Source organism: Musca domestica, unplaced genomic scaffold (genome assembly GCF_030504385.1).
Source record: "Musca domestica strain aabys unplaced genomic scaffold, Musca_domestica.polishedcontigs.V.1.1 18, whole genome shotgun sequence".
Classification (NCBI taxonomy): domain Eukaryota; kingdom Metazoa; phylum Arthropoda; class Insecta; order Diptera; family Muscidae; genus Musca; species Musca domestica.
This window is the reverse complement of record NW_026712238.1, coordinates 14,083,346-14,210,486: the sequence shown is the minus strand read 5'-3', so window position 1 is coordinate 14,210,486 and position 127,141 is coordinate 14,083,346. Positions and strand designations below refer to the sequence as shown.

General features: G+C 35.6%; 7 protein-coding genes across 10 annotated transcripts in view; 5 read left to right on the top strand and 2 right to left on the bottom strand.

Moving 5' to 3' along the window:
• Nucleotides 1-17,845: 17,845 nt before the first annotated feature.
• LOC131800394 (peptide transporter family 1-like) lies at nucleotides 17,846-62,807 on the top strand. 2 transcript variants are annotated; one of them, XM_059120959.1, is made up of 6 exons: nucleotides 17,846-18,003; nucleotides 53,621-53,699; nucleotides 57,463-57,691; nucleotides 57,753-59,082; nucleotides 59,149-59,385; nucleotides 62,061-62,807. In XM_059120959.1, exons 1-6 carry the CDS (start codon nucleotides 17,968-17,970, stop codon nucleotides 62,340-62,342), a joined length of 2,193 nt encoding a protein of 730 aa, XP_058976942.1. In that variant the 5' UTR covers nucleotides 17,846-17,967; the 3' UTR covers nucleotides 62,343-62,807. The 2 variants fall into 2 exon arrangements, with proteins under 2 accessions (XP_058976942.1, XP_058976943.1); XM_059120960.1 differs by lacking the exon at nucleotides 17,846-18,003 and adding an exon at nucleotides 31,790-32,113.
• A 2,709-nt stretch (nucleotides 62,808-65,516) lies between these two features.
• LOC101900726 (microsomal glutathione S-transferase 1) lies at nucleotides 65,517-71,066 on the top strand. Of its 2 annotated transcripts, none has more exons than XM_011293869.3 (4): nucleotides 65,517-65,675; nucleotides 67,842-68,141; nucleotides 70,667-70,746; nucleotides 70,807-71,066. In XM_011293869.3, exons 2-4 carry the CDS (start codon nucleotides 67,965-67,967, stop codon nucleotides 71,057-71,059), a joined length of 510 nt encoding a protein of 169 aa, XP_011292171.1. In that variant the 5' UTR covers nucleotides 65,517-65,675; nucleotides 67,842-67,964; the 3' UTR covers nucleotides 71,060-71,066. The 2 variants fall into 2 exon arrangements, with proteins under 2 accessions (XP_011292171.1, XP_011292172.1); XM_011293870.3 differs by having other exon boundaries at nucleotides 65,522-65,675; nucleotides 67,900-68,141.
• A 377-nt stretch (nucleotides 71,067-71,443) lies between these two features.
• On the bottom strand, nucleotides 71,444-75,652 carry LOC101900904 (uncharacterized). The gene is made up of 2 exons (XM_005182676.4): nucleotides 75,326-75,652; nucleotides 71,444-75,257 (listed from the first exon to the last, which is right to left on the bottom strand). The coding sequence occupies exons 1-2, from the start codon at nucleotides 75,401-75,403 to the stop codon at nucleotides 71,844-71,846; spliced, it is 3,492 nt and encodes a 1,163-aa protein (XP_005182733.1). The 5' UTR covers nucleotides 75,404-75,652; the 3' UTR covers nucleotides 71,444-71,843.
• Nucleotides 75,653-79,077: 3,425 nt separating this feature from the next.
• LOC131801870 (translation machinery-associated protein 16 homolog) lies at nucleotides 79,078-80,014 on the top strand. Its single transcript, XM_059120963.1, has 3 exons — nucleotides 79,078-79,218; nucleotides 79,281-79,653; nucleotides 79,712-80,014. Exons 1-3 carry the CDS (start codon nucleotides 79,216-79,218, stop codon nucleotides 79,918-79,920), a joined length of 585 nt encoding a protein of 194 aa, XP_058976946.1. The 5' UTR covers nucleotides 79,078-79,215; the 3' UTR covers nucleotides 79,921-80,014.
• On the bottom strand, nucleotides 79,921-80,659 carry LOC101901084 (dynein axonemal light chain 1). Its single transcript, XM_005182677.3, has 2 exons — nucleotides 80,343-80,659; nucleotides 79,921-80,288 (listed from the first exon to the last, which is right to left on the bottom strand). The coding sequence occupies exons 1-2, from the start codon at nucleotides 80,604-80,606 to the stop codon at nucleotides 79,998-80,000; spliced, it is 555 nt and encodes a 184-aa protein (XP_005182734.1). The 5' UTR covers nucleotides 80,607-80,659; the 3' UTR covers nucleotides 79,921-79,997.
• Nucleotides 80,660-82,428: 1,769 nt separating this feature from the next.
• Nucleotides 82,429-87,793, top strand: LOC101900261 (lipoamide acyltransferase component of branched-chain alpha-keto acid dehydrogenase complex, mitochondrial). The gene is made up of 5 exons (XM_005182672.4): nucleotides 82,429-82,753; nucleotides 85,891-86,009; nucleotides 86,075-86,666; nucleotides 86,729-87,199; nucleotides 87,262-87,793. The coding sequence occupies exons 1-5, from the start codon at nucleotides 82,664-82,666 to the stop codon at nucleotides 87,421-87,423; spliced, it is 1,434 nt and encodes a 477-aa protein (XP_005182729.1). The 5' UTR covers nucleotides 82,429-82,663; the 3' UTR covers nucleotides 87,424-87,793.
• A 5,675-nt stretch (nucleotides 87,794-93,468) lies between these two features.
• LOC101892891 (MAP kinase-activating death domain protein) overlaps nucleotides 93,469-127,141 on the top strand; it is a 170,582-nt gene continuing 136,909 nt past the window's right edge. For both annotated transcript variants that reach the window (XM_059120957.1, XM_059120958.1), the window contains exons 1-2: nucleotides 93,469-93,947; nucleotides 120,579-120,603. The gene's annotated coding sequence lies outside the window, so the exon portion shown is untranslated. The remainder of the gene's footprint in view (nucleotides 93,948-120,578; nucleotides 120,604-127,141) is intronic.

Here is a 127,141-nt window from a genome sequence, read left to right as displayed (position 1 = left end):
TAAAACAAGTTAAAAAGCAGTAAGTTCGGCCGGACTGAACTTTGAATACCCTCCACCATTTGGAACGAATTTGAAAATTTAAAAAAAATAAAATCCGTTAAAAATTTTGTTAAATTTTTTTAAATACCGAATATAGCCGTTATATTGGGGTCTATACGACGTGGACCTACATAGGCATTGTTTGTCAAATTCGAAACTTGAAATAAAAGGTGAATAATGACCTTAAATCTTCAAAATACCGAATACAGGGAGGCATTGATATATGGGGCCTATACGAAGACCCGGACCTGCAGAGACAATTTTCTGTCATAGGCTGTAGTTCCCATTACGAACTCTAAATACGTAATTTGAAACTACTCCGGTGAATAATGACGCTAAAATCATCAAAATACTTAACTTAGGGAGGTACCTATGTTGGGCTATACGAAGACGTGGACCTGCACAGACAATTTTCTGTCATAGGCTGTAGTATCCATTATGAACTTCAAATACTAGAAACAATTCCGTTGAATAATGTCGCTAAAATCATGAAAATACCGAATATAGGGAGTTACCGTTATATGGGGGCCATACCAAGACGTGAACTGGCATACACCAATTTTTGTCATTGGCTGTAGTACCCATTACGAACTTCAAATACGAAATTTGGAATATTTCCGGTAAATAATGTCGCTAAAATCATGAAAATACCGAATATTGGGAGTTACCGTTATATGAGGGCTATACGAAGATGTGGACCTGCACAGACAATTTTCTGTTTTAGGCTCTAGTATTCATTACTTGCATATACCAATTTTTGTCATGGGCTGTAGTACCCATTACGAACTTCAAATACCAAATTTGAAACAATTCCGCTGAATAATGTAGCTAAAATCATCAAAATACCGAATATCGGGAGGTACCGTTGTATGAGGGCTATACCAAAACGTGGACCTACATAGCCCATTTTCAATACCAAAAGTCCTGCAGACATAGTATACATTTGAGTAAAATTTATCAACCTACTTTATTTCGTTCGGAAGCTAGAGTGATTTCCACAGACGGACAGTCGGACGGACATCGCTAGATAGTCTTAGAATTTTAAGCTGATCCAGAATAAAAATGGTCAGGCTTATCCCTTTATTGTTGTTTTTATAAAAACAACGTTTGTTTATTAGTGGAGAACGATGGTAATGTTTACCAGGGGGTAAGGCAGGGAATACCTAGGTTTCAGAAAGAGCCACCAATCCTCATCAGTTCCCTTGTTTTTGTCTGGGATATTCTCCCCAGAAGTTATTTTAAAAATAACTTCTATGACAAAAAAAAAAAACATTTTTTACCCAAGTGACGAGATCGTAAGCTCAATAGAAGAGGAACCAAAGAATTATATAAAACTAAAATTCTTTCAACGTTTGTTTATTAGTGGAGAACGATGGTAATGTTTACCAGGGGGTAAGGCAGGGAATACCTAGGTTTCGGAAAGTGCGGTTGTAAGATTTAGAAGACTTTCCGAAAGAATTTTAGTTTTATTTAATTCTTTGGTTCCTCTTCTATTGAGCTTACGATCTCGTCACTTGGGTAAAAAATGTTTTTTGTCATAGAAGTTATTTTTAAAATAACTTCTGGGGAGAATATCCCAGACAAAAACAAGGGAACTGATGAGGATTGGTGGCTCTTTCCGAAACCTAGGTATTCCCTGCCTTACCCCCTGGTAAACATTACCATCGTTCTCCACTAATAAACAAACGTTGTTTTTATAAAAACAACAATAAAGGGATAAGCCTGACCATTTTGCAACAACAAAATACTACGGTATCCCGAACAAACAAGCCACACTGTTCTGATCCAGAATATATATACTTTGTAGGGTCTATTATAAATATTTCGAGGAGTTACAAACGGAATGACAAAGTTAATATACCGTCAGCATCAATCTAAGAAGTGACCTTTTCGTGTATTTGTGATTTTGCAGGAATTAAAAATATTTTGTTGTTGCAAAATGGTCAGGCTTAATCCCTTTATTGTTGTGGAGAACGATGGTAATGTTTACGAGGGGGTATGGCAGGAAATACCTAGGTTTCTGAAAGAGCCACCAATCCTCAACAGTTTTCTTGTTTTTTTTTGTCTGGAATATTCGACCCAGAAGTTATTTTAAAAATAACTTCTATGACAAAAACTTTTTTACCCAAGTGACGAGATCATAAGCTCAATAGAAGAGGAACCAAAGAATTACATAAAACTAAAATTCTTTTGAAAAATCTTCCGAATCTTACAACCGCACTGTCGCTTAGAGAAATAAATCTTCAACATAGTTCTAATGTATCTATCGATCATATAGCGGAATGTGTACAAATGTTAGTGGCGGATAGGAAAGAAAATATACATTGTTGATATTGCTCGGGCTACGTGCATTTGATCAGCATTAAATGTTGGAGCGAATACTTGGCTGATACATACCACATATAAGTATGTTCTTATTTCTTTGTTTGTATGACTCATAAGATTAGTTATGTTCTGTTTATACCCTACACCAAATATTATATATTTGTACATTTGTTTGTAACATGGAGAAGAAAACGAGATAGGCCTATAGTTCCTTCCTAGTTCTCCAAAGAATCACATTCTGAGTCGATTTATACATGTCCGTCTGTCTGTGTCCATGTTTTTTTTTTTTTTTTTTTTTTTTTTTTTGTGAACAAAGTTTATAACGTAATTTGTTTGACCCAAGGACGAATCCTGTTGAAATTGTAGAGAATCGGATCAAATTTGGTCTGATTTGTATTTTATTGTACGCCATCCAACCAAATTGAGCTTGAAAGTAAGTATGCTAAGATCGATCAAAATATGGTCATAGCTCCCATATACAATGTTCAACCGATTTGTTATTTTAATCCCCCACAGCCATAAAATGAACTCCATTAGAATGTTATTCGGGAAAATATATCAACTACAGCTAAGAAAGACCTCTGCCAAAGTTATCTAGATCGGTTCAGATTTGAATATGGCTCTCATATATATCATTATCCGATTTTAGGTTTATTGTGCACCAAATGGTTAATATTAGCCCAAACGGAATAGATTTTTTGTACATACGACCGAATTCAACCTAGAAGCAAATTTGGTGAAAATCAGCTCTAGCTCCCATATATATGTTTTATCCAATGTGGTGCTGAAGTCCCTCACATTCGCAATATGTACCCTTAAACAATTTTATTTGGTACCAGGTATCTCATATAGCTCAGAAATACGTCTGCCAATTATATGATATTATATATTTTAATATAGCTTCCATATATATCTTTATCCGATTTCAGGTTTTTGTGCACCATATGGAGTGGCTTTTGGTCAGCCCAGAAGCAAGTACTTCAAATTTGGTAAAAATTGGTTAAGATATTAGTATATAACAGGGTGAGATAAAAAAAACTGCAAAAAAGTCAAATTCGAATATTGCTCTGCAGTATTTTGGCCCATTCCCGGCGAAGCGCTTGCTTGAGGTGATCGACACTTTGATATTTTTTAGTGCCAACCTTGTTTCCAAAATACTCCAGACACAATAGTCCAACGGATTGGTATCCGGAAATTTTGGTGGCCATTGTGCGCTGGAAAATAAGCGAGGAACCTCATTTTATAACTATACTTGGGTGGCGCGTGATGAGTGCGATGGTGCTGAGTCCTGTTGGAATGTCCAAGGTCTGCGGTCAAAATTTTTGCGTGCCCAAGGTTTTAATACACCCTCCAAAATATTTTCACGATAATATTCGGCATTTATTCTGATGCCACGGTCGATTAATACGAGCGGAGAGCGACCATCGGCTGTTATGGCGGCTCACACCATCACCATAAGGAAATAACACTATCACGCTTCAGTTCCATCACGGAAAATTCTCGCCAAAATGCTTTTGTAGGCTTGTAAATAATATATATGAGCTGTCACTGGAATAATTTTAACAGCTGTCGAACGAGTGGCTTAGAAATAACAGCAGTCTGAAGTTGGTTGCAGTTTTTTAATCTCACCCTGTAGTGTTTTCAGCAATATTGCAGATGACAATACGAGGATTATTTTGTTCGGAAATTTTAACCATCAAGCGAGTCAACAGAAGAGTATTTTGGTTCCTTTTTTTCAAAAAATGATAAAAAAAATCATTTGAATGTGTAAGTAGTCTGTCAAAATATCTTAAAAATGTATTTCTCAAAAGGAAAAATATTATCGAAAATAGAAATGGGGATTAAAAATATGACAAAAACTTAAAAGAATCTTGAAATCGGGGTTTATTCTTATGTAGAGAGTGAATCAAAAAGTGGACCGTTTTTAGCCATTTTTTGAAAGGATGACTTTTGAAGTCATCGAAAGCAAAATACAATTTTTTAAACCTCCATATTCAATGTAGCGAAATATATCTAGAAATATTGGGGTCTCTTTGTATATGGTCTAGAATGTATAAGAGCCTTATAAAAACTTGTCCTAAGCACCGGAAACTCTTTTAAGGTTTTGATCTACAAAGCAGTGACTACCAAATCCTTTTGGAATTTTCCAAACCCCACCTGTAATTTATGTTTAGGTATAGTTAAAAGTTTATTAAATCTAACTTTAAATTCTTTTGTACATTGAATTTTTGTACTATTTCGCAAACGTTCACATGAAATTATCATATCGTGGAAAAGAAAAATGATATTGACAGTATCAAATTTGTATTGTAAAATATTTCATTTTTCATTTCATTGGAACGCCTATATGCATCATATGCTTTATTAGGTTTAATAATTTCTTTAGCTTTAAAGCTATAATTTAATGCTTATACTCAAGTCCAGCTTGAGACATACAGTCAAACAGATTGAGTGAATAACTTAGCACTGGACACGACCAACATCAATTTAACTTAAATTGTGCTTGATCTTCAATCATTCAATTCATTTAAGCTTTTAACAAAAGAAAGCTTTTTAGTGAAAACAAATAAACAAATGGGCCGTATAAGAGTTCCAGCATTCAATTGTAAACAGCGCTATATTTAAATAAAATGATAAAGCCATTTACACTTTTTTCACTGTCATGAAACTTTCTTGAACTTGAACGCCGTTTGTTGCTGCAGGTTATAAACCTCCGCAGACGAGTGTTATCTTTACGCAAGTTTTTATGAGGAATGGAAGAAAACTATTTTCTTTTTTGATATGTAAGCTTGTACCTTATATGCATTTATTATCAACACATTGTAAAGGGAATGGGATTTCATTGTTTCAAGTCGGAGAACATTCTTGTGTAGATAAAAATCACATAGAAATTGTATATTAATAAATGATACATCTACACAGTCTACGAACCTGAAAGAATTTACACTGCACAAGACAAAAACAAGTAAGCAAAGGCTACAGATGAGCGGGGCCGACCGTTGAATACCCTACAACATTATAATAAACGATACAGTTTATATAGGCGAGATACTCGAAAGAATTCCACAAGAAATTGTGATAAATTTGCTCATTTCCAATTTATTGGTAGATGTTGCACGTAAATGGTCTTCCTAGATCTGGAACCAATATTTCCCAAAGACCTATAATCTCTCAGAAGTGGCAAAAGATTAACATTTAGTATTGGTTTTTGATTGAAACGCATCTATATGAGATACAGACATTTGACTATATTCTTCAACGAAATCAGCGTTAACGAAATAGTCAGAAATGCGTCTTTCCTGTATCTGTGATTTCTCCAAAAAGACACTGGAATGGATATTTTCGTATTTTGTCCACAAAAGTTGGCAAACTATTTCAAACATTGAATATTTTTGGATGGCCATTCAAAACTGCTTGGCTTTTGCAATATCCGGTAACCCCCATTCAAATGTGCGAGAGTATCGGGCGATAATTACGACCTGCTTTTGCAGTTTTTTGGTCCATTTCAACCCCTAAATATATGGCGATCATCTCCAAAAAGAGTAGGCTTCTATTCTGACCCTCATCTTATTCCCATGCAAAATTCGTAAGGATCGGGCCATAAATGCCATGCGTATATGATATCCTGATATCCAAACTACTTAGTTTTGTTAGCTGTAGAAATATTACCAAATGTTTAATTCAAAATGAAAATATGCCAAAAATATGACAAAATTGAAAAAATATGAGGAAATTTACAAAATCAATATTTTCATCTTTAGAGAGATATTTTTATGCGATTTTTTTGGACGTTCCTGCCAAGAGGCCATTCTGAATTAATGAGAACTGTCGAAATCAGTTCAGCCGTTCTCGACATATAAGAGATCTTTCAAACATATCTTCTTTGATAGACATATATATCGCACATATTTTTCTATATATTTGATTTGTTGGATCTTAACATCAATGTAAAGATCAGAAGTAACCTTGTCATGGCTTTGTGATTTCGTCGGGATTTAAAATATTCGCGGTTTAATGAAAAATTTTGAATTTTTTCAACACAAAAGATATGGTATATTTTACCCGCTAAATATTATCCGATGACCACCTAAATTGGTAGGCTTCTTCCCCGGCCTAAATTCTAGCTGCATGCGAAATTCCATTTCCATGTCCATTTCATGGTCCATTTCAATCCCTAAACATTTGGCGATCATCTCCAAAAGAAATAGGCTTCTATTCTGACCCTAACCCCACCTTCGGGCAAAATTTCGTTAGGATCGGGCCATAATTGCGACCTGTAGCGTGATTACAAATTAACATGGACAGACGGACAGACATACATAGCTAGATCGACTCAGCTCGGCGAGCTAGGAAGATCCATATATACTTTCCTATATGGGAAACCAATATTTCGAGGTGTTGCATAAATTCTGGCCCAATCAAACTTATAATACCCCCAACACAGTGTTGTAGGGTATAATAATTACAGGAAAAACTCATTAGATTATGATAGTAGGGCTAAAAATGGAGAAATGCGTATCGGCGTTTTGAAAGTATGCATCGCAAAGTATCCCAAATAGAGGGGGCGAATTCCATCCTACTCCACATTTTAGAAAATCCAGGATTAAGATTCCTTGGGACTCTTGTAAAAATGTTGGCAATATTAATTATTACAATGCAAGGATTATTTTGGTAGAAAATGTTATCCCTGAAGCGATTCACAAAAGGGTTATATTTGTGTCTCTTTTTTAAAATATACTTAAAAACTCTCTTTAAACGGATCGTAGCGAGTCAAAATATTCTACAAAATTATTTAAAATTCTATTATGGGTCCTAGAAGACGTCAAAAGTCTGAATATTACCCAAACGCCAGGTATTTATGTTAGGGTCAAAGTTCACATACGTTTGTGTAAAATTGTCCCACATATCATCATTTTAGAAAGATGTCGTCAAAGACCAAAATATTTGTCCTCAAATTTCACTACAAGTCCACAAAGAAAGGAAATCTGAATTTTCACTAAATATCAGGATAATATTTGTATCAATGTTGTCAGAGACCGTGAAATATTTCCTAATTTTTATAAAAACTTAATTTTTTGGGAAAGTGTTGAAGAAAAAAATATTCCAGATCATATTACGTTGTGAATTTCTAAACAAAATAAAGTTGTATTTAAAAAAAATCAGTCCTATAAATAAAGCACTTTCGTTGCAAGTTTCTTATAAGTTATAGCCCTTTTGGGTTGTGGAAGATTTTAAGTGGATTTAAATTAACTCGCCTTGTAGATAAGAACGCCAAAAGAGTTTCGAACTCTTAGACCAAATATTTTTATGGCTTTGGTCATATATTAAGCGACCCCAATATTTTTCGATTCATTTCACAACATTAAACATAAAATTCTGAAAGTTTATAGAGGGCTTTGGATTACTTTAATAATAAATGATTTTGTATAGTCCCTATATAGGGTTTAACTCCGATTTGAAGTATTTTTACGTTTCAGTCCTATTTTCCACTTAATTTCGCCAATTTTTGTTATTTTAAGTAATTCTTGTATGAAAATTTATCAAGTTCATCCTTTTGTTATAGCCTTTATAAACCCGCGTCGCAGTGGCCGAAAAATGGCTCATGAGCTTGATGATGGTGTGAGCCGTTATAACAGCCGATGGTCGCTCTCCGCTCGAATTAATCGACCGTGGCATCAGAATAAATGCCGAATATTATCGCGAAAATCACCATCGTACTCAGCACGCGCCATTCAAGAATGGTTACAAAATGAGGTTCCTCGCTTCATTTCCACCGCACAATGGCCACCAAAATCTCCGGATACCAATACGTTGGACTATTGTGTCTGGAGTATTGGAGTAAAAAATACCCAAGTTTCGATCACCTCAAGCAAGGGCTTCATCGGGAATGGACCAAAATACCACAGAGAAACATTCGGGCAGCGTGTGACGGTTTCATTGGCCGTTTGAAGGCCATTATTCGTGCCAAAGGTGACCAATTAGAACAAATCTAAACTTATTCTAAAATTTGATGTTATTTCCGAAATTCTTTCAATAAAATTAAAAAAAATTAAAAATTATGGCGTTTGATTTTGTTGCAGTTTTTTTTTTATCTCACCCTGCTTATAAGGGAGACATATCCAAATCTGATCCGATCCCGACAAAACTTTGAAAAGTTATTTTCAGGATGTACCCAATGTCTTGTACTGGAAATCTTTGTTATGGAGAGTATTATACGGATTTGGGTGACTTAGATATAAAAATCGGATAAAATATATGTATGGGAGCTATAGCCACCGAAATTTAACACACTTGATTCTAGGCTACATTTGATAGTCTCTTTACTTTAAATCGAATAAAGATATATATGGAAGCTATAAACGAATCTGATACGATTACATAAAATTTGGCAGAGGTATTTCTGAGCTATATCTGATATCTAGTAACAAATATCAGTTTTGTGGAGTTAAAAAAAAAACATGGACAGACAGAGAGATAGACAGACAGAAGATCATCAAAAGGAAATATGGGTCTATCTTGTTTCCTTCTGCTTGTTACAAGCATGTGCTAAAAGACATAATACCCTGTACTACAGTGTGGTGTCGGGTATAAAAAGCTAAGTTGCATATGGTACAGTGATTTCGTTTCCATAACACACCCTACATACTGAAATACAGCCAATATCTTTAAAGACCAAGTGTTGAAGATTTTTGACCAGAGGTATTATGACACATATTAGAAGAATTAGACTCTGGCATAAATTTTGTCAAATATCGGAATTATCGTACAAGGATAATGGTACCTTCCTTTTTTCGGTATTTTGGTGATTTAAGCGACGTTATTCATCGGAAATATTTCAAATTTGGTATTTTAAGTTCGTAATGGATACTACAGCCTATGATAGAAAATTGTCTGTGCAGGTCCACGCCTTCGTATTGGCCCCATATAACGGCACCTCCCAATATTCAGTATTTTGATGATTTTCGCGACATTATTCACAGGATTTTTTTTTTTTTTTGGTTTTTTGATGATTTTAGCGACATTATTCACAGGAATTGTTTCAAATTTGATATTTGAAGTTCGTAGTGAATATTACAGCCTATGACAGAAAATTGTATGTGCAGGCCCACGTCTTCGTATAGCCCCCATATAAGGATACTTCCTGATTTTCAGTATTTTGATGATTTCAGCTACCTTATTCACCGAAATAGTTTCAAATTTCGTATTTGAAGTTCGTAATGGATACTACAGCCTATGACAGAAAATTGTCTGTGCAGGTTCACGTCTTCGTATAGCCTCCATATAACGGTATCTCCCAATATTCGATATTTTAATGATTTTAGCTACATTATTTACTGATTTTTTTTTTCAAGTTTCGCATTTGAATATTGCAATGGTTTATGAAAAGTTGCCTATGTAAGTCCACGTTATAGTATAGACCCTAATATAATGGCCACATTCGGTATTTTAAAGATTTTAACAGAATTTTTAACGGTTTTTTTTTTTTTTTGAAAATTGTCAAATTCGTTCCAAATGGTGGATGGTATTAAAAGTTCGGCCGGGACGAACTTTCAGCATTCTTAATTGTTTTTTTTTTTTTTGTACAGATGTCTCTTTGGTTAGACTTTGTTTTCTAGCCGAATTTTTTGGCAATCAGTCCATTGCCATAACTCCTCTCCAAGGTTATTCAAGAGATTTCGATGATAGCCAATTTGACCATAAGTCAAGTTGTTACATGATGAAGAATATTACAATTTAGGTTTGGCAAAACTTAATTTATACCTAGTTTTTTGTGCTAAATTTTAAACCATCAATGTCAACTTTTTGGTTAATCCAATAATCTTCGGAAACAAACTCAAGAATACAAGCATTAGACAATTAAAAACATTTGACAATTATATCCTTTTTGTTCCAGACAATTTATTTACATTTTTAAAAAAAATCTATTTATTTATATTTATGCTAAAATAAAATCGTATCGTAAAAATTATATCAATTAAAGGTTAATATCGTTTATTACTCATTAAACCTCCCTCGTTGCTTTGCATTGTCTCAGATGACAAATAATCGAACATTTCAATAATTTATGAGAGCACTGGACATTATAGAATGTAATTAGAGAATAATGAAAATCTAAATAAATCTCTCTCATTTGTTTTTGATTGCAAATAGAAATCCATCAAAACAGAGAGAGAGAGAGTGAGATAAAAAATTGCACTGCAATGCACTTTTTGTTGTGGTAAAATATTCAATGCCACCAACAACAATAAAAGCCCCAAACTCACACTCAAACCCAACTGCAGCTCAGAGCGACGCTTCAAGCAACAACAATTGCAATAAACAACACAAATGCCGATTAGTGTGTTTGTGGCTTGGTGTTACACCTCGTTTCGTTTGTTGTTGGACGATTTAAGTCGTTCGTTGACATAACACATAAGAAAACAAAAGTCGAGAAGAGATATTGATGCTCTGCTCTTGTAACAACCGCACATTACACTGATGCCAACCGGGCAGTGGCAGCAGCGCCTGCAGTAGCCACAAACAATAACACTTGTAACCCGTGTAAACGATGCTTTATTTGTGCAACAACAGTTGCCCAGAACAGACGTTGTTTCTTTTGACGATCGGTCGCTGGGTTCGGTCAATCGGTCATTGTAGTGGTCAGTATTCAGTGTCAAGTGTTGTTGCTGCAAAAAAGAAGAATTGGAAAAAAAACTGTGTTTTTGTGAAGTTAGAGAATAATCGCACAAGTGTTTCGTTTTCAAATCCGTTTAATAAAGTAATTGTTTTAAAAAAATGCATTATTTGGTATTTTAGAGCAGAGTTCTATAATTATTTTTTTTTTGTTTTTCCTCCTCCACCCTCATTTGGCAAAGTGATAATATTTCCATAAGAAAATCACGCACCTCACGAAATGACCCTCAAAAAAAGAGTTCCGAATCGCATGTGTTCTTTATTATGGCATACATTACCTATTTGACTAAAATAAATGTGGATGGCAATAGAATTTTAATTATTTTAACTGTTCTGTTCAATAACACATTAACCACACATCGGTGACATACCTAACCTATGAACATTCACATATAAATATATTATTGTGTTTATTTTTGAAAAAAAGTGGGGGTTTGTGCATACTGTGGCTCATGGAGGGAAAAAATAGTACGAAAAGAATGTATTAGAAAACAATTGGTTACAAACATATGTAAGCATAGAAATATCTGGAAGCGGTTAAAAAAACAAAATTCAAGAAAAAATAATATAATATAATATTTTGAGTTGTATTTAAAAAAAATATGATTTTTTGTCAGGAAGTTTTTGCAACGTCCAGGACATACTTAAAAATTCAAAAAAAAAAATCAAATACCGGAAGTTTTTAACACCCACTTTCAAAAAAATCGTTTCTCGATCAGTGTGTTTTTGGCAAATATTTCGTTTTAGGTTTAAGATTTTTAAAATTCTTTAAAAAAAGTATCGATCAATTGTGATGGATTTTTTCCAAACACTTTTTAAAAAAATTCCGACCAAAAATCCTGGATTAAAAAAAAATTCTCAAGCGCTTGCCCCCTAAAATTTTTGGATTTTTTAATTTGTCAAACTTGAATTCTTTGAAAGTATTAGAAACCAGTAAAGAAAGTCTTAAAGTCGAGCGGGGCCGACTATGATACCCAACACCACTTTGCTAATTTAGTAGAGCTCCGCATAACAATTAAAAGTTTTAATGGGAGAATTCAATCATATGATTACAATTGTAATTTAAAGTTCAAAGGACTAAATATGCCGAAGCATTTGTATCTTTTAAATTCCGGATTTGTATTGCTCGTTTGGTGCACAAATAATTTGAAATCGGATAAAAATATATATGAGAGCTATATCCAAATCGGAACCGGTCTCAATAAGATTTGGCAAAGATATTTCTGAGCTGTATTTCATATATTTCCCTGAATATCGTTGTTACGGAGTGCAAATTTCGGTTGTGGGTAACAAATATAACAAATCGGATGAATAATATTTATGGAAGCTATAGCTATATCTGAACCGATCTTCACCAAATTTGACATACTAGCTTCTAGACTCAATTCGGTCGTACCGATCTCGATAAAATTTAGCAAATGTATTTCTGAGCTGTATTTGATAAATTTCCCCAAATATTGTTGTTACAGAGTGCATATTACGGCTGCGGAGGACAAAAATAACAAATCGGATGAATAATATATATGGGAGCTATAGCTATATAGCTGAATCGATTTCGATCAAATTTGGCATAATTATTTTGAGGTTCAATTTGATCGTACGTGCAAAATTCCATACTATTGGGACTGATATTACACGTTTGGTGCACAATAAAAGGCAAATCGGACGAAGATATATATGGGAGCTATATCTATATTTTTACCGATTATCTTCAATTTCAATAGAGTTCATCCTTGGGCCAAACAAATGATTTGTGCAAAATTTCATCTGGATAGGGCAATAAATGCGAACTGTACTTTGTTTACAAAAATACATTGACAGACGGACTCAGAATGTGTTTCTATGCAGATCATCAAAATGAACTATGGGTCTATCTCGTTTCCTTTTGTGTGTTACAGACAAATGCACAAAGACATAGTACCCTGACCACCTGGTGGTGTAGGATATAAAAATTCACGAGGTTTGATTGACACATTTTTAAAGTGTGGAATTGTTTGACAAGTATTCATAAAAATCTAAATACCTTTTTCATATAAATCTACCCAGAAAGTATTTTACAAAATCCATTTATGGCCATTTTGTATAGTCATTGAATAATTTTCTTTAAAATGCTGTTTATTAGGGACAGCACAACGTAGTGTTCTTAAAATATAACCGTTTTTTGTGAGAAAGTCATTTTTATACCCTCCACCATAGTATTGAGGTTAATATACCCTCCTCGAAGGTTAATATAACACCTCGAAATATATATTTTATACCACACAAAGTATATATTCTTGATCAACATAAAATTCTATGTCCGTCCGTATGCGGAAATCACTCTAGCTTCCGAACGAAATGAAATATGTTAATAAAAATTTACTCAAATGTGTATTATGTCTGCAGGACTTTTTGTATTGAAAATAGGCCACGTAGGTCCACATCTTCGTATATTCCCCATATAACGGTTCCTCCCGATATTCGGTATTTTGATGATTTTAGCGACAATATTCATCAGAATTCCTTCAAATTTTGTATATGATGTTCGTAATGGGTGCTGCAGCCTATGACAGGAGATTGTCTGTGCAGGTCCACGTCTTCGTATAGCGCCATATAACGGTTCCTCCCAATGTTCGGTATGACTTTGATGATTTTAGCGAAATTATTCACTGGAATTGTTTCAAGTTTGGTATTTGAAGTTCGTATTGAATACTACAGCCTAAGACAGAAAATTGTCTGTGCAGGCCCACGTCTTCGTATAGCCACCATGTCGGTACCTCACGACATTCGGTATTTTGATGACTTTAGCTACATTATTCACTAATTTTTTTCAAAGTTTCGCATTTGAATATTGTAATGGCTTATGGCAAAAGTTACCTATGCAGGTCTTTGCCGTCGTATAGACCCTAATATAACAGCTACATTCGGAATTTTTAAGATTTGAACAGCATTTTTAACGGATTTTATTGTTTTTGAGAATTGCCAAATTCGTTCCAAATGGTGGAGGGTATTTAAAGTTCGGCCCGACCGAACTTACAGCTTTTTTACTTGTTTTAAATCAAATGTTCGTCCAGCAGGGCCAATTAAAAAAGAAGTATTGTAATTCTTGCTAACAATTTTTGTGGCTCAAAATATTCACGATTATTGATCAGCAAGCTTGTGACAAACATTTTGAAAAAAATTTTGCAATTTTTCCAGAAAATTCCTGAAAAGACGTTTTTTAACATCGATTTTTTAACCATGATTTTTGGTCAGGTTTTTTGACAAGAATTTTTCCATAATTTTTCTTGAAAAATCCACGATTATTCGTCTGGAAGGACTTCAAAAAAATAAACGAGTTTTCATAAAAAAATATTCTTAAAAATATCAGAATTTTTTGGTCAGAATTCTCTTCAATTAGATCACGTTCGGAGATGGGCAACATTAGTTCACTCCATCGGGTACTTCTCTCAAAAAAATCAAAATTTTCCAAGAAATTAATTTACCTCATAAAAGAGGATAGTCTCAGCCGATTCTGCTTAAACTTGGCAAATACCAATATTTTTGTCAGCGCTAGGTCAGATACGAAAATGGGCAATATCGGTCCACTCCATCAAATACCTCCCGCCACAGAGTCAAGGTTCGAAATAATTATAACACCTATTGTCTTCAAACTGCACATATCTCAATATTTCATTAATACAAGATCAGGTGTGAAGATAGGATATGTCGGTCCACGCCTTCTGGTACCTTCCCCACAAAGGGTCAACATTTTAAATATCCATGAAGTTCATAAAACGCGAAATTAACATTTGATTCCATTCAGATTTGGTACATCTCAATATTTTGCATCAACACAAGATCTGTTATAACGATGGTAGAGATCGGATCATTTCTTCTGGTATATCTGGTAACTCCCACATATTTCTACATATTCCAAAAATTCCATATAAAGTATAGGAGGTAGTCGATATAGTCCAAATCTGCCACGTTGTAATATTTATATGAGTCGGATACCAATCGGTCAATATTGACCTACTGCTTCGGAACCTCCCCCATAAAAGGTCAACAGTTTGAATACTCATAACAATAACTAGGCCGGGAGCGTACATCTGTCGGAAAACACGACTTATACTATTTCACTTGTTATATTTAACAAAGACCTAAAATGGTAAAGACTGGACAAAATGCATTCTGAGCAAATGGTTTCTGTCTATACTGTCTAGATAACAGCTCAAGACAGGACTATGTTAATATAAAAAACACAATTATAGGAAAGAATGACAAATAAATGTTTGGATAATCCAAAATATTGGTTTCAAAATTCTATTCCATATACCTTCCCAAATAATTGCATACTGCCTTAGCGGTTTAAATTGCTTAACATTGGTAACTATGTTGTTACGATATCATAACAACAGAGGTATTTTTCACAGGGTTACCATATTTTACTCTGTCTTGTCCTATCTTTACACTTCTATGTCTTTGTATTTAATATCGGAAATCTAAAAAAGTTCTTCGTCTACAAATGCAACAAACACAAATATTTATTTATGAAAAAATTGCATTGCAAAAAGTATTTCCTTTGAAAAATTACAATGCAATTTCGACAGCTGTAGCCATTTTTAAGGAAATAAAAATTAATTAATTAGAAATTTAATTAAAAAACAAGTAAGCAAAGGCTACAGTCGAGCGGGGCCGACCGTTGAATACCCTACAACACTATAATAAACGATACAGTTTATATAGGCGAGATACTCGAAAGAATTCCACAAGATATTGTGACAAATAATAAAAGAAAACCATCAGGTTTCGTCCTCTAATTTTCGAATAATAGCAACTTAAACTAATTTGCTCATTTCCAATTTATTGGTAGATGTTGCACTTAAATGGTCTTCCTAGATCTGGAACCAATATTTCACAAAGACCTATAATTTCTCAGAAGTGGCAAAAAATTAACATTTATTATTGGTTTTTGACTTAAACGCATCTATGTGAGATACAGACATTCGACTATATTCTTCAACGAAATCAGCCTTAACGAAATAGTCAGAAGTGCGCCTTTCCTGTATTTGTGAATTCTCCAAAATGACACTGGAATGGATATTTTCGTATTTTGTCTATAAAAGTTGGCAAACTATTTCACACATTGAATATTTTTGGATGGCCATCCAAAACTATTTGGCTTTTGCAATGTCCGGTAACCTCCATTCAAATTTTGCAGTTTTTTGGTCCATTTCAACCCCTAAATATATGGGGATTATCTCCAAAAAGAGTAGGCTTCTATTCTGACCCTCATCTTATCCCCATGCAAAATTTCATAAGGATAGGGCCATAAATGCGATCTGTGTATGATATCCTGATATCCTAACAACTTAGTTTTGTTAGCTGTAGAAATATTACCAAATGTTTAATTCAAAATGAAAATATGCCAAAAAATATGACAAAATTGAAAAAATATGAGAAAATTTTACAAAATCAATATTTTCATCTTTAGGGAGATGTTTTTATGCGATTTTTTAGGCGTTTTTTCTTTGCTGCGAAGAGGCCATTCTGAATTAATGAGAACTGTCGAAATCAGTTCAGCCGTTCTCGACATATAAGAGATCTTTCAAGCATATCTTCTTTGATAGACATATATATCGCACATATTTTGCTATATATCCGATTTGTTGGATGTTAACATCAATGTAAAGATCAGAGGTAACCTTGTCATGGCTTTTGATTTCGCCGGGATTTAAAATATTCGCGGTTTAATGAAAAATTTTGATTTTTTTCAACACAAAAGATATGGTCTATTTTACCCGCTAAATATTATCCGATGACCACCCAAATTGGTAGGCTTCTTCCCCGCCCTAAACTCTAGCTACATGCGAAATTCCGCGTCGATTGGTCTATAATTGCGACCTGTAGAGCAACTGCAAAATCAGGAATTTTTTCAGTTTTTGGTCCATTTCAACCCCTAAATATTATGCGATCATCTCCAAAAGAAATAGGGTTCTATTCTGACCTTAACCCCACCTACATTCTAAATTTCGTGAAGATCGGGCCATAATTGCGACCTGTAGAGTGATTACAAATTAACATGGACAGACGGACAGACGGACAGACGGACGGACGGACATACATAGCTAGATCGACTCAGCTCGGCGAGCTAGGAAGATCCATATATACTTTCCTATATGGGAAACCAATATTTCGAGGTGTTACATAAATTCTGGCCCAATCAAACTTATAATACCCCCAACACATAGTGTTGTAGGGTATAATTATTTATGTTGTTCTACAATGGGCCACTGTATGTAACAATACAGGTACATATTTAGTCATAGGCTTTTGACAGCCTTTAAACCAAAATGTCTGCTTCTGCTTCTGATCCGTCGCTGCTTCTGCTGCCGATTTGGAGTATTCTGTACTGTTGCGCTCTACTTAATTAACATTTCAACTCACGTCTTCGGAGCAGTCGACAATTGTTATTTGCATTTATTTTTTTGGTTTTGCTTTTTTTTTGTTGATGCCGTACCACTCACTTAGCCTGGCTTTCAAAGTGCATTTATTGACGTTAACTCACAAAAAACGATTCTCTAGACAAACAAAAATTCTCATTTTTTGATAAATAATTGTTAAGCCTGTCATCGACATTTGTTTGATTTTTCGTTCAGTCTTTTGTTTAATTAGAGAACGGAAATATTTACATACGTGAGTCGGTGTGTGGAGGAGTTTATAATTTTTCTGAATAAAAAGACATTCAGAATTTTGTATTTTAATAAAAATAAAACATATTCCTTAGTTTTCTATTAGCCATTGTGTTAACAGTTTTTGTTGATAAATATACTTTAACAATACGTCTGATAACATTTCAATAAAAGTGATTTAAATATTGTTTGTTAAACGTGTAGAAAAAATCTGTCACCAAAAAAAAAATATTCAAAAATAGATTTTTTGTGTTAAAAGAAATAAAAAACCATCAAAATGGTCAGCAGCTCCTTTAAGATATCGGAAAAGGAGGTAAGTCAATTTGATATTCTAAAAAAACACAATTTCACTTCTCAAACATATATCTTTATTTAAAATTATTTTTCCAATTTTTTTAACTTAAAATTATTATTATTATTGTTTTACTTATTTTTATTAATTCCAAGGGGTTATTTCAAAAAAAATGAAACCCTTAATAAAAATTTACATAAAGTAATTTTGATCTCGCGTCAGAGATAATCCGCTTTAACATGGCTTCACAAATAATCAGGAGCATTTGTAAAAACGTGTGGTGAATATTTTAATGTTCATTTTAAAGAAGCCTTGCATTTTTAATTCACAAAATAAATGTAACAGATTCTTTGACATTGTTTACATCAAAAATACATTCTTTTTAAAGGGTATTAAACCTGGTTCTTATAACCTGCCAACGTAAAAGTGGCAATGTATTAAAAAAGTAATAATAATAATATCATTGCATCATTTTGTTTCTTTCTGGTTGCGTGTTTGATGTTCTGAAAGGCTCGATGTAAGGTTTGGTTTGTAGCCTTTAGTTGGGATATCTCGCCTTCTGAAGACATAGTATCACTGCTTATTTTTGTACAGAAACATTACCATGATGGGGACATCGTATAGCTACATATATCATATAAAACGGCCAAAACATGCCGCATCGAAAATTTTTAGATCCCAATATTTTTAAATTCCAAAATTTTTGTCAGTGCTAAAATGGACTCCAAATTTTGTACTTTCAAAGTTTTGAGTAATTATAACACTTATAAAATGTGAATTAATAATCCGATTGTCTTTAAATTTCACACATCCCAATATTTTTTGAACAAAGGATTTGGTGTGAAGATGGAATATATCGCTCCACTCCTTCTAGTCCTCTCCTACAACGGGTTTAAATTTTAAATAGTCATAAAGCTCGAAAAACGAAAAATGAACATTCGATTATTTTCAAATTCGGCATCTCAATGTTTCTGCCAACACAAGATCTGGTGTGAAAATGGTATATATCGGACCTCACCTTATGGTACATACACAAAAGGTCAGAATTTTAAATAATTATATCTCCCATAAAAAACATCCGATTTTTCCAAAATGCATACATTCCAATACATTCTGGAACCTCCCCAACAAAAGGTCAAAATTTTGATTAACCAAAAACGGTCATAAAATGCGAATTGAGCATCCAATTCCCTTCAAATTTCACACATCCAAATATTTCAACTAAAACAATATCTGGTGTTAAGATGGAATAGGACAACTAATGCTGATACCTCCCCCACAACTTGTAAAAATTTTGAATAACATTAGCCCTCATAAAATTTAAATGAAACGATTCCCTTCAAACTTGAAAAGTCCCAATATATTTATCAACACAAAATCTAGTGTGGAGTTTGAACAATTCGGACTACTTCTTCTGACTTAGGTCAGATATGAACTGGACAATATTGGCCAAGCCTTTCGGAGCCTCCCCACCCTTAAGGATCAAAAGCTTGAATAATTGCAACGCAAATCAATATATATGTAAATAAGTAGACATTGGCTGAGTGCCTACACATGTCGACAAAACCTCAACCATCATTCCAATACATTGTTATTCTAGTCGAACACATTATCTACATTTTTGGTGCCGTTTGGTACAGTTTGAAGTTCCATAAACACTGCCTCATATCACCCCTACACAATATGCTTCATTTAAATGAATGTAACTCAAAAATCAGCTATAATTTTCCACTAAGAATTTTTAAGTCCACACAAAATTCTATATCATTTTTTTTTTCATTTTCAAATTTTAGGGAGACTTTCCTTTTTTTTTTCTCTACTCATTCCTAACTTTTTCCCACTGTAATTGAAAACAACCGAAAGAAATTTTAAATCAAATCGGTCTAGCCGATCTCTATTGATGGGTAACTACACATTTTCATACCATTTTGAAGTGTTTGAAGTTCGTAATGGATGATACAGCCTATGATAGGAGATTGTCTGTGAAGGTTCACGTCTTCGTATAGCCCCCATATAATTGTACCTCCCGGTATTTGGTATTTTGATGAATTTATCGACATTATTTACCGGAATCGTTTCAAATTTGCTATTTGAATTTCGAAATGGATACTACAGTCTAAGACAGAAAATCGTCTGTGCAGGTCCACGTCTACGTATAGCCCCCATATAACGGTACCTCGTGATATTCGGTGTTTTGATGACTTTAGCTACATTATTCACCGATTTTTTTCTAAGTTTCGCATTTGAATATTGTAATGGCTTGTGACAAAAGTTAACTTGCAGGTCCATGTCGTCGTATAGAGCCTAATATAAGAGCTACATTCGGTATTTTTAAGATTATATCAGAATTTTTAACGGATTTTATTGTTTATGATAATTGGCAAAGTTCGGCCCGGCCGAACTTACAGCTTTTACTTGTTTAACCATATTTTTGGAAAGGATCAAAAAATACCAATTTTGTGGCTAACTTGAGAGTTAAAATGTTCTACCAAGATAATTCTCGCATCTAAACTGTTCGGTTTTCAAGGCAAATATTGACCACTTTCTTCTTTGTTTCTTAAAGAAATATGCAAAATGTTAAGAATCGCGTAGGTTTTGGTGCGTACCTCTCTTGAGCGTTGGTCATTCAAATGAAAGTGACATAATAATGCTCTTACTAAACGATTGAATTTATAGTCAATCACAATGAAAAAACTCCCCACATTTAATTGGAGTGGTATTTTTAACCCACATAAAATTTATATCCCCAATGTTCAAATTATTCCTTTAAATAATGGAAACACATACAGTGACGTTTAATGATTTTGAGTGAAACGCCTGACCAGATTTTCAAATAACGTTTTGAAGATCAACCCGCCAAGATTATTAGAAGACAAATACAAAGTTGTCATTATCAAGTTCAAGGTTACAAATAAATGTGAGAAAGATTAGATCTGATGATGTATGAAACGTGTGATACATAAAATCTCACTGTGAACATTTCCACGGATATGATGATAATGAAGAAAGCGAAGTTAGTGAGGCTATTTTGTTCCGTAATATAATAAAAAAACAAGAAGGCAAAGGTTATAGTCGTGCGGGGCCGACCATGTGATGTCCTACAATAGCTCTAAACAAATTTTATTCGATTATTTGAAATAATGTCATATTGTCCTGCACAATTGTTACCTTTGGTTTTTTACCTGAGGTATTTCCTTATATTTACACTCAAAGTCGTGCTGCTAGGTATACAAAAATATTTCAAGCAAAAATTGTGGTCTATTTCACCCTCTAAATATAATTCAAGGGTTGTTCACAATGTTACACCTCTGCGCTGTCCTAAACCCTAACCTCATGCAAAATTCCGTGTCGATTGTTTTTTAATCAAGATCAAGAAAATTGTAATTTTTGGTCAATTTGAACCCCCCTTAATTATGCAATTAATTCTGACTCTAATTTTCCATAATTTCGGAGAATCGGACGATAATGGCGACTTGAATATAATACTCGCAAAACATTTTGTTGTAAGGTGAAAAATATTAAAATTCAATATTGTAAGTCAAATAATTTTTATTTACATATTTTCACACGACTCTCTTAGGTTTTATCCTTTTCTGGCAAGAGGCCGTTCAGAATTTGTGTGAATTGTCAAAATCCGTCCAGCCGCTCTTGAGTTATAAGCGGTTTCACTAACATCCCCTTTATTGATATATGAGATTGTATATATTTAGCTATATATGCGATATAGTGGATATGAGCATTAATGTAGCGATCAGATGTGACATTTTCGCGCATTTCCGATTTCGCCAGGATTGAAAATATTCGCGGTGTAGTGAAAATTGTCGTATTTTTTACATAAACCTTATGGTATATTTTTCCGGCTAAATATTGTCCGATGACCAAAAAAATGGTAGGCTTCTGACCAGCCCTAAACTCTAGCTCCATGCTTAATTTCGCGTTGACTGGTCTATAATTGCGAACATTTTTCTGTTTTTGGTCCATTTCAACCCCTTAATAGTTTGTGATCAACTTCAAAAGCTATAGGCTTCTATTCTTACCCTAACCCCACCACTTTTCAATTTCGTGGGGATCGGGCCATAATTGCGACCTATGACGTGATTACAAATTAACATGGATAGGCGGACGGACGGACATACACAGTTTAATCGACTCAGGTCGACGAGAAGGAAAGATCCATATATAGTTTCCTGTGACGGAGACCAATATTGCGTTTTGAAGGGTATAAAAATAGGTTGATTTCTATAGCGGAATTTATGGTGCCATGAAAGAATCAGAATCGAAATGAAATTCCTATTGGTTTTCCAATTTTATTTGACAGATATTGGGAAAGCACAACCTATTTGGTACACAGAGTTTCGAAGATTCTCTATTCTTTTACCTTGGGATTGAAAAATCGTTTCAACAAAAATTCGGTCCATGAATATCACATCTCTGTATTATTGTCCCTTGATTCGCTTTCATTTTCAAAAAATGCAAATGTCATTCCATTTCAGACATTCCAATAATGCCAATGACATGTTCGACATCATCATAACATTCCCAAATTAATTGTTGTTAAAATTACAAAACCGGAAAAACGGTCAAAATTAGAAAACATTCACCTCATCGACTTAAAAATAATATCGGACATTCACCACCGACTGGCCGTGCCCAGATAAGCAAGGCGTCTGGAAGAATGTTATTGCGATTGAAAATAATTTTCTTTTTACTAGAATAGAACAATTTAAGGATGGAGATCGAGAAAAGACGCCACACATCAATATTGGAATGTTTTATAAATGACATATTAACACGCCATGTGTCATGTTAATAAATTTGAACGATTTCAGGGTCATACCTACCAACACCACCACCTCCAGCAGCTGTGGGGACAACCACAAATTCATCAATTCACAATTGAAATTGGAATTAAATTGATTTGTTGAATGGGTTAGTGTGCCAATAAAAGGATTTCGTTCGTTACGCGATCAGAGTTGAATGAATTCTTTATTGAAATTGGGTGGCATTGTCACTTCGAGTGAAGAACTTGACCCACATTTAAGGAGATTTGTTCTGGGGTTCATTTGAATAACTGGCGAAGATATTTTGATTGATTTCTTTTGGCTGTGATTTGTGGAGGGTCATTAAACTTTCAACAAAATTTAGAGTCAACGCCCAGATTAATTGGCGGAAGCTAGAATCTTCGATGAGGGTCACTCTTGGTCCGAAGGTGTCATATAAGGCTGGGTTTTTGAAAATTCGTACTAAAACGGCACCAAAAGTATTAAAAGGTGCTAAATATGGTAGCTTTGTATTTTAACCTATGAAATAGAGGTCCCTGATGGAATGTATGATTTGTGTACCAAAGTGTTTTTATAAATGTACAAAAAGTACTAAAATGTACAACATTTGGTACCATTTTGTATTATGTGAACAGTAAGAGATAAAAACTTGAAAATTGGAATGCGAATCTAGGTTGAGAAGTAGCTAGTTTTGGAAGTATGTATACGAAAAGTACTAAAAGTTACAATTTGAATTTGGAGGAACGGCTGGAGCTGGAATCCTGAAATGCTAAATTAACATTACTGGCGGAGTGTAGGATTGGGATATGGAGGTAGTTTTCGAAATTTGTACTTATGTTCACGAAAAGTACCAAATGGTACTAAATTTGATACAATTTCGAATGGGTTGAACCGATGGAGCTGAAATGCTAACTTTGGAAATAAGATTACTATTGCATTGTAGGACTGAGGTGTGTAGGTAGTTTTGGAAAATCGTACCTATGTGTACCAAATAGTACTAAGTTTGGTACATTTTAAATTTTGGGAGAACCAATAGAATTCGAATCCTGAATCATTTGTATTGAACAAATAGAATAAGCTAGAATTCTGAAATTTGGAATGAGAGTTCCGGGTGGAGTGCAGGATAGATGTATTGCAGGGAAATTCGAAGTTTAAGGTTATTAAAAGTTCTAAAATGATACTAAACTCCTAAAATGGTACCATTTGAACGTATAGAGCTAAAAACTTGAAATTTGATATCAGAATCAAGGTTGGTTAATAAGTTTGATATATGAAGGCGATTTCGGAAATATGTACTAAGTGTGCGAACTCTAGTAAAAGGTACTAAATTTGGAAGAGTTAAGTTTAGGGTGAATGGATGAAGCTGGAATTTTGAAATTTCGTATTGAAGTCCCTGTTGGTGGTAGGTTTGTAATAAAGAAGTGGTTTTGGAAATGTGTACTAAAAGTGCGCAAAAAATACTAAATAGTACAATATTTGGTATTGGGTGAAAATATAGTGCTTTAAATCTAAAATTTGGTATTAGGGTCGTATAGCCTGAACATAAGGAGATGGTTTTGGATATGTGTACGAAAAGTACTAAACGTTAATAAATTTGGTCTTGGTATCTGAGGCTGAGATTTGAAGGTGGGTTTGGAAATGCGTCTTATATTTGTAAGAAAAGTACTAAATAGTACTAAATTTGCTATTGGGAGAAGGAATAGATCTGAAATCCTGAAATTTGATTTGAGTGTCAATGTTGATATCTGGAGTTGAGCTGTGGAGGTGGTTTTCGAAATGTGTACTGTTATTGTACGAAAAGTTTCAAATGGTACAAAATTTGGTATTGGAAGGTGGTTTGGAAATGCGTACTATAATTTTACGAAAAGTACTAAATGTTACAATGTTTGGTATTGGGTGAAGAATAGAGCTGGAATCCTGAAATTCGATATGGATATCACTATTAGTGTTTGTGGTTAAAAGAATATTTGTACCATAACTGTACTAAATGCTAATGGGGTAACTTAAGGAGCTGAAACCCTCAAATTATATATTAACGTCTCTGTTGGTATCTGGTGATGGTTTTTGAAATGTGTACTATAATTTTTTGGGAAGTACTAAGTGGAACTAAATTTGCATCGCTTTTGGTGTCTGGGGTTGAGAGATGTAGATTTTTTTGGATATGCGTACCAAAGGTTACTAAATTTGGTATTGGGTGATGGGATAGAGCTGAAATTCTGAAATTGAGCTCGCTGCTGGTTTCGAGGGTTTTCCATATGGATACGATAAAATATTTTTGAACAGAAATATTGGATGTGGGCCCATTGGACAATGGTTTTGGCAATACCCTCCTCGGCAAACTTCAAAATGAACGATTTTTAAAACTAACATCAAAAAGTTTAAAAAAAATTCTTTCCGAAAAAGGAAAAACTTGAAAAATATATAAAACCTCGAATGTCTGATAATTGTATGATGTTGTTGTTGTGTCAGACCGAACTAATCGTGCATTTTGAGTACTAACAAGTAAAAAAGCTGTAAGATCGGCCGGGCCGAACTATGAATACATTCCTCCATTTGGTACAAAATTTGACAATTTTCAATAAAATAAAATCCGTTAAAAATTCTGTTAAAATCTTAAAAATACCGAATTTAGCCGTATATTAAGGTCTTTACGACGACGAGGACCTGCATAGGTAACTTTTGTCATAAGCTATTACAATATTCAAATGCTAAACTTGAAAAAAAAAAATCTGTTCATAATGTAGCTAAAATCATCAAAATACCGAATATGGGAAGGTACCATGGGGGTTATAAAACGTGGACCTGCCCAGGCAATTTTTTGGCACAGGCTGTGGTATCCCATACGAACTTCAAATACCAAATTTGAAAACCATTACGGTAAATAATGTCACTAAAATCATCCAAATATCGAATATCGGGAGGTTCCGTTATATGGGGGCTATACGAAGGCGTGGACGTGCACAGACAATTTTCTGTCATAGGCTGTAGTATTCATTACGGACTTCAAATATCAAATTTGAAACAATTCCGCTGAATAATCTCGCTAAAATCATCAAAATACCGAATATCGGGAGTTACCGTTATATGGGGGCTATACCAAAACGTGAACCGGCACAGGCAATTTTCTATCTTAGGCTGTAGTATTCATTACGTACTTTAAATACCAAATTTGAAATAATTCAAAATACCGAATATCGGGAGGTACCGTTATATGGGGGCTATGCCAAAACGTGGACCTACATGTCCCATTTTCAATACCAAAAGTCCTGCAGACATAACATACATTTGAGTAAAATTTTAACAATCTACGGCAGGCGGATGGACATCGCTAAATCGACATAGAATTTTATGCCGATCAAGAATATGTATACTTTGTGGGGTCTAAAATGTGTATTTCGAGGAGTTACAAACGGAATGACAAAATTAATATACCCGCCATAGTATCGTGGAGGGTATAAAAGGCCTGTTGGAAAGAATTTAAAATTTTAGGGTGGTCTGTATAAATTTACATGAGTTTTGTAATTAATGGGAAACTAACTGTTTTACCAAACCCCAGGCGAATCGCTGATATTTAGCCGTATAATTTCGAAAGTGAAATATAGGCTGTGAAGTACGAAAATAATGGGTAGTAAAAACACCAAAAAGGATATATGGTTAGTAAAAGTATTTAAAGTGAAGGATTAGCTGGAATTCCGATGATTGAAATTTGTGTCTGATAAGACAGGGTTTAGATAAGACCTGATGTGTGGAAATGGTGATAAGAAAGTCTGGGTTTTTGAAAATTCATACTAAAATTGTACAATTTAGGATTAATTTAAATTAAGGATTTTTTTGTAAATAATATAACACTGATTTGTTCCCTTAACTATTTTTAGGCAGTTTCTGATAGTGGTCTGTAATTTGGATCTTGTAAAAAAATCATAACGAAACGCTGAAAAGAAAGCTGACACTACCAAACATCATGTCATCCGTAATGTCACTATCTTTACTTTTTGAAAGTCGGGTTTCATAACATTGGTTTGATGTACCGTCCAAGTGTCACATGTATGTCTTAATTAATATGGGAACATTAGATTAGTTATGGGTTTTATTGCCGTAATGTCCAATAACAAGCACCTGATTAAAGTGCCACAGTTTTAATGGAACATGACATGGCACACACAAATAAAAACATCATATTTTTTATTAGTCCCTCCTTCTTTTTAATATTTTCTTGGAATTGTGTAAATCACGTGCCCACGTTATGCCATCGTGGAATTCCGTCTAAGCTAATTTTATATCGTCTTACAAACAATGGGTGTCATGTCATAGCAATCGCACTTTTTTTGTGGTCCACAAGTTGAATAAAAATGTTTTGTAACAAAACAACAATTGCAACTTGTCCGCTGTCGCATCGTCGTATTTCGTTTTATGTCACGATTATTCATTCATTCAGTCATTCATTCACTTTGACTATCGTTTAACTGGACTACTGTTTTCTTTTTTTGCTGATTGTGAGATAAGTGTCAGCCGCCCAGTTAGACAGCATCACATTATAATCTAATGCACTTCTGGGTGGTAGTTGATTTTCCGCATATTGATGGGGGTGCCCACAAACTACCTAATCTTTGCACTTGACTTAATTTAAACGGTTTAACTAAATCTGTTGGCGTTTATGAATTGTTTGTACTTTCCCTCCTTCGGGTTATTTTCCTGGTTTAAAGTTTATTGTTTTCATTTGGTATCGCATTGTGACTCACCACTAGTGTAGAATATGTTATGACGACTATAGCTGATAGCTGATTTTTTATACCCTCCACCATAGTATGGAGGGTATATTAAGTTTGTCATTCCGTTTGTAACACCTCGAAATGCACATTTTAGACCCCACAAAGTATATATATTCTTGATCAGCATAAAATTCTATGTCGATTTAGCGATGCCCGTCGTCTGTCCGTCTTTGGAAATCACTCTAGCTTCCGAACGAATTGAAGTAGATTAATAAAATTTTGCTCAAATGTATGTTATGTCTGCAGGACATAGCCCCCATATAACGGTACCTCCCGATATTCGGTATTTTGATTTTTTCGACATTATAACCAATTTTTTTAAGTTTCGCATTTGAATATTGTAATGGCTTATGACAAATGTTACATACGCAGGTTCATGTCGTCGTACAGACCCTAATATAATAGCTACATTAGGTATTTTTAAGATTTAAACAGAATTTTTAACGGATTTTATTGTTTTTGAGAATTGCTAAATCCGTTCCAAATAGTGGAGGGTATTCAAAGTTCGTCCCGGCCGAATTTACAGCTTTTTTACTTGTTTTAATTTATTGATTGTAAATATAATTTAGCTTTTTGAGTCTTTTTCCTTTCTGTTGTGGTGTAAGTTTTTGCACTTTTTCGAATTTCAGTGGCTTTACCCCGATTTAATTTTTCAATACATGCCGGATGGAATATTGCGATATGCTCAGCTCACGAGACATTTTTCGGCCACTGCGACGCGGATTTCAATCAAGTCGCTTCTTTACTTTTCGAACCACTTCTGCTGATGTTGCTGTTTTCTTCTCTCCACTTCCTTGACGTCGGGCTACGCTGCCAGTATCACGGTAACGAGCGATGGTACGAGACACAAAATATTTATTCACATTTAAAAGCTGGAGTGCTCTAACGATAGCCACTTGTGGTTTTCCAGCCAAATATAAACAAATCACATTATCACGCTTAAATTCCACCACGAATAACTTTTTTTCTGGAAAATTCTCACTAAAATGCTTTTCCACGCTTTTCATCTCACCCTGTATATATACCCTACACCACATAGTGATAAGGGTATTATGTATTTGTGCATTTGTTTGTAACATGGAGAAGGAGACGAGACTTTCTGAGTTGATTTATGCATGTCAGTCTGTCTGTCCGTCCGTCTGTCCATGTATTCTTGTGAACAAAATGCAGGTCGCATTTATTATCCGATTGAGATGAAATTTTGCACATATCATTTGTTTGGCCCAAGAACGAACCCTATTGATATTGGAGATAATCGGTAAAAATTTAGATATAGCTCCCATTGCCTTTTATTGTGCACCAAACGTGTAATATCAGTCCGAATAGTATGAAATTTTGCACATACAACCAAATTAAGCCTAAAAATAAGTATGCCATATGATTGAAATCGGTTCAGATATAGCTATAGTTCCCATATATATATTGTTCAACCGATTTGTTATATTTGTCCTCCGCATCCGTAATATGCACTCTGTAACAACAAAATTTGGGCAATAATCAAATGCAGCTCAGAAATAACATTGCTAAATTTTATCGAGATCGGTTCAGATTTGGATATATCTCCCATATATATATTTATCAGATTTCAAGTTAATTTTGCACCAAATGGGCAATACAAGCCCGAATTTAAAAGATACAAATGCTTCGGCATATTTAGTCCTTTGAACTTTAAATTATAATTATAATCATAGCGTGTATGATTGAATTCTCCCATAAAAACTTTTAATTGTTATGTGGAGCTCTACTATTAATTATCTACTACTAATTAGAAAAGTGGTGTAGGGTATCAAAAAGTCGGCCCGTCCGACTTTAGAACTTTCTTTACTGTTTTTTTTTTTTAATTTGGGGTGTTGCATTTCAATCAATAACTTCAAATGCATTTTTCTCGAGATCGATAGCGACATATTTTTGGTCAGCCTTTAATTCTTAGACAATGTCCATTCTTCTTTTGAAATTACAACGGAGGTTTTGGTATTTTTTAAAATTTCATTCGCAATTTCCAATCGAACCCTATGTGACTTGACATTCACTATCTGACCTATGTCTGATATAAATGTGCCAGATTTGGGCTAAATCGACTACTTCAATCACCTATAAGAAATTTAATATTTTTTGAAAAATTAGGAAATGTGTATGAGATACCTGATATAGTGGACATAAATATTCCACTTCATTTAATATTAAAAAAAAAAATAGGGATGAGCATCTAACATTTATTTCCATGTTTAATCCAAATTTAAACCTTTTGTGGGAGAGGTACCAAAAGGAGTGAGTAGATGAATTCTTTATTCACATCAGATCTCAGGTTACCAAATTTTAAAAAATCGCTGTTTCGCAAATTATAAGATAAATAAGTATTGAAAATTGTGACCCTTTGTGGGAGAGGTACCAAAAGGAGTGATCTGATATATTTCATCTTCGCACCAATTCTTATGAAATTTGCAGACTGGTGACAGGAGTGAACCGAAATATTCCCTCTTCACACCAGGTCTTGCTAGAAGGAATATTGGGATGTGCCAAGTTTGAAAATAATCGTATGCTCATTTCGCATTTTATGAGCTTCATGGTTATTCAAAATTGTAACCCATTTGTGCGGGAGGTACCAGAAGAAGTCGACCTATTTATTCCATCTTCACACCAGGTCTTGAGTAAGTAAAAATATTGGGATGTGTGAAATTTGAAGGGAATCTAATGTTTTTTTCGAATTTTGTAATCGTTTTGGTTATACAAAACTTTGACCCATTGTGGAGGAGGTACCAGAAGAAATGGTCCGATCTTTATAAAAGATCTAGTGTTGATGGAAATATTGAGATGTACCATGTCTAAATGGGATCGGATGTTAATTTCGCTCTTTATGAGCTTCATGGATGTTCCAAATGTTGACCCTTTATTATTTTATAAGAGTTATAATTATTCCAAATGTTGATATTTTCCATTTTCACACCTGACCTAGCACTGATGCAAATATTAGGATTTGCAAAGTTGGAGCAAAAATCGGATTATCCTTTCTCTTTCTGTGCAGTTTTTTTTGTTTTTTTTTTTTTTTTTTTTTTTTGCAAATTTCGACCTTTCGTCGAGTAGGTACCAGAAAAGGTCGGTCGATGTTGCCCATCTCCGAACTCGATCTAAATTTGGCAATAATATTACCATGTATCAAGTTTAGACCAAATCGGATACTCCCTTCGATAGATATCATTATCGGCAGACGGATGGACGAACGGACGGACACCTCTAGATCGAATCCAAAGGTCCTAAAACGGATTTGGTCCAAAGAGGCCTAGCGTTTAGTCATAACAAATGATATATACCCTCAGTACCCATATGAATGAGGATATAAGAAGCTTTCATTAACGTTGTCTAGACATAACATGTTTTAAAATTCTGTAATCAATTTATTCACTCCTAACTTACTTTTGAGCTCAGAGAATAATTACTTTCCACCTAAAATAATTATTATTTGCAAAACAAAAATCGAATATTTCCAATCAGAAATTTTCCCAAGCTAATCATTTCAACAAAATGCACATGGTTCGACATGACCCTCGTTCCCTATTTGTTAATTGACACTTTAGATGTTGCGATGTTTATCTCAACAACTTTTTTTATCACTTTGCATCTGTTGAAGACTACCGTTGTTGTTGTTGTTGCTGCTGTGTTTTTTGCAATTCATTTATAGTGAATCATTTATTGCTTTGTTGAGGTGTGTGTGTGTCTGTGTGTTTTGATTGTTTGAACATAGATTGCTGCCGCATCTCAGATAGATATCGGCTGCTCCCCGGCATTGTTTGCCACGTTATTTTACGTTTTTTTTGTATCGGAAAAGCACAGCTCAAATTGAAACGACGCTCGATGTCTCCTCCTCAGAAACAAAAGTTAGACTACCAAAACAATTAAAAATGGTTAAATTAATTTTTACTACAACAAATTCACTGATTGTTGTTAGTGTTTTACAATAGTATGCTCCACACATTCGATTCGATGTGATTTGATTTCTTTGGTAAATTTATTTCCGGTCTATGTGACTCTCACTCACTCTCTCTCTCTCTCTCTGTTCCCTAGATGAGCATAGCCGTAGTTATAGTACTAAAAAAATGGCAGTAGAAACAACAACCACATCACATTTCCATAGTTCAAAGCCATTAAGCCAATGTCGGTCTATAACCAAGTATCAGTCGATATTTAAACGTTTGAAGCGTCGCTTCGTGTGTGTTTGCGTGTTGAGTGTTGTCCCGTGTTCCGTGTTCCGTGCTTAACCAAATCTCAGATGGTCATAATTTCGAATTTGAATAACCAAAATAAATAACAATCAAAAATTTCTACAAAGAAAAGTAGTAAAAAAGAAACGAAAAAAAAAACGTTAATAAACATAGATCGGGGTTTTTGATGTGAAATTTGTTATCCAAGCCATTGTTATTTTTACATTTTGAGCCGGCATTCGCAAACTTCACGTGTCCCACATTAGCTTTTACCTGTGTTTTCTTTCATAATTTGTTTATATGGGAATTAAACAAACAGAACAAAATTAAATTTATTTAAAATCTGAGCCAACATCCATACAGCATGTCCGAGGAGGCTTTAGTGGTAAGTGGCATTAGAAATTCTGTAGCAACATAAAATTTTCCACTCTATAACGAGTTTGCCATCAATAGTGTTTGATTTTGGAATATTTGGCAGAAAAGAAGATCAAAAAATTCTCATGGTTGATTATGTTTGAATTTATAAATTTAAATTTGAATTTATTATGAGTACCTAAAAATTTTTTGCAAGTCATTATGACAAACCTTTTCGAACAATCGCCTGAAGGAGTAAGAAAAGTTAACAGTGGAAAATTTTCAAAAAAAAAATTTAAATTTTTGGTAGTAATGAAACCCCATTACTTGGAAACTATTGTATTTGAGCCAAAAAAAAAACTAAACCGCTTTAAAATAATTAGAAAAAAAATCCGATTTGAAAAGGGTTTTCTAGACATAGAAAGGAGTTGAACTTGGTTTTCTATAGCATTAATTCCTCTAGCATTTGTCCCTCCTCTAGAACTTTTGCCCCTCCCTGCCCGTTGACTAACTAATTCATCGTTAATGGAGAATGCTTCAGAAGTTAGTGTAAATACTTCTTTGACAAGATTCGAAGTCCTGCGTCATATTTTGAACGACTCCGGAGTGGACTATAGAAGATCACTTGATGCCCGTTAACTGAGAGTGTCCTCTTTCAGTCCATATTTCTCATTTACTCAAAGAGTGTTTTTCTGTTTTTGTTTTTTTCTACAAATAAACGCCCAGACGAAACGGCTGAAGCTAAAATCTTGAAATTTTGCCCGAAAGTCCAGTCTTGGTGAGTAGGCGTGTGATAAGACTGTTTTTTTTGGAAATTCTTACTAAAAGGGTACGAAAAGTACTATAATGTATTACAAATTGAATTGAACATTGGAAAAATGGAATGAGCTAGAATTCTGAAATTTAGAATGAGAGTCACCGATGAAGAATAGTTGTAACAAAGAGTTTTTGAAAATTCAAACTTCAGGGTTACGAACAGTTCTAAAATGGTACCATTTGGAATTATGTCAATGAATAGAGGTAATAAGAATCAAGATTGAAAGTACGTTACATATATGAAGATGATTTTGAAAATGTGTACTAAATCGTACTAAATTTGGAACAGGAACAGGGTAAGATGAAAAAACTGCAACCAACTTCAGACTACTGTCATTTCCAAGCCACTCGTCCGACTGCTGTTCAAATTATTCCAGTAACAGCTCATTATATTGTTCACAAGCGTACAAAAGAATTTGGTGAGAATTTTCCAGAAAAAAAGTTATTCGTGATGGAATTCAAGCGTGACAGTGTGATTTCTTTGCATTTGGCTGGAAAACCACAAGTGGCTATCGTTAGAGCACTCCATCATTTAAATGTGAATAAATGTTTTAAGTCTCGTACCATCGCTCGATGCTGTGATTCTGGTAGCGTAGCCCGACGTCAAGGAAATGGACGGAAGAAAATAGCAACATCAGCAGAAATGGGTCGAAAAGTAAAGAAACGACCTGATCGAAACCCGTGTCTGGAGTATTTTGAAAGACAAAGTTGGCACTAAAAAATACCAAATTGTCGATCACCTCAAGCAAGCGCTTCGCCGGAAATGGGCCAAAATACCGCAGAGCAACATTCGGGCAGCGTGTGACGGTTTCATTGGCCGTTTGAAGGCCATAATTCATGCCAAATTCTTGTCCATGTAGTTATAATATTTTTTCTTTGATAGCCTTTTCAATTCGGGAAGTCAAATTTCAATCGATAACAAAAATGTTTATTTTTTCCAAAACCGTCCGTCCTTCTGTCTGCCTGGCGCACGTTAACTCTCGATTTGGTCCAAACTTGGTACATGGTAATATTATTGTCAAACTTAGATCGAGTTCGGAGGTGGCCAATATCTGTTTACTCCTTCTGGTAAACAAAAGGACAATATTTTCCAAAGAAAATATTTTACCTCATAGAAAGAGTAAGGATCATTGCATATTGTGTAGGATAGGTGCAAAAATGAGAAATTTTGGCCTACTCCGTAAAGGATCGATATTTGGAATAACTTGAAATCACATAAACTATGAAATAAGACTTCGATTGTCTTCAAATTTCACACATCCCAATATTCTTATTAACAGAAGATGGTGGTAAGAAGATGTGATGTATCGGTATACTCCGTCTGGTAGCTCCCCCACAACGGATCAAAATTTGAAAAAAGATGAAGTTCGTAAAATGCGGATTCGACATATTTCATATTTTTATCAATTCAAGATATGTTGTGAAGATGGTAGATATCAATTCACTCCTTCTGGTCCCACAATAGGTCAAACTTTTGTATAGCCATGAAGAAGGTTCATCCAATTTTTGAGAAAATTTTGCAAATTCCAATACTTGTATCAATCAAAACTTGTATAACAACTTTAAATTCCTCACCAATTATTGAGTAGATTTTTGACTATAAGCTGTAAAAAAAATCCATTCAAACGAGGATATTTTTAATTGAAATTTTCAAATATTACAGGGTGAGATAAAAATAACTGCAACAAAGTCAAACGCCATAATTTTTCCATTTTTTTTAATTTTTATTGAATGAAAGCAAAAAATGTCGAAAATAGCATAACATTTTAGAATAAGTTTAGATTTGTTTGGCACGAATTATGGCCTTCAAATGGCCAATGAAACCGTTACACGCTGCCCGAATGTTGCTTTGCGGCAGTTTGGCCCATTCTCGGAGAAGCGCTTGCTTGAGGTGATCAACTAAATACTCCAGACACAATAGTCCAACGGATTGTTATCCGGAGATTTTGGTGGCCATTGTGCGCTATAAATGAAGCGGGGAACCTCATTTTGTAACCATTCTTAGGTGGCGTGTGCTGAGTGCGATGGTGCTGAGTCCTGTTAGAATGTGCAAGGTCTGCGGCCAAAATGTTTGCGTGACCATGGCTTTAATACACCCTCCAGAATATTTTCGCGATAATATTCGGCATTTATTCTGATGCCACGGTCGATTAATACGAGCGGGGAGCGACCATCGGCTGTTATGGTGGCCCACACCATCACCATGGCTGGCGCTTGAGTTCTGAAGTTGCATATTTTCACCTGACCTCTTTGGCATGAAAACAAGATTGATCATTTTGTTTGTTTACAAATTGCTGGACAACGAATGTTTTCACATCGGAGAAGACCAAATTCGGCAGTTCACCACTTTCGGCCAAGCGAAGCAACTCTTTAGCTCTTTTGAGTCTATTTTCTTTCTGTTGCAGTGTAAGTTGTTGCACTTTTTGGAATTTCAATGGCTTTACCCCGAGCCCATTTTTCAATATTTGTCGAATAGAATATTGCGATATTTTCAGCTAACGAGCCATTTTTCGACCACTGCGACTCCGGTTTCGATCAAGTCGCTTCTTTACTTTTCGAACCATTTAAATGCTGGAGTGTTCTAACGATAGCCACTTGTGGTTTTCCAGCCAAATATAAAGAAATCACACTATCACGCTTGAATTCTATCACGAATAACTGTTTTTCTGGAAAATTCTCACCAAAATGCTTTTGTGACAGCTCATTATATTATTAACAAGCGTTAACAATATAATGAGCTGTCACTGAAATAATTTTAACAGCGAGTGGCCTAGAAATGACAGCAGTCTGAAGTTGGTAGCAGTTTTTTCATCTTACCTTGTATAAGTACTTTCAAAGGGATTTCAGTTGACAGAAGACCTTATGATTGATTGTTTGTCTGTTTGTAATCTATAGACTTAAAAACTGCTAAACGGATTTTCCTGAAAATGTCCATGTATACTATAGCATCACCTTAAAGTTACATAGGCTATATTCAATTTGAAAATTCCACTTGGAACTGGAGATGTAGCATCCGAATCGGGGGTATCTCCAGAAAATTTAGTTTTTGATTACACATATCTATTGATCGGTTATTGATGCAGTCTCCAAATTTAGAATGTGTAACGGAAATCGGTACAAAAATAAATTTACCAAATTATATTGATTTTTTTTAATATGAGAATTTTGTTATAGATACTAGATCAACCAAAATATTTTCAAAAATATAAATCCAATACTATTTGAAATAATTTATATTGATAGACACCCTTTCGGAAATTCAATAAGATAATCATCTTTCAAAATCTTCATTTCATTTATTTTAGTGTTTGAAAGTAAACGAGTTCACATGCAAATTCAAACTTTGAAATAAAACGCGTGCCTGGTACTAATTTTGATAGTATGCAAGTTTTTGAAGATATATCAACTCAACGTTAATGCGGCTCATTTGAATTTACTCATCCATTACGATAAATATGTTTCAGACATTCATAATTTCAATTTATTTTAATAATACTTAATCATATCCGCATTATAGGAAAATATTGTATTCAGTACTAAACTGAAAGTACTGACAGCCGCAAAATAACATATTAACAATAACAATTATTATTAATGTAAAATTTTATAAAAATAGAGGAATAGGGTTTTTTCATTATTTCTTTATATGGTAAGGTAATCGAGAAAAATCTTTCAACTTTTTTTATTTTTTATATCCTACACCACAAGGTGATCAAGTTATTATGTCTTTGTGCATTTGTTTGTAACAGACAAAAGGAAACGAGATAGACCCATAGTTCCTTTTGATGATCAGCATAGAATCACATTCTGTCTGTCCATGTATTTTTGTAAACACAGTACAGGTCGCATTTATTGCCCGATTCAGATGAAATTTTGCACAAATAATTTGTTTGACCCAAGGACGAACCCTATTGAAATTGGAGATAATCAGTCAAAGTTTAGGCATATATATTTTCGTCCAATTTTCCTTATATTGTTCACCAAACTTGTAATATCAGCCCAAAAAGTATGGAATTTTGCACTTACGACCAGATTGGGCCTGAAAATAAGTATGCCAAATTTGATCGAAATCGGTTCAGATTTAGATATAGCTCCCATATATAGTGTTCATCAGATTTGTTATTTTTATCCTCCGCACCCGTAATATGCATTCTGTAACAACGATATTTGGGGAAATATATAAAATATAACTCAGAAAGACCCTTGCAAAGTTTTATCGAGATCTGTTAATATTTGGATATAGCTCCCATATATATCTTCGTCCGATTTGTCTTTTATTGTGCACCAAACGTCTAATATTAGCCCAAATGGAATGGAATTTGGTACTTACGACCAAATTGAGTCTAGAAACCGGTCAATTTTTTTTCTAATTTTTTGTCATATTTGGTGGAAATCGGTTCGGATTTTGATATAGCTCCCATACATATTGTTCATCCGATTTGTTGAATTAGCCCTGCATAGACGTAATATGGACTCCGTAGTAACGATATTCGAGGAAATATATCAAATACTGCTCAGAAATACCTTTGCTAAAGATCGGTTCAGATTTAGATATAGCTCTCATATAAATCTATCCGATTTCAAGTCAATTGTGCACCAAATGGATAATACAAGTTCGAATTGAAAAGGTGCAAATGCCTCGACAATTTTAGTAGAAATAGATTCAGAGGAGGATATTCCTCCCATATATTAGTTCCCTTGGACTTTTAATGATTACTATAATCATATAATAAAACTTTTATTTGTTATGTGAAGCTCTACTAAATGTGCAAAGTGGTGTAGGGACATTACTGGTTATATTTTATTTTTTTTATTTATTTATTTATTTTTTTTTGTGAAACAAGCAAAAAATTGGGCCAAAGGAGGTGTTTTGGATTTTGTATATAAATTTTCCACAACTAGAAGTAAAAAAGTTTCGATATTAAAATCTGCAATTCCGAATACTTATAATAATCCCGATATAGGTAGACAGTTTATAAATAATAAGATTTTCTCTGTTCCAGAACCAGGATGTGTCTACTAGTTTTGCTATATTTAATTTGTTGTCTTATATATATAAAAAGTTTTACAACTTTATCGTATTATAAAATTAAAAACATCCACATTTATCTGCCATATCATCGATTGGAACCCCAAATAAGTTCGGAGTTACTTATCGAAATTCGCGAATTTGATCTTCATAGTTTTTGATTTCAATTGTTTCTACTTTATTTTATACTATTACCCTGCAGAATTCTGACGTCACACTCATACTTGTACACATCATGCATGCATTACTGTTTTCGTCACACAAGTGAAGTGGTTTTTCAAAATACAACAAACATATCGATTGCAGTATAGATAGACGAAAATAAGAGTCTGTTTTAAGCTTTGTTTTTATTTTTATTTATTTTTTTTTTTGGCACAAGTCAAGGCCGACTGTTGGCACGCTTTGTTGAAAAGAAGGCATTAAACACAATTGCAATCATGTATATCTATGAAATTCTGGCTTAAAAAGAATTGTGGAAGTTGAAAAGAAAAACGTGAACAGAATATCAAGTGGAGAGGTTCTAGTGGTAATAGGTGGTGAGTGATTGTATGACGGGAGCGACTATGTGATATTCAATGCCACCTTAAATGAACTGGGACAAAATATGGAAATATCGTTACTTGGGTGGGAGAAATTGAAGGAAAACTTAAATGCACATCACATCATTAAAAGGCACATCATTTTTTTTTTTTTTTTGACAAATTGTGTCACATCTCAAAAAACTTCGTTTTGAGAAAAGCGATTGAAATTTGACTTCTCGAATTCAAAAGGTGATTACACAAAAAGTATTATAACTACATAAACAATTAGATGCAAAGAGGTCACCAGATATCAGTGCTAATTTTTCTTTGCAAGAAAAAAGCTGTAAGTCCTTGAGTTCGTCAGATTTCAACATTTAAATTTTTATATTTTTAGTCAAATTTTAGGCCTCCATAGCACGGTGACCAAAAGGAACAATTCTAGCTTTTATCCTACACTGTATACCAAATTTAGTACCATTTAGTATTGTTCCTCCTCTATATACTTCATATTTCCCAATCTCTAATTCTAATATAAAAATTTATAATTGGTCTGTTCCTGATCTGCAAAAATGTAAATAGTTTCATAACGATAACCGACATTCCCTTTATGATAATCGAAAAAACGCAAAACTAGTAGATTCTTTCAGGATCTGGAACAAAGCAAATGCTAACTCTATCCTTCACGCCTTGCCCATTGTCCAACCCACAGTGACAATTGTAGCAAAACTCAGAAGATCAGCTCTATTCCTTCATTATGCCCTCTGCCATATGGCTACATAGGTTATATATCATTTGTTACGGCCAAAACGTGTCTTATCGAAATAACCCTAGAACATTTCAGGACATTTGGAGCCAATCTGTTGGTGTCCGTCCATCCGTCTGGCATCCGTACGATAACTCTCGAAGAGAGTATCCGATTTCATTCAAACTTGGCACATCGTAATATTATTATCAAACTTAGATCGAGTTCGGAAATGGGCAATATCGGTCCACTCCTTCCGGTACCTCCCCCAGAAAAGGTACACATTTCACAGAAAACAATTTTTCTTTATAGAGTAAGAAAGAGTCGCCCAGTTTTGAAAAAAGTTTGAAAATTCAAATATTTTTATCAATGCTAGTCAGGTGCAAAAATGGAATATACCGGCCCACTTTATCAAGTGCCTCCCCCACGAAGGATCAACATTTTGAATAATGATAAAATACATTTTAAAATGAGAAATATGAGTCGGATTGTCTTAAAATTCCGAATATCTCAAAATTTTCATCACCATACAATGTGACCCACAAAGGGTCAAAATATTAAATAACCGTGTCTCTTATAAAATGTGAAATAAGAGTGCCATGGCCTTCAAATCTTACACATAACAATTCTTTTACCAACACTAGATCAAGTATCATGAACGGATAGAGAGGACCAACTCCTTTTGGTAGCTCCTCCATAACTTTTCAACATTTTAGGTATCCGATTCTATTCAAACGTGACACATCCTAATATTTCCACTTGCACAAGATCAAGTACGGAGGAGATGGGATACATCCACCTACTCCTTCTACCTACCTCCCCCACAAGGGTCGAAACTTTAAATAATTATAACTCTCAGAAAATGCTAAATAAGCACCCGACTCTCTTCAGATGTCAAACAACTCAGTATTTTTTTAACACAATATATTGTGTGAAGATGGGATACATCGGTGCAGTCCTACTGGTAGCACTGCCACGCCACCCACCCCACAACATGTAAAAATTTTTAATAATTGTATCTTTCATGGAATGCGAAATAAGCATTTCATTTTTTCTAAGCTTCTATTGTTTCTAATAACAAGATCTGGTGTGATGTTGATAGATATCGGCACACCCATTCTGGAACCTCATGTATATATATATATAGAGAGATATTTAGATATACCACCCAATACCAAATTTAGTAACATTTATTACGCATATCCAAAACAATCTACATCTCTCCACTCTAGACACCAGCAGTGATCCAAATTTAGTACCATTTAGTACTTTTCGTAGAATTATAGTACTAAATTGCTAAACCGTTCCATATTCAATCCTAGACACCATCAGTTGTCGCAATATAAAATTTCATGATTTGAGCTCCATACCTTCACCCAATACCAAATTTAGTTCAATTTCGTACTTTTCGAACAACTATAGTACTTATTTCCGCAATCACCTTCATATTTCGGCCTCAGACACAAAGAGTTACCTAAATATCAAATTTAAGGATTTTATCTCTGTTCCTTCAACCAGTACCATTACAATTATGGTACACATTTCCAAAACCATAGACACCAACAGTGAACTATAAATCTAATTTCAGAACTTATGTTCCATTCCTTCATCCAAAATCTCATTTTTAATACAAACTTACCACCCATAGGGACCTTAACATAAAATTTCGGCTCCATACGTTCACCCTAAAACAAGCTGTTCCAAATTTAGTACCATTTAGTACAGTAGCACACTTAGTACACATTTCCAAAACCACCTTCATACCCATTTTGATTCTCATACCAATTTTGAACTTTTTAGCACTATCCGTTCACATAATACCAAATGGTACCAATGTAGAAGTTTAGTACCATTTTAGAACTTTTCGTAACCTTAAAGTTCGAATTGCCAAAAACCCTTTAGTACATCTATGCTGCACCCTGACAGAAACCCTCAATCCAAATTTCCATCTCTATCCGTTTGGTTACAATTTTTTAGTACCTTTTAGTACTTTAAGTACACTTACAGTATCAATTACCAAAAACCGTTTAGGCATAAAAACCTCATCTTTCTCATGAAATTTGCAGAAACAATTTTGGTTCACTCATTCCAGAGAACATCAATTACCAACACAATGCAACATATATATCCAAATTGGAAATATATTTAAATTGGAAATTTAAGTGGGTTTATGTATTTTTTTCATATCCAACTTTTCTAGTATTTCCAAAAATTAATACAAAAATCTGAATATAGTATCTATATTGAAAATAGGGTTATATTTTTGAATAACTTATGTAGAGAAGAATTTGGTAACGCAATTTTAGAAATCGTTTTAAAAATGTAGTTCAAAACTTTATTTACGAAAACGCTCAGCGACTGATACTTCATTACCTTGTTAGACGTAGTAAATGACTTTTCTCCATCCATTACATAGAACATACACATAGAACTTCACAAAACTTGATGAGTTACAAATCGATGGCCAAAATTACTCTTACAAACGTAGGGTATCACATCACCGAATAACAGTTAATTTCACCTTATGCAATATCTCGTGTTTTACAAAATGTGAACAACAATTTTTTATGCAAAAATTATTTAATTTTTTTTTAATTTTACCTGAGGTAAACTGCACACTATTATTAAAATAAAAATCAACACCAACAAATAAACCCACAAACAAATACCAACATAAAACCATCACCTGTAGCATTAACATACCGACAGGCAGACACACGGACAGAAATACCATTGAATGTAGCCATTTTTTTTAACTTTAGCAAAATGCTTAACAACAAACATTCGATAAACCTCTTGTTCAGTTCAGCATGACGGTCTGTCAGTCAGTCATTAAGTGCTTTGAATTTTACAATGAAAGTGTAAATGACCCACTTAACAAAGAGAGAGACATATCAGGCGCAACAGAAATGCCGGCTTACTCGTTTTGCGCATTTCATTATTTGGGAGAGAGGAGGGACGGAACGGATGAATGATGGAAACAGTGTTGGTATCGATCCCGCCAACTTCAAATCATAATTTCCAAATGATAACTAATATTTAATGATGGCCTCCCTTAATGGTATTTTCCGTGATAACACCTACAAATTCCAACCACTCATATTTAAATCATTTACAAACAGAGAAATAATTAGCTAAGGTCAGTTATAATGACAATATAGCCAATGGGAGAAACATCATTTATTTTTTAAAAGTTGTTGTCGGAAAAGATTCATTATTAATTAGCTTTCCTGTCGACGTATGCCACGTGAAGAGTTTGCTCTAAATTGTCTTTAATATGACCATTATTTCATAACCTAAAGGTACATCCTATTTTTGAAGATCAATGATCTACTACATCCGGTATCCATTACTATCATACTTATGTAATTTTGGTTTTTGTAGCAGATATATGGTTGTTATGGAATGTGATGGAGTTGCTTTTGGGTGAGTAAATTCGGCTATTGTGGGAAAGTGTAATTTCAAATATTTCAAGGACACATTATATTTCAAACTTGTAGGAATTGTGAAAAAGTGATTTCTGAAAACCTTAAAAAAACATGGGCCTGATATTTGTTATTCACAGAGTATTCCATACGAGTTTAATTCGAAATAGTTAAATGCTAAACATTCTCCGGCAGCGGAAATTGTAACTCCATTAAATTATGTGTGAAAATAACTCTAACTGCAAACGGATTTGAGTATATGGATAAGATTGCGTCCAAATGAGCTTGAAATCCTTCGCTTTTTGGTATTGAAAATGGTTACATAAATGAGGGCGAATTTTGTATAGCCCCCTGTATATGTTTTAGCATTGTTCGAGTGGATGTCGAGGAATAGTGAAAAATTTACACCCAATTTACTCTCCACTCTTTACACCCTACACCACATACAGGGTGAGATAAAAAAACTGCAACAAAGTCAAACGCCATAATTTTTACATTTTTATACCCTACATTACAAGGTGGTCAGGATATTATGTCATTGTGCATTTGTTTGTAACAGGCAAAAGGAAACGAGATAGACCCATAGTTCATTTTGATGATCTGCATAGAATCACATTCTGAGTCGATTTATGCATGTCCGTCCGTCTGTCCGTCCGTCCGTCTGTCCATGTATTTTTGTGAAGAAAGTACAGTTCACATTTATAACCCGATCCAGATAAAATTTTGCACAAATCATTTGTTTGGCCCAAGGACGAACCCCATTGAAATTGGAGATAATCGGTAAAAATTAAGATATATCTCCCATATATATCTTCGTCCGATTTGCCTTTTATTGTGCACCAAACGTGTAATATCAGGCCGAATAGTATGGAATTTTGCACATACAACCAAATTAGGCCTGAAAATAAGTATGCCAAATTTGATCGAAATCGGTTCAGATATAGCTATAGCTCCCATATATATATTGTTCATCCGATTTGTTATTTTTGTCCTCCGCAGCCGTAATATGCACTCTGTAACAACAATATTTGGGGAAATATAGCAAATACAGTTCAGAAATACATTTGCTTAATTTTATCGAGGTCGGTTCGGATTAGGATATATCTCCCATATATAAATTCGTCCGATTTACCTTTTATTGTGCACCAAACGTCTAATATTTACCCAAATGAGATGAAATTTGACACTTACGACCGAATTGAGTCTAAAAGCTAGTATGTCAAATTTGGTGAAGATCGGTTCAGATGTAGCTATAGCCCCCATATATATTGCCCATCCGATTTGTTATATTTGTTACCCACAGCCATACCAAATTTGCACTCCGTAACAACGATATTCAGGGAAATATATGAAATACAGTTCAGTAATATCTTTGCCAAATTTTATCAATATCGGTTCAGATTTGGATATAGCTCCCATATATATCAAATGGGCAATAAAAGTCCGAATTTAAAAGATACAAATGCTTCAGCATATTTAGTCTTTTGAACTTTAAATTATAATAATAATCATAGCGCGAATTCTCCCATAAAAACTTTTAATTGTTATGTGGAGCTCTACTAAATTAGCAAAGTGGTGTAGGGTATCATAAAGTCGGCCCCGCCCGACTTTAAGACCTTCTTTACTGTTTTTTTAATTTTCTTGAATGAAAGCAAAAAATGTCGGAAATAGCATCAAATTTTAGAAAAAAAAAATAGATTTGTTCGAATTGGTCACCTTTGGCACGAATTATGGCCTTTAAACGGCCAATGAAACCGTCACACGTTGCCCGAATGTTGCTCTGCGGTATTTTGGCCCATTCCCGGCGAAGCGTTTGCTTGAGGTGATCGACACCTTGGTATTTTTTAGTGCCAACCTTGCTTTCCAAAATACTCCAGACACAATAGTCCAACGGATTGGTATCTGGAGATTTTGGTAGCCATTGTGCGCTGAAAATGAAGCGAGGAACCTCATTTTGTAACCATTCTTGGGTGACGCGTGCTTGGGTGCGCTGGTCCTGAGTCCTCCTGTATCCTCCAGAATATTTTCGCGATAATATTCGGCATTTATTATGATGCCACGGTCGAATTATACGAGCGGAGAGTGACCATCGGCTGTTATGGCGGCCCACACCATCACCATGGCCGGCGCTTGAGTTTTGGTGGCCAACTGAAGGCGTACATTTTCAGCTGACCTCTTTGGCAAGTAAACACGATAATTTTGTTCGTTTAAAACTGCTGGACAACGAATGTTTTCTCATCGGAGAAACCCGAATTCGGCAGATCAACACTTTCGGCCAAGCGAAGCAACTCTTTAGCCCTTTTGAGTCTATTTTTTCTTTCTGTTGCGGTGTAAGTTCTTGCACTTTTTGGAATTTCAATGGCTTTACCCCTAGCTCATTTTTCAATATTTGCTGAATGGAATATTGCGATATGTTCAGCTTACGAGCCATTTTTCTGTCACTGCGACGCGGGTTCCGATCAAGTCGCTTCTTTACTTTTCGAACTGTTTCCGCTGATGTTGCTGTTTTCTCCCGTCCACTTCCTTGACGTCGGGCTACGCTACCAGTATCTTGGTAACGAGCGGTGGTACGAGACACAAAAAATTTATTCACATTTAAATGCTGGAGTGCTGTAACGATAGCCACTTGTGGTTTTCCAGCCAAATATAAAGAAGTCACACCATCAGGCTTGAATTCCATCACGAATAATTTTTTTTCTGGAAAATTCTCACCAAAATGCGATTGTACGCTTGTAAACAATATAACTGGAATAATTTTGCTGTCATTGGAATAATTTTAACAGCTGTCGGACGAGTGGCTTAGAAATGACAGCAGTCTGAAGTTTGTTTGAAGTTTTTTCATCTCACCCTGTATTCGTTGAGGTCGCAATTATTGTCCGATCCTTACGAAATTTTGTATGGGGGTAGGGTTAGGATCAGAATTAAAGCCTATACATTTAGGGGTTCACATGAACCAAAAAATTAAAATGTTCCTGATTTTGCAGTAGCTATACAGGTCATAATTGAATACCCATCGACGCCGATGATGTATGAGAAGAGAGTTAAAGACAGGGAAGGAGTCTAGCATGGTGGATTACCATGGTTACAAAATGAGGTTTAGCTTAAAAATGGACCACAGCTTTCGTGTGGAATTGTTTTGAACACCAAACACCACGACGTAATGCGTAAATATTGGACAAATGCCACCGGTCAAAAAGCTGGGCAGGGCTCAATAGCGTAATTTTCAAAAATGAATATTGACATAAGGAGGCTTCCAACATATTATAGTGTTGTAGGGTATCACATATTCGGCTCCACACACCCATAGCCTTTGCTTAAATTTTCTAGAAATGTGAAAACTCCAGATTTACCCAATATGAGCCCCAGTGCATTTTTGAAAAATTTTGGCAGATAGAATTGTGGCCAATAGTTAGGAGATACTGTTACACTTAAACCAGATGTAGTGCATTTTCAATGCCAAACATAACTTGTTTCCAAATCTCAAATCTCCATACCAAATTATGTGACCTGAATGTCGGAATATCGGCAGACATAGCTAATTCTTACTTTAATTTTATGTTGATCAAAAATCGGTATACTTTATGGGGTCTTAGAGAGATTATTTGTCGAAAAACATCTGAAATTCCCCTTTATTTTTAAAGACGTTTACTTTACCGAAAAATAGGAATTCTCACCATTTTATTTTTTTTTTATCTGAGATCTTTCAACTCATTGTGATTTTGTTTATTAACCGGTAGTCCCGATAATATTGATATTTTGGAATGTCGAATGAAAAATAAAATTCCTCGGTCTTTATCGCATATGTGCAAAATGAAAGAGGGTGGGAGTCAACAGACTCCGATTTATTGCCCCAAAGTCAGTTCGATGCTTCCAATGACGCAAAAACGTAGTTTCACAGATGGTCTACTTCCAAATAACTCAATGCATTCGATAACAAGTAAGCAAAGGCTATAATCGTGCGGGACCGATCATGTAATATCCTACAACAATACAATATGTTAGAAGCGTCTTTATATCCAAATCAATTTTGGAAGATTTCGCTTTTGAAATTATGTCATAGAGCACTGACCAGATATTACCACTAGCATTTTGACCAGTGACATTTGTCCAATATTTACGGACTCCGTCGTGCTGTTAGTTGTTGGGGTCCATTTTACAGCTAAATATAATCCAATGGTCATCCAAAATGCTAGATTTCTTCCCTGGCCTTTAATTGTGTGATCAGGAAAATTTTTCTTTTTTTTGTTTCATTGGAACCCCTAAATATTATGCGATCATCTGCAAAAGCAATAGGCTTCTATTCCGGCCCTAGCCCCACCTCCTCTCTAAATTTCTTGATGATCGGGCCATAATTGCGACCTGTAGAGTGGTTACAAATTAACATGGACAGACGGACGGACGGACATACATAGCTAGATCGACTCAGCTCGGCGGGATAGGAAGATCCATACTTTCCTATGTGGGAAACCAATATTTCGAGGTGTTTGGCCAATCAAACTTATAATACCCCCAACACATGGTGTTGTAGGGTATAAATACACACTATCTACATTAAAATCCGAGTAATGGATACAGAACACATTTCATATAATTCACAGCATGACCAACTTGATTTTGACACCTAATTATTTAGGAAATTGTCCCTGACCAAGTTATAACCCACATTTGGGCAATAGTGTATTAATGCCACAACAGGTGACAAAATAAATTATTTAAGAATAAAAAATATTTATTTACCATTTTTAAATATACTACTTAAGCACAAAGCTATGTATATAAATTAAAAAAATATATTCATCCAAAAATGGCCTACGGCACGATCACCCACACACAACACAAAATGCCTTTATCAATTACACGACTAATTAATCATTCATTCAAATATTCAATTAAAGATGACATTGAGGTAAATCATGCTAATCCCATTAACGTTTGTCAATCGATTCCCTTTAATTAAGGAATGCATTGTGTGCCGTTTTTTCTGTTTACAAACATTTTTTGAAGTTCAATACCATGCCCAAAATGCTTTTGCAAAGTACCCAAAACTGAAGTTCATAATCAAGTAACACTTACGTGTGCTCCATAATGCATTCGAAATTACTTCTAATACCATTAGACGTCACAACATGTGTTAGTTGTTCATGACATTCAAGTTAATCAATTGAAGTTGTTGTTTTTTTTTGGCTATGAATTTGTCACCTATTTTTGTATTCAAAACACAAAATTCCAAACATAAACCTTACTGTCGCATATATACATTTTCAGACAAGCTATATGTATGCGATTAATTGATAAATGGTGTTAGCAATATTATTTTTTTAATGAATAGCAGAAACCGAATGCAGGTTTCTGGCTAAAATTGTGGGGGAATTCGTTCGATATTCTATAACTGATAAGACTGTAAATCGCTTTAAGCCAAATTCAAGTTTTTTGACCTTGACTAGTTTTGCATTTTTAATTATTTATGTTTTGCCGTCGTCACAGACAGACACATTTTGATAATTATGCAAACACATGATTTGGCGAATTTGAATATTATAAATATGTAGATGTGCAAATATAAATATTATTGTTTCAGACACATCTATTTTGAACTAGTTATATATAATAATTATTACTTTCTTTAATTTGGTATATATTATCAGGATATGTTGTGTACTTTTTAGAAGGATCAAATTGAATGATATTGAGTGATGGAAAATATCATTTTTTCAGGTATTCGGAAAAGTTAAACTGCTAAAGTTTAAGAAATCAGACAGATTGACAAATTATTTTACCCTCTGAGAATCTAAAATTGGAAATGGTTAAAAAACATGATTTGATATGGAAAATATACAATTGGTATCTTGAATCTCTATAAAGGTCGTAGAACGTGGATTACAAAAAATTGATTCTTTTTAAGGTGGATTTTTTAAAAGATTTTTTTGAGCCTCCTTAAAGGTAATAGAATGTGGACTTTTTAAAAGCTTTTAAAATCATAGAAGTAGATTTTTTTTGAAGCATATCTTGACCTGCCTAATGGAACTAGAATTTTAATAACACCAAGTACCAAAAATTGCCCAACATTAAATAGAACAAATAAAAAAGATGTGTAAAGATGTAAATTCGGCCGGGCCGAACTTTGAATACCCTCCGTCATTTGGAACAAATTTGGCAAATTTTCAAAAAATAAAATCCGTTAAAAGTTCTGTTAAAATCTTAAAAATACCAAATGTAGCCGTTATATTCGGGTCTAAACGACGACGTGGACCTTCATAGGCAACTTTTGTCATAAGCCTTACAATATTCAAATGCGAAACTTGAAAAAAAAATCGGTGAATAATGTTGCTAAAATCATCAACATAGGGAGGTACTATTATATTGGGGCTATACCAAAATGTGGACATGCACAGACAATTTTCTGCCTTGGAAACACTTCAGGTGAATAATGTCGCTAAAATCATCAAAATACGAAATATAGAGTAGTACCGTTATATGGGGGCTATACGAAGACGTGGACATGCACAAACAATTGTTCGTCTTAGGCTGTAGCATCCGTTACGAATTTCAAATACCAAATTTGAAACAATTCCGGTGAATAATGTCGCCAAAATCATGAAAATACCGAATATCGGGAGGTACCGTTATATGGAGCTATACCAAAATCTGGACCTACATGGCCCATTTTCAATATCAAAAGTCCTCAAGACATAATATACATTTGAGTAAAATTCTATCAATCTACTTTAATTCGTTCTGAAGCTAGAGGGATTTCCACAGACGGATAGACGGACGGACATCGCTAAATCGACATAGAATTTTATGCTGATCAAGAATATACATACTTTGTGGAGTCTAAAATGTATATTTCGAGGAGTTACAAACGGAATAACAAACTTAATATACCCTCCATACTATGGTGGAGGGTATAAAACTACTTGAAAAATACTTGTCTTTCCCTCATAAAGGGCCTATACCAAAAACGGGCAGACATGACTCATTTTTAACCCATGTTTCTTGAAGTATTTCAAAGTTATCTATAAATGTTCAAAGCTCTTAATTAAATACTGCGAAATATATCTCAACTTATTGGGGTCCCTTGTGTATGACCAAGGCAATAGGGGTCCAAAGGACCCGAAACTATTTGGGATTTTGGGATCTACAAGCCGAATACTATCCACTTTTAGTTTTCCAGGTGGACAGTGATATTACAAAAACATTTTAAGCAAATTGGAGGAAAGTGAAAAAAGTTTAAAAAATACAACAATGTATTATATTTAAACAAGTAAGCAAAGGCTAAAGTAGTGCGGGGCCGACCATGTGATACCCTACAATACTACAACATGTTAGAAGCCCTCTTATGTCCTAATCCATTTTGGAAGATTTCGCTTTCGAAACTATGTCACTGAGCACTACGCAGATAGTTGTTAGTTGTTGTGCAAAAATGCTAGAATTCTTCCCTGTCCTTATCGCTCTTCCCAGTCATGTCCAATTGTGTATCAGGATTTTTTTTCTGCTTTTAGTTCATTTGAACCACCTCCAAAAGCAAGAGGCCCCCCTGATTGTCCAAATTTAGACTGATCTATATGATTTTCTTGTCTACGATATTTGGCTACCGTCGGATATCGCCTGTAAGTAATGCTGGTATTTTTTACACAAATTAGCGGTCCATTCAGTCCTAAACTCTAACTTCATGTGAGATTTTGTATCCTTTAGTTTCTATTTGTATTATAACGGCTGCAAAATCAGGAACATTTTTTGTTGGTCAATTTCAACCCCTAAATATATTGCGGACATCTTTGAAAACAATAGGCCTGACCATTCTGAGCCTAACCCTGCCCTTTTCGTGAGGATCAGACGATAATTGCAATACGTATACAATATCCCCAACCTGTGTTGTAAGGTGAAAAAATATTACAAAATATACACTTTAATATTATAAGTCAAACTGAAAAAATCGCATGCGATAAAATTATGAAAAAATAAAAATATGACACAAAATACTAAAAAATCTATATTAACATGCATTTTTTTATGCGTTTTTTTAGATTTCATCCTTTTATGCCATTAGGGCATTCTGGATTGACAACATTTGTCAAAATCGGTTCAGCCATTCTTAAGATATAAGCATTTTAGCTAACATCCCCTTCCTTTGTATATATACATTGTATATATTTCGCTATATATAACCGATATATTTACTATCGGCATCTACGTAACGGTCAGAATTGACATGTTCGTCTATTCGTGATTTCGCCGGGACTAAAAATATTCGCGGTTTAATGCAAAATTTGACTTTTATTTAACACAAATGTTATGGCTTATTTCACCCACTAAATATTAACCGATGACCATCAAAATTGGAAGGCTTCTGCCCAGCCCTAAACTCTAGCCCCATGCTAACTTCCGCTTTGATTGGTATATAATTGCGACCTGTAGAGCAACTGCAAAATCAGGATTTTTTCAGTTTTTGGTCCATTTCGACCCCTAAATATTATGCGATCATCTCCAAAAGAAATAGGGTTCTATTCTGACCCTAGCCCCACCTCCATTTAAAATTTCGAGAAGATCGGGCCATAATTGCGACCTGTAGATTGATTACAAATTAACATGGACAGACGGACAGACGGACGGACGGACATACATAGCTAGATCGACTCAGCTCGGCGAGATAGGAAGATCCATATATACTTTCCTATGTGGGAAATCAATATTTCGAGGTGTTACATATTTGTTGGCCCAATCAAACTTATAATACCCCAACACATAGTGTTGTAGGGTATAAAAACCAGTAAAGAAAAGTCAAAGTTGGGCTGGGCCGACGTTATGATACCCTATACAGTTTGAAATAACAAAACTGCAACAAAGTCAAACGCCATAATTTTTACATTTTTTTTTTTTTAATTTTATTGAATGAAATCAAAATATTTTGGAAATAGCATAGAATTTTTGTTTTGCCTATAGATGTATACCCTCAGCCCATATTATGAACTTTTGTGGGGGTAGAACTAGAAAAAATGGGCCACATATCCCTTATTTTTATTGAATCTATGGCTGATATAAATATAGATATACTCGAAGTTTGAGAAAATTGGCTGACCTGCTTCGAATTTAATGGGACATATATTAATTAAAAATGTTGTCCTCTTGTAGCGGAGGTGTTCGCAACAGATATTGTGTTGGTAAAAATGTTTGTGTCAACCAAGTTTGAAAAGACTCGGGAGTTCATTTTGCATTTTATGAGTGTGAATGGTATGCAAAATTTTGACCTGTTGTGGGGAGATAGCAGAAGGAGTGGTTTATATACAATATAGGAAGAGATATTGGGATATTCAAAATTTGAACACAATCGGATTCTTTTTTCACCTTTTAGAAACGTTGCGATTATTCATAGTGTTGATCCATTGTGAGATACGAGAAGGAGTAGCCCGATCTGCCCATTTTCATACTAGTCCTAGGGTTGTTAGAAATATTGGGAAATGCGACATTTGAAGGCTTCGGACACTTCGTGAAGGAGGTACGAGAAGGAGTCTTCCGATATATACCATCTTCATACCAGACTTAGGGTTCTTAGAAATATTGCGATATGCGAAATTTGAAGGCAATCGGATTCTTCTTTCATATTTTAGAAATGTTGCGTCTATTGACCCTTCGTGAGGGAGGTGCAAGAAGGAGTATACCGATATTGTCCCTTATAGCACCTCACCTATCACTGATTTTCCAAGTTTCAAGAAGGCGAATGATTTTTTTTTTTTTTTGAGAATTCTGACCTTTTGTACGAGATGTTCCAGAAAGAGTGGTCTAATTTTGCCCTATACGAACTCGATCCATGTTTGACAATAATATTACAATGTACCGAGTTTGGTCCGAATCGGATACTCCCTTTGAGAGTTATCGTGGGCACCAGCCAGCCAGCCAGATAGACAGACGGACGGACACCCCTTGATTGACTCCAAGTGTCCTGACACGGATTTGGTCCTAGGTTCTAAATTCGTTATTTCTGTGCGGCACACTTTGGCCGTATCAAATGATATATGCCCTCATATAGCTAAGGGTATAAAAACAATATGTCAGTTTTTGGACAGCTGGGAATATTGGTTTCTGTAAGGTGTTATCGCTACCCGGTCTCAGCCAGGTCGCCAAAAAACATTTAAAATTTATAGCAAAGCATTATAATCATCTTCTATCCATACCCGCCATCTGAAGACTCGCACAATAGTAGTCTTACAACGTACTTAGGAACTAAGAAAGGAATATTTTCAGAGGTACTTTTTCAAACAGATTCATTCTAAGAAATCATCTGTTGATACAATATTTCTTAGAATTTCGTCTAAACATTTGATTTTAATGTAATTATTAAGATACGCAATTACTTTTGATTATCATCAAAGCTGTTCGAACAATGTAACAAAGACTATTAAAAGGCCATTCAGATTTTCCGACGAATAAGCTATTATTTTATTAAATTCAATTTTCATAGAAATACTTTTGCTTTTTTTCAAAACCTGCAACCATTCAATCAACCGTTGGTATTTTGCGACAAACTCTCACTCGTTGTATTTCTGTGTCACATTTGGTAAGATTTGATTGATACTTGTTTTGTGGCAGTTGATTGCCGTTGTTGTTGTTGCTGTTGCTATTATTGTTTGGGAGTTATGTTGCCAAGTTATGTTTCGGTCTGTTTTGTTCAACGGCTCCCAGCACCAAACCAAACATAAGAGAATAATTATCTCAGTATTCAATTAAGTCATGCTGGAGATAAAAAACCACAACTGCAAAGATAGTCAACAAATCTACTCGACTGGCTGGCTGGCTGTTTTAACTGAAAAGCCTTACATTGTTTTGAGGAAAAGATATTTCTTTTTTTTTTGTTCAATTGTATTGCATTGTCAGAATGACATTTTTTTTTTTGTAAACTCACTTACTTGCATTTTACTTCTTTTTGATGGAACGTGATGGAATGTGTTCGGAAAACAAACAAATAAAATTAATTTGTTGTCTTTTTTTTTTCTTCTTTTCTTTGCAGCCGGTGAAATATCCCAAGTCGGTGGGTTTTATTATCAGCAATGAGTTCTGTGAACGTTTCAATTATTATGGCATGCGAAGTAAGTATCAAGTGTTGTTGTTGTTGTTTGTTATTAATTTCCGCGTTTGTTTCAGTAATGTAACTTCAAAATGTGGTTAGAATTTTAACAATTTAGCCAAGACTTATAAACAATCGAGAAAAACACTTAATTTCAATAGCAGACCAATAAGATTAAAAATTACTACGACAATCTGCGTTGAAAGTTACCAATTGTTTTCAAACTTCGTATATCTCAATATTTTTACCAATCACACATTTAAAAGAAATATGGGATATGTCTGCCCACTCTTACTGGTACTTCCCTTAAAATAGTACAACATTTTCCTAAAGAAAATAACTCACATATCTCATGTAACCACGTCGAAATATTTTTAACAGACTTAGGACAGGTGCTAAAAGGGACAATAATAACCCACTCATTTAGTTCCTATTGCACAATGAGTCAACATTTTGAATAATCTTTAAGCAAGTCAGAATAAATTGTCCATACAGATACATTCTAACTTGTTCAGATGTACAGGGTGAGATTAAAAAAAAAAACGGCAACAAAGTCAAACGCCATACTTTTTACATTTTTTTAAATTTTATTGAATCAAAGCAAACAATGTCCGAAATAGCATCAAATTTTAGAATAAGTTTAGATTTGTTTGAATTGGTCACCTTTAGCACCAATTATGGCTGGCCTTCAAACGGCCAATGAAACCGTCACACCCTGCCCGAATGTTGCTCTGCGGTATTTTGGCTCATTCCCGGCGAAGCGCTTGCTTGAGGTGATTGACACTTTGGTATTTTTTAGTGCCAACCTTGCTTTCCAAAATACTCCAGACACAGTAGTCCAACGGATTGGTATCCGGAGATTTTGGTGGCCATTGTGCGCTGGATATGAAGCCAGGAACCTCATTTTGTAACCATGCTGAGTGCGATGATGCTGAGTCTTGTTGGAATGTCCAAGGTCTGCGGCCAAAATGATTGCGTGCCCAAGCCTTTAATACACCCTCCAGAATACTGCGAAAATATGCAAATTTTTCACAAATTTCTCAATATTCGAATATCTCAATATTTTTACCAATCATGCATTTGAAAGAAAAGTGGAATATGTCGGTCTACTATTACTGGCATCTCCCTCACATAAATACAAGACTTTCCAAAAAAATATACACACATCTCATATAACCTGGTACGTCAAAATAATTTTATCAGACTTAGGTCTGGTGTGAAAATGGGCAATATTGTCACACTACTATAGCACCTTTCCCACATAGGGTCAACATTTTGAATAATCATGAAGCAAGTCAAAATATATACGAATATATTATATAGGCTGAGAGAGTACATCTGTTCAGATCTAATTCAAAATATTTAAGTTATAACTCCTAAAATTTCATTTATTATTCGATAATTCCATTTGTAATTCAAAACATTTCGATTGAAATTGGATTTATTTGAATTACAATACGAGAAAAAAGTTTTTTTTTTTTGTTTTGAATTTCGAATGGAATAATTCGAAGTATGAATGGAATAATACGAATTTTAAAAAGAAAAATCGAATTACTTTGCAGTTTCTCTGATGGAGATGTTCGTAATCGGTACAACCGCCAGACTATCCCCGAGAGAGTTCATGTAAAATCAGTCGACTACATATCCTTGATCAACCAGACTTTGTCAGAAGCGAGATCCTCACCTCAGACCACGTTTTACCACAAGGCATACTTTTTGAAAATTCTTTCAGGAGTTAAAATTGGGTCTGAACTTAGACCAAATTCGAAGATGGGCTACATCGTATATAGTACCAATAAAACGCCCCCACACCCCACATTCCAAGACGATTTTCTGCACATTTTTAGCGAATATATCTGGAATTTGATATTTAAGTTCTATTATGTGTGCCTAACCATTTAAACAGTTATTATTGGTCCACATTGTGATATATCTCCCATATAACGGTACCACCCAATATCCGGTATGTTTTCTGATGGTTTTCCCCAATTTGTCTAAAATTTTGTATTTGAGGTTTATAATGGGTGTCTAACTGCCTTACAAAAAATAGTAGATATAGGTTCTCATATTTACTTCGTATATATCATGGTGGAGGATTTCAAAACGTATGATTACTTGTTGCAATTTAGTAACAGATCAAGCTGCCCCTCCCAATGATTTTTGGGGTCCCATTGTCTTCACTACTTTCTCTCCCTGCTGTTTTGCCGTTCCTTGGTTGGGAATTGCGGTAATCGGTACCACAGCCTGTCCTACTTTTATTCACCTTGGCAGAAATGACATCTTTCTCAGATTCCCTTTTACCAGAAGTGACCCTTTGGGTAATACTTCAGAAATTATTGCGACCATGAAAATCTTCTGGCGCAGACAACGACACATGCCGCTAGGTGCGGTTTACATTATCTCTTTTTACGTAGAGGGTTATAATGTTCTTCAATATCCCCAACGATCTTAACAGACAATATTATCCTAGCACAGTAGCTAACCGGGCTATCCCTACATATGATTTTAGTGGTCTCACTGACTTCTCTACCTTGCTTTATCTTCTCGGGGACTCTTCTACTACACTGCAGGGGATTTTAGGTTTTTCCACAGAATCATCTTTAGTAAGTTGCAATACTGGAACTACCTTCCAAAGATGATGATTAGGGTCTCGGTTGTTTCCTTCCCAACTATTTTAAGTTTTTAATCTCCAAGACGTGCTAGTTAAGAATGACCTTTAGTTTTGGCTCAGAACAGACCACTTAAGAATATGAGGATACCTTTCACAAACTTCAGCCTCAAATTGAACTCCCTAAACTCGGCTTCCGACACATTGTCAGCGTACTTACCAGCAAATGCGATGCAATAACTTTCGATTCTTTTTGACTCACTTCCTTCGTAATACGTTTGATCATAGCAATTGTAAAGGTTGGGCGCCAAAAACTGAAAAAGACTGTAAAATGAGGGTCGCCACTTACATACTTCTTCAGTCTAGAGATCATTGTGATTATATCATTGCCTTCGAGAACCTCCCTCTAGAATCGCTGACCAACCTCAACTGCTTAGGATCTTCTTACTTACTTTTTTCAAAATTAATAGGTAAAGACCGCTTGATTATGAAATTAGAGACAAAAACAAATAAAAAAGCATCTTAGCCGAGCCGAACTTTTAATACGCTCCACAATTTTGAAGGAACTTGAAATTTTTCAAAAAAAATCATAGAAAAATATGGGGTCTATACGAATACGTGGACCTTCATAAGTAATTTTTTCAAAAACCAAATTTGAAACAATTCCGACGAATAATGCCGCTTAAATCATCAAAATACCGAATATCGGGATGTACCGTTGCATGGGGACTATATGCAAACGTGACCCGACATGACCCACTTGCATACTGGGAAAATTCACATATGTGCACAATTTTAGCAGACAGGCATCGCTAAATCGACTTCGAATTTTACGCTGATCAAGACATGAGTATTTCAAGGAGTTACAAACGGAATGACAAAGTCAATAAACCCTCCATAGTATGGTGATAGTAAAGCATATTTTAAGGTTTAAGCCGTATTTATATGAGTTTGTGCAAAATTCTCCCATATATTCTTATTGATCTTGGGCGCCATACACTGAACGACTGGTTAATGTTGGGCTGTCTTAGGATCTTTCACTGTCTGCGCGATCGATAGCAATACTGCCCTCGATCGAAATATTTTTCTTCGAAGTCAATTCATAACTCAAATATTTTATCGTTCTTTTTAATTATTTTTCTAATCCGACTTAAAAAATATCTCATTCTCTTTCCAGCCATCTTGGTTCTATATCTGACCAGTAAACTGCAATATGACGATGATACGTCGACGGTCTTGTTCCATGTCTTTACGATGTTGGTGTATTTGTGTCCCCTGGTGGGTGCCATCGTTGCTGACAGTTGGCTGGGCAAATTCAAGACCATTCTGAATTTGTCCATTGTTTATGCCATTGGTGGTGTCATTATGGCCTTGGGCGCAGTGCCGGTGCTGAAGCTACCTGTGCAGTAAGTCAACCCCCTTTAAAATCGATATTTTTTTTTAAATAAATTCTTTATTTTTTCTTAGGGCTGTAACCATATTAGGCCTCGTTCTCATTGCCATTGGCACGGGCGGCATCAAACCTTGCGTATCTGCATTTGGTGGTGATCAATTCCGCCTTCCCGAACAAGAAAAACAATTGGCCACATTCTTTTCCCTTTTCTATTTTGCCATTAACGCGGGTTCCATGATTTCAACTTCGGTAACTCCCATCCTCCGTGAAGATGTCCATTGTTTTGGCGACAATGATTGTTTCTCATTGGCCTTTGGTGTTCCTGCTGTTCTGATGTTATTGTCGGTGGTGATTTTTGTGGCCGGCAAGAGGTTGTATGTAATGAAACCCCCAGCAGGAAACATGATTTTGGGTGTCTCACGTTGCATTAGCCAGGCCATAAGTGGCTGGAGAAGAGAACGCAAAACAAAACCCAAGGCACATTGGTTGGACTATGCCGAACCTGCTGTGGGCTCCAAAATGGTTTCCGATGTAAAGACGTTGCTGAAGATTTTGGTTTTGTTTTTGCCTTTCCCCGTTTTCTGGGCATTGTTCGATCAACAGGGTTCAAGATGGACTTTCCAGGCCACCCGCATGGATGGTGAAATATTTGGTTTCTTCATTAAACCCGATCAAATGCAGGTGGTTAATCCTCTGCTGATTTTGGCCTTTATTCCATTGTTCGATTATGTCTTGTATCCCCTGTTGTCCATGGTTGGCATACGTAGACCCTTGCAGAAATTGACACTTGGGGGTTTGTTGGCTGCGGGAGCTTTCTTGCTGTCGGCATTTGTGGAACTGAAATTGGAGGCGGTGGCTCCGGTTGTCCCTGGACCCACAACATCACAGCTGCGGATTTACAATGGCATGCCATGTGATTATAAATTCCTAACCGAATTCCCCATGAGTGATATGAAAAATGAGAGCCATGTACCGGCGTTGGGTTTGTGGATGGAGAGGGAAGTTCCATCGGCCATGCTTACTTCTTATCGTTTTGATGCCTCATCGGCGGATCCTGCATGTCCTGGAATATCGGGTATGATTAAAACGATGCCCGGCAAGGCCGTCAGTTATTTCATTGCTAACGATCGTATGCATGAATTCATGGATAGTCCGGAACAACCCAAATTGGGTAATCCCTTGGTCCGTGTCATGTTAAATATTCCTGCTGGTCAGGGTAACTTTACCATTGTCGATGCAGCCAACACCGTGACAGAGTTGGCCTCGTACAACACATCACAGTTGATAACTGTGGCGAGGGGAAAAGCTGTTCTAGCTCTAAATGATCAAGTGGTTATGAATCTGACTGCCCGTGCTGGAGGTGTATATGTTCTAATGGCCAATGGAAATTTCAAGGAGGGATTTGTAAGTAGACTTCGGGACTTCGGTATGGGAGATTTTTTAAAACTTGTTTTTTTTTTTCTTTTTTAGAATTATCAACAACATGTTGTAACCGAACCCAACTCTGTCCACATGATGTGGCAGTTGCCCCAGATCATTGTCATCACCGCTGCGGAAATTATGTTCTCCATTACCGGTTTGGAATTCTCATTTACTCAAGCTCCCCAGAGTATGAAATCGGTATTGCAAGCCTGTTGGCTTTTGTCGGTGGCCATTGGTAATATGTTGGTAGTTGTGATAGCCGAATTGAAATTCTTCGAATCACAGGTATGTACAGGGTATCGGACCCAACAAAGTATATATATATATTCGTGATCAGCGTAAAAATTGACAGAATGCAAACATTTTGCATAAATGTGTATTTTGCCATTAGGTTAAGTTCGTAAATGGGTTATGTGGGTCCTCGCTTTCATGTAGCCACCATATAACCATACCTCCCGATATTCCATATTTTAATGATTTTAACAACATTATTCACTGGAATCGTTTCGAATTTCTTATTTAAAGTTCATAATGGGTAATACAGCTTATGACACAAAATATTTTTGCAGGTACACGTCTTTGTATAGCCACCATATAACGTTACCTCCCTTTATTCGATATTTTGATGATTTTAGGAACATTATTCACCGGAATTGTTTCAAATTTCGTATTTGAAGTTCGTAATGGATAATTCAACCTATGACAGAGAATTGTCTATGCAGAACACGTCTTCGTATACATTAGCGGTACCCCCCTTTTTCGGCCTTTTGATGATATTAGCGACATTACTCAACGGAATTGTTTTAAATTTCATATTTGAAGGCCCTAATGCCTAGACTATGACAAAAAAATCCATACGGAGGTCCTCGTCTTCGTATTTCCCCTAAAAAAGGTTTTCATTCAAACTGTATTTTTCTATGAATTTTTTTAATATTTTTCAAGTTTCAAAGTTCGGCCCGGCCGGACTTTGGTGATTTTTTACTTATTTATAAACTATATTCTGAAAGAGCATTGGATAGTTTCAGAAACACTAAATATCAATTGATCCATTTCTGTCGATCTTGCTAGGTGATGGGCACAATAACTCTAGTAATATTTATCCCAAACTTAGATCGAGTCCAGAGATCAGGAGTATCGGTCCACTCCTTATGGTATTTCCTTTACAAAATATCAATATTTATATACAAAATAATTTACCTCTTTGGAAGAGTAAGGGTTATCCGATTTTGTTTAGATTATTATACCCTCAGCTATATGGCTATAGAGGGTATATACCAAAGTGTGCCTCATCGAAATAACGGATTTATACCCTAGGTATCTTTGAACCAAATCCGTTTCAGGACATTTGGAGTCGATCTAACGATGTCCGTCCGTCTGTCTGTCTGCCTAGCTGTTGCGCATGGTAACTCTCGAATGGAATATCCAATTTGGTCCAAACTTGGTACATCGTAATATTATTATCAAACTTAGATCGAGTTCGTAGATGTGCAATATCGGTCCACTCCTTCTGGTATCTCCACCCACAAAAGGTCGAAAAAAATATTTTACAGTACCAAAAGGGTATGATCCGATTTTGCTCCCACTTTACAAATCCTAATATTTGCATCAGTGCTAGGTCAGGTGCGAAAATGGACAATATCGGTCCACTACTTCTGGTACCTCTCCCCAAAGGGCCAAAATTTTGAATAATTATAACTCTTTTAAAATCCGATATAAGCATCCGGATCTCTTCAAATTACACACATCACAATATTTTTATTAACCCAAGGTCTGTTGTGAAAATGGGATATATCGGTCCGCTCCTTCTGGTACCTCCCCCACAAAGACGTAAAAATTTTGAGTATCCATGAACCCCATAAAAGAGGAAATTAACATCCGATTCCATTCAGTCTTGGTACATCTCAATACTTCTATCAAAACAAGATCTGTTATAAAGATGGAAGAGATCGGATCATTCCTTCTGGTACCTCCCCCACAAAAAGGTCTAAGTTTTGAATAACCAAAACCATCATAAAATCTGAAATAAGCATCCGGTTCTCTTGATATTTCACACATCCCATTATTTCTACTAACACAAGATCTGCTGTAAAGATGGGATATATCGGTCCACTCCTTCTAGTACCTCCCCCACAAATGGTCAAATTTTTGAATATCCATGAAGCTCATAGAACGTGAAATTAACATCTGATTCCATTCAGACTTGGCACATCTTAATATTTCTATCAACACATGATCTGTTATAAAAATGGTAGAGATCGGATCGGATCATTTCTTCTGGTACCTCCCCCACATAGGGTTCAAGATATTGAAAAACAAAACGCTCAAAGAAAGCGAAATTAGCATCCAACTCTCTTCAAATTTCACACATACAACCATTTTTGCTAACACAAGATCTGTTGTGAAGATGATATATATCTGCGAATCCCACCCTCACCCACAAAGAGTCACAATTTTCAATTATTTTATCTGTCATAACTTGCGAAACAAGTCAGCGATTCTTTACAACTTTCTATATCCAAATATTTCTCTCAACCAGACACCTGAGATGAATATGGAATTTATCGGAATTTAACTGTTCGATTTTCTTGTAATTTGGCCCATACCAATATTTTTATCTGCATTAGATGAAGTATAAAAATGGAATATTTCGGTCGACTATATCTGATACTTCAGTCACATTTTAACAATTTCTAAAGATTATCACATATTTCATATAAAGTGAAGGAATTAGTCGATATAGTCCAAACCTGGCACGTCGGATTGTTCATATGATATTTATTTTGGTCCGATATGAAATGGACAATACTGTCCCATTTTTTCGGAACCTACTCCATAGAGGAACAATCCTTTGAATAATCATAAGAGAAGTCAAAATATATTTAATCGAACATTGCCTAAGGGTATACATCTGTCGGTAAAATCGCATCTAATTAACTTTAATTCTCTTTCCTTTTTCACAGGCTGCTGAATTCGCTCTCTTTGCTGGTCTCATGATCATCGACATGTTTATATTCATGTTATTGGCAATGCGTTATAAATATGTAACACACAGTGAAGAAGGTGATCCAGAAGCCGGAGAGAAATCCGTTAGACCCAATAATGAACAAATGGGACAATTACCGCCGGCGGCACCATCAACTCCACAAAGAATCAAGAACAACGAAGACCACAAGGAAACCACCACCGCCACCAATGGTGTAACGAATGAGGCCTACGATCACAATGAAGAAGATATGAAATGAAATTTATTTGAATTTTGAATAGAAAATAATGGGAAATGTGTCTCATGTGTCATTTCCTGACTGTGATCTGTACTTATCTAGCTTAAATTGTGAATTTCTTTTTTTATACTCCCCATATTTCTCTGTTATAAATAGAAGATCACTTCCTGTACAATATTTTCATAATTATATCTTTGATTTTGTCTCTTTTTGTAAACATTTTTTCAGTTGTAATTTATTTTCTTTTTTATTCAATCTCTGTTTTTCTCATCCAATTTTATTTTTGCCCACATAATTTTTTTTATATTCTATATTTTCGTATCGTTATTAGTTGTAATCTGTTATATTAACATAAACTGTTATACATTTATTTTTTGTTAAAATCAAATATTCGAATATATATATCGCATGTAATAGTGTTAAGTATGTACAATTGTATATTTTTGTAAAAAAATAGTTATACTTTTTTTAGAACAATTAAAATAATACCTCCCAAATAAAGTCTATAAAACATTTTTAAAAGAAATATTTGTTATTTCGTAAATTTTTTAATAAAACAAAATTGTATTTTAAATGTTTTTAAAAGAAAGTTGTTTTATTTAGGGTTTCTTTTTGATTCAATGCAAAATAAAACAAAATTTAGAGCATACTTCAAGGCTGAAAGTCACATACGAAAAATACACTCCCTAAAGTTGGCTTTGATTTATTGTGAAAATATGGTAGGACATAATTCGTCATGCTAGCAACACCATACATATTTTTCGTCTTGCTTTTCCTACTTCTGTTTGCCTGGTGTTTTCGTAAAATTACGATTTTCGGTCAATCGACAACCGAGTGACGTTATCTAAAAATCGAAAGCAGAAAGGAAAGAAATCATTAAAGCATAAGGATATTGTTAAGCCGCTTACAACAGTCCTAGTTATACCCTCCACCATAGTATGAATGGTATATGAAGTTTGTTATTCCGTTTGTAACACCTCGAAATATACATTTTAGACCCACCCCACAAAGTATATATATTTTTAATCAGCATAAAATTCTATGTCAATTTAACGATGACCGTCTGTCTGAGGGAATCACTTCTAGCTAAAATTTTATTCAAATGTGTGTTTCGTCTGCAGGACTTTTAGTACTGAAAATCGGCTATAAAGATCCACGTTTAGTTATAGCCCCTATTTTCCATATTTTGTAATTTCGTAATAATAGTTCATAATGGTTACTAATGTCTGTGACGGAAAATTGGCTATGCAGGTCTACGTCTTTCCACAGCCCCCATATAACGCTACCCCTCCAAACCCAGTACTTTGATTAGTTTAGCAACATTATTCACCGGAATTGTTTCAAATTTGGTATTTGAAGTTCCTGACGGATGCTATAGCCTATGATAGAAAATTGTCCGTGCAGGTCCAGCCTTCGTATAGCATCCATATAACTTACCGATATTCAGTATTTTGATGATTTTAGCGACATTATTCATCACAACTGTTTCAAATTTTGTATTTGAAGTTCGTAATCGATACTACCTATTATAGAAAACTATCTGTGCAGGTTCACGTCTTCGTATAACCCCCATACAACGGCACCTTCCGATATTCCGTACTGGAATTGTTTCAAATTTGGTATTTGAAGTTCGTAATGGATACTATAGCCTAGTCCAGGTCTTCGTATAGCCCCTAAATATTGGTACCTAATTATATTCCGTATTTAAAATTCTTAATAAAAACAAGTAAAAAAGCTGTAAGTTCGTCCGGGCCGAACTTTGAATACCTTCCACCATTTGGTACAAATTTGGCAATTTTCAAAACAAAAAAAAACTAAATAAATAAAATCCGTTAAAAATTCTGTTAAAATCCTAAAAACACCGAAAGTATCCGTATATTAGGGTCTATACGACGACGTGGACCTACATAGGCAAGGCTTTTGTCACAAGCTATTACAATATACAAATGCGAAACTTGAAAAAAAAATCTGTAGGTAAAATCATCAAAATATCGAATATAGGGAAGTACCGTTATATGGGGGCTATACGAAGACGTGAACCTACATAGCCCATTTTCTGTCTTAAGTCGTAGTATCTGTTACGAACTTTAAATACCAATTTGGAAACAATTCCGGTAAATAGTGTCGCTAAAATCATCAAAATACCGCATAGCGGGAGGTACCGTTATATGGAGGCTATACGAAGACGTGGACCTACATGGACCATTTTCTGTTTTGTGCTGTAGTATATATTACGAACTTCAAATACCAAATTTGAAACAACTCCGGTTAATAATGTCGCTAAAATCATCAAAATATCGAATATCGGGAGGTACCGTTATACGGGGGCTATACAATGACGTGGACCTGCACAGACAATTTTCTGTCATAGGCTGTAGTATTCATTACGAACTTTAAATACCAAATCTGAAACAATTCCGATAAATAATGTCGCTAAAATCATCAAAATACCGAATATCGGGAAGTACCGTTATATGGGGGCTATACGAAGACGTGGACCTACATAGCCCATTTTCAATACCAAAAGTCCTGCAGACATAATACACATTTGAGTAAAATTTTATGAACCTTCTTCATTTCGTTCGGAAGCTAGAGTGATTTCCACACACGGACAGACCGACGGACATTGCTAAATCGACATAGAATTTTATGCTGATCAAGTATATATATATACTTTGTTGGGTCTAAAATGATTATTTCAATGAGTTACAAACGGAATAACAAACTTAATATACCCTCCATACTAAAAATCGTATTGAGGATTTACAGAGGTTCTACTGTATAATTCGTTTTTAACTACACAAAAGCTTCAATGTAATATACAAGTTGAGGCTAAGAGAGACACAAGCCAAGTTTGGTTTCTCTTAATCTATAGCAACATAGAAGTTTACAATGCAACAAAATAATAACCTCGGAAAACAGCAAATAATTGCAATAGTGTTTTACAAATTTATCCCCTAAATATAGTAGGTCAAAATTAAATATTTAATATTTAAATGCTAAAGAAAGGCATCATTCCAAAACTTATTTGAAACTACCGATAGGCCAGAAAAGTGTCCGTAAGTCGATATTTATCACCAATTAAAAAAAATACCTGTATGCCAGTGAAACTAGATATTTCTCTCTTGACTTGTTTTAGTCAATTGTGTCGCAGCCAACTCAATACACTTGCAAAAGCACAGCGATGCAGCAACAAAACAATTCTGAATGCTGTTTCATTCAAGCAGTAATAATCAACGTCATAGAGCTTAAATCTGTATATCTTTAGAGTTTGTGTCAAAATCATTCGAGTTTTAAACGCTGGCGCAGTAACATTTGATCGAATCTAAACCTGACATCGCGTAAACGTTCAAAGTGAGTTTAAAAATCGAAAATAAAATGAAATGTTTCCCGACGAAAGAAATATAAGTTTGCTTTGAGATAGCCTGCATCTGGGTCAGAAGATGTGACTCCATCTTTATACAGACTAAGAAGTTTTATAAACTAAAAAAAGGGCACTCTGAAAAAATATTTCAAAGTACTGCAAACGTAGTGACTAAAAATTTGTACCAAAATATTGACAAATATCAACTATTTTTAACGCCAACCATGTTAAACGTAACATTGTAATCAATTTCATAAGCCAGAGATTAACAACCACATTCTGACACCGCCACATGAATACCAAAAACGGAAAGACACGAACCTCGCCATTTTTCCATATTTCATCAAGTATAGCTGTTACGAGCTCCCAAAATGTAGAGCCTTTATGTCCAAAGGAAATATTTTGTGAGGTTCATATTTAGAAACAAAAAATAGTTTTTAAATTAATCTGAGACAAAATTAAAGCAATTTTCCCACAGCATAAAAATTGTGAAATATTTTCACGTGAAAATATTTTCTTGATACATAATGTAAACTCAGTTTCCTATTTTTCGGTGACTTAAAGCGAAATTTAATGGAGAATATTTTAATACTTAACGTCATCCTCCAAAAATTATGCTTTGTCAGAGAATTTTGCATAATCTCGCACAAACTATATATTTAACTCAAAAATGCGTTTTTAATACATTTATGAAGTTCTGGCGTTTAGGTAAGATCATGGTAGAAAAATATAGGCAGACGCGTCGACACAGCTGCTGGGACAATGAACTATCAAACCAATTTTGGAATTGAAAATGTTGAATGAAAAATTATTTAAATTTGTAAAGATTGTTGAAAAACGCGAATTATAATAGCCTCCGAATGACGTAGTATAAGAAAACATATAAAAATCTACTTATATTTGAAAAAAAAAAACATTTAAATTTTTTTGACACATCAATGCTCCCAAGCGTTAATGCATCTACCTGTATTCTTCTGCCATGGGTAAGATATAGACTTTGATGTACTCTGTGACCTGTAAGAGAATATTATGACAAATACTTTTGTAAAATATGTTGACTTGCTACGATCCCGTTTAAATGGAGTTTTTAACCATATTCTAAAAAAGCACCAAAAAGGTCAGTTTGGGGTTAATTTTTATAGCCTCCGCCATAGTATGGAGGATATATTAAGTTTGTCATTCCGTTTGCAACGCCTCTAAATATACATTTAGACCCCACAAAGTATGTATATTCTTGATCAGCATAAAATTCTATGTCGACTTAGCGTTGTCCGTCCGTCTATCCGTCTGTAGAAATCACTCTAGCTTCCGAACGAAATGAAGTAGGTTGGGCTATAGGTCTTCGTATAGCCCCCATATAACGATTCCTCCCGATATTCGGTATTTTGATGATTTTAGCGACATTATTCACCGGAATTGTTTCAAATTTGGTATTTGAAGTTCGTAATGGATACTACAGCCTATGACAGAAAATTGTCTGTGTAGGTCCATGTCTTCGTATAGCCCCCATATAACGGTACCTCCCGATATTCTGTATTATTAGCGACATTATTCACCGATTTTGTTTTTAAGTTTCGCATTTGAATATTGTAATGGCTTATGACAAAACATGCCCATGAAGGTCCACGTCGTCATATATGTAGACCGTAATATAATGGCTACATTTGGTATTTTTAAGATTTTAAAGGAATTTTTAACGGATTTTATTTTTTTTTTGAAAATTGACAAATTCGTTCCAAATGGTGGAGGGTATTCAAAGTTCGGCCTAGCCGAACTTACAGCTTTTTAACTTATTTTGACTAAATAACCCCTTAAAGTTTATATACTTTGATGTGTTGCTTCCAAGCATTTGCTGGGTAGAGTTATAATTTGCATAATATACTTATAGCTGACGTATTTTATTAAGGTAAACTAAGTGCAATTTAAAAAATAATCGTCGAATAATTGAAAGACAATATAGGATCTGTCAATTTTTCCATTGTCTACGTATTTTCAATTAAAATATGATGTGCTATTATCTTCATTTACATACGTTTTTCATAGGAATGTCCGGATCAAATTCCAAACAAAACTGAATTAAATATATATATACTTATATTCATTGTTAATATGTATTTAAATACATTTTTAATATTTATTTACATATTTTTTTGCAGATCCAAATTCTTTCATTATTATACTCATACACACACTCGCACTTTTATTACGTTGCAGTTTTGCGATCCGATCATTAAAAAGTAAACAAGTTTCGACACATTCTACACATCAGACGAATTAAAATGGATGCTGCGACCATGTCATCGATACCCAACAACAAATCAACGCCCAGTGGTGGCTTCTCTCTGCTGAACCTTGAGAATCGCGTCTTTTGTTGTTTCTTACTATGGACCAGTGTTTTGGTTGGCAAAATGTTGTTGATGTCTATGCTAACGGCATTGCAACGCTTCCGCAATAAGGTAAGAAGACACAAAATTTCAATATTTCACAAGAGTAAATTTTGACAAACGATAACGTGATTATAAATTCATTTTCGAAAAACCGTTCTGATATTAGAACTACAGTTCTCTGAAATCGGGATTGATTTTTGAAAGAAGAAAACAAAAATTACCGAACCAAGAACTTCTGGTATCTAGCGCACGAATGAAAGAGAAAACAACCTATTTAGAGTCCAAAAATAGTAGATATACTTGAGATCCATTTTTAAAACAAAATTCGTTTCAAGACAAAAAATTAAGATAGGAACTGAAACTAACAAAGATTATAGTGGAAATAAGAGGAAAACTTCTAACCTTGCATAGTTACAGACCCTGAAATAATTCAGTTTATAATATTTGCAAAACAATCTAAATCAAAGTGTCTAAAACACATTATGAACTCCAAATACCAAATTTCAGACAATTCTGTTGAAAGTTTCAGTTAGTTCTGCCAAAAATTTCAAATATTGAATTTTTTCCAATTTCATTGCAAATTGTAAACAAAACAAGTTTAAAACTGTCAGTCGGTATTGCCGACAGATGTGTACTCTCAGCCAAAGTTCGATTACACAAAATATATATTATGTTATAATTATTCAAATTGTTGACCCTCTATGGAGTAGGTTCCGATGGAATGGGCCAAAATGTACCATTTCATATCGGACCTAAATATATATTATATATAAATATTGTGAAGTGCCAGTTCTGGACTATATTGGTTACTTCCTTCACTTTGAATGAGATATGTTATAGTTTTCATTACAAAAAAATAGAAGATTTATATCCAGTTTATAAATTCCATATTCACCTCAGGTTTCTGGTTTAGAGAAATATTTAGATATAGCAAGTTGCAAAGAATCGCTGACGTGTTTCGCAAGTTTGACACATAAAAGTATTGAAAATTTTGACCCTTGGTGGGTGTGTTAGCAGAAATATTTGTATGTGTGAAATTTGAAGACAGTTGGATGCTTATTTCGCTTTCTTTAACCGTTTTGTTTTTCAAAATCTTGAACACTATGTGAGGGAGGTACCAGAAGAAATGTTCTGATCTCTATCATCTTTATAACTGATCTTGTGTTGATGGAAATATTAAGATGTATCAAGTCGAATGGAATCGGATTATAATATCGCGTTTTATGAGCTTCATGAACATTCATAAATTTGACCCTATATGGGGGAGGTACCAGAAGGAGTGGACCGGTATATTCCATGTTCACACCAGACTTCGGGTTCATAAAAATATTCTAATGTGTGTAATTTGAAGACAATCAGACTCTTATATCACATTTTATAAGATAATTATTCAAAATTTTGTTCCTTTGTGTGGGAGGTACTTCATGGAGTAGACCGATACTGTCCATTTTCCCACCTAACCTAGCACTGAGGCATATATTAGGATTTGCAAAGTTGGAGCAAAATCGGATTATACTTTCTCTTTATGTGCAGTAAAATATTTTTTTTTTTTTTTTTTTTTGTGAAAATTTTGATATTTTGTGGGGGAGGTACCGGAAGGAGTGAACCGATATTGCCCATCTCCGAACTCGATCTAATTTTTATAATAATACCGTATATACGTATCAAACCATATGGTTGATGGTATAAGAATCCATGTCTATTGGTTTTTACTTGAGAACTGTAGAGCGATTGCAAAATCTAGACAATTTTTAGGTTTTTGGTCCATTAAATATCTGTGAAGATATTCCAAAACAATGGGCTTCTATTTTGATCTTTGACCTAAACTTACTGCCATGCAAAATTTTGTGAATATCGGACTATAATTGCGACCTGAATATAATACGTAGTATTGTAAGGTGAAAAACATATTAAAATATTTTCAATTCAATATTGTAAGTCATATTGAAAAAATTTCATGCGATAAAAAAATATCGCATGAAAAAATAAAAAAATATTAACCCCACCTCCATGCAAAATTTTGGACCATAATTACAAGCGAATTACAGGACGAACACATATAGCTAGATTAACTCATGGAGATAGTAAGATCCATATATGACATCCTATGCCTTGGACCAATATTTCTAAGTGTAACGTATATACCCCCCCCCCCCCAAAAAAAAAAAAAAAAAAAAAAAAACAAAACTAAAATGCACGCTCTATAGTTGGTAGTAGTGCTTTCGTTGTCTTTTCTTTCCTTTCATCATTTACAACATTTGAACAAATTTAATGTTTTAAGAGGCGCGCTTATAACTTGAACTTGCACCATAATATAATTTTTTTTTTATTTTATTAATGGATTTAGTCAGCTTTATTTCAAAATTTAGATTCTCTTTCATATTTTTTAATAATTGGAATTTACTAATTAAAATTAACAAAATTATTGGAAAAGTTAAAAGTTTTGAAATTTTACAGATTTTGGGTCTTATGCCACACAGTCTTCTTAAAAAGGTAGACTATCACATACACACAGACGTTTAAATTGGAAATATACGAAATTTCAATGTTAAACTCATATTGAAAATATACTCCTTTTTCTCGAACTGTTTTAGGTATTCCCAAATCAAGAGGATCTGTTTTTCAAGAATATAGAAGTAGCTTTCAATGATCCACATGTGGAAAGAGTTAGAAGGTATGTTATGGAAAATATCAACGCCAATCATCAACTAATTTTTGAATTTTATTATTACAGAGCCCATCGCAATGATATGGAAAATATTCTGCCCTACTTCACCATGGCCTTACTTTACATTTGCACGGATCCAAATCCCACAATTGCCTGCAATCTGTTTCGCGTAGCCTCTGTGGCACGTATTATTCACACCTTGGTGTATGCCTTCCGTCCGGTGCCACAACCATCAAGATTTTTAGCTTTCTTTGTAATGTTCCTCATTACCATTTATATGGCAATTGTTGTTGGTTTTGAAAATTTGAAATATATTTAAATTAAAAGGCATTTCATTTAAATATTAAATGTTATTATTTTGTTCATTTGGTTTATTTTTTCTTTAATTTTAACATATTTTTGTTTTAATAAATTAAGCGTCGTTTTTTTCATATTAATAAAACATAATGACTACACATTGCTATAAAGAAGTTCTTTGAAATTTTTCATTTCGAAATGAACTCGAGATTTTGGGATAGAGTCATAAGAATAGAATACATTTTAACAGAAAATTAAGTAATCCAATTTGTTTGCTGCTACGAAACTATTTTAAATGTTAAATCCTTGTTCTCGCATGCATTTTTTGTGTGCCTCAATTAGATCGCCGCATTCCGATTCACCACGTTCGATAATACTGAAATTAGAAAAAAAAGGTTAGTAATACATATTGGTACATAAAAGTTCGAAGTTCTATCTTTAATATTGCGTTATATCGTTATTTAAACAAACGAACATGCCCAAATCAATTTTTTTATAGCTGTTTTCTTGATCAGCAACCCTTTGACTAAATTTGGAAATAGTCACACAACTGTGTAAACGAACAGGTGCAGTTTTGTCTTATCCACAAAAGTTCGTAATGCATATATATGTTTGCATAAATCAGGCGGTTTGGCCCAGTTCCTATTGTAATAATAAGTCTTATCTTAATTTTACAGCTTTGCAAGTAAAACTCAGTTATTTTAGAAAAAGCATTTCCGTTTTTTTATTTTATATCAAGTTGTAAAATTGAAGTATTTTCTCTTAATACTAAAAATAAATATTGTGCGTTAAAACTATTTCTATAATTATGCATTATTTACAGGTTGTACGCGTTGCAGCCATAGATCATATGCTATTGTACAATTTCTTTTGTCATTCAAAGGAAATTTCTTCAATTCATTTAATATGACAGACTCTGCCGAATTCAGATCTGCATTTTGATTTAGCAATTCTACCAGATCCCATAGCTTACATAAGCTATAATATTTGTAATTAAGCTTAAGTCTAAAGTTTTTTTTTAGGCTTGTCCTAATTTTATCAATTAATTTTCTCAGTTCCTCTTCTGGAACAACATATTTCAAATCATGTTGTAGTTTCAAAACACCCTGATGTATAGTCTGTATCAGACCTTCAAAAAAGTTTTCATTCTCGACTCGGAACAATATCGAGGCAATTTGTAACAAGGCGCTGGGTAGTTCATGACTAAATTCATGGGAGCGTACAAAACATTTGGCCGACAATTTGCGCACTTTTTCACATGGATGCCTTAGCAAAGACCACATAAGCTCACGAAATTCTTCCACCTTCTTTGGCGCTGTGGTTTCTTGTTTGTGAATGTATTCCACTTTGTGGAGAAATTCTAAAAATAAAATTATCGATCCGGTGGCAGTTTTCTCGGCAAGACAATAATTTAGAATGTATTCATAGGATAAATTAAATTTCCGTGTTATTTCACAAAATGTCACCTCCGAAGGTTCCCAGAGTAGCGCTTCTTCAAATTCCGTTGCCTGACGTTGGCCAACGATTTTTGGTACCAAAGCCCCCAACAGTTGTAGGGCAGCATTGCGAACCGTCCACTCGGGATTATCGATATGGGTGACTGCAGTCATCATAATGTCATTGTAATATTTCGACATTGCCTCTCTGAGTTCGGTGTCTCGTACTAAAACGCAGAGAAAGTGTAAATGTAGAGCTTCTATGCGATCACAATTGAAAGACGAATCCAAGGCAGTGTTATCATTTTTGGTTGCCATTAGAAGATTTTGCATAACTTTTCTTAATATGGGCCTGCCACGATTATCTTCATTTTTAACAATATGCAGAAACATAATTGAAAACCCTGCTCCTCTGCGTGTTGTGCTGACCTCCCTCTTGCCACCACAATCATAGAGCTTTTGCAAATATGTGTGAAATAATTCATATTCTGGACTCTTTTCGGGTAGCTGTGATGTTACGCATTTTGTTATTTTACCAATAGTAACGCCAGCAGCTTCTATGGCACCTTTATGGCGACACTTTGTTAAAACAATGACACTAATGTTGATGCATCTTTGCAGGAAGTCTAATTTGCCTTCATAACTTTGAGATGGTACCACAATTTCCGCCATGGATGCAGCTAAATCACAACAGGATTTAAGTGTCAGCCAAAATGACATGAGCAAATATTTACGTAATTGTTCATGGTTTTCACAAATGAATTTACTTTGTGCCACTAGTATTTCCAAACTTTTATCCATGTCCTCAAATGATGCAGCAGACAATTCTTCTGTCTCCGATTTATTGTTGCAAATATTTAGCATATTTAATATCATCAGTTCAATATTTTCTATTGTATCCAGTAGGTCCACAAAATTATCCAAAAATAAAATGGATTTGTTTTGTGCAAACTCATTTAGGACATTAATTGAACTATACAAATGCCATCCTTTGGTTTTACATACAAACAGGGGATCCTCTTTGAACACCGGCAATCTTTTTTTAATGCCACCCAATATGTGTTTAAATATATTCGCTATAAGATCATTGTCTTCCGAATTCTGTACCGCAACCCTGGCATAGAGAAAACTTAAATTTGCTTCATCCACATCGTTGACATTACAACATTCCATAGCTCTTTCTACAGCCTGCAGGGCAATGTTTTCATTTTTGCTTCTTATTATTCCTATGAGTTTTACAATCAAATCCAAAGCATCATCAAATCCACATGGATCATTTAGAAGCTGAAATAGGTTGTGGCAAATTTTGTCAGCATCAAATACGCCGTTTTGTTTCAAGAATTCAGCCAGAATTTGATTATGTTTTAGACAGCAATTTTTGGTGTTTCTGGTAACTGTTTCTCCATACAAAGATCGCACTAAGATTTCCAAGAGTTTTAGGCCATAGATTTTTGGTTGATATGCCTCCTGGGAAATACCAAATTCTACATCATTTTGTAAATTTTGAAAGAATTCTACCACACTAGACTCCAAATCATTCTCCGCATTATTTCTGCTATATAACTTTGCAATGTGATTTATAATGATGGCCATTTTGGCCAAAATTGTATTACGAAATTGTGCATTTTCCACCTTCATATGAGATCTTGCAAAATCCACAAAGAACCTTAAACAATTTTCAATTTTTAAATTATTTAAATTCTCCACCACAAATTTATGTATGACCAACTGTGATTCCAAATCATAATGGGGGTAGTTATTCAAATATTCATCGCCCAGTTTTGTAAAATATTCACTGGATGTTTGTAGAATTTCTTTGGCAAAAATGGTATGCAAGAGGACATAACGATAATTCTTTGTGCTATCATCACAAATATCTTTTGCTGCTATGTCTTTCCAAATCATTTTGAATAGCTCTTCTCTTTGTTCTATACGTGTAAACCATTGAAGGTGAAGATTTCTGATTTCCTGCATAGAACCATTTTGCAAGATATCACTGCACATCATTAGGAGATCTTTAGATCTTTGTCCACTTAAGGCTTTAATTAAATGCTGACTAGCGGGCAGTAAGTTTTTGTAACACAATGTCGATCGAATTCCCTTAAAGAATTCAGCTCTGTTGCAACCGCTCTTAGCTATCAGCTCCTCCAGGGAGTTCTTATTCAATATTGCGGCCAGCATGTAAAGCTTGGTTCGATATGTCCAGGGCCAAAAGTTTACAATTCGTATAAAATAATCCAAAGCTCTGTTGCGGCACAAACACACCCGTTGTAAAAATGTTAACATTTCATCTCTCATGCCCAGTTGATTGGATTGTAGACAGAAATAAATATGATCCAGAGACAAGTCCTCATTAGTCACATCCATATCTGGCCATTTCTTAAAAATCAAATTGAGACACTTTAAAACGTCCAATAAGTGAGTATGATTATAATCTACAGCATTGGCAAAGGCCATAAGACAGATTTGTTTAATGTCTTGGGGGTGCATATGCGTAGTCTGTTGACAAGTCAGCAAGATATAATATAAAATGACAAAGTTCTCTTTCCTCCACTCCAATGTTGTTCCCTGGACATAAGCATGGAAATAATTATCTTTAATATCATATTTCTGTATGAATGTGAAATACAGGCGGAAACAAACATTCACAGTAATTTGATTGTAGTTTGTACAGCACCCTTCAGCTTCATCTCGGTCGAGTCGAAGCTCCTTTTCAATAATAGATCTGATATGTTTAACTACATGTTCCGCATCTGATGGGTCTAGTGGTATATTATTTAGGGACTAAAAAATAAATAGTACTTTAGTTGTTTTGCTTCTTTTCATTTGCCAATTCGTGCCACTGTCCTCACCTGCACAAAACGTATACTCTCCGTAGGGTTAATATCATCGATGTTGGGTGGTAAATTTTGTATTTTAGTCTTCTCCATTTTGATGAGGTTTTAGGATGAATTGATGTTTTCCAGAGGGGGGTTATTTTCAAGGAAAACAATTATACGCGAGACCGTAGTATTTTTAATTCAATTTCATTCAATACTTTATTTTTTTTTCCTGTTTCACATGTTATCGACTGACCATATGAGCTGTAGGGTTACCACACTGTTAGAAAATATCTAATGTTGGTAGTGATGCCATTTTAGAGATTACTCGAGTAATCGTTAGGTTTTGATTTGACCAAAAGATTACTTTTTGTAGTACATTTTTTTATAATCATTATTTTCTTTTTTTATTGTTTATCAATAATTACAATTATTTTATTAATTAATGTAATGATAATAAATGATATAAATGAGTAGCTACGGAAATAAAACGCCACCTGACATTTTCAAAAATATGATATTTGAATAAGTTGGAGCTCCATATAAAATTGAACCGAATAATAATTTAAATGTACAACGTCCGGAAAACTCTATACAATTATATACGCCAAAAGAAAGTGTGGCCATTCCTAAATCAGTTCTGAAAGCGATTCTAATTTGGTTTAAGGTTATACAGCTACACCGAAGTCCGTTTCTCTCGGAAACTTTTGGTCTGTTGTGTTCATTCTCGGAAGAATTGAGTTGTTGGCGATAGTAGAGGTATTGAAACGAGAAAGAGAAAAAAGAGTTTATAGGGAGAAGTATAGTTAGCAAGGAGATCTGCCAAGCCAAAAAATGCTTTTAGCAAATGATAATGGGATCTATGACTGAGAAGTACGTTAGTGTTCTTGGAACATTGTTATCCCATCTTGAGGTCAGATATCTCATACTGCAGTAGGCCTACCGCGATTCCTAGATCAGACCAACTAAATTATACAAAGGAGCACTTCTTCTTGCGATTTCCGGCCAGATGGCCTTAGACGCTCTGCAAACAAGTGTTTCCAAGTGCCATTTTCTTCCAGCTTAAACAACAACAGCTTTTCTGTGGTTTCAAATCAATTGGTATATCAATCGACTGAGTTAAATAAAGGTAGAAGAAGGATAGACGGCGTTTCCATTGATAAAATGAAAGTGTCGCTAAGTTCTCTCTTCCGCATGCATGCGAATCCCCAAAAAGGCGACGACTGCGGAAAACCCCTGCCAATAGGAAAAAGTGGTACGGAAAAAGACTGGACCAAAGAAACCTTTAAAGAAGTCCTCTGAGATACCAAAAACGGAGGTACTATACTCCAAGGCAATGAAAGGCAAGGCTGAGGTAAAGTCAACGGGGCCGCAGACCACTAAAAAGACTTCCGGAAAAAAGACAATCACTTATTTCCTCACCTCACTATGTTGATATATCCTTCATCTATTAGGAAGAGGTGTCCCTTGCAAATAAGAATAGCTCTCGACTAGCGACATATACTGTCACTGGTGCAAAGATATCTTACTATTTTAATTGCATGAATCTTCATCTGTAGAACACTGCAATTATCTTTAAATTTATATGACCAACTAATAATTGGAATAGGTCGGAATACGTCGGCATCGGCGGTTTCACCCATTTGGAACCGTCTGTGTAAATAGAGGACCAAACGTCCCTATCAGGTATTGATACTATTGTAATCGCTAATTTAATCTCTTCATCTAAGGAATTCGGAGTGGTTTCAGCGCACACGTTACTGCGTGAAATTGTGCTAAAATATCCAGTGACTGGAACTATAGCATCACATTCAATGCAGATTGTTATTGCTCTTGAGAGCTCATGTTGTCAGTAAGGACGTGGCTCTCTCATCTATGGTTTAGGGGTTTTGAAGACAGTGCAGTTAATTTAAGATTTCAAATGGCGAAGAGGAGAAGAATACAAAATCCCAACCTAAAGACAATGTAGATGGAAATACGAATACTCTTCATTAGGCACTAAATTATTGTATTTTTCAATCGTTCAGGCCCTATACCAAACTCTGGGTCCATCTTGCAGTAAATTTTGTAAACATTAAAAATTACAGTTAGATTCTTATGTCATAGCAATGAACAGAATAGAGGCCTGCTTCATTCTAATCCAAAAATGTTGTCGAAAAATAATCATTTTAGTGAATTTTAATTATTTTGCGATCAATCATGGCATAATTATTCAGAAAATAGATAAGAATAAATATGACAATTATTATCTTCAAATGGAAAACACGTAATAGGTAGATATTTGTCATATGAATTGTGTTTCTATGTCGTCATTACCAACATGACTTTCCATTTTCCCAAATAAAAGGACAGTGAACATTTTTGTTAATCTTTCCAAATCTCTCCAAATCATCGATAAGGTCTAATTTTTGGCTTTTTTAAAAATACCAAATCAAAAACAAATAAAAATGGTATTTTTCCTTTGAATTCGTTCTCTTTCGAAATTCATAATCAAAACGAAGTTCCGAAATTGAAAATGAATTTAAAAAAAATCTCTTTAATTAAAAGGAAATCTTAAAATAGCCAACATGTAGGACCCCTGTTATCCATATTACGATACCATAAAACATAGTCTAATTTTGGCTTTGATTACCTTCAATAAACAATGATAAATATAAATAGAAAAAAATATGTTTATGGACATGAAATTTGCATATAACAATATTTTCAAGCCATCAATGAAAATCTTAAAATAATGTGATCATAATCAAATATTGTAGATTTCTTCACTGTTGCATACTTTTACATTTTGCTCTATTGGTTCATATAATCGAATGCAATTTTCTGTTAATACCAGAGAGAAATAAAAAAGTTTCTAGGAATTTGGTTACAATTCTTGATGGACAGGCACACTAGCAATTTCTACTTAATTCGTGGAAATATGAGCGAATAAGTATGGACACTACTAAGAGATATGGCCAATATTTCAAGGTGTTGCAAATTACCTGACGAAAAAACCTGTAATAACCTGCCCTGAATAAAGACTAAATAGGTTGTTCGCATCAAGATTCTTTAAGAGGCAGTAAATGATTTAAGAATGCAGGTAACCCACAAAGATTTTTGTGAATGCTCGATTAGACTGCATGCAAATTTGTTTTTGCAATCTGCAATTTCTACAAATATTTACATCATATCTAAAAACTTACCATTGATCTCGAACTTTTTTGGTTTCCGGACAAGCACAGCACGCCTTGCATTTTGGTTTGGCAGCAGGAGCTTCCACGGTACTGCTAGTGGCAACTTCTTTTACAGGAGCATTACCCATTGCTAATGTGTTTTATACTTGGTTTTGGGGTTGTGTAATCTAACAAGAATATTCTGGAAATATGCAATGTGCCCGATGATGAATTTAAAAAAAATAGACACAACAAATTGTTATTATTTTTTTGTTTACATAACAATTTATTTATGATTTTATTACCAATTTCACAATTGTTTAGATTTTTTATATTATTTTAACCACTCTTTCTTGAATCAAGAACCAAACTGACAGTTGTCACACGATATGAAACCCTCCGTGAAATGAATAGCAGATAGAGAGAAGAGAGAATGTTTGAAACAACAGGATGATTCATAGAACAAATAAAATTGTAGAAAATATTTAAATGTTTTCAACGTATCTTTATATTAAAATTTAAAAAATGTTGTTAAATTTATACACTCGAAGTATTAAATATTTAATTATTGTAGTATATTTGTTATAGTATAATCAATTTCTTTATATATCATCATCCTTTAGTAGATTTCTTAAAGGTGCTATCACTTCGACATGCATACCAACTGATTCCAACAAAAAAAGAAGAAGAATCAACTTGACAAATCCAATCAAAACAAAAACAAAGAGCACGTGTAAACAAAATCAATAGCTCGCATAATAAATAAAAATGGTAAGTTTTCTAATAAAAAAATACATATTATATTGGAGATAATAATAAATATAATTTTTTAGACAAATCTACGCAAGGAACTCGAGAAATGTAAACATCCCAACAGTCGCAAAACCAAGGCTCTGAGTAAGAAAGCCCGACGCCAAAATAACAAACATAAACAGCGACTGGGACATGCCATTAAATCCAATTTAATGGGAGAAAAGTTGACATGGTTTCTGGAACACATCGAGGAAGGACGTAAAAATCCACTGACACCTGTTGAATTTGAAGAACTTATTGAACTGTATTTGAAACGCTTTGGCGAGGAACTTGAACAGATTGCATTGAAGCAATCCATTAGCAAAAATAGAGCCAATCAACACAAAGCCCGGCAAGATGTCATTAAGATCACACTGGAAAAGGAGATCAATGAGTACAAGGCTGGTGGAATGGGTAAGTGAACACCTCAAAAAATTAGCGATTTTCTAATGAAATTCTAATTTTTTTCCAGAAATGTTAAACCTTTGCGATCCATTCAAATTTAAATCACTATTGGATTGGGATGGCAGTGCCATCAATGTACAACATTTAAAATTGGATTTAGTGTCGCACAATATGCTGCAGAGGCTTAAAAAAGAATACGAAAAATCCAAAGAAGCCAACTCTGAAGCCACCACATCAGCTAGCCAACAATCTGAAGAAGTCATGGAAACATCGTAGTTAAAAATATAGATTAATTTTTAAGACCAAATAATGTTGTTTTAATGTACAATTAAAAACTGGAAAATAAAATTAGCTTAATCTCCTCTTATAACTGGGTCGCCATCCAATTTCTTAAGATTTGGTAAACGTCGTATTGCCTCACTGCGAAAGGTGCTCTCTTCCATTGATTCATGCAATGGATTGCCAACAAATGAAATCTCTTCCAATTTTGGGGCAGCACCCATACGATTGAATTCAGCCCAATCCTTAATAGAGTTGTTCGATATATAGAACACCTTTAAAGCCTTCACAACTTCAATCGGTTTAATTTTCTCTATGGCATTATAGCTAACCCAAAGTTCTTCCAATGTATCGGCTAATGGTTCCTGGAAGCGGGTAAATTAATAAAATGTTCATAAATCAATATGTTGGTCCCATACAATGCCATTAATAGCCTTTAAATTATTACGGGCCAATGAGAGTATGCGTAGATTCTTCAAATTACCAATTCCAGTAATTTTCTCAATCATATTCGATGACAGACTCAGTTTACGACATTCTAATAAGGTATTTAAAGTTCCATCCATTTTCTCAATTGGCGGCCATTGAAATTGTAAACCAATGTCAACGGCTTTTGTCGAGTCTTCCATGGTACGTTCTTCCCATTTTGTTAGAGCTTCTTTGATCGTTGTGGCTTTTGCCATTTGTTTATAATTTTACCTATTATTTTAAATTGTTTCATTTTGAAAGATATTGCAAGGCTTGAAATAATTTTTGTAACTGGATAGGTGTAACCAAGCAATCAGTATAGCTGGGCCCAATTTTATATGGCCTGCAGCAAGGAAAGCTTTTGTTATTTTTAAAATTCCTGAAATGTATATCAAAACCTGAAATATCTCAAAATGTGCCCAGGCCTTTCAAAATTTTAATGACTTTATTCGGGAGCCTGAAACTCGAAACCACAACAAATTTCTAATACCTCCAAAGTACCGAAAATCGGGAAGAAACTATGTATAAAATAGTAGAGTAATTCATCAACTGGCTGATCCATCAATGTCCTGGCGAAACGTTAGTGGGTAGGTGTGAGATAAGGCTGGGTTCTTTGGAAATTCGGACTAGAAGTGTACTTAAAGGGAGTAAAAATGGAAAAATTCTGAAATTTGGAATATGTTTTTTTTTCTTTTAAATTTGACTATAGGTGTACCAAAAATTTCTCAATTTGGTACAATTTGGTATTATGTGAATGGATGGAGCATAAATCTTGACATTAGGTCTGAGAATTGAGTAGGTTTGATATAAAGTGGTAGTTTTGGAAATGTGTGCTAAATTTGATACAATTTGAGTTTGGGTGAAAGAATAGAGCTTAAATTTTAAAATGTTAATATTGGAGTCTCGGTTAGTGTGTAGGGTTAAGATTTGACGGTGGCTTTGGAAATATGTATTAAATTTGGTTTATGGGGAAGGGAATTGGAAATCTGAAATTTGGTATTTGGCTCACTTTTTTTTGAGGACGGGTTGAGATACGTAGGTGTTTTGGAAAAAGGTACTTTAAAAGTACCAAATGGTATTAAACTTGGTATTTGGGGAAGGAAAAAGCGGATAATCTGGAAATTTAATTGAGCATCTTTGATGTTGTCTAAAACAGATGAAACAAAAGATTTTGAAAATTCAAATAATAAGTTTACCAAAAGTTGTAAAATTCCCAAAATTTGGTAGTATTTAGAATTATGTAAACGGATAAAGGTAAAATCGTAATAAACACTTTTGGTACCATATTATTCGAATATTTTTGATCTGTTCCAGAATAGCAAGAATGTAAAAGTTGTTACTATGATAACCGATTTTCTATTTAAATTTGACGAAATTAGATGGAAAGAATTTGGACAACAACTAAAGAGGCAGCCAAACGGGGTTAATTGCGCGGCGTGCATTTTAATACCGTTTCTGAAAGAAAATAAAAGTATTTTATCGTTTTTCAAGTATATTTAATTAGTTTTGAGATCGAAAAAAATCAAATATATGAGCACAACTTGTTGCATATAATTTGAATAATTCTAACAGGGAGCTGGCATAGCCTTAGTTTTGTATTTCAGTAGCTAGGCTTAATACCATATGCATTGAAAACAATTTAAATGGTTTCGAATTAGATATGAATATTTTTGGAAGAGTTATTCTATTCTTTTAATAATATATTGTTTATTCCCTATGGAAATTGTCCAAAAAGTATGGAATAAATTAAAAAAGAGAAATTTAGCATATCGCAGGTCGTAATGATTTATTGATTTACTTTTTTTCAAAATATATTGTCGGTTATAAAGTAATTATTTAACGTAAAGATCAAATTCAGTGCTCTCCATTAAAGGTTCTCAACAATACGATCTTGTTCTCTTGATTCATTTTATTTTGATAGGTACTTTGCAGCAAACTGTCAAAAAAAAGTATCTGTGATTCAAACCAGCTAGCACCCCAGGTGTAGTGTGCCGTCGTCGTTGCTTAATTCAAAACAACTTTATGTTAATTAATGAACATACATCGGGACGAAGAAGAGTGGAGAACTACGTAGAAAGAACGAAACGAATATCAGAAGTTTAGTTGCTTACGTTTTCTTGGCTTTGGCGGACGTGTTTTCTCTTCTCTGGACATTCGGATTCGAATTAAAAAAGAAAAAACAAGAGAAAATACAAATCGGCTGTAAAAAAATACTTAAGTTAAATTAAAAAGTCATAATAAAAGTGTTTTTGTGCCCATTAATACAAATATAATGTCAGCCCATATCTTGAGAAATCGCAATGCCGTAGCTCTACTAAAGAAATATCTGCCACATCAAGTGAACAACAGCAGTGTGATCAAAGTAATTCTTAATTACAAATTAATAATCTATTTGATTTTAAGTGTATCTTTTCGTAAAAATTAAATGTTTTATTCTAGTACAAAAAAAATATCAATTCATTACATAATTTTGCGATAATTTCTCTGTTCACCTAACCATCCATTCGTTCGCTCGGTGGGAGAATCGTTTGGAAAAAATGCGTACAATTAAAAATATAGGAAATCTGTCAGTTTTGCACAAACAACCACCGGGAGAACCAAAAAACAAAACAAGTTGAGCAAGCACGAGAACTCTCATCTTTTGGAGAGAGATAATAGTGCTGCTATCTGTCTGTGCATTGTATGATGAATGGAGACATGAGACAGATAGAGGGGAACGACGAAGAACACAATAAAACTTGACAACAACATGGACTCCAGCGAAAAGACCCCACTAACATGTGTTTATCAGGTGGTGCTGCCAACCGGCCGTGCCCCCAATACTCTTGCGTCCTGCGGTGACGATCGCACGAGGGGGTTCATTTTAGAAGAGAGTGAGAATAACATTTAAAATTCTCGCTTGTTTACCTTAGTTACACATTTGATTTGATAATTTTATTTTATTTCGAGTCACCAACTGGACAATTTAAAAAAATATTATCCGTTAAAAACAATGTTTGAATTGTTTAATAATTAATAATAGAATTATTATCGGTAAATATATTTAATATTTATATACTCAAATGTTTGGGGATGAAACCAACAGCTTTGGTTAAATCTGTCAAAATACTTAAAAGTTATTTTTTGTTTACGAAACTTAGCAGTGCGCATATATATTTTTTATAAATTTAGGATTTTTTATAGATTGAAAGAAGTGTGTTTAATTTTGACCAAAGTGAAAATCAAGCAAACATCCCAATATAAATAAATTCACAAAAATGGAAATTACATATAGCTTTGAAATCAAGATCTCCAATTGCATCAGATTATCTATATATTTGAAAAAGAATAGTGAAATAACTGACTGTCTGATCAAGAATTAACGCCCAGAGGGAGCGGTTGAAACAAGAAACCTGAAATTTTCATATGGGTCAGTGTAGGCGCGTGATATGGCTGCCTTTTTGAAAATTCGTACTAAAAGGGTATGAAAAGTACAAACAGAATGAGCTAGAATTCTGAAATTTGGAATGAAATTTACTAACGGACTGCAGGATAGATGTACCAAAGAGTTTTTAGAAGTTCGAACATTCTTTAAGGTTGCGAAAAGTCCTAAAAAATAATACCATTTGTTATTATATGAACGGAATAAGTCAAAAACTTGAAATTCGGTATGAGAATCAATGTTGCAAAGAAGGTTTAATGGATAGGGTGGCTTAGGAAAGGTGTACTAAGTATGCGAACTGTACTAAATGGCACTAAATTTGGAAGAGTTAGGTATAAAATGGATGAAGGTGGAATTTTGAAATTTTCTGATAAAGAGGTTTCCGATAAGGAGGTGGTTTTAAAAATGTGCACTACAAGCGTACGAAAAGTACTAAATATCTGTATATTTGGTACAATTTGGTATTGGTTGAATATATAGTGCTAGAAATCTGAAATTTGGTATTAGGGTCGCTGTTCATGTGTAACCTAGATATACAGGATGAGATTAAAAAAAATGCAACAAAGTCAAACGTCATAATTTTTAATTTTTTTTTAATTTTATTGAATGAAAGAAACAAATGCCGGAAATAGCATCCAATTTTGGAATAAGTTTAGATTTGTTCGAATTGGTCACCTTTGGCACGAATTATGGACTTCAAACGACCAAATGAAACCGTCACACGTTGCCCGAATGTTGCTCTGCGGTATTTTGGTCCATTCCCGCCGAAGCGCTTGCTTGAGGTGATCGACACTTTGGTATATTTTAGTGCCAAACTTGCTTTCAAAAAAATTCCCCAGACATAGTCCAAAGGATTGGTATCCGAAGAAATTGGTGGCCATTGTGCGCTGGAAATGAAGCGAGGAATCTCATTTTGTAACCATTCTTGGGTGGCGCGTGCTGAGTGCGATTGTGCTGAATCCGTTTTGGAATCTCCAAGGTCTGCGGTCAAAATGTTTTACGTGCCCAAGGCTTTAATACACCCTCCAGAATATTTTCGCGATAATCTACGGCATTTATTCTGATGCCACAGTCGATAAATACGAGCCGAGAGCGACCATCGGCTGTTATGGCGACCCACACCATCACCATGGCCTGCGCTTGAGTTCACATTTTCAGCTTACCTCTTTGGCAAGTAAACACAAAACCCAAACCCAAACCCAAATTCGGCAGTTCACCACTTTCGGTCAAGCGAAGCAACTCTTTAGCCCTTTTGAGTCTATTTTCTTTTTGTTGCGGTGTTAGTTCTTGCACTTTTTGGAACTTCAATGGCTTTAACCCGAGCTCATTTTTCAATATTTGCCAAATGGAATATTGCGATATGTTCACCTCACGTGCAATTTTTCGGCCACTGCGACGCGGGTTTCGTTCAAGTCGCTTCTTTACTTTTCGAACCATTTCTGCTGATGTTGCTATTTTCTTCCGTCCACTTCCTTGACGTCGGGCTACTCCACCAGTATCACGGTAACGAGCGATGGTACGAGACACAAAAGATTTATTCACATTTATATGCAGCGGTGCTCTAACGATAGGCACTTGTGGTTTTCCAGCCAAATATAAAGAGTCACACTATCCCGTTTGAATTCCATCATGAATAAGTTTGTTACTGGAAAATTCTCACCAAAATGCTTTTGTACGCTTGTAAACAATATTATGAGCTGTCACTTGAATAATTTTAATATCTGTCGGACGAGTGGCTTAGAAGTGACAGCAGTCTGAAGTCGGCTGCAGTTTTTTCATCTCACCAAAGTAAGACTTTATATTAAAAAAAACCAAAAATACTCACTTGCGGGTTAAACTCTCTTAATTATTTGCAATATTTCCGAATACGCTATATTTCAAGATTCCAAGGAATTGTAATCCGAAAATGTCTTAAAGTGTGAAATTGGGGTAACTTACTCCATCAAAACGCCGAATCATGTGTCATCGATTTTTATATCTACTGTCAAAGATTTTATCATCTATGATAAAATTAAACTTTACAATTTGAACAAATAGTTGTTAACATATTTTAAAAAAAAAAACATTGTTTATTTCAGGCTAACATTCTGCAGGAGCAATTCCGTTGTTTGCATTTAACGCCATGTCTGGATAAAATTGTCTCATTCAATCTCAGTGATATCGGAGAAGGAATTCGTGAAGTTACTGTTAAGGAATGGTAAGTAATATCAGATTGAATTAATATCTTAATTATTAAAAAAATAAAATGCATTTGTTCAACAGGTTCGTCAAAGTCGGAGATACCGTAGAGCAATTCGATAACCTCTGTGAAGTACAATCGGACAAAGCATCTGTCACAATTACCAGTCGTTACGATGGTAAAATTACCAAACTCCATTACAACGTGGATGATGTTGCCTTGGTGGGTAAAGCTTTGTTAGATTTTGAAGTTGATGATGAGGATGGTGATGATTCGGATAGTTCAGACTCAGATGATGAGGCCAGCAAGGGTAAAGCTGCCTCGGATGACAAAAAATCTGGTGATAACAAACCTGTGGCTGCCACTGATGAAGAAGTCAATCGTCACATTACCTTGGCCACTCCTGCTGTCAGACGTATTGCCAAAGAAAATAAAGTTGATTTGTCCAAAGTCAAGCCAACCGGTAAAAATGGTCGTGTCTTGAAGGGTGATGTTTTGGAATATTTAGGCATGGTACCGGCTGGTACAAATGTACCACATCCCACCATTGCTGCCAAGAATCTGCAAACAACACCAGAATGTGCTGGCAAAGCAGCAGCGCCTGTGCCAGCCGATCGTGTGGAGCCATTGAAGGGTGTGCGCAAGGCCATGCTTAAGTCTATGACGGAGTCATTGGTAGGTGTAGCTCTTTTAAATTATTTAATTTGAAAATTAATTATCTTTTTTTATTTCTTTAGAAAATCCCCCACTTCGCCTATAGTGACGAGATCGATATGACCCGCCTCATGGAGTTCCGTAATCAATTGAAGGAAGTTGCCAAGGAAAATGGAGTTGATAAACTAACATTCATGCCCTTCTGCATTAAGGCTGCCTCCATAGCTTTGAGCAAATACCCCATTGTTAACAGTTCGTTGGATGAACCAAATGAATCCATTATTTACAAGGGTGCTCATAACATTAGTGTGGCCATTGATACACCTCAAGGATTGGTGGTGCCCAATGTCAAGAATGTCCAAATTAAGAACATCATTGAAATTGCCAAGGAATTGAATGATCTGGTGGAGAGAGGACGCAAGGGCTCTCTGACACCTGCAGATTTTGCCGATGGTACATTCTCTTTGTCGAATATTGGTGTGGTGGGTGGCACCTATACTCATCCCTGTATAATGGCGCCCCAGGTTGCCATTGGTGCCATGGGTCGTACTAAGGTTTGTCTGAAATGTTTGAACATTTTTCATTAAACGGTTTAATTATCAAAGTTCAATTTCAGGCCGTCCCTCGTTTCAACGAAAAGGATGAAGTTGTCAAGGCCTACATTATGAGCGTCAGTTGGTCGGCCGATCATCGTGTCATCGATGGCGTGACCATGGCCAGTTTCTCCAATGTTTGGAAGAAATACTTGGAAAATCCTGCCTTATTTTTGCTAAACTAATTTGTTGAGACGAACAAAATTCAACCTAAATATCTTCCAGAAAAGGCTGTTGTTTTGCATTTATTTGGTTTTTGAGAACTAAGTAACAAATTCTCAAAACTAGAAACATAAAATTTTTAGTTTTATGTGTATCCTGTTGTAGTAGAACCGGTTTTCTGTAACTGTTTAAAGTGCATTTATAGTGAAAATATTTCGTTTAATTTTAAGATTGGTTACAGACAACCAAATGGTTTTAATTATTATTGATCCCGCCTCTTCCTTTTCCAGTTGTTTTCAAATCTCTATATTGGTTTAAGTGATAACAAAAAGAAACATAAGAAAGTAACAATATTAATATAGAAATAAAATTGCATTTATTTTACAGAACGAATGCGGAATTGTTTGTTTTTAAAGTTAAAAAAATGATCTGTTATTCCTATCTGATCCAAGATATACGCAACGAAAAGGCTAAAGCTATATTCTTGAAATTTTGCTCGAGGGTCAGACTTCCTGCGTAGGCATGTGTTAAAGCTGGGTTTTTGGAAAAACATACTAAAAGAGTACGGTACTAAAATGTACTAAAAATTAAAAATATTTATTGGACAAACGGAATGAGCTAGAATTCTAAAATTCGGAATGAGTCACTGATGGAGTGCAGGACAGATGTACCAAAGGTTTTTTTTGGAAATTCAAACATTAAGGTTACCAAAATTACTGATGGTACTAAATTTGCAAAAAATGGTTCTAAACATCTAAAATTGTACCATTTGGTAATATGTGAACGGATAGAGGTAACAATTTGAAATTCGGTATGAGAATAAGCTTGATATATAAAGGTGATTTTGGAAATGTATACTAAATGTGCGAAGTGTACTAAATGTTGCTAAATTTGGACCAATTTGGTTAGTGTGAACGGATGAAGCTGAAATTTTGAAATTTTTTATTGGGGTCCCTGTTGGGGGTAGGTTTGTGATAAAGAGATGGTTTTGAAAATGTGTGCGCTCAAGTCCACGAAAAGTACTATATAGTACCATATTTGGTACAATTTGGTATTAGAGGAACATATAGTGTTTGAAATCTGAAATTTGTGTAGCCTGGAGGTGCTTTCGGAAAAGTGTACTACAATTGTTCGAAAAGTGCTAAATGGTACTATATTCGGTATTGGGTGAAGGAATAGAGTTGAAATCCTGAAAATTGATATTTATATTGCTAATGATATCTGTGTTTGAGATTTGGCGGTGTTTTGGAAATGGGTCCAATATTTGTACGAAAAGTACTAAATAGTACTACATTTGGTATTGGGTGAAGGAAGAGGGCTGGAATCCTCAAATTTGATATTAAGGTATCTCTTGGTATCAGAAATTGGGAAACCGAGGTGGTTTTGGAAATGTGTACTAAAATTGTACGAAAAATTCTACATAGAACTGAATTTGGTATTTTATGAAATAACGATTTTAGACACTCAGGACATTTTGAGTCTATCTAGCGGTTTCTGTCAGCCTATCTGGCTAGCTGGTGTGCACGATAACTTTCGAAGTGAGTATCCGATTTGGTCCAAATAGGGTTCATCGTACTATTACACTGTCCGACAAAATTCAATTTTCAGAATAATTACGGGATATTCCAGCAGAGTATGAAATTAGAGCTTTAAAAAGAAGACACGTGTCACTGTTGGAATTTTCGGTTTGCGATTTCTACGAATCCCTGCATTATAGATTTTTAGTGCCTTCGGCAATATTGCAGAGAAACATGCGAGGTTTATTTTTTTCCATAATTGTTATATCCTGTACCATGCTATGGAGGCTATATTAACCTTGCCATTTCGTTTGTAACTTCTCGAAATACTCATGTCAGACCCAACAGAGATAAAAAAAATGCAACCAACATCAGACTGCTGCCATTTCTAAGCCACTCGTCCGACAGCTGTTGAAATTATTTCAGTGACAGCTCATTATATTGTTTGCAGGCGTACAAAAGCATTCTGGTGAGAATTTTCCAGAGAAAAAATTAATCGTGATGAAATTCAAGCGTGATAGTGTGATTTCTATATATTTGGCTGGAAAACCACAAGTGGCTATCGTGAGAGCACTACAGCATTTAAATGTGAATAAATCTTTTGTGTCTCGTACCACCGCTCTTTACTGTGATACTGGTAGCCTAGCCTGACGTCAAGGAAGTGGACGGAAGAAAACAGCAACATCAGCAGAAATGGTTCGAAAAGTTAAGAAGCGACTTGATTGAAACCCGCGTCGCAGTGACCGAAAAATGGCTCGTGAGCTGAATATATCGCAATATTCCATTCGGCAAATATTGAAAAATGAGCTCGGGGTAAAGCCATTGAAATTTCAAAAAAAATCCAAGAACTTACAGAAAGAAAATAGACTCAAAAGAGCTAAAGAGTTGCTTCGCTTGGCCGAAAGTGTTGAAGTGCCGATTTTGGTTTTCTCCGATGAGAAAACATTCGTTGTCCTGCAGTTTGTAAACAAACAAAATGATCGTTTTCACTTGCCAAAGAGGTAAGCTGAAAATGTGCACATTCGGTTGGCCACCAGAACTCAAGCGTCGGCCATGGCGATGGTGTGGGCCGCCATAGCAGCAGATAGTCGCTCTCCGCTCGTATAATTCAACCGTGGCATCAGAATAAAATGCCGAATATTTGCTCGAAAATATTTTGGAGGGTGTATTAAAGTCCTGGGCATGCAAACATTTTGGCCGCAGACCTTAGACATTCCAACAGGACTCAGCACCGCCACCCAAGAATGGTCACAAAATAAGGTTCCTCGCTTCATTTCCACCGTACCGTAGCCACCAAAATCTCCGGATACCAATCCGTTGGACTACTGTGTCTAGAGTATTTTGGAAAGCAAGGTTGAAACTAAAAAAATACCAATGTGTCGATTACCTCAAGCAAGCGTTTCGCCGGGAATGGGCCAAATACCGCAGAGCAGCGTGTGCCGGTTTCATTGGCCGTTTGAAGGCCATAATTCGTGCCAAAGTTGATCGATTCGAACAAATCTAAACATATTCTAAAATTTGATGCTATTTCCGACATTTTTTGCTTTCATTCAAAAAAAATACTACCATACTATGGAGGGTATATTAATTTTGTCATTCCGTTTGTAACTCCTCGAAATATTCATGTCAGACCCAACAAAGTATATATATTCTTGATCAGCGTAAAATTCTAAGACGATTTAGCCATGTCCGTCTGTCTGTCTGTGTGTCTGTCTGTCTGTCTGTTGTAATCACGCTATCTTTCGAACAAATTGAGATAGAAGGCTAAAATGTATATTTTCCCAGTAGGGAGGTTAAGTTCGTAAATGGGCCATGTAGGCCCAGTTTTCATATAGCCCCATATAACGGTACCTCCCGATATTCGGTATTTTGATGATTTTAGCGACATTATTCACTGGAATTATTTCAATTTTGGTATTTGAAGTTCGTAATGGATACTACAGCTTAAGACAGAAAATTATCTGTGCAGGTCCACGTCTTCATATAGCCCCCACATAACGGTACCCCCCGATATTCGGTATTTTAATGATTTTAGCGACATTATTTACAGGGATTGTTTCAAATTTCGCATGTGAAGTTCGTAATGGATACTTCAGCCCATGCCAGAAAATTGTCTGTGCAGGTCCACGTCTTCGTATAGCCCCCATATAACGGTACCCCCCATATTCGGTATTTTGACGATTTTAGCTACATTATAAACAGATTTTTCTTCAAGTTTCGCATTTAAATATTGTAATAATTTATGACAAAAGTTGCCTATGCAGGCCCACGTCGTCGTATAAGCATTCGGTATTTTTAAGATTTTAACTGAAATTTTAACGGTTTTTTTTTTGGAAATTGCCAAATTTGTACCAAATGGTGGAGGGTATTAAAAGTTCGGCCCGGCCGAACTAACAGCTTTTTTACTTGTTTTATCTCACCCTGTATTAGTTCTCTCTGAAATCAAACTATAACTGCTCTAAAACCAAATGTTGATAGGTGGTATGATCGACTTCAAATAAATTATTTTATTACAGGGGTTCTACTAAATATGCATAGTGGTGTAGTGTATGATATAGTCGGCCCCGCCCGACATTTGACTTTTTCTTACTGGTTGTTAATAAAACCTTGTTAATTTCTGAAAAAATTAGCACCATTCCCAATTTACTGCAATTATTTTTATACCCTCCAGGGTATATAAGGAGGGTATATTAACTTTGTCAGTTCGTTTGTAACATCGTAAAATATTCGTCGTAGACCCCATAAAGTATATATATATTCATAATCAGCATAAAACTCTAAGTCGATTTAAAGATGTCCGTCTGTCTGTCTGTTGAAATCACGTTACAGCCCACATTATTTGACGTAGAGCGCCAAAATTTAGCAGAGCAATTTGTATTGTGTCTAGGATGGTTGGTATTGAAAATGAGATATATCTGTCCACGTTCTGGTATAGTCCCCATATAACGGTACCTCCCTATATTCGGTATTTTGATGATTTATGCCACATTTTTTTCATGGATTTGTCTGAAAATTGGTATTTGTAGGTCATAACGGGTCCCTGCAAAACATTGCATGTATAGCAAAACATTGCATGTATAGGTCCACGTTTTGGTATAGTCCCCATATAAAGGAACCTCCCGATATTCGGTATTTTAATTTTTTTTGCCACATTTTTCACGGATTTGTCTAAAAATTGGTATTTGTTGGTCATAATGGGTTCCAGCTCCGGTGGCGAAACATTGCATGTATGGGTCCATGATTTGGTATAGCACCCATAAAAAGGGACCTTCCGATATTCGGTATTTTGAAGGTTTTTGCCACATTTTTTCACTGAGTTTTCTAAAAATTGGTATTTGTGGGTCATAATGGGTCCTAGTTCATGTGGCGAAACATTGTAATTATAGGTCCACTTTTTGGTATAGCCCCCCATATAACGGTACATCCCGATATTCGGCATTGTAATGGTTTTTGCCACATTTCTTCTAATGTTTCCTTTACCATAAGGTGGAGGGTATTAAAAGTTTGGCCCGACCGAACTTAATATTTGTTTACTTGTTTTAAGAATTTCGCAGTTCAATGGACTGTCTGGATTATGGAAAATTTTAAGTGGACTTCATAGAACTTGTTTGTATGTCAAAACTCGAAAGGAGTTTTGGGGTCTTTGGCCAAACTTTGTAAAGGCCTTCATACTGTTTTGACTGCATATAAAGGGACACCTATAGTTTGAAATATATTTCGCAACATTTAAAAAAAAGGGTTTTGGTACAGGAAATGGGTGATATTGGCCCATTTTTTTGAATAGCCCCCATAAAAAGACAAAATTTTTGTACATCCATTATATAAAAATACCCCCTAATTTTACTTATTGCGAGGGTCTTGGTCATAATTCACCTCCTTTATCATACGAGTTTATATTCACCTCCTTTATCATACGATTTTATGCTGGAAGATCGACCGACACAAACTATTTTATTTCAATATTTTATTGAATTTTTTTTATTTATCAAGGATACAATTACTCATAAATAAGTATTGCTTAATTCTAAATCTGCCTTAATTTAAACTGTTTAAATTTTAGATTTTCCGTTACGCTCCATCACATAAGTTTTGAGCTTTCTCGTAACTATACGAACAGGTGGTTTCTGACAACTGTTGTCAGTCGAATGCTGTTGAATCCGTACATCCCCAAGCTAAAGTGTTTTAGAAAAAAAGTCAACAAAGAAGAAATAAACAATTCCATCGAAACGAATTCCTCCGAGTTTCATGAGTAAACATGTGTTGTTACAACTTTCCCAGACCTGCGCCGTAGATGGAAAAGCACATGTTATCCTCACACCAAAGATATAATGTTTGTAAACAAACCGGTTTGGAAGACAGAGCAAGCATAAACAAAACATGCGCACTAGGCCCCACAACACATCCAACAAGTGTTGTTGGATTTTCCCGAATCCAGGAATTACAAAGCCAAAGCTTTGTGGAAGTGAGCTTTTGCAAATGCTTTTCGAGCTTAAAAGCTGGGCAGGGAGACATGCTTAGAACAGTAAAAGTTGTAACTTTAACAGTTATTATTTAGACTTTGAGGTGATTGGACGTTTTGAGCGGAACAAGCTAAAGTAATAGAGGAGTCTACACCAACAACGGTGGATACATACCTACCAGCAGAAAAGCAGCAGATTTTTTTTATAACAATTGTAACATTAAAGTAAATTATTTAAGAGCTAAGCTGGTGCAAACAGATTGATTTGTGTGTAGCCATAAAAAAGAAGGAAAATATTGAAATTTTGATTTAAAGAAAAAAAAAAAAAAAAACGAAAGTAAAAATATTGTGAAATTAAGAAATTCTGTATTTTTATATAAAAAAACCCCAATAAGCAACAACAAAAAGCGAAAAAATATACATCAAGAAACAGTGAAAGAAAGAAAAAAGAAAAAAAAAAAAACGAAAAGCAAACCAAGTGGAGCCACCACTTTTGCAAAAATACAATTAGGAATTGTTCGTTTGTTCATGGTCGCAGCTCACTTTTTGGTAGCAGAAGCTGAATATGTAGGTAAGTGGGTCTTTCCGAATGACTTTCCCCCAATTTAGTTTTTTTTTGGTGGATTTCAAAACCTACTTTTTATGAAGTTGGTTTTTCCTTTGTTAATTTTTCTCAGACCTTTAATTTTTGAACGAAAAAAGCTTCGAATATTCAGAATTCGAGCTGAAAAATGCCCGAAAAAGACACATCTTGAATTTTTTTTCCTACCCTGCGTGTGTGTATACTTTAGGAATTTTTCTTTCGTCTTTGCTTTAACGATTTTTCCAGTGACCTTGTTGTGTCTGTGTGTGTGTGTATTGTACGCTGATTTTCACTTCGTAGCCATATCGTTGTTGTCGTTGCCGCTGTGTTAGTTGCTATTTTGCTTTACGCTCCGCTTCTATACATTGTTCATACGTATCGGTGTGCTTAACTTAACAGTGGTTTTTGTTGTGAGAAAGAGAGGTGGTAAATACAAATATTCTTTGGTAGATTTCAAATTCTCTTTGGCATAATTTATTTAATTGGTAGGAAGTGTAGATAATTTAAGGTAATTTTGAATCTCATTCGAATTATTTGCTCTATTCTAAAACTGCAAGCATGTAAAACTTCTTACTACGATAATCAATTTTTCCTTATGATATCGGAAAACAGACCAATTATTTGTTATGAAAAGAAAAAACGATTTTATGGTTTATCGAGTGTTTGGATCCGACAGGATTTAATTAAGGAAAACATTCCTTGGGCTGGTAAAGTTCACTGTGAAACCATTTCAGAGCTCCGATTTGAGTTTTCTTTCATTATTTATGAATCTCCACATAACCTTAGAACTGAATTAAAACTTTCTAATTTGAACTTTTGTTTCTAAAATTTGTAAAAATGTAAGAATTGTAAAATATGTTTTTTTGTGTTAAACTCTAATTTGTTGTTTACTTTGAGTCCCAGCCATAGCAAATTAACTTGACCCTATATTGACAAATTTGGAGAAATCACACGGTCAACATACAGGGAAAATTCCATCAAAAACCGAACATCCTGACAGCGCACCTTTAGATAACGAACAAGAAGTAGTTAAGTTCGGTTGGGCAAAACTTTTTAATATTCTCCACCATTTGGAAAGTAACGTTTGAAAAATAGTCTGTTAATGCCGAATTTCGAGAAGTACCATTATATAGGGGCTATAGGATAACATGAACCTATATACCACGAATTATGGCCAATGAAACCGTCACACGCTGCCCGAATGTTGCTCTGCGGTATTTTGGCCCATTCCCGGCGAAGCGCTTGCTTGAGGGGATCGACACTTTGGTATTTTTTAGTGTCAACCTTGCTTTTCATTGTGCGCGGGAAATGAAGCGAGGAATCTCATTTTGTAACCGTTCATGTGTGGCGCGTGCTGAGTGCGATGGTGCTGAATACTGTTGGAATGTCCAAGGTCTGCGGCCAAAATGTTTGCATGCCCAAGTCTTTAATAAACCCTCCAGAATATTTTCGCAATAATATTCGGCATTTATTCTGATGCCACGGTCGATTAATACGAGCGGAGAGTGACCATCGGCTGTTATGGCGGCCCACACCATCACAATGGCCGGCACTTGAGTTCTTGAGAAGGTGCACATTGTCAGCTGACCTCTTTGGCAAGTAAACACGATCATTTTGTTTGTTTACGAATTGCTGGACAACGAATGTTTTCTCATCGGAGAAAACCAAATTCGGCAGTTCACCACTTTCGGCCAAGCATAGCAACTCTTTAGCTCTGTTGAGTCTATTTTTTTCCGTTGCGGTGCAAGTTCTTGCACTTTTTGGAATTTCATATCGCAATATTTCATTCGGCAAATATTGAAAAATGAGCTCGGGGTAAAGAGCTGTCACTAGAATAATTTTAAACGGCTGTCGAACGAGTGGCTTGGAAAAAAACTTTAGTTGGGTGCAGTTTTTTCATCTCACCATGTATATTATAAAACCTGTAATGATTCCGATTGTTTTTTTTTAGAAAGCAACAATTCGCAGTTTAAATATTTATCAAAATCTCTTTAAATCGTGGCTGTGGGTCCCATTCAAAAAAAAAAAAAAAAAAGAAAAAAAAAACAACTTAAGAAGCAGTATGTTTGGCCGGGCCGAACTTTGAATACCCTTCAAATACGAATTTGGAAATAAAATCCTTAAACAATTCTGTTAAAATTTTAAAAAAACCGAATATAGCCGTTATATTGGTGTCCATACGACGTGGACCTACATAGACATTGTTTGTCATAAGTCATTACCAAATTGAAATTCGAAACTTGAAATAAGCGGTGAATAATGTAGCTAAAATCATCAAAATATCATATATCGGGAGGTACCGTTACATCGAAGCTGTGCGATTTTCTGTCATAGGCTGCAGTATCCATTACGAACTTCAAATACGACATCTCAAACAATTTCGGTGGGTATTGTACCTAAACTCGTTAAAATACCGAATATAGGAAGGCACTGGTATATGGGGCCTATACGAAGACCTGGACCCGCATAGACAATTTTCTGTTACAGACTGCAGTTCTCATCACGAACTCTAAATACGTAATTTGAAACAATTCCGGTGAATAATGTCGCTAAAATCATCACCGAATATAAGGAGGTACGGTTATATGGGGGCTATACGAAGACTTGGACCCTTAACCTGCCTACTGGAAAAATAAACATGTGTGCAAAATTTTAGACTTCTATCTCAATTCGTTCGAAAAATAGCATGATTACAACAGACAGACGGAGGGACATCGCTAAATCGACTTAGAATTTTACGCTGATCAAGAATATATATACATTGTTGGGTCTGACATAAATATTTCGAGGAGTTACAAACGGAATGACTTTTGACTTCTTCTAAAGACAAACTTTTTTCCCCCCTCCGGTAAATTAAGAGAAAACATTTTCAACATGAACAATTTTTTATATAAAACGATCGATATATACATCAACATTTTCTAAAAAAGGTTCGGTGTTGTGACGACGAAAGTCATTTCATTTGTTTTCGTCCCCACTTTGTTGTTTAATTGTCAAATTGTCAAATTTATTTGTGTAAATAATGAATTATTTATATAAATATGAATTTTCATAAACACCGCTTTTTATTTCCAAAACTTAACCAATCCCCCTCATAATTATTTACATCGATTTCTTGTTTGGCATTGATTTTAACACTGGACAGTTAGGTTCAATGACCGTCATATTCAAGGCCACGCAGTAACAGCGAGCAATGTTGTTAGATCAACGCACAACTGCAATGACAATGCACTGCACCAATGCATAGGCAGCCAACAACAAGCAAGCATCACAACGATCGATTCAACCAAAGCATTGCGCCAATGCATAAACACACAACAACAAGCAAGCATGGCACAATGCATAAACGCACAACAACAAACAAGACTCACTGGGCATTGATGCTAATGCATGGTAGTGGAGACCGGACAACGCAGGCATAGCATAACAACAAAGACCATGCATGACAGTGAACCATCGTTCGATGATGGCAAAGCGAATGCATGGAAGACAAAATTTATAACTGTTTTGTCTAACAACAAAAAGGCTTTGCCATAGAAAGTCTGAGATCACGTGACATGCTGCGATCCTATAAAAAGGAAAAGTTCTATGAGAAGTTCTTTTCAGTTTTTGAAGTGAACAACAGCAAAGAAGTCAGGTGAGTCAGAGTGGTGACAAGATAGGAAAACTGTTAGAGGTGTCATAGCCCTTCGGTAACTCGTGTTCTCTAACTAGATTCTAAACCCTTGAGGTGTCGCAAAGCCCTTGGGTTCTTCGGGAATTTAGCCCTTGAGGTGTCGTAAAGCCCTTGGGTTCTTCGGGTTTCTTCGCTTCTAACCCCTTGAGGTGTCGTAAAGCCCTTGGATGCTTCGGGAATTAACCCCTTGAGGTGTCGTAAAGCCCTTGGGTTCTTCGGGTTTCTTCGCTTCTAACCCCTTGAGGTGTCGTAAAGCCCTTGGGTGCTTCGGGAATTAACCCCTTGAGGTGTCGTAAAGCCCTTGGGTTCTTCGGGTCTCTTCGTTTGTAACCCCTTGAGGTGTCAAAGCCCTTGGGCCTTCTGGTATTAACCCCTTGAGGTGTTTTGAAGCCCTTGGGTTCGTCGTATCTATCCCCTTGAGGCGTTAAAGTCCTTCGGGTCTCTTCGTTTTTAACCCCTTGAGGCGTCAAAGCCCTTGGGCCTTCTGGTATTAACCCCTTGAGGTGTTTTTGAAGCCCTTGGGTTCATCGTTTTAACCCCTTGAGGTGTAAAGCCCTTGGGTTCTTCTTTATCAACCCCATTGAGGTGTTCAAGCCCTTCGGGTATCCCCGTTTAATCCCTTGAGGTGTCTACAGCCCTTGGTTTCTACGTTCTTCAATCCCTCGAGGTGGGGTGTTTTCGACAAACACAGGAGGATAACCAGCATCAGAAGAGCAAGGACGCTAAATTTGCCGCATTATATACCAAAATCTATATATACTTTCTTACAAGAGCTGTTTAATATAAGTAAACCCCAATCAATTCTGAATAAACGTTATTTATTTTGCTTAAAACACAAACAACTTGCGTTTTTTACTCTCTCGGTCACTTTATAAATTTCTGTGGCAGACCCTAGACCCCGCGAGCATACCTTAGCCAGAAGAAGGGAATTTGGGTCGTTACAGTGGCGCCCGAGCAGGGACCGTGAGAGAGTTTAAACGTTAAACAAGAATTGATTGGAAGGTTACGGGAATGCCGGCATCTTTGCGTGTCTCCTGGGCCTACACCCTAAGAAGGGAAGACTTGTTGGCCTATTTAGAGGAGTTCGGTTGTCCAACATCTGGTACTGTCGAAGAGCTTCGGAGACGGTTCGCCCTCCTATTATCGGAGGATCACTCCCCTCAACGATTCTCTCGACTCATAGAATTGCAGGAGAAATATGAGAAGCCAGCTACTAGCCAGGAATTGAAGTTTCTCACCCCGCAGAAAACACCCAGTATAACGGTCACCGCGTCAACTACTCCATCCGGAGGAATCAATGTTCCAGCAAACGAAAACCAAGCCGCGGCTGCTTCTTCAAATATTACCCCCGTACAGCCTAGTACGGATATTAACAAAGATAAGGCGGTTTGGGATCCTCGAGCCCTAGCAGACCAGGTCCGAAAATGGAACATCAGTTATGATGGTAGTCGAGGTCCCCTAGAATTTATCGAAAGACTGGAAGAGCTGGCCGTCATGTATGAGGTTAACCTTGAATATTTGCCCCGAATGATGCCAGAAGTATTAAAGGAAAATGCATTGGTATGGTACCGGAACAACAATCAGCAATGGACAACCTGGAAACAACTTCGAGAAGACTTCCTTCGTTTCTTTTTGCCGTCTAGGTATTTCGAACAGTTGGAAGACGAAATACGAAAAAGAAAACAACGGCCACGGGAACCCTTTAAATCATATACGTTAAGCATGCAAAACTTGATGCGCCACACCGCATATACGGAGGGCCAGAAACTCGAAAGGATTTTTAGAAATGCCCTCCCAGAATACCTCTGGTATATAAGACGCCGGGATTTTCATACGCTTAGCGACCTGCTCGAAATGGCAGACGATTTAGAGAGTTTACCTCCCGGTTCCGGTCCCATACGCGAGCAACATCGACAAATAGATCCGACCGACCTGGAAAGCAAACAGGACCGCCTCGATCCAAGCACTGCCTGTAGACGCTGTGCTCAACCTGGACATTTTGCATCTGGGTGTAGAAATTCTCAGGTTTTGTTTTGCTGGGATTGTGGTCGTAGAGGAGTACGCACCACAGATTGTTGCCGCGTTATGTCGGGAAACGGCAATCGGGTCCGAAAGAACAGAGGGGCAACGGATCCGCTGAAAATGGCCAGTCCCCTCAACTGAGAACTTCGCTTCACGTCGAAGCAACTAAACTGGTGGCCACTATAATAGTTGCGGGTCAGCCTCTAGCTGCAACGGTGGATACTGGGGCCACTAGTAATTTCATCAGTGAAAAACTACGCGACACCATTGGGCCGGACCTCTTAAGTACACCACACACTGCCCATGTTACCTTAGCCGACGGTTCCCTACGGCAAATACGAGAAGCGGTTCATACTCAGGTCATCTTTGGAAACCGGCGATTGTCAGTCAGATTTCTAGTTATGCCTGACGCCACAGAGGACCTACTACTAGGACTAGACTTTTTAGTTAAAAGCGAGGCACGTATCAGCTGTGCCGGTCTCACCTGCGAATTCGGAGTCCAGCCAGAAGTACATCATCTCGGAACAATCATAACCACGTCAGCAGCTAACGAAGAAGGAGCCGAAGCGGCTGGACATAAAACGGTAAGTGAGCTTGAAACAGAGGACCAAGCAAGGATACAATCCTTCCTAGATGTTGAACTCGGACAGTTTGAAGAAATTCAAGGCCCGTCTACCGCGGCGATCCATCGAATTAAAATGAAGGACGTCCGGCCCTTTAAGGCCCGATATGCACCCCGAAATCCAGCTATGCAGGCCATCATAGATGACAAAATTAACGAGCTTCTAACATTAGGATACATAGAGCCCTCACATAGCCCATACAGTTCCCCAATTACTTTGGCCCAAAAAAAGAAACGGGACGTGGCGACTATGTATAGACTTCAGGCAACTTAACAGCCGATCTGAACCAGACGCGTATCCACTTCCCCGAATTGATACTATCTTAAATCGACTACGAGAAGCCAGGTACGTGAGCAGTCTCGATTTGAAGGACGGCTACTGGCAAATCCCTCTGGAGGAGGACAGCAGAAAATATACTGCCTTCACTGTGGCTGGACGAGGACTATATCAATGGAAAGTCATGCCATTTGGTCTCCACTCGGCACCCGCAACATTTCAACGGGCATTGGATAGCGTTATCGGACCAGAGATGGAGCCACATGCGTTTGCCTATTTAGACGATATTGTTGTTATCGGAAGAACATTGGAGGAACATTTAGAGAATCTACGAAATGTTTTCCAGCGGTTGCGTGAAGCCCGATTGCGAATCAACCCCGACAAATGCGAGTTCTTTAAACGTGAGACAAAATATTTGGGTCACGTAATCAGCGGGAAAGGCATTCACACTGACCCCGATAAGGTTGCAGCAATTCAGGGGATAGAGCCACCCAAAACACTTAAGGAGTTACGGCGCTTTTTGGGGGTGGTTTCTTGGTACCGGAGATTTATACCCGATTTTGCCACTATTGCTCAACCCCTAACGTCACTTCTTAAGAAAGGCAAACACTGGAAATGGACGGAAAACCAACAGACAGTGTTTGAAGTGCTCAAAGCCAGACTCACCCAGGCCCCAGTACTCGCCTGCCCTGACTTTGCACGGAGATTTGTCCTTCAGACAGACGCTAGCGATCATGGACTTGGAGCGGTTCTTACCCAGACTTTCGACGAAGGTGAGCGAGTTATAGCATATGCCAGCAGAACGTTGAACGGGGCAGAAAACAACTACTCGGCCACCGAAAAAGAGTGCTTAGCGATAGTATGGGGCATTCGGAAAATGCGCCAATACCTCGAAGGCTACAATTTCCTAGTCATAACGGATCACTTGGCACTAAAATGGCTCAACTCCATTGAGAATCCTACCGGAAGACTAGCACGCTGGGCGTTGGAGTTGCAACAATACACGTTTACCATAGAATACCGGAGGGGAAGCTTAAACGTAGTAGCGGATGCCTTGTCCAGACAGCCGGTGGAACCACTGATGAGGGCCGTGGAGGAATCCGTTACTCAGTGCCCCTGGATTAAGGAAAAATTGCAAGCGATCGAGAAGAACCCGGAGAAGTTTCCAGATTACGCCATAGTAGGCTCAAACTTGTACAGGCACATTCAAAGGACCAAGGATGACGAGGACGACACACCATGGAAGTTATGCGTTCCATCCCAGCTGCGTGAGCGAGTTCTCCAGGAAAATCATAGCCAACCAGCAGCCGGACATCTAGGTATCCGGAAGACAATCAACAGAACGTGTGGACGCTATTATTGGCCTGGCATGACTCGCGATGTGACGCGCTTTGTGAAGAAATGTGAGTCGTGTCAAAGGTACAAGCCAAGTCAGACAGCCCCGGCAGGAGAAATGCTAACTTCGGTACCTGAAGAACCTTGGGCAGTAGTGTGTGCTGACTTCGTGGGCCCAATGCCACGCACCAAGCACGGAAATAGCATGCTCTTGGTATTTGTGGATCGGTTCACAAAGTGGGTTGAGTTAGTCCCAATGCGAAAAGCTACGGCAGAAGGTGTGATAAAAGCATTTAGGGAGAGGATTCTATCTCGATTTGGCGCACCGAAGTTACTCATTACCGATAACGGAAGCCAGTTCACCAGTAAGGTACTGAACGTTTTCCTGGAGGAAACTGGTGTTCGCCGACAATTTACTGCACCATATTGTCCACAGGAAAACCCCACGGAGCGAGCCAACCGAACAATAAAGACAGTTATCGCTCAGCTTACAGGCAATCAGCATAACAAATGGGACGACTTTCTGCCAGAAATTACGTTGGCAGTTAATTCAAGCGTTTCTGAGTCAACGGGGTACAGCCCGGCCTTTCTTGTGCAGGGTCGAGAACCAAGGCTCCCAGGTGCTCTGTTCGATGAGGTAACAATCGGTTCGGGTGCTCGAGTTAAAGAACCTTCGAAGAGGGCGATCGAACTACGTGAAATTTTCCAAATAGTCAAGAAGAACTTGGCTCAAGCTGGAGAAAATCAGAAAAGACGGTATAACCTTAGACGTCGTAAGTGGGCTCCAGTTGTCGGAGACCTTGTACTGGTTAAACAACATCCATTGTCAAAAGCGACGGACAATTTCGCGGCGAAATTGGCACCTAAGTTCGATGGGCCTTTCGAAATTATTAGTTTTCCATCTCCGGTTATCGCGAAGGTTCGGAAAGTTGACGGGAAACACGAGAGGAACGCTCATCTGGGGGATATGAAACCTTACGTCTCACCATCTGAACATCTAAATTGTGTAGATACTAACATAGATACTGTTTCTTCTACCTCAACAGATTCCCAAAAATCAATAATGGACCAACCTACCCAACCATTACGTACAAAGGCTTTTTACAAGCATCAATACCAGCTTGTGGAGTCGCTCAAACCCTGCTCGGTTGTGCTCACGAGGTTAACAGAGGGGGAAACCGATGCACTGCGGAAAAAGAACGCAAGGTCCACACTTGCCCCTAAGCCATCCAAGAGGGCCAACACCAGCGAACCCACAAGGAGGAGGTCCCACAACCAAAAGAAGATGCGACGTGAAGTGCCATCGTCCTCACCGGTAGTAGTCGAGACCATCGTTATCTCATCTGACGATGAGGTACCATCTACCCCGCCCCGGAGACCACCTGTGGTACACGACTACCCCATCACCCCCCCTCCTACAGTGTCACCCATGGCAGCCGGAGACACCTTAACCGACTTACCACCGACGCCAGGTCGTACCCTCTTCATGGACACGGGATTTCCACCGACACCCGGACGTAACATGGGTTTGGCTCTGTCCCCTCGGTATGCACCGGACTCTGAGTCGGAAACCGAATACGGTCAACCCCATATAAACCGTCGGTTGGAACAAGTAAGAAGCCCGAACCCCCCGACAGTATCCAGTGTGGTTGTCGTACCGGTAACTTCGGAAAAATCTGTTGAGGACATCCAATTTGAATGCCGGGAAATGTTACCAGAGGAAATTAGGAGCGAATTACAGCCATGTCTGCGAGAAGCCCTTCGTCGCTGGATACCTCACCACCAACATAAGCGTGTTTTTACCATTGGCGGGAAGAAGCTCCGGGTCCACGTAAATCGACAAGGCAAAACTTTTGTGCGGATGTTGTGAAAGCAGCCGGCTCATTTAGGGAGGGGAGGCAGTGTGACGACGAAAGTCATTTCATTTGTTTTCGTCCCCACTTTGTTGTTTAATTGTCAAATTGTCAAATTTATTTGTGTAAATAATGAATTATTTATATAAATATGAATTTTCATAAACACCGCTTTTTATTTCCAAAACTTAACCAATCCCCCTCATAATTATTTACATCGATTTCTTGTTTGGCATTGATTTTAACACTGGACAGTTAGGTTCAATGACCGTCATATTCAAGGCCACGCAGTAACAGCGAGCAATGTTGTTAGATCAACGCACAACTGCAATGACAATGCACTGCACCAATGCATAGGCAGCCAACAACAAGCAAGCATCACAACGATCGATTCAACCAAAGCATTGCGCCAATGCATAAACACACAACAACAAGCAAGCATGGCACAATGCATAAACGCACAACAACAAACAAGACTCACTGGGCATTGATGCTAATGCATGGTAGTGGAGACCGGACAACGCAGGCATAGCATAACAACAAAGACCATGCATGACAGTGAACCATCGTTCGATGATGGCAAAGCGAATGCATGGAAGACAAAATTTATAACTGTTTTGTCTAACAACAAAAAGGCTTTGCCATAGAAAGTCTGAGATCACGTGACATGCTGCGATCCTATAAAAAGGAAAAGTTCTATGAGAAGTTCTTTTCAGTTTTTGAAGTGAACAACAGCAAAGAAGTCAGGTGAGTCAGAGTGGTGACAAGATAGGAAAACTGTTAGAGGTGTCATAGCCCTTCGGTAACTCGTGTTCTCTAACTAGATTCTAAACCCTTGAGGTGTCGCAAAGCCCTTGGGTTCTTCGGGAATTTAGCCCTTGAGGTGTCGTAAAGCCCTTGGGTTCTTCGGGTTTCTTCGCTTCTAACCCCTTGAGGTGTCGTAAAGCCCTTGGATGCTTCGGGAATTAACCCCTTGAGGTGTCGTAAAGCCCTTGGGTTCTTCGGGTTTCTTCGCTTCTAACCCCTTGAGGTGTCGTAAAGCCCTTGGGTGCTTCGGGAATTAACCCCTTGAGGTGTCGTAAAGCCCTTGGGTTCTTCGGGTCTCTTCGTTTGTAACCCCTTGAGGTGTCAAAGCCCTTGGGCCTTCTGGTATTAACCCCTTGAGGTGTTTTGAAGCCCTTGGGTTCGTCGTATCTATCCCCTTGAGGCGTTAAAGTCCTTCGGGTCTCTTCGTTTTTAACCCCTTGAGGCGTCAAAGCCCTTGGGCCTTCTGGTATTAACCCCTTGAGGTGTTTTTGAAGCCCTTGGGTTCATCGTTTTAACCCCTTGAGGTGTAAAGCCCTTGGGTTCTTCTTTATCAACCCCATTGAGGTGTTCAAGCCCTTCGGGTATCCCCGTTTAATCCCTTGAGGTGTCTACAGCCCTTGGTTTCTACGTTCTTCAATCCCTCGAGGTGGGGTGTTTTCGACAAACACAGGAGGATAACCAGCATCAGAAGAGCAAGGACGCTAAATTTGCCGCATTATATACCAAAATCTATATATACTTTCTTACAAGAGCTGTTTAATATAAGTAAACCCCAATCAATTCTGAATAAACGTTATTTATTTTGCTTAAAACACAAACAACTTGCGTTTTTTACTCTCTCGGTCACTTTATAAATTTCTGTGGCAGACCCTAGACCCCGCGAGCATACCTTAGCCAGAAGAAGGGAATTTGGGTCGTTACAGTGTTAAAAAGGATATTTCCGTGAATTTCGTTATTTAAAACGGCATGTCAAAGAAACACACAGTCAATTTGATGGAGGTATATCGATTCATATTTTATTAAAGACGACATTTTTTGGAATTTTCTACTTTCTTATAAGTGGAAATGCTCAATTGAACCAGATTTCACTTTTTTTGGCTCATAACCTTATAACCTATGCCCCTGAAAGGTTTAATATCAACAAAAATCTTAAGTGATTGTAATATTCTCTAATCCATTTGCCATTTTCTAATTTAATATCAATTTGCTTTCAAAATTATTGTTTGATGTAAAACCACTGTCTTTGGTCTGCTGCTAGTAAGAGACTAACTGTTGTAGCTGTGACACACACTCTCTCTACAACAATGACTACAAAAATACTACTAATGTGGCAAATGCAAACAAATTCATCTAAAGCATGACCCAAACCCTCAATAGTACAATCCTCCACCGCTCACACCTATACCGAACACACGCCACACTCACACACAGATTGAGACAGACAGCCAGAAATTCTGCCAACAATTTGCTGCTCATATTGTGGTGGAACCCCCTTGCTCCCGTCCAAAGTAAATGTTCGCGCCAGCTCATTCTTCTTTTGGGGAGAACGAAAAAAAAACCTTCTATTTGGGGTTTTACTTTTTTACACCCCCATGGAGCAGCACTTGGTCTGCCCGCCAGCCAGGCAGTCAGTCCGTCAGCCATCTAGCTTTTGGTGTTATCATGTTTATGTAGTTGTCACATTTTTTTGGGTTTTTCTTTTACTCGAGTTTTGTTGTTGTTGTTTGCTATTCAACTTTGCTTTTAGGTTGTATTCTTTTGGGGGATAAATATAGAACAATACGAAAAAAATGTTATTCGTAACATTGTAACAAATGGACACACTTATGTGACAGGCTGGCAGACAGACAGTATTTATCGTTGGCCAGTAATGAAGAAAGAAGTAGAGAACCAACAAAAAAATCTTATTTTCCCATATGAGGTGCGTTTTGACGAACATTAGACAATATTAAACAGTGGTGTAAAGTTTAAAAAAAAACTTAAAGAAATTAAAATAAGTCTGAAAGTATTATTTGGTGGCTTGACTGAAATGCTCCCTACATCTTAAGAATTGATAATTTTGAACTAATAGGGGTACTGGAAAAAATGTAACGGAAGAAAACTGATACTACTTTCATTTTCTATCAACACTAGATCTAGAGTGAAGATGGGACATATTGGTCCACCCCTTTATGTAACAGTACTACAAATTTTTGAGAAACAATCCCGAAAAAACTAGAGGAAGTATCCGATTGGGTTGAAACTTAGCACATTGCAATTTTTATACCTTCCTCCATACATCCGTTCATAACTCATCAAAATAATAATAATAATTATAACAAAGTATATACGGGATGAGATGAAAAAACTGCAATCAACTTCCGACTGCTCCCATTTCTAAGCCACTTGTCCGACAGCTGTTAAAATTATTCCAGTGACAGCTCATTATATTGTTTACAAGCGCACAAAAGCATTTTGGTGAGCATTTTCCAGAAAAAAAGTTATTCCTGATGGAATTCAAGCGTGATAGTGAGATTTCTTTATATTTGGCTGGAAACCGACAAGTGGCTATCGTTAGAGCACTCCAGCATTTAAATGTGAATAAATCTTTTGTGTCTCATATCATGGCTCGTTACCGTGATACTGGCAATGCCCGACGTCAAGGAAGTGGATGGAAGATAACAGAAACATCATCAGAAATCGTTCGAAAATTAAAGAAGCGTCTTAATCGAAACTCACGTCAGAGTGGCCGAAAAATGGCTCGTGAGCTGAACATATCGAAATATTCCATTCGGCAAATATTGAAAAATGAGCTCGGGGTAAAGCCATGGAAATTCTAAAAAGCGCAACAGAAAGAAAATAGACTCAAAAGATCTAAAGAGTTTCTTCGCTTGGCCAAAAGTATTGAACTGCCGAATTTGGGTTTCTCTCTCTCCGATGAGAAAACATTCTTTGTCCAGCAGTTTGTAAACAAACAAGATGATAGCGTTTACTTGCTAAAGAGGTCAGCTGAAAATGTGCACCAACGCACTCAGCACGCGCCACCCAAGAATTGTTACAAAATGAGGTTCCTGGCTACATTTCCAGCGCACAATGGCCACCAAAATCTCCGGATACCAATCCGTTGGACGATTGTGTCTGGAGAATTTTGGAAAGCAAGGTTGGCACTAAAAAATACCAAAGTGTCGATCATCTCAAGCAAGTGCTTCGCCGGGAATGGGCCAAAATACCGCAGAACAACATTCCGGCAGCGTGTGATGGTTTCATTTGCCGTTTGAAGGCCATAATTAGTGCCAAAGGTGACCAATTCGAACAAATCTAAAGTTATTCTAAAATTTGAAGCTATTTCCAACATTTTATGCTTTAATTCAATAATATTTAACTATTATGGCGTTTGACTTTGTTGCAGTTTTTTTTTTATCTCACCCTGCACAGGTCCATGTCTTCGTATAAACCCCCATATAATGGTAACTCCTGGACCGAACTTAACTGCTATTGTACTTGCGGGTAATATTTTTAAGGGCTATCGGGAAACTTGTTAAAAATATTTTTTAAGAGGAATGTCAGAATTTTTAAACGAACATACCCGGATGTCACTTTAAAAAGGTAACAAATACGAACTTTTCAAGAATTGTATAAGAAACTTTGAAAGCAATAGATTTAATTTTTTTTTTTTTTTTTGGGAAATTATCAAAAATTTTCAAATTTCCTTTTAAGGTATTATCAATGACTTTTCCAGGATTTTTAGAGAACATATCAGGTCTACAAATGTGAAGTTTTTGAGGATATTTTTCATAGACTAATAGGGCGTTATTTAATGACAAATTTTGAAGGATTTTAAGACAAAAAAAACTTAGATTTATGAGGTATATTTTGAATATCATGCAGGACAACAAAAGTGGATTTTTTGAGGATAGCTTTTGAGAGGCTAGAATGGTAACAAATTTGTATTTTCTGGGATATGTATGTAAGTTGTTATTATGTCAGAGTATCCAACGTGGAATTTTAATGAATGTTTTTAAGGACAACCAGAGCTGAAAATATGTAATTTTGGAACATTAACCGTAGATTTTTTAAAGAATGTTATTAGAGACACAATCGTGGACATTAAAGGATAAAGAATATTAGGACAACAAATATGATTTTATAGGCATTGAATGAGAAGAGAAACCAAACACTCTGTGTTGAGATCAGTTCCAAATCTCACTCCTGAGAAATAAAACACAACCGCTCGTTTGGGTTGCTGGTTTAAATCTGATTTTATTTTCAAAAATATTGTTCTTAACTGCTACAAAAACTGATCTAACTTAACCTATTCGCAGCCACACAATTGTCCTTATCTATTTTTAGATTTACAATGAACCATTGCATGGCTGTTTGTCCCTTCATTCAAGTGGTCTTGGCTACCTACTGGCGCATCGATAATTGTGTGTGTGTGGGTCATGGACTTTATTATTTTACACATTACCATATGCGACAGCGCACAAGATCAATGAATTGTACACATGTGGTATTTTATGACCGCTGGGAAACTGATAATGTTTAAATATTTATTTTTAATTTTTGGATTTCCCCAGCGCCTCAACCGCACACAAAAGGATGTACAAAGTATTTTGTACATTCTCCCGGCCGGATTTAATATATATACATTTAGTTTTATTTTTTAAATCTGATTTTACCAAAGGGAAAGTTAAAGGGACAGTTGATTTTTGTAAACAGTTAATACTTATAATAATGTAAGCCTTCTGCTAGGTAAACGCTTCAAAGTAACGGCTCCACTTCTTGATCTAGCTTCTTGGCAGCTAAGCATTTTGAGAGAGTCCTTTGAAAAATGTTGTTGTTGATCGCTTGAAGATTTTGTTGTTGTTGAGTTTTGTGGTTGGTGAGTTGATTTACTGCTATTACCACACTCGATGTTGTTAAAGTTGTATGTAGTTAGTGTTGTATAGGTGTTGATTGTATCCGCCGCTTTTGAGGGAAACGAATTTTTGGCGAGAAAAGAAACACACCGCTTCGTTCGGGTGTAGATTCAATTCTTATAGCGAGAAAAGATATAACACCGCTTCGTTCGGGTGTATAATCAATTCTTGCATCGAGAAGGATAGACCACCGCTTTGTTCGGGTGTAGAATCCATTCTCGATCCGGCTCGAAGGACCAAATGTACAAGTGAGAAGAGATACCAAACACTCTGTGTTGAGATCAGTTCCAAATCTCACTCCTGAGAAATAAAACACAACCGCTCGTTTGGGTTGCTGGTTTAAATCTGATTTTATTTTCAAAAATATTGTTCTTAACTGCTACAAAAACTGATCTAACTTAACCTATTCGCAGCCACACAATTGTCCTTATCTATTTTTAGATTTACAATGAACCATTGCATGGCTGTTTGTCCCTTCATTCAAGTGGTCTTGGCTACCTACTGGCGCATCGATAATTGTGTGTGTGTGGGTCATGGACTTTATTATTTTACACATTACCATATGCGACAGCGCACAAGATCACTGAATTGTACACATGTGGTATTTTATGACCGCTGGGAAACTGATAATGTTTAAATATTTATTTTTAATTTTTGGATTTTCCCAGCGCCTCAACCGCACACAAAAGGATGTACAAAGTATTTTGTACAGGCATATTTTGCGTAATTATTAGTTCTGAAGACGTGTATGTTTCTGAAGGATATTTTACAAATTTTTAAAGGACATTTTGTGACAGAACTTCAGGACAACAAACGTAACATTTAAATATTTTTGAGTGAAATCAGATCTACAAACATGAATATTTTAGCATATTTTTCTAAGGAACTGTCTGCTCGACAGACGTGAATTTTTAAAGGACATGCGTATATTTTTAAGGGTGTTTTTTAGGAACTATATGTGGTAAAGGTGCGGATTTTTAAGGGTTATTTTTTGAGGACCTATCAGTTCTAGAGACGTGAATTTCTAAAGGATATTTTCGAGGAACTATCAGTTCAACGTAGATTTTCAAAGGATATTTTTATTAAAACTATCTGTTCTACAGACGTGGATTTTTAAAGGATATTTTCGAAGAACTATCAGTTCAAAAGACGTAGATTTTCTAAGGATATTTTTTAAACTACCTGTTCTACAGACGTGGATTTTTAAAGGATATTTTTTGAGGTATCTTTTTAGGAACTTTTAATTCAACAGACGTGAATTTTTAAAGGATGTTTCTTGTGGCTTTCAGTTCGAGAGACATGCATTTTTAAGGATATTTCTTGAGGTATCTTTCTAGGATATTTCAGTTCAACAGACCTGAATTTTTAAAGGACATTCCTCAAGGTATTTTTCGAGGAGCTTTCAGTCGAACATACGTGAATTTTTAAAGGATATTTCATGAGGTATCTTTTAAAGAACTTTCAGTTAAGATTTTTTAAAGGATGTTTTTTTGAGGTCTTATCTCTTCTAGAGACGTAGATTCTTAATAAATATCTTTCGATTAATGTTCAGTTTTACAGACTTGGATTGTTAAAGAATATTTTTCTAGGTATCTTTCGAGGAACTTTCAATTTTACAGGCGTTTTGAGGACCTTTCAGATATACAAACATGGAGTTTTAAAGGATATTTTTTGAGAAACTATCAGACCCACAGACTTGAGTTTTTAAAGGATGTTTTTTTGAGGAAATATTAATTTTACCGACGTGTTTTTTAAGGATATTTCTTAAGGGAACTTCAGTTCTATGGACGAATATTTTTAAAGGAAATGTTTTTTTTTAACGAAATGTTTTTTTTTTAACAGTAGCCCATTTTGAAATAAGGAGAAAGGATGCTGTTTTCTAATTATTTGCTGAAAAAGTCATTATTTGGTACTGTGATTTTTTGCTGGTATATTTTCCAAACGGCTTGTACTCTTATAGCATTCCTCGCAAATTACTGTGCCTACAATCTACAAAGTATAACACTTGGGGGAAAACATACTCCTGCGAAACACACTCAGTGTCTCACACACACACACACACACACACAAATACATAGATAGTTACTGACTTCCCCAAAGCTTTTACCAACTTACTTTTTTGTGGATAAGTTACGAACTTGGATATTGTAATCAGTTTGTAGTACGTCGGGCATAAAAGGCAAGAGAAAGGCCGTGGGAGAGAGAGAGAGAGAGGAAACGATGAGAGTCATGGTTCATTAAAATTTATTTTATTTTTTTCATTTTGTTTCAGGATTATATAAAACTATAAGTTTTCAGGCTTTGTTGTTGTTGCTGACTTTTTTTGTTTGGTTTGTTTGTGGTTATCACAAATTTGGTAGTTTGGAGGTTACGCTGGAGGCCATTTACTGTGTGCAAGCGCAACAGTTCTTTCCTCCATACGTTGCGTTTGTTAACGAGTTTCTTTGGGTTGTTGGGGAGGAATAGTGCATTGGGGGTAAGGGGCGCAATGATAAAATAAATTAAATTCTCTGGTACTGGTTTTCTTTAATAAAAACACGATAATTAAAATCATATAAATTAATTTGGAAATAAATATGAATTCCTATTATAATACCCTCCACCATACTATGGAGGGTATATTAACTTTGTCATTCCATTTGTAACACCTCGAAATACTCATGTCAGACCCGACAAAGTATATATATTCTTGATCAGCGTAAAATTCTAAGTTGATTTAGCCATGTCCGTCTGTATATTGTAATCACGCTATCTTTCGAACGAATTGAGATAGAAGGCTACCTCCCGATATTCGGTATTTTAATGATTTTAGCGACATTATTCACCGGAATTCTTTCATATTTGGTATTTGAAGTTCGAAATGGATACAACAGCCTAAGACAGAAAATTGTCTGTGCAGGTCCACGTCTTCGTATAGCCCCCATATAACGTTACCTCCCGATATTCGGTATTTTGATGATTTTAGCGACATTATTAATCGGAATTGTTTAAAATTTGGTATTTGAAGTTCGTAATGGATGCTACAGACTAAGACAGAAAATTGTCTGTGCAGGTCCACGTCTTCGTATTTAATTGTTTAAAATTTGGTATTTGAAGTTCGTAATGGATACTACAGCCTAAGACAGAAAATTGTTTGTGCAGGTCCACGTCTTCTTATAGCCTCCATATAACGGTACCTCCCTATATTCGGTATTTCGATGATTTTAGCGACATTATTAACCGGAATTCTTTCAAATTTGGTATTTGAAGTTCGAAATGGATACCACAGCCTAAGATAGAAAATTGTCTGTGCAGGTTCACGTCTTCGTATAGCCTCCATATAACGGTTCCTCCCTATATTCGGTATTTTGACGCGTTTAGGTACAATACCCACCAAAATTGTTTGAGATGTCGTATTTGAAGTTCGTAATGGATCCTACAGCCTATGGCAGAAAATTGTCTATGCTGGTTCAGGTCTTCGCACAGCTCCGATATAACGCTACCTCCCTATATACGATATTTTGATGATTTTAGCTACATAATTCGCCGTTTATTTCAAGTTTCAAATTTGAATATGGTAATGGCTTATGACAAACAGTGCCTATGTAGGTCCACGTCGTATGGAACCCAATATAACGGCTATATTCGGTATTTTTAAAATTTTAACAGAATTTTTAAAGGATTATATTTTTTGAAAATTTCTAAATTCGTTCCAAATGGTGGAGGATATTCAAAGTTCGGCCCGGCCGAACTTACTGATTTTTGACTTGTTTTTTCCTAGGATCCCCATGTGCATGTAAATTTTTTCTACTTTCCCAATCCCTTTAGAAATATTCCAGATTAGCTTAAAATTGCCACGTTTCAAAGACGAACAAAACAAATTGAGTGACAATGTCCTAATAGTGTTCGACTGAATGCATTTATCATGTCGTCGTCGCCGTCGTCGTCAGAAACGACATTTGACGATAGTTGTGACGACGATTATTTAGTTGGCACCTTCTTTCGCTGAACTCTCGCCCCAGTCATTCAAGGTTAATGGTTCATTGTTCTTGAACAAAAAAAAAAACGTTAGAACGACCGAAGGCAGGGAGAAAGGAGGTGAATACAATTTCCACGTTTATTTACTTGGCAAATTTTCAAGACACGAATGCGGACAAAAATGAAATTTTCAAAAAAAACCGAGTCAACGACAAATGAATGAAAAATCACTGCCCTGGAGCGAACACATCCTTGTTTGCATTGCTGGCTGGCGTTCATGGGGAGAAATCGGAACTCATGTGTAAGCCAAGCTATCTATGGGTACATTCCACTTTGAACTTTTACATGTCATGGTATTTGTAATCGAATGCCATATATCTGCTTAGCGTTGTTGCTATTCTGTTTTTTTTTTTTTTTGAGGCATTTTTTGCTTTTAATTCCGACAAACATAGCTAGGTTAACATTGTTTTCATTGTTTCACTGAGAACTTGACATGCAAAGGAATTTTTGGCCAGCTTGTGGTGTTGTCCGTTACACATTGTTGCAGAAGGTTGTAAAGTTATAAGTCGGCGCATTGATGGGTAGATGTGGTTATTTTTAATGAGACCTTACCAGGATAACAATTTTCAGAATTCCATCTCTATTCCAATGCCTAAGTTTACAGAAGAGCATATTAATTAAACCCTTACCACGTCCACTGTTTCAGGCTAAAACTATTTCAATGTTTTTCATAATAAAAATTGGCCACCGCCATCCTAGAAACCAAAAGTGACCTCAATATCATATTTTAGGATTTAAAATCTATGCATTCACTCATCGGCGAATTAAGTATCGTTTGGTACTTTTCGAACAATCATATGTAGTAAGCATTCCCAAATTTACCTCCATATTCAATTTTAGATACCAGCTCTATCCTAAGACCCAATCCCAAATTTATTACCAACTCCTTCTCTCCGCCAAATTTCAGAACTCCATCCCTATCCAAACACACAATAGCATATTTTATGGTATTTTGAAGTTTCCATACGTTTATAGTTCGCATATCCAAAACCCGCTCCTTCTCCGAACCACATGCAGCAAAATTTCAGCTTTATATCTTCACCCAAAACTTTTCTCAAAAAAAAAAAAAAAAAAAAAAATCCATCTCAACCTCAGATACCAAAAGTGACCTTAATATCAAATTTCAGGATTTCAGCTCTTTAGTTTCCACCATTGCCAAATTTGGTACTATTTAGTACTTTTCGTACAATTGTAGTACACATTTCCAAAACCTCAATATCCCTTCACCAAATATCAAATATTGTATTATTTAACACTCTTTGTACAATTATAGAACACATTTTTAAAATCACATCCATATCTGCATTCCAGATACCAGCAGAGGCCTAAATATTAAATTTGAGGATTTCAGACATATCTTTTGACCCAATACCAAATTTAGTAACATTTAGTACTTTTCGTACTTTCCACCTTAATGTCTTACTTCCAAATACCAACAGAGACCGCAATATCAAATTTCGAGAATCCAGCTCTACCCCTTCACCCAAAACCCAATTTAGTACTTTTCGAACAATTATAGTTCACATTTCCAAAACCATCTCCTTATCTCAATAACAGATACCAACAGAAACCTCAATATCAAATTTGAGTATTCCAATCCTATACCTTCACCAAATACAAAATATAGTACTATTTTATACTCATTGTACAAATCTAGTACACATTTTGAAACCCATCTCCATATCTTAATTCTAGATACCAACAGAGACCTCATTATCAAATTTTGGGATTCCATCCCTATCCTTTCACCTAATACCAAATTTAGTACCATGTAGTACTTTTCGTGCCATTATAGTACACATTTCAAAAACCAACCTCAATATCTCAATTCCAGATACCCAAAGAGAGCTCAATATAAAATATCACAATGTTATCTCCATTCCATCATCCAATACCAAAGATAGTACTATTCCTACAAATATAGGACAAATTTCCAAAACATCGCCAAATCTCAAACCCAGATATCATCCATGTAACAATCAAATTTTAGAATTCTATCTTCATCCCTTCAGCCAATACAAAATTTAGTACCATTCAATACTTTTCGTAGAATCAGATTACACATTTCCGAAATCACCTCAATATTTCCAGGTTAAACATGAACAGCGACCCCAATACCAAATTTCACAAGCACAAGCACTATCTATTCACCCAAAACTAAATTGTACCGAAAATAGTACCATTTACTACTTTTCGTACACTTCCAAGACCACCACTTTATCAAACTCCGACCACCAACAAGGATCTCAATATAAAATTTCAAGATACCAGCTTCATCCACTTATCGAAAACATAACTGTTCCCAATTTATTACCATTTAGTACAGTTCCCACACTAAGTACATATTTCTAAACCTACGTCCATATCTCAATCTTAGATACTAACAGAGGGCTCAATATTAAATTTGAGAATACCAGCCTTATCCCTTTACCCAGTACCAAATTTAGTACCATTTGGTATTTTTCGTACAAATATTGGACACATTTCCCAACCGCCGCCAAGTTTGAAACACAGAAACCGTCAGTAATGCAAAGTTCAGAATTTTATCTCCATCCCTTCACCCAATACCAAAATTAGTACCATTCAGTACTCTTCGTACAATTATAGTACACATTTCCGAAATCACCTCTATATTTCCAAGTTAAACATTAACAGCGACCCCAATATCAAATATCACATTTCAAGCACTATCTGCTTAATAATAAATAAAACAATCTGCAATACCAAATTGTACCGAACATAGTACTATTTAGTACTTTTCGTGCACTTGTAGTACACATTTTCAAAAACATCTCTTTATTACAAACCTATCACTAAAAGGGACCCCAATACCAAATTTCACAATTCCAGCTTCATGCGGTCACATTGAACAAAATGGTACCGAATCTAGTACCATTTAGTACAGTTTGCACACTTAGTACACCTTTCCAAAAACCACCTTTATATATCAAACTTACTTTCCAAACTTGTTTTTAAAACCAAAGTTCAAGTTTTTAGCTCTATCCGTTCACATAATAGAAAATGGTACCATTTTAGAAGTTTAGTACCATTGCAGAGACTTTCGTATCCTTAAAGTTCGAATTTCCAAAGACTCTTTGTGCATCAATCCTGCATTCTATCAGTGACTCTCATTCCAAATTTCAGAATTCTAGCTCAATCCGTTTGTCCTTTACCAAGTATTCAAATTTTAGTACATTTTAGTACTTTTCTAGAAACACCGCCTTGTCACACACCTACGCACCAATATTGAACCTCATGCAAACTTTCAAAATTCCAGCTTCAGTCGTTTCGTCTGTGCGTCAATTCTCGATCAGCCAGTCAGCTATTTCACTACTCTTTTATATATAGTTTTAAAGATCAGATGTCAACCTACTTTCAGTAAAAGACATAGGCATATGGTCCCAAAAAGGTCCCAAACTTTTTATTCTGAAAATAGTGTCATATAGTCATGCAAAAGATATATGCTCCTTTGTGCCTCGTGACATGAGACCATGCTCAATTTCGTGGCAATTGTCCTGTATTGACATCCTCTGTTGAGCTATTTGGGATTAAAAAAAAAAATATTTTAAAATCCACCAAATTCGTCAAAATCCACTGCTTACCCCTTCTGGCATGTTTGCAATCATGCACATATTGGGGGTGGGGGTAAAATAAAATTGTCCATGGCAACATTCATTTGTTGTTCGAAATACATGTAAATCCTCAAAACGTTTGTGGTCCAAACAGTCAGGGTCGTTCAATCACTCTGTGCCATCACCAAATGTAAGACAGAGTCAACCTCTTTCTCAGTGTCTGTCTGTGGCACTCGTTGCTTTTTCTGTTTGATGATTGTCCTGGATAAAACTGTGCACGGGCACAGTCACATGCATTCCTTTTGATATTTCTTTCTTCTTCTCCGCCGCCGTCGTCATCGTCGTCGTCTTTTGGCAATTGCCCCGACAATTTTATTGTCCTAAATGTGAATGACTTCATGACGCACAGAAATAAAGTCAAATTCATTTCGAAGAGGATATTAACATGCGTTTGCCAGTCATCATAAAAATATTGCATTTTTATGGGTTTCTTTGTTTTACGTGTTTGAATTTATGTAGAACGTGCCGACATTGTGGCTCACCCGCTGGGTTAGATGGGCTTTGATAGGTTGGCTGCCTGGTGGCAGGATATCTGCATGAATAACATGGAATATGTTAAGACATTTATCCAAAGGCCACTTTATGTTCTCAATTTTTGTTAGAAATATGAAGTAGCATGAACGCGCATGCATGCATGTGGAAATGTATGTTGGAATTTGTGCTTTGAGTTTGTGTGATGAAGTTGTTGTGAGGGGGTAAGGGTAGAGAGGGGGGCTCGTGAAGTTTTAAATAGAAGCAATATTCTGCGATGTAAAGACAGTCTTGAAAAAATCCTAGATTAATGTTTGGATAATCCTTTTTAAAAAATCCACGTCCTTCAGAAGTCCTTAGAAATACATTTTAAAAATCCAGACATAGGGCTTTAAAACTCCTTCAGTAATCTTTGGAAAAATATTTTAAAAAGTACAGCATTATGGCCTCCAAAAATCTTTAGAAAAATATTAAAAAACACGTTTATAGACTCAATAGTCCTTGAAAAAATATATTTTTACAAAAACCACATTTATGGCCACTAAAGACCTTGAAAAAATATATTTTTAAAAATCCAAGTTTATGACCTCAATTGTATTCGGAAGTCCTTCGAAAAATAGTAAAAAAATAAATGTATGTGGCTTCAATAGTCCTTGGAAAAAAATACTTAAAAAATACATTAAAAAAAAACGGATGTGGCATCAAAAGTCCGTCACTTACCGTGGAAAAATATTTGAGAAAACCACGTTTATGGCCTCAAAAGTCCGTCAGTTGTCCTTGGAAAAATATTTTTACAAAACACGTTTATGGACTCAAAAGTCCGTCAGTTGTACTTGGAAAAATATTAAAAAACACGTTTATGGCCTCAATAGTCCTTGGAAAAAATATTTTTAAAAATCTACGTTTATGGCCTCAATAGTCCTTGGAAAAAATATATTTAAAAATCCACGTTTATGGCTCCAATAGTCTTTGGAAAAAATATTTTTAAAAATCCACATTTATGGCCTCAATAGTCCTTGGAAAAAATATTTTTGAAAATCCACGTTTATGGCTTCAATAGTCCTTTAGTAGTCCTTGGAAAAAATATTTTTGAAAATCCACGTTTATGGCTTCAATAGTCCTTTAGTAGTCCTTGGAAAAAATATTTTTGAAAATCCACGTTTATGGCTTCATTAGTCCTTTAGTAGTCCTTGGAAAAAATATTTTTGAAAATCCACGTTTATGGCTTCAATAGTCCTTTAGTAGTCCTTGGAAAAAATATTTTTAAAAATCCACGCTTATGGCTTCAATAGTCCTTTAGTAGTCCTTGGAAAAAATATTTTTGAAAATCCACGTTTATGGCTTCAATAGTCCTTTAGTAGTCCTTGGAAAAAATATTTTTGAAAATCCACGTTTATGGCTTCAATAGTCCTTTAGTAGTCCTTGGAAAAAATATTTTTGAAAATCCACGTTTATTGCTTCAATAATCCTTTAGTAGTCCTTGGAAAAAATATTTTTAAAAATCCACGTTTAAGGCCTCATTAGTTATTTAGTAGTCATTGGAAAAATATTTTTAAAAATCCACGTTTAAGGCCTCATTAGTCCTTTAGTAGTCCTTGGAAAAAATATTTTTAAAAATTCACGTTTAAGGCCTCATTAGTCCTTTAGTAGTCCTTGGAAAAAATATTTTTAAAAATCCACGTTTAAGGCCTCATTAGTCCTTTAGTAGTCCTTGGAAAAAATATTTTTAAAAATCCACGTTTAAGGCCTCATTAGTCCTTTAGTAGTCCTTGGAAAAAATATTATTAAAAATCCACGTTAAAGGCCTCATTAGTCCTTTAGTAGTCCTTGGAAAAATATTTTTAAAAATCCACGTTTAAGGCCTCATTAGTCCTTTAGTAGTCCTTGGAAAAAATATTTTTAAAAATCCACGTTTACAGCCACAATAGTCCTTGGAAAAAATATTTTTAAAAATCCACGTTTAAGGCCAACCAAAATAGTCCTTCGAAAAAATATTTTTAAAAAATCGACGTATATGGCACCGATAGTCCTTGGAAAAATATTTTTAAAAAATACACGTTTATGGCACCGATAGTCCTTGGAAAAATATTTTTAAAAAATCCACGTTTATGGCCTAAATAGTCCTTGGAAAAATATTTTAAAAAAATCCTCGTTTAAGGCCAAAATAGTCCTTCGAAAAAATATTTTAAAAAATCCACGTTTATGGCCTAAATAGTCCTTGGAAAAATATTTTTAAAAGAATCTACGTTTATGGCCTAAATAGTCCTTGGAAAAATATTTTTTAAAAATCCAGGTTTATGTCCTAAATAGTCCTTGAAAAAATATTTAAAAAAATCCACGTTTATGGCCTAAATAGTCCTAGAAAAAATATTTATAAAAACCCACGTTTATGGTCTAAATAGTCCTTGAAAAAATATTTTAAAAAATCCACGTTTATGGCCTTAATAGTCCTTCCACGTCTATGGGCTCAGTAGTGATTAAAAAATATTTTTAAAAAATCCACATTTATGGCCACTAAAGACATTGAAAAAATATTTTTAAAAAATTCACTTTTATGGCCTCAGTAGTCCTTGGAAAAATATTTTTAAAAAATCCACGTTTATGGGCTCAGTACTTCTTGAAAAAATATATTTAAAAATTCACATTTTTGGCCTGAATAGTGCTTAAAAAAATATTTTTAAAAAGTCCACATTTATGGCCTTAGTCTTTCGAAAAATATTTTTTAAAAGTCCACGTTTATGGCCTCAATAGTCCTTGGAAACATTAAAAAAACACAGGTTATGGCCACAATAGTCCTTCGAAAAAATATTTTTAAGAAATCCACTTTTGTGGCCTCAATAGTCCTTGTAAAAATATTTTAAAAAAATCCAATTTTGTGGCCTCCATAGTCCTTGGAAGAACATGTTTAAATAATCCACGTTTATGGCTTGAATAGTTCTTGGAAAAAATATGTATAAAAAATTCACATTATTTTGCCGTTTGTTAATTATTTATTTTTTCTTATTTCAGATTGAATGTTAAGATGTATGGAAAGGTAAGTTGAACTACCAGAGATTTTTTTATAAAAAAATTAAGAACTTCTGAAATATGCAAAAATACCAACTAATACAGTTTGGGGGGTAATCTATAGTTGTCATCTGATTCCATTTGGCGCTCCATCTTCTAAGTTGACTTTATAAGTTGACCATTCCAATACACAATACCCCCAGTACAATCTCTCATTTCTTTATGTTATGACATCTAATTAAATTCCAGGCAAAAGGCCTACATTTTACATGACACGAAGTAATTTATTGACAAATGCAATTGAAAATGGTCAACAGGACAAATTGTCCTGCTGTATGTGATCTGCATAATACCATTATTATATTGTCATTTACATATTGACGGGCGCAAGTGGACATCTTAGGAATGCCATTAGAATAGAGAAAGAAGGCATTTTCTTCTTGTCATTACAAGAGGACTAAAGGAGGGACGGACGGACGGAAGAAAGCACTTAACACACTCACAGCAATTTTGCATAGATTTTATTATGGTCATGGGTCATGATGAGAATGATGATGTCAAAATCAAATGAATTATTTATTGGTTATAGAACATCAATACATACATACTTATATTTTAACGAGGGTGGTGTTGAAAGTTTGTAACAGCATTTAATGAAATTGTATCTCAGTGTGGAACTGTGGAGTTGACCTGCAGCATCTTAAAAGCATTTTAATCATTAGCTCCATAGAAGGGGCTTTTATTTAGGATTTTTCACAGGTACACATATAGATCCAAAAAGCCACTGTTAATTTGAATATAGGACAAGAGAAGTTCGGCAGTTGAAAGTATACAGATTAAACTGGATTTTGCACCAGCAACCTGCCTGCTGGGGTCCGTTACACTTATAAAGGCAAAAGATTTCTGGTAGTTTTAGTAACTGCTTTACCTACTCAACCTTCAATATATCCATTTTTGCGCATGCATTGTTCTGCTCTTGGATTTTGGGCAAAACAAAGTTGAATGTAATGTTCCGGTGGCACCCACCATTTAAAGTTGTGTTTCGATTTGTAGTATCTTTGAAGAAGTACGGTCCAATGATGTCATCAGCCCATAGCCCAGACAAAACTGTGCTGGATGGATTGGTAGTTTTTCCAACGCTTCTGCCTGATCTACACTCCAAAATCGATAATTTTGCTACTATCCACCTTAAAATTTTAGATTAGTACTAAAAATGTACAATTTGTTTATTACGTCTTGGACAAAAAAAAAAAAAAAAAAAAAAAAAAAAAAAAAAAAACGTCATACATCGTACTAAATTTTCAGATTTTTAAGTTTTACCTTTTTCGGTAATAATAATAGTAGAACGTGTACTTTTTTCACCAAAAAATCTTCAAAAAACAAAAACAAATATGTAAGTCCTGGAAACCAACAGCGACCACAACATAAAATTTCAGGATTTCAGTTGTATGCCCTCACCCAATACCAACAATGATCTGAAATAGGTGCCATGCAGTGCTTTTTGAAGAATTTTAGACACGATTTAAAAACCTCATATCAACAGAGTCCTTAATATTTACGTAGATGATTCCCGCCCTATCCCTTCAGTCAATACCAAATTTAGTACATTTTAGTACTCTTCGTAGAAATATAAGACACATTTTTAAACGCACCTCCACATATCAAATTTCAAATTTAGAATTTAGATTCCAGCTCCATTCCTTCACGTAATACCAAATTTAGTGCTTCTTTTTACTTTTCGAACAATTATAGTATTTTAATGATTTTAGCTACATTATTACCGATTTTTTTCAAGTTTCGCATTTGAATATTGTAGTGGCTTATGACAAATGTTACCTATGCAGGTCCATGTCGTCGTATATATCCTAATATAGCGGTGGAGGTGGTTTCGGATATGGAGGTGGTTTCGGAAATGTGCACTATAATTATACTAAAAGTTCGGTAAAAATACCGAATGTAGCTATTTTTACCGAACTTTTAGTATAATTATAGTGCACATTTCCGAAACCACCTCCATATGTCCAGGTTGCACATAAAGAGCTATCTCCTCACCCCATACAAAATTGTACCAAATATAGCACTATTTAGTACTTTTCGTGCACTTGTAGTATAAATTTCCAAAACCACCTCAAAGCGTGCTTCATCGAAATAAGGGTTTTAGACCCAGGTGTCTTTGGGCCAAATCCGTTTCATGATATTTGGAGTCGATCTAGCGATGTTCGTCCATCCGTCTGTCTGTCTGGCCACTCGACCCACTCCTTCTGGTACCTCCCCCACAAAAGGTCAAAATTTTCATAGAAAATAATTAACCGCTGAGGAAAAGAACGGATAACCTGTGTTTGTACCAACTTTGCAAATCATGATTTTTTGCATTACCGCAGGATCGGGAGCGAGTATGAACAAGATCGGACTACTCCTTGTAGAACCTCGCCCACAAAGGGTATAAATAATGCATAATTATAACTTTCATAAAATGTGATGTAAGAGTAAGATTGTCTTTAAATTACACACACCACAATATGTTTCAGACCAGAACTTGGGTTAGGTCTGAAGATGGAATATATCGGTCAACTCCTTCTGGTACCTCCCCCACAAAGGGCCAACACTTTTAATTATTCATAAATCTCATAAAGCGAAATTAACATACCATTCCATTCAGATTTGGCACATCTCAATACCATTCCTTCTGGTACCGCCCTCACAAGGGGTCAAAGTTTTGAATAATCAAAACGATTATAAAATCCGAAATAAGCATCCAGTTCTCCTCATATTTCACACATCCCATTATTTCTACTAACACAAGATGTGCTACGAAGATGGCATATTCGGCCCACCCCTTCTGGTACCTCCCCCACAAAGGGTCAACATTTTAAATATCCATGAAGCTCATAAAACGCGAAATTAACATCCGATTCCATTCAGACTTGGCACATCTCAATATTTCCATCAACGATGGTAGAAGAAATCGGATCATTTTTTCTGGTACTTCCACCAAAAAGGTCAAAAAGATTACAAAATCCGAAATATGCATGCGGTTCACTTCATATTTCACACATTCCGTCTCTATTTGCGAAGAACGCGTATTTATTTTTCATGTAATTATATGTTTGTGTTGTACAGCGTAATTCATCGATTCCTATGACGCTTCTTGAGCAGCCTGCAATGCCGGTTGCCTGAATGTAGGACTATTAGGATTGGACTGCTGACGCTTTCAACGATCATAAGCTACTGATGCTGCTTTCAATGGGAAGTATGGGCTTACTTTGTGTTTTAGAACAGCAACTGCCCGAACATCACAAAATTTGGTCAGTTCTCAGGGGGGATGGTTGGTGAACTCTCTGAAATCCCTCAGATATATCAAGGCTTAAGTTTCGATATCTTGATATTTTTGGCGCATAGGCAGAAAGTTCTTAATTTACAATTTTTAGAACTTCTTTTTACACTCCACCCCCCCTACTCATAACCCTTAACCCGCTTCTAGAATATATTTATCGGCTTAAGTTTCGATATCTAGACGTTTGAGGAGCAAGGCTTGCATTCAGAAGGAAGGGGATTTCCCAGTTTAGATTTTTTTGGGATCGACGTCACCCCCTCCTGACACGCTTCCCATTAACAATGCTTATAGAGCTGACAACCCACATATATGTGGAAAAAACTGGAGTACTCTCTACCAGAGACATGTACTCAACATTCCGCATGGCTGTCATACATTTCGCCAAGTAAAACGGAAAATTTGTTCCTGTAAATGAGTAATGGTGTTAGGATGTATTGTTCCTAGCCTTTGAAAAAATAAAACAAAAACAACAATATAAATATTCCATGAAGAAGAAGCAGAAGTAGGAATTTTCTAATTTACTCCCAAACAACAAATGAAGTGCATTCATTCCTACAGTCACTACATCAGTCAGTGAGTCATTCATTCATTCACTCATATAAAAATATACAAAGGCAGAAATTATGCAATGCTGCTGCAACTTCTCGCTGTCTTCCTCTGTCGTCTTGTTATGCGTTTGACATCGTCTGGCGGGAAACAGAGAGCAAAAGGAGTGCATGAAAGAAGATGGAACAGCAACAACAACAGTGCCATGAAATAAGCACTTAGCCATTCTTGTTGGATATTTCTCAAAGGGTGGGTGGTGGATGGCACACCCAACCTCACATTCATCCTTGCATTGTCATTCCAAGGATTGTTGTCATTGCCATAGCAGAGCCAAGCAAATGCCTTCGTTGTCATCGTCGTCGTCGTGGTACTACATCCTCAAGAATGCCGGAATGTTTGCTGTTATTGGCATATTTTAGCTTTTAGCTGTTGGTTATGTCTTCTCTGCCGTTGATGGGTTTTTGGAACGCAAAAGACGGCTTTTAGCCAAGCGATTCTCTATCATTCGTTCACTGCAGGAAATCTTAAAAATACTTGAAGATTTTTTGTCTTTAGAAAGTGTCTTTTCCTCCGTTCATCTTCTCCATCCTCATCTCATCTACTGGCCGCTGCAGTGCAATATATATTTCCTTCCCCAGAAAGGGGTAGGCGTCATTTGTTGGCATTGGACAACATGGATGCTGCCACAGCTATTGCTGCTCCACATGATGATAGCGATTTATCTAATACTTTTATTACATCAAGAGATTTATTTAGTCTTATATGCGAAAATCCATAAAAAGGATAACGTTTTATCAGCCATGCAACCAAAATGCCAATCACGTACATCTCGGAATTGCGGTGTTTTTGTTCGAAACGGGTTATTTGCAAAAATCAATAAAAGAAAGGGGTTAGCGATAAAATGGCGACCATTTGACATTCATGGCTTGGGTGTTTGGTAATAAGAGAATGCCAAAGATCAGCAATAAGGATATAACTCGGTATTAAAAGAAAAATAACGCGGCAATTCTGGCGGATTACAGAGGACGTTTTGAGAGAAAATGGAGAGCTACAATCCTAAATTGTACTGAAGTGATGTTGAGAAACCAGGAGTGACGACATAAAAGTCTACTTAGGTCTAAGAATACATCAACACTCTAAATCTAACTTAAATGCCAGGAATCCATAAATTGTACTATTAGTTGAATTATATGGAAAAAACCTTCGTACTAACTAAAATCAGAGGTTATCTTTATACAAGGTCTGGACCGATATTGATGTATTTTTGCTAATACAATTTCTAAATAATAATAATTCGAATTTGGACAAATTAAATGGAAAATATAACTAGAACGCAAATTGAAATTGGGATTTACATTTCTATGGACCGATATGGTCCATGACAAAATGGATTTGGACCTATGGGGACTTTAAACGTATTAAAGTGTTGTAGGATATCACATGGTCGACCCCGCATGACTATAGCATTTGCTTACTTGTTATATCCTCAGCCATGTGGTACGGTATTAGACCCTGGGTCTCTTTGAACGAAATCCGTTTCGGGACATTTAGAGTTGATCTAGCGATGTCCGCCCGTCCATCCGCCTGATAACTCTCGAAGCTTAGATCGAGATCGGAGATGGGCAATATCGGTCCACTCCTGCTGCCTATCGGTCCATTTCCTGCACAGAAAGAGAAAGGATGAATCGATTTTGCTCCAACTTCGCAAATCCTATTATTTGCGTCAGTGCGAGGTCTGGTGCGAAAATAGACAATATCGGTCTCCACTCCATCAAATACATATAATAATAATAATAATAATAATAATAATATAATAATAATAATAATAATAATAATAATAATAATAATATAATAATAATAATAATATAATAATAATAATAATATAATAATATAATAATAATAATAATAATAATAATAATAATAATAATAATAATAATAATAATAATAATAATAATAATAATAATAATAATAATAATAATAATAATAATATAATAATAATAATAATAATAATAATAATAATAATAATAATAATAATATAATAATAATAATAATAATAAAATAATAATAATAATAATAATAATAATAATAATAATAATAATAATAATATTAATAATAATAATAATATATAATAATAATAATAATAATAATAATAATAATAATAATAATAATAATAATAATAATAATAATAATAATATATAATAATAATAATTAATAATAATAATAATAATAATAATAATAATACTAATAATAATAATAATAATATAATAATAATAATAATAATAATAATAATAATAATAATAATAATATAATAATAATAATATAATAATAATAATATAATAATAATAATAATATATAATAATAATAATAATAATAATAATAATAATAATAATATAATATAATAATATAATAATAATAATAATAATAATAATAATAATAATAATAATAATAATAAATAATAATACAGTCTTGGGCTTTGGCTATTTCGAGTACAGTTCATTAATATTATATCTTCTATGTAATTAACTATTTTGAGTATCATTAAATTGTGAATTAATTATTTTGAGTATCATTAAATTGTGAATCGTTATAATTGTTAAAGAATTAAATATCCGTGTTTTATTTAATCAGGCGCAGTTGGAAGCGCCTTGGAATTAATTTTTTTATTCGCGATCGTGTAAAATCCTTT

Coding starts and splice junctions, on each gene's coding strand:
- LOC131800394 (XM_059120959.1), top strand. CDS start 17,968: ATGGTCAGCAGCTCCTTTAAGATATCGGAAAAGGAG. Junction 57,692..57,752: donor GTGCTGAAGCTACCTGTGCA/GTAAGTCAACCC, acceptor ATTTTTTCTTAG/GGCTGTAACCATATTAGGCC. Junction 59,386..62,060: donor TGAAATTCTTCGAATCACAG/GTATGTACAGGG, acceptor CCTTTTTCACAG/GCTGCTGAATTCGCTCTCTT.
- LOC101900726 (XM_011293869.3), top strand. CDS start 67,965: ATGGATGCTGCGACCATGTCATCGATACCCAACAACAAATCAACGCCC. Junction 68,142..70,666: donor TGCAACGCTTCCGCAATAAG/GTAAGAAGACAC, acceptor GAACTGTTTTAG/GTATTCCCAAATCAAGAGGA. Junction 70,747..70,806: donor CATGTGGAAAGAGTTAGAAG/GTATGTTATGGA, acceptor TTATTATTACAG/AGCCCATCGCAATGATATGG.
- LOC101900904 (XM_005182676.4), bottom strand. CDS start 75,403: ATGGAGAAGACTAAAATACAAAATTTACCACCCAACATCGATGATATT. Junction 75,258..75,325: donor AGAGTATACGTTTTGTGCAG/GTGAGGACAGTG, acceptor TTTATTTTTTAG/TCCCTAAATAATATACCACT.
- LOC131801870 (XM_059120963.1), top strand. Junction 79,654..79,711: donor GTACAAGGCTGGTGGAATGG/GTAAGTGAACAC, acceptor ATTTTTTTCCAG/AAATGTTAAACCTTTGCGAT.
- LOC101901084 (XM_005182677.3), bottom strand. CDS start 80,606: ATGGCAAAAGCCACAACGATCAAAGAAGCTCTAACAAAATGGGAAGAA. Junction 80,289..80,342: donor TAAAGGCTATTAATGGCATT/GTATGGGACCAA, acceptor ACCCGCTTCCAG/GAACCATTAGCCGATACATT.
- LOC101900261 (XM_005182672.4), top strand. CDS start 82,664: ATGTCAGCCCATATCTTGAGAAATCGCAATGCCGTAGCTCTACTAAAG. Junction 86,667..86,728: donor AGTCTATGACGGAGTCATTG/GTAGGTGTAGCT, acceptor TTATTTCTTTAG/AAAATCCCCCACTTCGCCTA. Junction 87,200..87,261: donor GTGCCATGGGTCGTACTAAG/GTTTGTCTGAAA, acceptor GTTCAATTTCAG/GCCGTCCCTCGTTTCAACGA.